Source organism: Salmo salar, chromosome ssa12 (assembly GCF_905237065.1).
Source record: "Salmo salar chromosome ssa12, Ssal_v3.1, whole genome shotgun sequence".
Classification (NCBI taxonomy): domain Eukaryota; kingdom Metazoa; phylum Chordata; class Actinopteri; order Salmoniformes; family Salmonidae; genus Salmo; species Salmo salar.
This window is the reverse complement of record NC_059453.1, coordinates 48,939,766-49,079,889: the sequence shown is the minus strand read 5'-3', so window position 1 is coordinate 49,079,889 and position 140,124 is coordinate 48,939,766. Positions and strand designations below refer to the sequence as shown.

Sequence of the window (140,124 nt, the reverse complement as noted above, 5' to 3'; positions counted from 1 at the left end):
AGTGGCTCAGGTAGTGCAGCTCATCCAGGATGGCACATCAATGCGAGCTGTGGCAAGAAGGTTTGCTGTGCCTGTCAGCGTAGTGTCCAGAGCATGGAGGCGCTACCAGGAGACAGGCCAGTACATCAGGAGATGTGGAGGAGGCCGTAAGAGGGCAACAACCCAGCATCAGGACCGCTACCTCCGCCTTTGTGCAAGGAGGAGCAGGAGGAGCACTGCCAGAGACCTGCAAAATGACCTCCATCAGGCCACAAATGTGCATGTGTCTGCTCAAACGGTCAGAAACAGACTCCATGAGGGTGGTATGAGGGCCCGACGTCCACAGGTGGGGGTTGTGCTTACAGCCCAACACCGTGCAGGACGTTTGGCATTTGCCAGAGAACACCAAGATTGGCAAATTCGCCACTGGCGCCCTGTGCTCTTCACAGATGAAGCAGGTTCACACTGAGCACATGTGACAGACGTGACAGAGTCTGGAGACGCCGTGGAGAAAGTTCTGCTGCCTGCAACATCCTCCAGCATGACCGGTTTGGCGGTGGGTCAGTCATGGTGTGGGGTGGCATTTCTTTGGGGGGCCACACAGCCCTCCATGTGCTCGCCAGAGGTAGCCTGACTGCCATTAGGTACCGAGATGAGATCCTCAGACCCCTTGTGAGACCATATGCTGGTACGGTTGGACCTGGGTTCCTCCTAATGCAAGACAATGCTAGACCTCATGTGGCTGGAGTGTGTCAGCAGTTCCTGCAAGAGGAAGGCATTGATGCTATGGACTGGCCCGCCCGTTCCCCAGACCTGAATCCAATTGAGCACATCTGGGACATCATGTCTCGCTCCATCCACCAACGCCACGTTGCACCACAGACTGTCCAGGAGTTGGCGGATGCTTTAGTCCAGGTCTGGGAGGAGATCCTTCAGGAGACCATCCGCCACCTCATCAGGAGCATGCCCAGGCGTTGTAGGGAGGTCATATAGGCACGTGGAGGCCACACACACTACTGAGCCTCATTTTGACTTGTTTTAAGGACATTACATCAAAGTTGGATCAGCCTGTAGTGTGGTTTTCCACTTTAATTTTGAGTGTGACTCCAAATCCAGACCTCCATGGGTTGATAAATTGGATTTCCATTGATTATTTTTGTGTGATTTTGTTGTCAGCACATTCAACTATGTAAAGAAAAAAGTATTTAATAAGATTATTTCATTCATTCAGATCTAGGATGTGTTATTTTAGTGTTCCCTTTATTTTTTTGAGCAGTGTATTATAATGTAATAAGGCACTTACTTTGATAGAAATGCACACATTTCCAAAGTTATTATTGGTAACGAAAACAACTATGACTGCGATGCAGGCAACAAACGGAAAATGTGAACACGTGTGTGCAGGACGGGAGATGAGCAAATGTCCGCAGACTTGATGTGACGTTCATCGTAGAGAGGAGACCAAGGTGCAGCGTGGTAAGTGCTCATGATTTATCTTTATTTAACTCAGAACACTAAAACAAAACAATAAACAACGGAAAACGAACGTCACTTTCTGCAGGCTAACTGAGCTGTACAAAAACAAGATCCCACAACTGAAAGTGGGAAAAACGGCTGCCTAAGTATGATTCCCAATCAGAGAAAACGATAGACTGCTGCCTCTGATTGGAAACCATACTAGGCCAACAAAGAAAAAGAGAACATAGAAATAGAACACAGACTGCCCACCCCACGCCCTGACCTACTAAAATAGAGAAATAAAATGTCTCTCTCAGGTCAGGGCGTGACACTTGAACTGCACAAACAATTAGGAAGTGTTTGGGGAATTTTGTCTGGGTCAGAAAAAATATATATATGAATTGGTCCGCAAAAGTAAAAATGACTACTTTCATGTGAATGAATGAGGCGGGATACACCTCAATTCAAACTGTTCTTAGAAAATATAAAACTTGTTAGAAAATAATTTTACAAGTTGAAAACAGCCTATAAATAAAAACAGGCTGTGTGCCTTGGTTTGAGGGTTAAATGTACTGTTGCTGAACAATCACATTCTGGAATGGAGAGAACGTTCTAACATCACGTGCATAAAAAAAAAAAAACTCACGCTGGGGTGACCGTTAGAGATATTTGGTATTCACCCATGAAAGGGTTAAGCAGTAGCTTTTTTTCTGGCCACTCTTCCATAAAGCCTGGCTCTGTGGAGTGTACAGCTTAAAGTGGTCCTATGGACAGATACTCCAATCTCCGCTGTGGAGCTTTTGCCGCTCCTTCAGGATTATCTTTGGTCTCTTTGTTGCCTCTGATTAATGCCCTCCTTGCCTGGTCTGTGAGTTTTGGTGGGCGGCCCTCTCTTGGCAGGTTTGTTGTGGTGCCGTAGTCTTTCCACTTTTTAATAATCGATTTAATGGTGCTCTGTGGGAATGTTCAAAGTTTTGGATATTTTTTTATAACCCAACCCTGATCTGTACTTCTCCACAACTTTGTCCCTGTCCTGTTTGGAGAGCTCCTTGGTCTTCATGGTGTGGCTTGCTTGGTGGTGCGGCTTGCTTGGTGGTGCGGCTTGCTTGGTGGTGCAACTAACTTGGTGGTACGGCTAACTTGGTGGTGCGGCTAACTTGGTGGTGCCGCTTGCTTGGTGGTGCAGCTTGCTTAGTGTTGTTGCAGACTCTGGGGCCTTTCAGAACAGGTGTATATATACTGAGGTCATGTGACAGATCATGTAACACTTAGATTACACACAGGTGGACTTCATTTAATTAATTATGTGACTTCTGAAGGTAATTGGTTGCACCAGATCTTATTTAGGGGCTTCATAGCAAAGGGGTGAATACATATGCACATACCACTTTTCTGTTTTTTATTTTCCGAATTTCTTGAAACAACATCAATTTGGACTATTTTGTGTATGTCCATTACATGAAATCCAAATAAAAATCTATTTAAATTACAGGTTGTAATGCAATAAAATAGGAAAAATGCCAAGGGGGATGAATACTTTTGCAAGGTACTTTATTAATGCCTTAAACAAAATACACAAATAAGTCAAACCACCCCCTAAAGAACAAAAGGATGCTGGTGGAAGTAAATACTCAGAGACTAATTAATAAAATAATTGCCTCTGCTAATTTAACACCAGTTATAAGAAAGTATGCCTCTTACTGTACCACAAGTGAACATTTGAGCCAACTAGATATACTCCTGCACACTGTACTTGTGAATTCAATATTGATTTTAACATACAATGAATTGGTCACAAAGATTCATTATTAATAATAATTAACTGTGAAGTCATAGATATGGACAAAAATATATCAACAATCAGAAACAGTTCAATTGACACAAAGGGAAAATAGTGAATACATGAGTTAAAACAACTGATTATAAAGGCCATAGAAACAGAAAATAAATTATATTACAAATACAATATCTAAAAAATATTAAATACATTCCAGTTTAAAGTAAAATCTTGCACAAGAGAAGAGATCAAATAAAAAGTGCAGTGACTTTAAATGTACAATAAGGACGATATGATTACAATATGACATTCACAATCAGTTCATTATTCAAGCCTTTGTAAGAAGAGACTTTGCAATATAGGAATCATGTCTGTCACCACCTAAACAGAAGGATTTCAACATCATTAGCGTATAAGTTATTAAAGCATTGCTATATACAGTGGATTTGGCTATTTCAGCCCCACCCATTGCTGACAGGTGTATAGAATCGAGCTCACAGCTATGCAATCTCCATAGACAAACATTGGCAGTAGAATGGCCTAACTGAAGAGCGAAGTGACTTTCAACGTGGTACCGTCATAGCATGCCACCTTTCCAACAAGTTATTTTATCAAATTTCTGCCCTGCTATAGCTGCCATTGTCAACTATAAGTGCTGTTATTGTGAAGTGGAAACGTCTAGGAGCAACAAAGGCTCAGCCGCTAAGGCCACACAAGCTCACAGAACGGGATCGCCGAGTGCTGAAGCACGTAGCACATACAAATCGTCTGTCCTCGGTTGCAACACTCACTACCGAGTTCCAAACTGCTTCTGGAAGCAACGTCAGGACAAGAACTGTTCATCGGGAGCTTCATGAAATGGGTTTCCATGGCCGAGCAGCCGCACACAAGCCTAAGATCACCATGCCAATGCCAAGCGTTGGCTGGAGTGGTGTAAAGCTCACCGCCATTGGACTTTGGAGCAGTGGAAACATGTTCTCTGGAGTGACGAATCACGCTTCACCATCTGGCAGTCTGAAGAACGAATCTGAGTTTGGCAGATGCCAGGAGAATGCTACCTGCCCCAATGCTACCTGCCCCAAAGCTAAGTCTCTTAGTTCCAATGAATGGAAATCTTAACGCTAGAGCATGCTATGACATTCTAGACGATTCTGTGCTTCCAACTTTGTGGCAACAGTTTGGGGAAGGCCCTTTCCTGTTTTAGCATTACAATGCCCACATGCACAAAGCGAGGTCCATACAGAAATGGTTTGTCGAGGTCAGTGTGGAAGAACTTGACTGGCCTGCACAAAGCCCTGACCTCAACCCCATCGAACACCTTTGGGAGGAATTGGAACGCCGACTGCAAGCCAGGCCTTATTGCTTAACATCAGTGCCCGACCTCACGAATGCTCTTGTGGATGAATGGAATCAGGTCACTGCAGCAATGTTCCAACATCTAGTGGAAAGCCTTCCCAGCAGATTGTAGGCTGTTAGAGCAGCAAAGGGGGACCAACTTCATATTAATGCGCATGATTTTGGAATGAGATGTTCAACAAGCAGGTGTCCATATACTTTTGGTCATGTAGTGTAAGTGTACAACAAGCTATTGTAGGCCTACTGTAGCCTTTCCTGGGACTCCAAGAGCTAAAGAGGAATTATTAGGAATAATACTGCGATGAATAGCTTGTAGGCCTACCCAATGAATTTGCACAGTAAAATATATATTTTTTATCAGATATATATGAAATGACAAGCAGCCTAGGATAAACATATCGCTTGAAAACAGAGGAGAACAACTCGTAGGAATAGCCTACAACAGGGATCATCAACCAGATTTTCTTGATGGTCAGGGGGCCGGAACATAATTACAAATAATTTGTGGACTGCAAATTGCCCACAAGAAGCCCAAATAATTTCAAACCATGCTTACATTTATATATAATCACATATATCTCTGTAAATAAAAAACATATTAAACCCTCCCTGTGACTGAAAAAAAAACATCGGGACACTCCCCCATTTTTCTCCTGGTAACAATTGTTAATTAATTCTGCTAAAATGTAAATCAATGTATTTAAAAACAAATCCATATGAGATCTGTATCTAGAGGGAAATACACTAAGTGCATTCATCTTAAGATAGCTACAGTAGGTGAGACAACCAAATATCACAATCAAATATACAGGATACGAATATTCCATTCCATTCTAAACAATGGATATACACTGAGTATGCCAAACATTAGGAACAACGTCCTAATATTGGGAAAGCATTCCATAGGGATCCTGGCCAATGTTGACTCCAATGATCATAGCTTTCACCTGGATTCACATGGTCAGTCTATGTCATGGATAGACCAGGTGTTCTTCATGTTTTGTATACTCAGTGGATAGCATTTAGAAAAAGAAAAAATCTATAAATAAAGTCTGAGAACAGTAATATTTTACATACATGAAGGTACCCATAAGCAATCATTTCTGATGAAAAAACACAAATGTGAAAAATTGGTGGATGTAGCATTTTGGAAAGAAACACTTCAAATGTAAAATATAATTTCTCATTTGATATTTCTTTTAAATCAGCTGAGGATTGTGCTGCTGGGAAAAAAACAGAGTTGGAAAGAGCAGTGTAGGAAACACCATTCTGGGAAAGACATTTCATTTAATTGTTTATTTAACCTTTATTTAAACAGGTAAGACCCATTGAGGTTAAAAACGTATTTTGCATGTGTGTACATAAAATATTAGAAAGAAAATACAAAATACACACAAAGTGTCACAAGTTACAGATACATTTGAAGATTAGAAACAACTGCAGCTATCAAAAACTGTTGTGATCAGAGTCTTAAAAACAAGCAAGGCCACTAACTCCCTAACTTTAATATATTTTGAAGCATGTTCCAGGATGAAGGGGCATTATGGGAAAAATATTGTTTCCCCATCTCAGTTCTAGCCTTAGGAACAGACAGCAGCAACTGTGAAAAAAAGACTGCATTGAGTGACTTATCTGGTCAGTAAGGAACAGAGATCCAAAAGGAGTTGCCCTATTAATGCCTTGTATACAATTTGTGCCAGTACTTTAGCTTCCTGATGGAGAGAAAGGTCCATTGCACCATGGCATACAAATCACAGTGATGGGTGAGTGATCTAGCATTTGTGATAAATCGTAAAGCACCATGTGTCCAGAGTTCTTAAGGTACTTGTTGAGGCCTGCATAGACTATCACCATAATCCAGCACTGATAAAACAAATTAAATAAGTGATTTGAACAAGATCCTTTCTGACTGACAGTGAAAAGCAATATATTTTCCTAAAATGGAAACCCAATTTCAACTTCAGTTTCTTGGTCAAGTTACTAATGTGCTGTTTAAAATTCAGCTTTTCATCTAACCAAATGCCAAGATTCTTATAGGAGGTGACCCTATTAATTTGCTGGCCTTTTAGAGTTCAAATCTGCAAGTGACTCCATCTGTCTACTTTCAGAGAAGAGAAAATCATACATTTAGTTTTCCTTGCATTAAGCACAAGTTTCAATTCGAAAAGTTGCCTTTGAACAGCATCAAAAGCCAACTGTAAGTCCTGAAAAGACTTCTCAATATTACATGCGCTAGAATAAATACTTGTGTCATCAGCATACAGATGAAGATTTGCAGAGTCAACAGTCTTCCCTATGTCATTTACTGTACAGTATACTGTATACAGTGTAAAAAGGATCGGACCTCAAATTGAGCCCTGGGGAACTCCTTTCGTAAGCCTTCGAAACTCAGATTTCATACCCCAGTGCTACACAGTGTTCTGTCAGAAAGGTAATTTCGGAACCAATCCAATACATCAACACTTAACCAACCAGTTTCAGTCTATACAACAGCAGGGCATAGTCAACCGTGTCGAAGGCCTTCGATAAGTCAATTAAAAGTGAAAGCTGGTTGTAATTGTATTATGCTTGGCTCTAAAACCCAACTGGAATTGAGATAAAACGGAGTAACATGTATTATGAAGAAAGTCTTTCAACTGTGAGTTCACCAGTTTTCCTAAACTTTTGCCAGTGCAGACAGTTTAGATATGGGACGGATCTCCACCCTTATGTAAAGGCAGCTTTTGATAACTCTGGACACTGCTTTCCAGACATTTGGAATCATATTACTCGCCAATGAAAGATTTAATATGAGTGAGATGGGCAGCAATGATCTCTGCACCAATTTTTTTTAAATAAGGGTTCAATTCATGCGGGCAAGCCGCTTTCTTAATGTCAACTTCTGAAAGCTCAATCTCCTTCACTCTGCTGTCCAACTCATCCCAAACCATTTCAATTGGATTGAGGCTGGGTGATTGTGGAGGCCAGGTCATCTGATGAAGCACTGCATCATTCTCCTTCTTGGTCAAATAGCCCTTACACAGCCTGGAGGTGTGTTTTGGGTCATTTTCCTGTTTAAAAACAAATGATAGTCCCACTAAGCGCTAACCAGATGGGATGCCGTATCGCTGTAGAATAATATGGTAGCCATGCTGGTTAAGTGTGCCTGAATTGTAAATAAATCACAGACATTGTCACCAGCAAAGCACTCCCACACCATCAAACATCCTCCTCAATGCTTCAAAGTGGGAACCATCATCCGTTCACCTACTCTGCATCTCACAAAGACACATCGGTTGGAACCAAAAATCTCAAAAAGGACAGATTTCCACCACAATGTCCATTGCTTGTGTTTTTTGCCCCAAGCAAGTCTCTTCTTCTTATTGGTGTCCTTTAGTAGAGGTTTTCTTTGCAGCAATTCGAAATTGAAGGCCTGATTCACAGTCTCCTCTGAACAGTTGATGTTGAGATATGTCTATTACTTGATCTCTGAGGTGCAATCTGAGGTTCAGTTATTTGCCATTTTCTGAGGTTGGTAACTCTAATGAACGCATCCTCTGCAGCAGGGGTAACTTTGGGTCTTCCTTTCCTGTGGTGGTCATCATGAGAGCCAGTTTCATCATAGCGCTTGATGGTTTTTGACACTGCACTTGAAGAAACTTTCAAAGTTCTTGACATTTATTTTCAGGATTGACTGACCTGTTGACGACAGACGTTCCGCTAGTGGAACGCCTTGCCAATATCCAATGGTAGAGCGTGGCGCGAAATACAAAAACCTCAAAAATGCTATAATTTCAATTTCTCAAACATACGACTATTTATTTTACACCATTATAAAGATAAGACTCTCGTTAATCTAACCACATTGTCCGATTTCAAAAAGGCTTTACAGCGAAAGCAAAACATTAGATTGTTAGGAGAGTACACAGCCAAAAATAAGCACACAGACATTTTCCAAGCAAGCATATATGTCACAGAAACCCAAAACACAGCTAAATGAAGCACTAACCTTTGATGATCTTCATCAGATGACACTCCTAGGACATTATGTTATACAATACATGCATGTTTTGTTCAATCAAGTTCATATTTATATAAAAAAACAGCTTTTTACATTGGCGTGTGATGTTCAGAAATTGTATTCCCACCGAAAACTTCCGGTGAATTTACTAAATTACTCATCGTAACGTTGACAAAATACATAACAATTATTTTAAGAATTATAGATACAGAACTCCTTTATGCAATCGCTATGTCAGATTTTAAAATTGCTTTTCGGCGAAAGCACATTTTGCAATATTCTGAGTACATAGCTCAGGGCTAGCTATTTTGACACCCGCCAAATTCGGCGCACACTAAACTCAGAATTAGTATTAGAAAAATTGTATTACCTTTGCTGATCTTCATCAGAATGCACTCCCAGGACTACTACTTCCACAACAAATGTTGTTTTTGTTCCAAATAATCCATAGTTATGTCCAAATACCTCCGTTTTGTTCGTGCGTTTAGGTCACTATCCAAAGGGTAACGTGCGAGCGCATTTCGAGACAAAAAAATTCAAAATGTTCCATTACCGTACTTAGAAGCATGTCAAACGCTGTTTAAAATCAATTTTTATGGTATTTTTCTCGTAAAATAGCGATAATATTCCAACCGGACAATAGTGTATTCATTCAAAGAGGAAAAGAACAAACAGCATGGTCTCGTGAATGCGCATATCCAATCTCTTTGTCACCAGGCAGACCACTGACAAACTGAGCTACCATACTCTGCCCAGAGACAGGAGACGCCTCAATCTGCTTTCTGAAGGCTTTAGAGAGCCAATGGAAGCCTTAGAAAGTGCTACGTAACCCCACAGATACTGTAGTTTTGATAGAGAACCAAAAGAAGAACTACAAAATCTCAGACAGGCCGCTTCCTGCTTGGAATTTTCTCAGGTTTTTGCCTGCCATATGAGTTCTGTTATACTCACAGACACCATTCAAACAGTTTTAGAAACTTCAGAGTGTTTTCTATCCAAATCTACTAATAATATGCATATTCTAGTTTCTGGGCAATAGTAACCAGATTAAATTGGGTCCGTTTTTTTCATCCGGCCGTGAAAATACTGCCCCCTATCCACAACATTAAAGTAATGATGGACTGTCATTTCTCTTTGCTTATTTGAGCTGTTCTTGCCATAATATGGACTTGGTCTTTTACCAAATAGGGCTATCTTCTGTATACCACCCCTACGTTGTCACAACACATTAAGAAGGAAAGACATTCCATAAATTTACTTTTAACAAGGCACACCTGTTAATTGAAATGCATTCCAGGTGACTACCTCATTACGCTGGTTGAGAGAATGCCAAGAGTGTGCAAAGCTGTCATCAATGCAAATGTTGGCTACTTTTATATAAAATATATTTTGATTTGTTTAACACTTTTTTGGTTCCAACATGATTCCATATGTGTTATTTCATAGTTTTGATGTCTTCACTGTTATTCTACAATGTAGAACATAGTACAAATAAAGAAAAACCCTTGAATGAGTAGGTATGTCCAAACCTTTGACTGGTACTGTATGTAAATGAGATCATCATTATTTCATTTTCAACTTGCAAAAATGTCTGCTAAAAACATGTGTTCACTTTGTCATTATGGAGTATCATGTCTAGATGGGTTAGATATGTTAATTCCTTTTGAATCCAGGCTGTAGCATAATAAAATGTGGAATAAGTTAAGGGGTATGAATACTTTCTGAAGGCACTGTATCAATGCTTCAAGAAACACACCTGCTCCAAAAGGATGCACATAGAATGCAGAACTATTTGTACAGACTGGCTGCATTTTCATCAGCCCCAAACAAAACTAAAGGGGTAATCATAATAATACATAAGAAACAGAAAATCACCATCTTGGATAAAGGCAAAGGCCAAGAAAGCAGAATCACTATCTTAAACGTATCCATAATGGAAAGAAAATTGCCTTATTGAATATGTATACTCCATATTCATATGATCCTATGTTTTTTGATTCTCTGAACAGCCTATTGTTAGAATTAACTAAATTCCATCTGGTTATTGGGACAGACATGAATGTCATTTTGGACATGTGGGACAAATCTAATAAGACCAATGACAAGTCACAAGCAAACAAGGCTCTCCAAGGTATACTCTCCGATTACAAGCTCATTTATGCCTGGATGAGTACGTAATCCAAATCAAAAAAGTAACCTTTTACTCAACAGGCATAAAACATTCTCCCAAATCGATGTTATATTATTATCTACACCTGTATTCGACATATTACCTTGTCTGATCACCACACTGCCATAACAAGCTACGCAGTAATGATCAATCAGCTAATATAGAAATGATTGAATCTGAAACAGGAGAATTACTATCAGAACCCAAATTAATCAGTAAAATATTCTCCCGCTTCTATAAACAACTGTTCGCCACTGATTGTAAATCCACACCAAGCCAGACTAAGTCCTTTCTAAAATAATTAGGAACTCCTCTCCTCTCCAAAGAGGAAGTCGCCTTGTTGGGAGCCCAAATCTCTCTCAATGAACTCAAAAGGGCATTGGATAGCATGCATAAAAGGCAAATCACCTGGATAGGACAGTATTCCTCCTGAGGTCTATTTGAAATGTTGGAATCAATTACGTCTTCTATTGCTCAAAATGATTTGAACACCATGCCACAAAGGTTCATTTGGGAGAGATGTGAATACAGCACTAATTTCGCTTTTATTAAAGGGGAATTTCACCCTGGCTCTGACATGGCATATAGTCATTACTATATTAACAACATTATATTGTTAACATAAACATCACCATTATCCAAACCACAAGCTAGAACTGGGACATTTTCATTTCACTGGTAGAATCAGGAAGTTTTGACTCCCTGTGTATTCATCTGCTCATAGTGAACCACAAAGTCCGACAAACATAACAAATACTGATACCGCCCGCTAGGTAGAGGAGGCGTGCCCACAAACGTGAATAATTGCGTTATTTACTTCGAACGACCAACACTCAGCAATCTCAGATTTTTTTCACTAATGTTTGTCATCATGCCTGTGTGATGTTCTGGGCCTGGCTGTGCTATTACAAACAAATTAGTTACCGTTCAATGTTCTACCTACCAGAGATTCACCACAATTCTGCTAGTGGCTTGCAGCTATCAATAATGATGGAGTGACCAAAGATTATCAGAGGGATTTTCAGGCTGAACTGATGGGGACAGCTGAGAAGTGATTATTATCCATTATCTTCACAACAAAACAGTAGATTCTCAATTAGAGGTAACCTAGCTTGCTAGCTTGCTTGCTAGCCTAGTTGGACTACCGTTGCTGGGTAAGTTAGCTAGCTAGCTAATACAGTCCTGTATTGAAATCTGAAAGCTATCAGCTAAATCATATAGCTTTTTTTGACACACTGTCAATCAATTTTGTTTATGCCATGGTTGTCACTTCAAGACTGATAGCTACCTTTGTTCTATGTTTGACTGACGTTAACTAACGTAAGTTAGCCAATGTTAGTCTTATTTGGTATCAATTTGGTAGCCATGTATTCCACCCTTGTCTGGAAAACACTCCGTTGCTAAAAATAGAATTGTTGATATAGCTAACTCACTCTCTGTTTGTGCGTTGGTAGCAATGATGCTTGTGTATAAATCGTCTGTGGTTGGTTAGTTGGCTCTCAACCAGTCTCAGCTGGCTAGCACCTCTAAACTACTTTGATACGTGTCAGTAGGGATTAAGAAGTGAGTATAAGCAATCCCCACTAATAGAAAGAGTGTGTATACAGCTTATACCTTATACCTCCACTACACCACTGGCCCTTTGTGTTTTACAAAAAGTGCACTCTCCTACATGAGTGCGCTGGTATTACAGTTGTTGTCCTTTCAGAATCATGAACCTGTTACACACACTGAAGGCCTATAGGTTCGCCACTGTGCAAACATATCTATAATAGATATTAATGGGAGGCACTTTAGTTTTAGAAGTAGGGGGGGACATAAGCGCCCTCAGAATTTGTTTGATCATCTAAAGCTCATTTCCTGCATTTTTACATAATCCAATATGCAGTCTCTATTTACAGTAGAATAAAAAGTCAGCAAAAATGCCCACAGTCATCAAGCTATTAAATATGTTTAAGTGATTAATAAGACTGAACTAGATCAAAGGTAATTCAATAATAAATATTGTGTTGCACCTTTAACCAATACCCAAACAAATGAACAACTCTTGAAAAAATACAAAGACTTTTGGTTGTCTTTATTAACCTCTAGGGGCTAGGGGGCAGTATTTTCACGGCCGGATGAAAAACGTACCCAATTTAAACAGGTTACTACTCTGGCCCAGAAAATTGAATACGCATATTATTAGTAGATTTGAATAGAAAACACTCTGAAGTTTCTAAAACTGTTTTAATGGTGTCTGTGAGTATAACAGAACTCATAAGGCAGGCAAAAAACCTGAGAAAAATTGAATCAGGAAGTGGGAGAATTTAGAAATGTCGTTTTTGTTTAGAATCCCTTGGAAAACTACAGTGACATAGGATTTACGTTACACCTCCTAACTCTTCCATTGGCTGTCAACAATCTTTATGAACAGGTTTCAACCATCATCTGTTACCGGGCAGATCATTTTGGCTCAGTCAATCATTGGCCAGTCTGAGGAGAGGTGTCTTATGATGCGCGTACACGTGACGTCATCGTCTTTTTATTTTTCTTCTGGGATGAATAGCTATTGCCCGGTTGTAAAATTATCGCAATTTTACGTTAAAAAATACCCTAAAGGATTGATTGTAAACATCGTTTGACATGTTTCTACAAACGGTAATGGAACTTTGAACATTTTGTCTATGGATTTGCGTCCACGCCACATGGCATTGTAAAGTGTTGTGGATGGGTCAACAAAACGGACGTATTTGGACATAAATGATGGACTTTGCAGAACAAATGAACATTTCTTGTGGAAATGGGTGCCCATCAGAGTGCATTCCGCCGAAGATCAGCAAAGGTAAGTAAATATTTCGAACATATTGTTAGAGATTTGTCGACGCCGTGGTTGTAGGCTAACTGTATAGCTTAGCATTGAAGGCTAAGTTCTGTACTCAGAATATTGAACAATGTGCTTTTTCCGTAACGTTATTTTGAAATCTGACAAAGTGGTTGCATAAAGGAGTAGATTATCTCTAATTCTTTAAATAATTGTTATAACATTTTTCAACGTTTATGAGTTCTTCCGTAAATTAAATGTGCCTATTCACCGGAAGTTACGGGGAGAAAACATTTTCTGAATGCCACGCGCCAATGTAAAAATTGGGTTTTTGGATATAAATATAAACTTGATTGAACAAAAAATGCATGTATTGTCTAACATGATGTCCTAGGAGTGTCACCTGATGAAGATTGTCAAAGGTTAGTGCTTAATTTTTAGCTGTATATCTGGTTTTGTGATGGCTATCGTGCTTGGAAAATTGCTTTTTTTTTCTTTGCTGAGGTGCTATGCTAAAATAATCTAATGTTTTTCTTTCACCGTAAAGCCTTTTTGAAATAAGACAATGTGATTGGATTAACGAGTTGAGTATCTTGAAAATGCCGTATAATACTTGAATTAAAATTTTGAGATTATTTTGTTTTGAATATCGCACCGTGCTATCTCACTGGTTGTTGTCCAACCAATCCCATTAGCGGGATTGTAGCCTCAACATCCTCTATATCAAATTTCAGCCAGACCGATCAGCCAGCCCAAGCCCCACCAGTCTAGCCTGGCCTGCTGAGGAGTGACGGACTCCATCCAGCTGGAGGGGTGCTCTCATCTTGTCTATCAACATACACAGGGCTCTAACTCCTCTAGCTCCACAATGAGATAGGGTGCAGGCCAGGCAGCAGGCTGTTAGCCAGCCTGCCAGTTTAGTGGAGTCTATCACTAGCACAGTCAGTGTAGTCATTGAGACCGTGTCTGTGCCTCGATCTAGGTTGAGCAAAACTAAATATGGGGGTTATGGCTTTAGCAATCTCACTGGAATAAAGGCCTCCTCCAATCCTGTCATTATTGAAAGAGATTCTGATATCTCACATCTCAAAATAGGGCTACTTAATGTTAGATCCCTCACTTCCAAGGCAGTCATAGTCAATTAACTAATTACTGATCATAATCTTGATGTGATTGGCCTGACTGAAACATTGCTTAAGCCTGATTAATTTACTGTGTTAAATGAGGACATTCCTCCTGGTTACACTAGTGACCATATCCCCTGCACATCCCGCAAAGGCGGAGGTGTTGCTAAAATTTACAACAGCAATTTTCAATATACTCCCCTAAAAATGACTGTGTTTTCATCTTTTGAGCTTCTAGCCTACTCAATCACTTTTTATAGCTACTGTTTACAGGCCTCCTGGGCTGTATACAGTGTTCTTCACTGAGTTCCCTGAATTCCTATCGGACCTTGTAGTCATGGCAGATAATATTCCAATTTTTTATGACTTTAATATTCACATGGAAAAGTCCACAGACCCACTCCAAAAGGCTTTCGGAGTCATCATCGACTCATAGGGTTTTGTCCAACATGTCTCCGGACCTACTCATTGTCACAGTCATTCCCTGGATCTAGTTTTGTCACATGGATTAAATATTGTGTATCTAAATGTTTTTCCTCATAATCCTGGACTATTGGACCACCATTTTAATGCATTTGCAATTGCAACAAATAATCTGCTCACACCCCAACCCAGGATCATCAAAAGCCATGTTATAAATTCTCGGACAACCCAAAGATTCCTAGATGCCCTTCCAGACTCCCTCCACCTACCAAAGGACGCCAGAGTACAAAAATCGAGGTTCTAAATTTAACCTTGCGTAATACCCTAGATGCAGTCACACCCCTAAAAACAAAAAACATTTGTCACATGAAATTTGCTCCCTGGTATACAAAAAATACACAATTCCTGAAGCAAGCTTCCATAAAATTGGAATGGAAATGGCGCTCCACCAAATTGGAAGTCTTCCGACTAGCTTGGATATCGAAGAGCCCACTTTGCTGCTCGATCATCCTATTTTTTCAACCTAATTGAGGAGAATAAGAACAATCCAAAATGTATCTTTGATACTGTCCAAAGCTAACTAAAAAGCAGCATTCAACAAGAGAAGGATGGCTTTCACTTCAGCAGTGATGAATTAATTAACTTCTTCGATGAAATGATCATGATCATTAGAAAGCAAATTACGGACTCCTCTTTGAATCTGCGTATTTCTCCAAAGCTCAATTGTCTGCACTGAGTCTGCACAGAACTGCCAGGACCTAGGATCAATGGAGACACTAAAGTTTTTAATCATGTATCTCTTGACACATTCATGAAAATGTCAAGGCCTCTAAACCCTCAAGCTGCATACTGGACCCTATTCCAACTACTTCCTGTGCTTGTCTCTCCTATGTTGAACATAATAAATTGCTCCCTATCCACCAGCTGTGTACCAAACTCACTAAAAGTGGCAGTAACAAAGCCTCTCTTGAAAAAGCCAAACCTTGACCCGGAAAATGTAAAAAACAATCGGCCGATATCGAATCTCCCATTCCTCCCAAAAATTTTTTTTTAAAGCTGTTTAAAGCTCACTGCCTTCCTGAAGACAAATAATGTATGCCGAAATGCTTCAGTCTGTTTTTAGACCCCATCATAGCACTGAGACTGCCCTCGTGAAGGTGGTAAATTACCTTTTAATTGAGTCAGACCAAGGCTCTGCATCTGTTCTCGTGCTCCTAGACCTCAATGTTGCTTTTGAGACCATCATCACCACGTTCTTTTGGAAAGATTAGAAACCCTACTTGGTCTACAAAGTTTTTGCCTGGTTTAGATCTTATCTGTCAGATAGATATCAGTTTGTTTCTGGGGATGGTTTGTCCTCTAACAAATCAATTGTAAGTTGCGGCATTCCTCAAGGTTCTGTTCTAGGATCACTACTGTTTTCACAATATATTTCACATTCAGAAACACAATGTCAACTTTCACTGCTATGCGGATGACACACAGCTGTACATTTTGATGAAACTTGGCGAAGCCTCAAATTTGCCTGTCCTGGAAGCCTGTGTTTCATGCATAAGGAGGTGGATGGCAGCAAATGTTTTACTTTTGAACTCGGACAAAACAGAGATGATAGTTCTAGGTCCCAAGAAACAAAGAGATCTGCTGTTGGATCTGACAATTAATATTGATGGTTGTACAGTCATCTCAAATTAAACTGTGAAGGACCTCGGCTTTAATCTGGACTCTGATCTGTCTTCTGACAAACATATTAATAATATTTCAAGGAGAGCTTTTTTTCCATCTTTGTAACATTTCAAATATCATAAACGTTTTGTCCAAAAATGATGCAGGAAAACTAATCCATGCTTTTGTCACTTCTAGATTAAACTACTGCAATGCTCTACTCTCCGACTACCTGGATAAAACACTAAATAAACTTCAGTTAGTGCTAAACACGGCTGCTAGAATCTTGACTAGAACCAAAACATTTGATCATATTACTCCAGTGCCAGCCTCTACACTGGCTTCCTGTTAAGGATAGGGCTGCTAACTGCTAACCTACAAAGCATTACATGGGCTTGCTCCTACCTATCTCTGCGATCTGGTCCTGCCATTCATACCTACACATATGCTATCGTCACAAGACACAGGCCTCCTTATTGTGCCTAGAATTTCTAAGCAAACAGCTGGAGGCAGGGCTTTTTGAATGGTCTGCCTATCCATGTGAGAGACACAGACTCTGTCTCGACCTTTAAAGACTCATCTCTTCAGTAGGTCCTATGATTGAGTGTAGTCTGGCCCAGGGGTGCGAAGGTGAACGGCAAGGCATTGGAACAACGAACCACTCTTGCTATCGCTGCCTGGCCAGCTCCCCTCTCTCCACTGGGATTCTCTGCCTCCGACCCAATTATGGGGGCTGAGTTACTGGCTTGCTAGTGCTCTTCCATGCCGTCCTTAGGAGGGGTGCATCATTGAGTGGGTTGAGTCACATACATGATTTTCCTGTTTGGTTTTGCGCCCCCTCGGGCTTGTGCTGTGGAGATCTTTGTGCACTATACTCAGCCTTCTCTCAGGGTAATAAGTTGTTGGTCTGTTGATATCAAATCAAAAGTTTTTTTGTCACATGTGCCGAATACAACAGGTGTAGTAGACCTTACAGTGAAATGCTTACAAGCCCTTAACCAACGATGCAGTTTTAAGAAAATACCTAAAAAATAAAATTAAGAAAAAAGTAAGAGATAAGAAAACAAATAACTAAAGAGCAGCAGTGAATAACAATAGCGGGGCTATATACAGGGGTACCGGTACAGAGTCAATGTGTCAATGTGCGGGGTCACCGATGTTGAGGTAATTGAGATAATTACGTACATGCAGGTAGGGTTGTTAAAGTGGCTGAGCATAGATAATAACAGAGTAGTAGCAGCTTGGGAAGGGGGTGCAAATAGTCTGGGTAGCCATTTTGTTAGCTGTTCAGGAGTCTTATGGCTTGGGGGTAGAAGCTGTTTAGAAGCCTCTTGGACCTAGACTTGGCGCTCCGGTACCGCTTGCCGTGCGGTAGCAGGAAGAACAGTCTATGACTAGGGCCTACCACTGTTGTGTCATCAGCAAACTTAATGATGGTGTTGTAGTTGTCCCTAGCCGTGCAGTCATGCGTGAACAGGGAGTACAGGAGAGGACTGACCACGCACCCCTGAGGGGCCCCCATGTTGAGGATCAGCATGGCGGATGTGTTGTTACCTACCCTTACCACCTTGGGGCGGCCCGTCAGGAAGTCTAGGATCCAGTTGCAGAGGGAGCTGTTTACTCCGAGGGTCCTTAGCTTAGTGATGAGTTTAGAGGGCACTATGGTGTTCAACGCTGAGCTGTAGTCAATGAATAGCATTCTCACATAGGTGTTCCTTTTGTCCAGGTGGGAAAGGGCAGTGTGGAGTGCAATAGAAATTGCATCATCTGTGGATTTGTTGGTGCGGTATGCAAATTAGTGGATCTAGGGTTTCTGAGATAATGGTGTTGATGTGAGCCATGACCAGCCTTTCAAAGCATTTCATGGCTACAGACGTGAGTGGTCGGTAGTCATTTAGACAGGTTATCTTGGTGTTCTTGGGCACAGGGACTATGGTGGTCTGCTTGAAACATGTTGGTATTACAGACTCAGACAGGGAGAGGTTGAAAATGTCAGTGAAGACACTTGCCAGTTGGTCAGCGCATGCTCGGAAAACACGTCCTGGTAACCCGTCTGGCCCAGCGGCCTTGTGAATGTTGACCTGTTTAAAGGTCTTACTCTCATCGTCTGCGGAGAGCATGATGACACAGTCATCCGGAATAGTTGATGCTCTCATGCATGTTTCTGTGTTACTTGCCTCGAAGTGAGCATAGAAGTTATTTAGCTCATCTAGTAGGCTCGTGTCACTGGGCAGCTCTCGGTGGTGCTTCCCTTTGTAGTCTGTAATAGTTTGCAAGCCCTGCCACATCCAACGATTATTTGACCCTGCTGGTCGTCTATGAACGTTTGAACATCTTGAAGAACAATCTGGCTATAATGGCTATGTACTCTTATAATCTCCACCCGGCACAGCCAGAAGAGGACTGGCCACCACTCAGAGCCTGGTTCCTCTCTAGGGTTCTTCCTAGGTTCTCGCTTTTCTAGGGAGTTTTTCCTTGCCACTGTGTTTCTACAGCTGCATTGCTTGATGTTTGGGTTTTAGGCTGGGTTTCTGTATAGCACTTTGTGACATCTGCTGATGTAAAAAGGGCTTTAGAAATAAATGTGATTGATAGTCAATAACTAAATTCTCTCCCAACACAATTCCCTTCCCAGTTCACACCTTTTTTTCATTCCCAAGGGAAAGGTTTGGGAAAAAAAACAAAAAAAACAAAAAAATAAATAAAAAAACACATACACCTGAAATATACACTACCGTTCAAAAGTTTGGGGTGACTTAGAAATGTCCTTGTTTTGAAAGAAAAGCACATTTTTTGTCCATTAAAATAACATCAAATTGATCAGAAATACAGTGTATGTCACGGCTGTCATCGTCATCAGACGATATAGCGAAATCATCGTCGGAAAAGGAGGACCAATATGCAGCAGGATTGACAATGCTCATCTTGAAGTTTATTAACTCAGAAGTGAACACAAAATAATAAACAACGTACTCACGATCTACTAGACAGTCCTGTTAGGCTCACACACGCTAAACAAGAAACAATCTCCCACAAATGACAAACACAAATACACCCTAATATATGGGACTCTCAATCAAAGGCAAATAGACCACACCTGCCTTCAATTGAGAGTCCCCACCCCAATTAACTAAACATAGAACCAGACTACCTAGACTAAACATAGAATTACATGAATCTCAAACAGTGCCCAAAAACCCCGGAATACTTAAATCAAATGCCCTTACTACAAAACCACCACCCCTAACCACATAAACCAAATACCCTCTGCCACGTCCTGACCAAACTACAATGACAATGAACCCTTATACTGGCCAGGACGTGACAGTGTAGACATTGTTAATGTTGTAAATTACTATTGTAGCTGGAAATGGCACATTTTTTATGGAATTTCTACACAGGCGTACAAAGGCCCATTATCAGCAAACATCACTCCTGTGTTCCAATGGCACGTTGTGTTAGCTAATCCAAGATCATCATTTTAAAAGGCTAATTGATCTTTAGAAAACCCATTTGTAATTATGTTAGCACATTTGAAAACTGTTGTTCTGATTAAAGAAGCAAAAAAACTGGCCTTTAGACTAGTTGAGCATCTTGAGCATCAACAGTTGTAGGTTCAATTACAGGCAAAAAATGTCCAGAAACAAAGAACTTTCTCCTCAAACTCGTCAGTCTATTCTTGTTCTGAGAAATGAAGGCTATTCCATGCGTGAAATTGCCAAGAAACTGAATATCTCGTACAACGCTGTGTAATTCTCCCTTCACAGGATTGCGCAAATTGGCTATAACCAGAATAGAAAGAGGAGTGGGAGGCCCCGGCGCACAACTGAGCATGAAGACAAGTACATTAGTGTCTAGTTTGAGAAATAGACATCTCACAAGTCCTCAACTGGCAGCTTCATTAAATAGTACCCGCAAAACACCAGTATCAATGTCAACAGTGAAGAGGCAACTCCGGGTTGCTGGCCTTCTAGGCAGAGTTCCTCTGTCCAGTTTCTGTGTTCTTTTGCCCATCTTAATATTTTATTTTTATTGGCCAGTCCGAGATATGGCTTTTTCTTTGCAACTCTGCCACGAAGGCCAGCATCCCGGAGTCGCCTCTTCACTGTTGACCTTGAGACTGGAGTTTTGCGGGTACTATTTAATGAACTACCAGTTGAGGACTTGGTTACACAGTTCCTTCAGATAACAGTCTCTTGTATCAACATTTCCAAGCAAAAAAAAACAGAAGGGAGAATCTGTAGACATGCTGAGATAAAAAAGAACATACTCTTTGCCAGAATTCAGCCAACAAGACCATAACATTTGCAAATACAGTATGCCCCCTGTTGTCCCCTGTTGTGTTTCAAACACCTCCAGCACAGGAATGACATTTCTGAGTGCATGTAATTCAGTTTCACTGGCATATAGTACGTTCTATGGATGGTCTTAACTTATGCAGTAATTTATGTCTGAGATTATATGGACATGACTAGGCATTCAAACATACAGTATCTGTATCCATTCATCAATAGCTTCTACCAGATCTTCCTCACATTTTTGTTTGACATGTTCTGTGTCATCAGGAAAAGCATCTATCAACCCTTGTTACAGTTTTGAAATCAACTTTGGAGGTTTGTCAGGCTGCCTTCAAATCTGATCCTCCTAAAATGAGACATGACAAAAAATTACCTTGGTGTACTTTTATACATTATATTATACAATAAAATAATCAATGGTTCAGTAATTGAAATGACCATTATTCCCAGATCACAGACTGTAGCTTTAACCTTAAACTGCTGTCATGTAGCTACTTTAGGTCTACCCATCAATTCAAGATGGAACTTTGTATTGTTCACTGATATTGTTAACATACTGCAAAATTCACCTGAGCTCCGTCCCTGGCTGTCTGATCCTGCTGGGACCCCTGTCACCATTTGATCCTGCTAAGACATGATGAGCATAGTGTTGTGTACTGACTGCACTAGAGGGCTGCATTCCTGCAGGATACCTGTGGTCCAGACAGAGATCATTGCGGCACGGTAGGCATTTTTCATGCTGCAGGCGGTCAGACAGACGATTTTGGGATGACAATATTTTTGTTGTCCCACAGATTATTTGGAGATGGTCCTCTTTCTGCTTTGTATGCGTTAGTTTACCTGTTGTATCAAAAACACATATTTTTCACATTATTCACACACTCAGATTTTGCTGCTTCAACTTCAGTAGCCTACCTCTCCTAGTTGAGCATGAGAGTACGCCTAGTATGTGTGGTCTCATTGAAATAAAGTAGGCTCCCTACATGGGCAAATAATCACGTGGCAGTTAACTTGAATATGAAACTAACTTAAAAATGATTAGACTGTAGTTTACTATAGTGTCTGTAAATATATATTGATGATCAAAAGAAGTGGAAGGCGCTCAACCAACTTGAGTCGAAGTACAATCACATTTTTTAGGCTACTATGGTGAGTGAGCGTTGCGTCTTTTTATTTTCAATAAGTATTGATTACCTATTTGTGACTGACCGGCTCAAATCGGTCTTACAGTATCTAGCAACATTTGAAGTTGTGTTTTTTACATTGGATAAAATTAGAGACTCAGAGCTACAAAATGGTATATCATACAATGCATTTGAGAAACAATGGGAAAGCAGTTTTATTTGAAAGTTGATAAACTTGCAAACTCACTTTTGAGAAAATGGCCTTTGAATGTTTTGGTACTACCACTGGAGAGCCCTTCTTTGTCTACAACCATTCAACATCATTCACCTCCTCTTAAGCTTTAGCCCCACCCATCTTTTTAAGGGTTGATCCAAGTGTTTTGTACTAACAACAGCAGTCAAGCACCCCTGTAAAGAACGTTATTATACACAGATTCAAAACAGATATTGATAACGAATGTGTATTTTGTGGTTGTGACCCAGAGACTCTTGTCCATTTATTTTGGGACTGTTCTAATGTCAGAAGATTTTGGAGTGAGTTAAAAGATGTTATTTTAAAAGAAACTACTATTAATGTTCATTTGAAAGACTCTGAAATATTGTTTTATTTTGATCCAAATTATATGGACCCTGATTTAACTTTCATTGTCATTTGTTTATTTTTCATGGAAGATTCTTTATCCATAAAATTAAGTGGTTGGAGAACAAACCTCTCTTCACATTGTTTAAGATAGAAGTTAAATATCATTTAGAAATTATTAGTAAGTGTAAAAACAAAAAAGCAATAGGTAACTGTATCAAATAAAAAATTTATTTCGATATGTAATATCCTTGTCTGTTAGGTTTATGTTTGTATATTTCTGTTTTTGTATTTGTTTTGTTCATAATAGTAATAATAAAAAAAATAGCAGTCAAGCACCCAAGCTAACTTGCTAGCAACTTCCAGACACAAATGAGAGAACAGCTCTGTTATGTTCCCCAGTTTCTGTTTTGTGGGTTTGTGTATATGTATGTGTGTATTTCAGGAAATGGCTTCCTGGATTCCCCCAGGCAGCTGATTGGTCGGCCCCATTGCAAATTGGAGCTCTGATCCCGCCCTCTCATTAGGGGATACAGTTTTCGGCAATTACAAACTCCTTCTGCAGCTGGATACAAGCCAGTGTTCCTTTGAGGAAGAGAGATCTTCTTGGATGTCCTGCGTTGGTAACTTCTTTGGGATCTGGGGGCAGTATTGAGTAGCTTGGATGAATAAGGTGCCCAGAGTAAACTGCCTGCTACCCAGGCCCAGAAGCTAGGATATGCATATTATTAGTAGATTTGGATAGAAAACACTGAAGTTTCTAAAACTGTTTGAATGATGTCTGTGAGTATAACATAACTCATACGGCAGGCAAAAAACTGAGAAAAATCCAACCAGGAAGTGGGAAATCTGAGGTTTGTAGTTTTTCAAGTGATTGCCTATCTAATATACAGTGTCTGTGGGGTCATATTGCACTTCCTAAGGCTTCCACTAGATGTCAACAGTCTTTAGAACGTTGTTTCATGCTTCTACTGTGAATGGGGAGAGAATAAGAGCTGTTTCAACCAGGTGTCTGGAAAAATGCCATGAGCTCAGTCACGCGAGCAGCCGTGAGAGCGAGCTGAGTTTCTTTTCATTTCTAAAGACAAAGGAATTGTCCGGTTGGAATATTATTGAAGATTTATGATAAAAACATCCTAAAGATTGATTCTATACATCGTTTGACATGTTTCTACAAAATGTAATGCAACTTTTTGGACTTTTCGTCTGGACTTAGTGCATGCGCCTTCTGCATTTGGAATAGTGAACTGAACGCGTGAACAAAAAGGAGGTATTTGGACATAAATATGGACTTTATCGAAACAAAACAAACATTTATTGTGGAACTGGGATTCCTGGGAGTGCATTCCGATGAAGATCATCAAAGGTAAGTGAATATTTATAATGCTATTTCTGACTTTTGTTGACTCCACAACATGGCGGGTATCTGTATGGCTTGTTTTGGTGGCTGAGCGCTGTACTCAGATTATCGCATGGTGCGCTTTTGCCGTAAAGCTTTTTTGAATCTGACACAGCGGTTGCATTAAGGAGAAGTGCATCTTTAATTCTATGTAAAACACTTGTATCTTATATCAACGTTTATGATGAGTATTTCTGTAAATTGATGGGGGAAGGGGAAGGAATCTTGGGAGTGCTTAGGCAAGAGGCCTGCGGGCATACGTATACCTGTAGTATGTACTCTGTATGGGGGAAAAAAAGAAACGATGGGGAGAAAGAAAAGTTAGCAGTTTTGGGACAGACAGCAGAATTAGAAGCAGGGACAGTAGCGGCAGGTGGAGCAGCAGGCACAACAGCAGCTCTAGTGGCTGGGCTAGGACTAGGAGCTGAGACTGCAACAGGAATAAGATTAGGAGCAGCAGGACGTTGTAGTCACAGCATGAGGAGTGAGAGGATGGATAAAATGAGCAAAGGTTGAAACAAACATCTGACCATACAAATGATGGTTCAAAGACAAAAAAGCTAACATTACTGATAGATATAAACCAAGAAGATGTAAACAATGAAGACATGTTTACAGGTATGGAGTGAACAGGGGAAGGGAAAAGGAGATGGATAAAATAATGAAGTTCAAGTAGGGTCAGTAGATGAATTAGGGGCAGGAGCAGCAGGTGCATCAGGAGCAGCATGCGGGACAGTAGGTGGTTTACAGGCTGGAGTGGCTGGGGTAGGACGAGGAGCTGGGGCTGCAACAGGAAGAGGACTAGTGCCCAATGTCCACCAGATGCATATGTGTTTTGAAACAATAAAAAGCAAACATTACCGATGGATATAATCAAAGAAACAATGAAGACGTTATTGCATGGATGGAGGGAACAGGGACAGTAGGAGTAGTTGAAGCAGGAGCAGCAGGTGCGGCAAAAGGCACCAAATGCATTTTCCATACTTGACCCATATGTGCTTCGCTTTTCAAGTAGCTAAAAGCTAGCTAGTTGGAGTCTGTGTGTGTACTTCCATTTGTACCACCGCACGGTAAAGCATTGCAAGAGTTGAAAATATTTAACACATGCGGTACACAGAGGGCACTGCAGCTTAGTGCGGCACTCCCAATGTAGTGTTGCGGACTTCTCCATTGACAGTGAATGACTTCCGCCATGAGGAGTAGGAGTATCAGAAGGAGTGATGGTGGGATGAATGGTGCAGAACCTGGTGCAAAAAAATATGCTATAAACAAAGGCCCTGCAAAGCAGACATTACAGGTGGTTGGATTAGTGATGGGAAATGCAAAAGTAAAGGGATTGGGGACAGATAAAAGGCAGCAGTTTACAGAGGGACATCAGTTAAAGCAGGAGGAGTAGTAGAAATTGGGACAGCAGCTGGAGTGGCTGGGCTAGGACTAGGAGCAGGGGCTGCAACAGGAATAGGATTAGGAGTAACAGCTGATTTCTTTTTTGCCAGAGCAGGAGGAGTGGGGAGATGATTGTGGACTACAGGAAAAAGAGGACCGAGCACGCCCCCATTCTCATCGACGGGGCTGCAGTGGAGCAGGTTGAGAGCTTCAAGTTCCTTGGTGTCCACATCACCAACAAACTAACATGGTCCAAGCACACCATGACAGTTGTGAAGCGGGCAAGACAAAACCTTTTCCCCCTCAGGAGACTGAAAAGATTTGGCATGGGTCCTCAGATCCTCAAAAGTTTCTACAGCTGCACCATCGAGAGCATCCTGACGGGTTGCATCACTGCCTAGTATGGCAACTGATCGGCCTCCGACTGCAAGGCACTACAGAGGGTGGAGCGAACGGCCCAGTACATCACTGAAGCCAAGCTTCCTGCCATCCAGGACCTCTATACCAGGCAGTGTCAGAGGAAGGCCCTGAAAATTGTCAACGACTCCAGCCACCTTAGTCATAGACTGTTCTCTCTGCTACCACACGGCATGCGGTACCGGAGCGCCAAGTCTATGTCCAAGAGGCTTCTAAACAGCTTCTACCCCCAAGCCATAAGACTCCTGAACATCTAGTCAAATGGCTACCCAGACTATTCACATTGCCCCCCATCCCCCCCCCCCATCCCCTCTCAACACCACTGCCACTCTCTGTTGTCATCTATGCATAGTCACTTTAATTAACTCTACCTACATGTACATACTACCTCAACTAACTGGTGCCCCCACCCATTGACTCTGTACCGGCACCCCCCTGTATATATTGTTATTTTTACTGCTCCTCTTTAATTACTTGTTACTTTTATCTCTTATTCTTATCCGTATTTTTTTAAACTGCACTTTCAGTTAGGGGCTCTTAAGTAAGCATTTCACTGTAAGGTGAATACGATTTGATTTGATTTGAGAGGAGGGATAAAAGGAGAAAAATCTGCAAGAACATCTGACAATGCAAATTATAGTGCAAAAAGCAAACATTACTAATAGATATAAACAAAGAAAGTGTAAACAATTGTCACGTCCACTCCTGCTCCGGCACGCGACATCACCAGTATGCTAACCACCGGTCCTGGAAACCTATCTTTATGCACACCTGCATCTCAGCATCAACAGTCACACCTGGACTTCATTACTCCCTTGATTACGAACCGCTGTTATCAGTCATCAGGTAGTATTGTTTAAGTTTCCATGTCAGACGCTTTTCTTGTTTTGTATCGTTCCATGTTATTAAACTCACTAACTGACTAACCTGGATCAAGACGCACTGCTGCGGCAGGGTTTCTCTTTAGTTTTTGCAGAGGTATATTCTACCTCTTCCAGGCTGAGAGTGATTCAGCAAAGGAACAACTGAGTTCTGAGTTCTGCAGAGAAACAACAGCGCTCTGTGGGGAAGGAGTTTGTGGCTTGAGTGTCAAAGCCTGTTACTGATGTTTTGCTGGATGGACTTCTGTAACAGAAAGGGATTAATGCCAATGAGGTGAAAGCAGTGAAGGGGATTTGTGTGAGGGACGTCATTGACATGGTGCTAAAGAAAGGAGCTGCTTCTTGTTTGAGCATGAAGTCCTTTCTAAACAAACTGGGTCCCTGTAACGCCCTGGCCATAGAGAGGGGTTTTTTGTTCTTTATTTTGGTTAGGCCAGGGTGTTACATTGGGTGGGCGTTCTATGTTCCTTTTTCTATGTTTTTGTATTTCTTTGTTTTGGGCCAAGTAGGGTTCCTAATCAGAGGCAGCTGTCTATCGTTGTCTCTGATTAGGAATCATACTTACGCAGCCTGTTTTCCTTTGGGGTTTTGTGGGTAGTTGTTTCTGTTGTGTGGTTTGCACCGACAGAACTGTTGGCGTTCGTTTGTGTCTTATGTTCAAGTTTTTTGTATTATTAAAATTCAATATGAACACTCACCACGCTGCATCTTGGTCCCCTCTTCCAGACGATCGTTACAGTCCCGCTGATATACAACGCTTGGCTTACGCTAAAACATTTGTTGGAGTATTGTAGTTGAGTATGGCCACTGACGATCGGTATAATACTTATTCCAATGTCCAATTGAATAACAGCCACCATCGAGAAAAAGATTAGAAGTTCCCCACTGGTTGAATGAAGGTTGATATAGGTCATATGTGTGTGTGTGCTTGCTAAACATTAACCCTCTTCGAACTGTAATGCCTTAAAATCACACATTGCATTTAATGTATCACTGTGAAATGGAGAACAGGTAGGAGTCAGGTGATTGGATAGTGTTACATTGACTTCTATCATCTGTACAAGAGAAGTGCAGCTAGGCAGACTGAAGAGCATCAGTAATTGTAATTCATTGTTATCACTATAGGTAGCAGCAGTGCACTGTATCCCAATCTGCTATGAACAAACAGAGAATGTGAAATAGTTCAATTAACCCTAGTTTTATTGTGGCTTGTAACCCTTCTATTAAACCTAGCTTATAACCCTTGTAGTATTATTCCATTGTTGTATGTACTGTATGTTAAAACCAACTTGACTAAATTAAAATATGAATTGTTGTCCTTACTATCTATTACCATTGGAGAATCTTTAAAAAAGATTCATAAAATGCGTAACAGTAACTGCCTGTCTTCTATTCTATGGTATTCACCATTTTTTTATTTGAATACATTACTTTCATACACCTTGTTACCTTTTCATTATTGAGAGGAAAAAAACAGGACAAACCGTCGACTGAGGAACACAAGGTTCTCTGCACTGAACACTACTGGTGAGTTCATTTTATCTGTAGTTGGTACCTTCCCCTTATCTACACTGATTGAAGTGGATTTAACAAGTGACATCAATAAGGTTGGAGTCAAGAACTGCCTACGGTGCAACGAATTAAGGCTGTTCTGGGGGGGTGTTCTTAATGTTTTGTACACCCAGTGTATATTGACACTGTAGATGCTAAATGTTTTGTACACTCAGTGTATATTGATACTGTAGATGCTTCAAAGTATTTTCTGGTAGATTCCTGATCACAGCAAAGCAGATGTAAAAGAACAGAAGCATCCATTGCCCTGTTGTGCATTCAATACCTCCATTGATATACAACTGTTTAATCAACTATCGTGATGAAACGTTTCGATTTTTTGTGATACAATTTTTCTCTGACAGGAGATCACGCAGACATCGTAGTCCTGTAACTGAACAATAAAAAAGAATTCCAAAGACCAAGGTTTTTTTTTTCTCCATCAAATCAATGTATTTAACAGAATAGCTATCAAACAGCATCACTTAGATTGAAGAACAAATACAGTCAAGAAGAGGAGGATGAGAAGAGTTTAAAAAAAACATAGCTTGTCATTTTAACTCCATTGACGAAATAATTGCACAAAAAAAGACCCGGCGTTAGTTGAGACAAAAAAGCTAGAATTAACATATTCTCAGGGCAGGTTTCCCAGACACAGATTTAGCGTAGTTCTGGACTAACAATCATTCTCAATGGAGAATTTCCATTAAAAATGCATTTTAGTCCAGGACTAGGTTTAATCTGGGGCTGGGAAACTGGCCCATAGTGTGCAATGATTCATTTGGTTAATTAGCACTTAGTACATTGTGTTGTGCTGATAGGAAAAGTGTGTGTGTGTGTGTGTACGGTGTGGAGATAATATACAATTTATTCAATGTGATGAAGGCATACATGTATGTTTGGGTTTACGTTGGATATTCTAGATGTGGTTTAGAAAGTTACACATTTCGATCAAGATTTTTTTTTTACAAAACATCAAAGCAAAATGTAGGTACAAACCAAAGAACAACCTTCAAAGTCCTTTCACAGAGCTTGATCAATTAAATTGTTATTTACATGTAAATACTGCAGCTTTTTTTGGAATACGTTTCCATTAAAGACCATTAAGAAACAAGGTATTTCAAAGTGTATGTCACGGAGAGCAAAATGTATCTTTCGATGAACTATGGGGTCTAAATACTCCTGAATCACTTCCTCTAATTCATAACTTCATGTACAGAAATACCTGGGTTGGTAGCTACTATACTGAACAAAATTGTAAACATAACATGTAAAGTTTTGGCCCCATTTCTCTTGAGCTGAAATGAAAGAACCCAGAAATGATTCATGCTGTATGCAAAAAAAGCGTCTTTCTTTCAAATGATGTGCACAAATTTGTTTACATGTTAGTGAGCATTTATTATTTTCCAAGAGCAGGAATCCATCTACCTGACAGGTGTGGCATATCAAAAAGCTGATTAAACAGCATGATCATTACACAGACAATAAAAGGCCACTCTAAAATGTACAGTTTTGTCACACAACACAATGCCAAAGATATCTCAAGTTTTTAGGGGGGCATGCAATTGGCATGGTGACTGCAGGAATATCCAACAGAGCTGTTTCCAGAGAATGTAATGTTAATTTCTCTACCATAAGCCATAACATCATTTTAGAGAATTTAGCAGTACGTCCAACTGGCCACAAAACCACAGCCCACGTGTAACCACACCAGCCCAGGACCTCCACATCTGGCTTCTTCACCTGCGGGATCGTAATAAAGCCCTTTTGTGGGGAAAAACTCATTCTGATTGTCTGGGCCAGGCTTCCCAGTGGGTGGACCTGGCTCCCAAGTGAGTGGGCCTATGCCCTCCCAGGCCCACCCATGGCTGCGCCCCTGGCCAGTCATGTGAACTCCATAGATTAGGGCTAATAAATGTATTTAAATTGACTGATTTCCTTCTATGAACTGTAACTCAATAAAATCTTTGAAATTGTTGCATGTTGCGTTTATATTTTTGTTCAGTATTTTAGTTAACCTTTTAACTAGGCAAGTCGGTTAAGAACAAATTCTTATTTACAATGACAGTCTACCCTGGCCAAACCCTAACCTGGATGATGCAGGAATCCAATTGTGCACCACCCTATGGGACTCCCAATCATGGCCGGTTGTGTTACAGCCTAGAATCAAACCAGGGTCTGTAGTGATGTCGCTATCACTGAGATGCAGTGCCTTAGACCGCTGCGCCACTCAGGAGCCCGAAAGTATATATTGCTCTGTCCTTTCCATTCATTTCAGATCAGTGCTTATTAAGGAAAGGAGACAAAGGAAGGAAGATACTTGAGACTATTGAGATACAGGCCTTCCTTGCATCCTTTCCACCCAACGACACCCTCATCTTCACACATCACAACCCCAGAGTCAGAAATCATGGACAAAGCATTTAACAAAGACAGTGAGAAATAACATTACATTAAGAACCAAGACAACACGATCATGCCCTCTGGTGGTCTGTGACAATCCGAATTCAAACAAGCAGAAACAAATCTCAGATTAACAAACAACCAAACAAATCGATTCATAAACGAACTTATAAATTAAGCAGTTTTTGTCCAGGCCTCCGCTGGTGTAAATATAATCATCCTTCTTAAGATTATCGGGAACATGCACTCCTGTTCTTCCTATCTGGACACAGAACCAAACTCTAGAGCACACAGCTCTCAGTGCAGTCCGCTGTGCTGTCATCGGCCGATCGCCTCTTCAGTTCCCAGTCCTGTGTTTGGTGGGGGTGCACCTGGCTCCCCTGTCCCTTGTGTCGGGGCTCCTGGGGCTGGGTGTCTGCTGACCCGTGGCCCAGCCATTTCTCGGCTTCCACCTGGAGGTAGGCCCGGACGCGGTGGTGCTGCGCCACGCTGCCGCTGAAGTCGATGACACGGCACTCGTATGTGCCCTCGTCTGACTGCTTGACGCTGGAGAGACGGAGCTTGTGGGAGATGTTGCTCCCAGCCACTTTCACCACCTGTGGCAGGAGATCATGTATTTGTGAGTCATATGAATATGATTCATATTCCTGGGTTTCAACAGAAGTAATTAGGTTAATAATGAGTTAATCATGTTTAGTTAAGAGTCCATTTAGTTTACAGTGCAGTACTGTATACTGTACATGTGTCTCCTCACACTTATTTTGGTGGCATCCTTAGACATCTCCTCCATTGGCACCACCTATAAGGAATTTATTAAAATAAGTCAGGCATATGGCTGAAATAACATTAGCAAGTGACATACAGTATCAATTGAGATATAATCAAATATGACTTCACATGTTTTTCTATGATTGTGTTTTGCTTTTAGTGTATTGATGTGAATATTGATGTGTATATTGATGTTTATTGATGTGCAGATTGTATATTGATGTATATTGATGTGTATACAGGGCTCATCTGTGAAAGACACCTTGATCTCAGCATGACTCCCTGTTAAAATAAAGGTAAATATATATATATATATATATAGCATATACCGTATATGTCAACATACTTTCAAATATGTCAAACGTCAGACAATCAACAAATGAAAATGTGTTAGACTCCACCATCTGTCACAGGCGTCGATGAAAGGTGACCAAAACGCAGCGGGTATAGTGCTCATCTTCGTAATTTATTAAAGAGAGTGAACACTTAAACGAAAACAACAAACCGACAATCAACAGTTCTGCAAGGTACACAGACTATACAGAAAGCAACCACCCACAAAAACACAGGAAAAACAGGCTGCCTAAGTATGGCTTCCAATCAGAGACAACGAAAGACACCGGAAGCCATACTTGGCCACACATTGAAAAAGAAAACTAGAACATATCCCCTGGAAACAAACAAACCCCAAAACACACAGAAACAACACCCCTTGCCACGCCCTGACCATACTACCATGACAAATTATCATTTTACTGGTCAGGACGTGACACCACCTGAACCAGTGGAATGCGATACTGCGTACATATATTTGCTTACGCACATCTGCAATTCAAAACCTTTAGCACTGTGCTCAAATAAACTAGTTCCTATCCACACTGGGTAGTCTAATATATGTTTTGTTGTTATGTCTGCTAGCTATTTCGTGGCGTCAATTGAAGAGGCTATCTGGGAAAGTTGGGGAGGGGAAGGTATTAATTATTTTTAAATAATATTTTATTTGTCTTTTCTTTCACTCCAGATACAAACTTATATATACAAACAACAACTTACAGACGGATGGATACATCTCATTTGCCCAGACCTGCAGGCCATTTCAATATTACAATAATAAATCATTAGATCTTTCCATTGTGTTAATGATGGCGGATTGATTGATTTCCAAGTTTTTAGTATACGTTTTTTCAAGATCAGTGTTTATGTCTTGAAATATGCAGACAGACAGATTCAAATAAGTTTACATTGTAATAGTTCTGACAGCCAACTTTCTAGCTCCACCCATAACTTTTGGGCTTCATAGCATTCCCAGAAAGCATGGATTATTGAGTCATTATTAGTTTTACACTTAAGACATGACTCTGCTGTTGTGCTAATTTGTGAATTTTGTCTCTTGTACAATAAATTCTATACATTCGTTTATACTAGATTAATCGTACATTTTCGTTAACTGTAATTTCATTAGTTATGCTCCAACTTCCCCCCCCCCCCCCATCTTGTGCCAACATCAGTTCTTTTTAAGTCTTGGTTCCAATAGTTTTTTGGGTTTTTTTCTAAGAGATTGTCAGTTGGATATGCTCTCTACAAGGTTTTGTACAGTATATCTTCCCTATCATATGAACATTCTTTTTTTGACTCAAATAAGATTCCCTCAAGATTGCTCTGGTGTCCAAAATATTTCAAATCGTCATTTTGTGATATTTAACCTTTAAATTGCATGTATTTGAAACTATATACATTGGTCAGTCCAAAATGTATTTTTTTATTCTGTCATGGAGATACATGTATTTCCTGTTACCAATTCATTTATGGTTTCTATGTCTTTAGTTTTACATTTGGACCAATTTATTCTGAAAACCTATCCAAGGATTGTTCCATAAGGTTGTATTTTTAGGGAGTGATATTGGTTCTTGTAGAATATGTTTCATTTTCTTCCATATTATTATAGTGTTCTTAACTATGAAGTTGTTAATGCTCTTAGGGGCATAGGTATGCATTATGCATTGAACAGAGATTTGGAAAATCTATTCCTTCCTTAGTGCCAATTATAGTGTCTAGCGTCACAGCAGGGGGTTTAAGTTTCCCTAAGTTATAATAGTCAACCTCATCCCACAGCGCTAGTAAAATGCTAATCAGCAATTATATATTATTTCCAATGCCAAGGGCTGCGGGTAATGTATTTCCTCTGTGTGCTGTATTATAGACAAATGTGGATTCAGTCGATTCAGTTCTGTCAACAGTAGGGTTCCGGCCAAACCCTCCCCTAACCCGGATGTAGAGCATGGTGTTTGCAACGCCAGGGTTGTGGGTTCGATTCCCACGGGGGGCCAGCACAGAAAAAAATGTATGAAATTGTTTGAAATGTATGCATTCACTACTGTAAGTCGCTCTGGATAAGAGCGTCTGCTAAATGACTAAAATGTAATGTAATGTAATGTAATGTAATGAACATTATCTATATTTATGGTAATAGTGTGTTAACAAAGTCCATGTGGGCTTAATGAATGTTTTTTCCATTTTTTAATTTATTTTATTTAACCTATATTTTATCAGGGAGTCATACTGAGACCAAGGTTTCCTTTACAGATGAGCCATGAATTACATAAATTACATAAAATACACATAACAAAATATAAATACAAAATGCATGCAAAAATGCAAGAAAAACACGGTCATAAAAAACAAACACATTCATCAGTAATAAGGTCCTCAATCAGCTTTCTGAATTGCCCTAGAGGCACCAGAACCTTTAAAAAAGTGTTCCACAAATAAGATGCAAGAAAACTAAGAGCTGATTTACCTAACTCAATAGAGATCAAAGGAATTTCCAGAATTAGCCATCCCTGAGACCGGATGTGGTAACTCGTATGTCTAAAGTTTAGTAATGATGTTAGGTACAGTGGGACTTTTTGTAAAAGGGCTTTAGGAATGAAAACTTAGCAATGTATCAATCTATGTGACATCAAAGAGGGCCAACCAACTTTCTGGTAGAGAATACAGTGATAAGTACTAAAACTGTCATCCGTAATAAAGTGGAGTGTGCAATGGTAAACTGCATCTAATGGCGTTAATGAAGTGGCTGCTGTGTTCATATACATGATGTCGCCATAGTGTAGGACCGATAGGAACATCGACTGAATAATCTGCTTTCTACTATTTAGCGAGAGGCAAGACCTATTTCTATAGAAGAAGCCCATCTTTATTCTCAACTTCTTAATTAACTAACTCATCAACATGCTTTTTAAAAGACAGCTTTTAATCTATCCAGATGCCCATATATTTGTAAGCACAGTGTCACATATACACCCTCTCTGGCCTCTAGGTCATCAGGCTGCTGATTATCCCGCACCATCGTCTTGCGCACCTGCGCCTCATGATACTCACCTGGACTCCATCACCTACTTGATTATCTTCCCTATATTTGTCACTCCCCTTGGTTCTTTCCTCAGGTGTTATTGACTCTGTTTTCATGTCGGTGCGTTTGTGGTTCGTCTTTATTTTATTTAATAAAACACTCACTCCCTGAACTTGCTTCCCGACTCTCAGCAAACTTGTTACAGAATAACACCTCACCTAAGGGAAGCAACAGGGAGTGTTTTTTTAAATTAAATTAATGACGAAGGGTCCAGGAACTGCTACAGGCTCTCATCCCTCAACCTGATCGCCAGGCTTCCCTGCCTCAACCGGCTCGTCAGGCTCTCATGCCTCAGCCGGATCGCCAGGCTCCCAGTGGGAAAATGAACAAAATCAGCAGGGGATCAAATACTTTTTTCCCCCACTGTACGTATGCTTAAATCAGACTTATTTTTATGCACTCTAGAGAACAGCATACAGTGAGGGAAAAAAGTATTTGATCCCCTGCTGATTTTGTACGTTTGCCAAGTGACAAAGAAATGATCAGTCTTTAATTTTAATGGTAGATTTATTTGAACAGTGAGAGACAGAATAACAACAAAAAAATCCAGAAAAACGCATGTCAAAACGGTTATAAATTGATTTACATTTTAATGAGGGAAATAAGTCTTTGACCCCCTCTCAATCAGAAAGATTTCTGGCTCCCATGTGTCTTTTATACAGGTAACGAGCTGAGATTAGGAGCACACTCTTAAAGAGAGTGCTCCTAATCTCAGTTTGTTACCTGTATAAAAGACACCTGTCCACAGAAGCAATCAATCAATCAGATTCCAAACTCTCCACCATGGCCAAGACCAAAGAGCTCTTCAAGGATGTCAGGAACAAGATTGTAGACCTACACAAGGCTGGAATGGGCTACGAGACCATCGCCAAGCAGCTTGGTGAGAAGGTAACAACAGTTGGTGCGATTATTCGCAAATGGAAGAAACACAAAAGAACTGTCAATCTCCCTCGGCCTGGGGCTCCATGCAAGATCTCACCTCGTGGAGTTGCAATGATCATGAGAACGGTGAGGAATCAGCCCAGGACTACATGGGAGGATCTTGTCAATGATCTCAAGGCAGCTGGGACCATAGTCACCAAGAAAACAATTGGTAACACTCTATGCCGTGAAGGACTGAAATCCTGCAGCGCCCGCAAGGTCCTCCTGCTCAAGAAAGCACATATACATGCCCGTCTGAAGTTTGCCAATGAACATCTGAATGATTCAGAGGACAACTGGGTGAAAGTGTTGTGGTCAGATGAGGACAAAATGGAACCTTTGGCATCAACTCAAAGGGTCTCTGAATGTCCTTGAGTGGCCCAGCCAGAACCCGGACTTGAACCTGATCGAACATTTCTGAATAGACCTGAAAATAGCTGTGCAGCAACACTCCCCATCCAACCTGACAGAGCTTGACAGGATCTGCAGAGAAGAATGGGAGAAACTTCCCAAATACAGACAGATGTGCCAAGTTTGTCGCGTTATACCCAAGAATACTCAAGGCTGTAATTGCTGGGCCAGAACCCCGACTTGAACCTGATCTAACATTTCTGAAGAGACCTGAAAATAGTTGTGCATCGACGCTCCCCATCCAACCTGACAGAGCTTGAGAGGATCTGCAGCGAAGAATGGGAGAAACTTCCCAAATACAGGTGTGCCAAGTTTGTAGTGTTATGCCAAGAATGCTCAAGGCTGTAATTGCTGCCAAAGGTGCTTCAACAAAGTACTGTGTAAAGGGTCTGAAAATGTATGTAAATAATACTTTTTCAGTTCATTTAAAACTAAAGCAAAAATGCAAAAATGTCTAATTAACAGTTTTTGCTTTATTGCTATGGGGTATTGTGTGTAGATTGATGAGGGGGGGGAAAAAAACTATTTTAGCAATTTTTGAATAAGGCTGTAACGCACCAAAAATGTTTTTATTCAAGGGGTCTAAATATTTTCAGAATGTACTGTACATTGAGATTTATCTGTATAGTATTTCTTAACTAGTTACATGCAGCCTGGTCTAGGTCAATTTGAGGAAAGCCTCTGAATTAGCAGTGAGTGATCAACAATATCGAAAGCCTTTGACAGGTCAATGAAGAGGGCAGCACAATGTTGCTTTTTATCCATACACTTAACATAATTTATAACTGTGGATGCAGCAGAGATAGTTCTTTGACCTGGTCTGAAACCCGACTGCTGTACATTTAGAATACATTTAAAAGATAATAAATATCTTCGCTGAGAATTAATCAAATATTGATGATAATGATAATCAGATACAGGGCTACTCTTTTATGAAACAAGAAAATATCACAGACTAGTAACTCGGATCATTGACTCACGTGTCACTCAAACACCCAACGGCCAAAAACATTCTCCCCTTAAAAGGCAAGTCCCGCCCTCCAACCGTAACTTTCCTCTCAGCGGCTCACCTGATTGGAGGTCCAGGCGGGTTTCTCTGGCCAGTCTCTGTGGTTCTTCATGTACCACCACTGGATCTCCAGGGAGTAGGAGGGTCCCGCTCCCCGGAATGAACAGGCCATCTCCACATCCTGACCGCTATGCGTTGTGGTGTCATGAGGGACCTCCGTGAAGAGAGCTGAGTGGAGAAAGAGTGAAGAGACTGAGCATTTATGCACCCGAAAAGTGACCAACCAGGGGTAGCACTGGAAATAAAACTTAGATATTTGTGCCTTTAAATCACGAAAGGGTCAAAAAGTCCCTGTCTGTGAAACCTTAGCAAAATAATTGCTAAAGAACAGTAACACTAAAAATAGTGTTTCTTATTGGACATCTTCAGGTAGTCCCTCCCTGTTTCAGTCGTTTGTTTTCCATTTGGCACCTAATGAGGGCTAAAGTAGCCTGGGACATCTCTCAAACAAAGACATCACTCCCCCATATCCCCTATCTATCCCCACACATCCAGCTATTAGACCATCGCTACATCCTGTTAACAGCTCCCTTAAAACACATTGCTAATTCATGGACTAATCATCCTTTATAACCACCACCACAAAGGCTTCCTCCACCAAGAGCTTCAGTCTTATAGACAAGTCTTTGAAAGATAAGGTAGCCACTGGTATTCTGTTTAAGCGATGTGTTGTTGTTTAAGATGCACCATCTGCTATGAGGATAAAACTTCAGCAAGAAACAACAGGCAGATGAAGATAATTAAGTTGAAGGGCACTTTGGGGATTTTGGAGGGGATTTTCTTGTATGCTGTTGGGAGCTGTTTTGTGTGTCTTAGTAAATTCTTAAAGACATTACAGATGTATCAGACAAATGCAATTCGACTGGCTCATCTAATTGCATTTTGAGTCATGCTTTTTAAGGATGTTGTCCTTTAGGTAATGAGAAGCATGTGTACAAAATGAATCATAATAAATAACTACATCAATAGATATGGATAGTAAGATTGTGAAAATGTGTGTCTTATCTAAGTGATTTAACCCTGAAAAGATATACCCCTACGGAAAATAATTAAAAGTGTTGTAGGCATTTCTGTGTCCATTACATTTCGCAATCCTTCCTGACTGCCTATTGTTTTCCCATCTCTCCTGCAGCGACCCCTTGTGCATAGAACATGCAAAGAAACATTAAGGAAACTCTACACCTGTCATACAGCAGCCTTTGTCTTGTGTTGTGATAAAATATTGTCCCAACATCCCTGCATGACAAAAGCTTAGAGAACACAATACACATTATCGCCGTATCATGCCTCTATTAAATCAAGGTCTATTCCAGGGGTCTCCAAATCCCATTCATGGTGTGCCGGCATTTGCTTCAGCCTAGCATTAACACCCCTGTTTCAAATAATTAACTAATCATGATCTTCAATCTGGACCATGCAAAGTTAAATCAGGTGTGGTATTGCTGGGCTGGAACGAAGGCCTGCATCCCCAGTAGCTCTTCAGGACAATGACAGCTGGTTCATTTCGTTCACATCAATCATTTTGATCCATCTTCATTTGATCTATCATCACACTAATGATTGTGGTTAATAATGTGTGGTGAAACTAGATGTATGTTCAGTACATTAGGTTCCTGCTCTACACAGCGTAGAAGCCTGAGGTCATGTGTGATTGTACACTCATCACACCCCATTGAGTCTCACATTTTTTACTATAAAGATCTCTCTTGCTCACTCTCTCTCCATATTGATTTTATATGACTATGTACTTACAGTGGTGAGTTATTTTGGGAGTAAGTGCTTTGTCCTGTACAAGTGAGTTTCTCCTATTTGTTTATTTTATATTCTTGCACAAATATTGTTTCTCAATAAACAGATCATGCAGAGTAGTTTCAAGACAATTACATTTTGCACAGTATACGAGAGATAGCTAAAAGTATGCATAAAAGATGGAATGAAAACCTCATGGTTGAAATGTATTTTAAATGATTATACATCTGCCCATTTACCAAGGGATACTCAACTATTACCTCTTCTTGGTGAGGGCAAATGGTAAATACGTTAAAGGTACATAAACACTGCTGTACTTCAGCAGCCAAATGCTTTAACCTTGAGAGGAAAGGCTGTGTTCTGAATTCCCTGTGTCTAGAACCATAAAATAGGCAAGTTTGAGGACACCTCATCACTATATGGGGTCCTTCTCATAAAAACCTGAGTGGTATACCACGAAGCAAGCTAGATCTACTCAGGGCGGACTACAGAAAAATGCTGCTAAATGAGCAGAAAAGTGAGAACTTGAGCAGGATGGAGGACAAGAAGAAAAATAATGATCACGATGACTAATGCGAAGATAAGACGAGCAAAAAAAGATGGCGGAAAATCGGAAGCAGATCTCCAAAAAGGAAACCGGCATCTCAAGTTTATACACCTCCTGCTTTTCATGAATAATAAAATAAAACTATGCTTGAGTTCCTTGATCCTTCTACTTCTGATAGTAGCAGTGGAGGAGGAGCTATAGGAGGATGGGCTCATTGTAATGGCTGGATTGGAATAATGTAACGGTATCAAACTAATCAATCACATGAAAACCACTTATGACTCCGTTCCATTTATTCCATTCTAGCCATTACAATGAGCCTGTCCTCCTATAGCGCCTCCCACCAGCCTCCTCTGGATAGTTGTGATCATAGAGGGAGTGAAATGGAGATTGGGAAAGCTGTAGAGAGTAAGTGTGAGTCGAAGCGTGGAGAAATAGCGGAGGGTCTGGAAGGAGCAGCTGCTGCCGTGCCTGAGAATAGTGGGAAGGAAGAAAGTTGGGAACTGAAAACTTGCGACCTGGAATACGGTTCAAAGGAAAAGTTGACCATGAAAAGCGTACCCATACGAGGTATCGTGGTGGGTAGAGAGTAGGCTAGGGGAGGTGCTGTCTGTCAAAGTAGTGTATTTATTATGATAGGATACATCTATCTTCCAGAGAGACCGAGTATTGCGCAAGACTGGGGGTGCGAGAGGTAACATGCTTTAGTCTATGAAATAAAGCTCCTCTGAAGAGGGTGATAACAGTGCCTTTAAAACAGCTAAATGTAACAAAATGCAATCTACGTAATTCCCAAAAGTAATTATTTATCATGAGAGGGCCATAAACAATAACTAGTAATGCTGCATATTCCAAGAAAGGTTAAAATCTCACCTTTCAGATACAAATTGTTATAAATTGCTGAGGTGTAGTCACTTTTGAGGACACAAGCTCAAGTACACAGTACAAATATGATACAAATATGAAAATACAAAATATTTTATATTATGAATTTCCTATTCAACAAAATGGTATGAATAAGGCATGAAATTACTTATATTCTTTATAAATATAGTATAATCTAATGATAAAATTACTAACTATAAGATTTCACCTTATGTTTAGTGTAAGAGAAAATGTGCATATTTTCTAAATGGTCTCTCTTGATCAAAATGCCTGCCCTCATCGCTGTGAATGTCTCACAGAGCTTTGAACTTGTTAGGAACTCACCTTTCATCTCATATTAATCTTGCCCGTCTGTGAAAAACAAAGTGTTTTTTTGTTTAAAATGTAGGAATTATTTTAGATGAATAGCTATAAATGTGCTACAGTGATGAAACCACTCTCTCCTGCTGCACTATGATATATGGATTGCAAGCATGTGCTTTGTCAGTGTCTGTGATGTAGGGTTTAGACAGGAGTTGATGGACAGTCAGAAGAGCCAATGAAATGCTAAGAGGGACATTCCAGCTTCAAGTGGTTTCAGATTTCACATCCTATGTCACACAGAAATTATACTACTCTGTAAGCAATTTTGAACTATGGTGTCCACAGATCGATTTATAAGCGAGAAGGGTCAACATTTGGGCACTCAAATCATCATTAAATCATCATAAAAACATAACCTATCGTATACCCGACTGTAATTGATAGCACACAACAAACCATCTAACATTACAGACCAAATAGTCTTATAGGCCTATGTAAATCCATGACTCTTGCATTTAACATGCAACTCACATAGACCTACACATAGTAAACCATAGGCCGGTAATTAATAGACTATGAGGCTGGAACATAATGCCCTATAACAGTAATAATCCCAATAGGCTTGGCAACACCTCACTGGCTCAGCAACCAGGAGATAGTAGGCTAGGCTCAGCGACCAGGAGATAGTAGGCTAGGCTCAGCGACCAGTAGATAGTAGGCTAGGCTCAGGGACCGAAGACAATAGGCTAGGCTAGGCTCAGGGACCAGGAGATAGTAGGCTAGGCTCAGGGACCAGGAGATGGTAGGCTATGCTAGGCTCAGGAGATAGTAGGCTAGGCTAGGCTCAGGGACCAGGAGATAGTAGGCTAGGCTCAGAGACCAGGAGGTAGTAGGTTAGGCTCAGGGACCAGGAGATAGTGACTAGGCTCAGTGACCAGGAGGTAGTATGTTAGGCTCAGGGACCAGGAGATAGTGACTAGGCTCAGTGACCAGGAGGTAGTATGTTAGGCTCAGGGACCAGGAGATAGTGACTAGGCTCAGGGACCAGGAGGTAGTATGTTAGGCTCAGGGACCAGGAGATAGTAGGCTAGGCTCAGGGACCAGGAGGTAGTATGTTAGGCTCAGGGACCAGGAGATAGTGACTAGGCTCAGGGACCAGGAAGTAGTATGTTAGGCTCAGGGACCAGGAGATAGTGACTAGGCTCAGGGACCAGGAGGTAGTATGTTAGGCTCAGGGACCAGGAGATAGTGACTAGGCGGCCACAAATGTAACCATTTAACACTAGGAGAGCAGAGAGCATCATATTGACTCAAAACACATGCACTTTTTTATTACTCTGTCATTTTTAAAGTTATGTCCCACCCGTCCTTGACTTTTGCTAAAGAAGTCTAACACACTATCGTTGTTAGAATCTTAATAACACAAACAGAATTTGTGTTATAAGCAGTTTTAAGAGGACATATCAATGTTTCCCCCCTGCCTGTCAGGCATCTGCAGCTAATGATGGCCCACTGAAACAAAATCTAAACTATTTCGAAACTAATTTCACACATATAATAATAGATTTAGCCTAAAGACAACATTAAATTGACTCTAGTCCAGTGGGTCCGAATATTATCAATTGTTAGATTGTATATGAATAATCTGATAAACAGCACAGTTTGGAATTGACAACAGAGGCAGGGAAATGAAATGGAGTGCCAAAAAGTGACATTTGCTAATTCTCTTACAGTGTCACTGTCACGACACCTACGGAAGCTGGTGCTCGGCGGCGCTCGGCGGTCGTCGTAGCCGGCCTACTAACTGCCACTGATTTATGTTTCACGTTCTGTTAGTTAGGCCTAGGTTAGTTACGCACCTGTTTTGTATTAGTTGTTAGTGGGGAGGGGTATTTAGGCTAGCTAGTTAGGTTTGTGGTTTGTGCGGGATTGTTTGTTGTCAGCGTTGTATGTTGTTTATGAGGATCTGTGTTTTTCCCTCTTGGGATTACGAAGTATTGTATTTGGGCTGCGTCCCTGGTTATCGTTCGTAAGAGGGTGGTGCCTTTTATTTAGCACACCCTGCACTCCGTTCTTTCCAAATCACCTATGCTTGCCAAACAACTCTGGCAAATGAGCTATATTTAAAAAAATAACTTTTGGGGACAGAATTACTGCTATTACATCCGCTCCCCACACGCACTCCTACACTCACAGCACAGTAATATATTTAAACTCAAAATATGACATTCTGTTGTTTTAAAATGCATTTTTAATTCATAAATTAATTCCTTAAGACCTGCCCTTAACAAATTAATAATGAATGGTCCTTGCGATGTTGTTTATTTAATGGATTTTAACATTTGAATTCTGGTGTTTTAGTGTTTATTCTTTTGCACATATAGCCTACAGTTGCATAAACTAATGAAAATGCTATTGTGTTCATTAAAATACATTTTCTTTCGGGAGGGAGGTTCAGCACAGACTGACTGACTGAGCTCCCACAAGTCTCTCCTCGACGCTCCACTGCTCGTGGCTAGGGAGCAGCCTCCTTTGTGAGAAGGAGAGAGAGAGGGACAGAGGGCGACAAGAGAGGGAATGTCAAGCAGGTCTGTCTTGTCAACTAGGGTAGACCATTGTAAAATGAGAGGGCTATCTGTCTTTCTCGTAGTAAAATGTGTCCCAGTGAACAAGCAACATGCCTCTGCCCACTGGGGTGTGGTTTATGGAGCACAAGTTCTCATCACACCGGTACTGTCGTTGAAATTTATTTCACCGGCACATGCGCAAAACCAAGTAAACACCTGTAGATTTTGGTTACATGCATAGGTCGAGGACCATGCGGAATCATGGTGGATGTCAAATTTGAAACGAGAAGTGCAGAGTTGGAGAAGATGAATAGACAACAGTAATAGTCGAAGAATGGAATGAAAAAGAAGAAGGTGTCGAAAATTGAAGGGTATGATAAGTGTATGTCGGACAAGGGTTCATTTCTTATTGGGCTGCGATTTTTTTAACAAGGAAAAATATGGGAGATCCATCTGGGGTCATGAAGAGGGTGAATCGTTTTCCGGGAAATGTGAAATCAATCAATCAGTGACCTGGGCTTGTCCTAATAATTCATTATGTGCCTGAGGAATAGAGGACGAGGACAGCGGTCTCACAAGAATCGTGTCATCTGAAGTATCGTGCTTCGAACTCCGGAGTTGGGAATCTGTTAAGAGAGTCATCTCAGTGGTGTCGACGGAAGTTATCTCAAGGGTGTTGAGGGAAGTTAAGGCGGAAAACCTTGCATCGAGAATCCCAGGTGTGGTTAGTGCTCATCGCTTAACCCGCATGGTAGATGGAGAAAAGGAAGAAAGCATGTCAGTTATATGATTTTTTTGATAGTGAGCACTTAGGGTATATGAGGTAAGAGCATTTGTCCCAAAACCACTACAATGTAAAAACTGTAAAGGATTTGGCCATGTTTCAAGTGTGTGTAGACGAGTGGAGTGAACAAAAATCGGAGTGAAGAACGGCCGTGTTGCAATTGTGGTGGGGATCATGACCCAGAGTTTGTGGAGTGCCCTATAAGGGAAAAAGAGGTTGAGGGGGCCAAAGTTTGGGCGGGCAATCAAAATAATTGATAGAACAAGTGACACTTGGGTTGAGGAGATGGTAGTGGATGCATTACAGCCCATAGTGAGTATTTGTCAACCAAGAGAACATGACAAGGTGTACAGTGTGTAAAGAAAGTGGATTTTTTTGGTTTCATTTTTGGTTTCGTTTATGTTTTTTGTAATATATTATGTTTTCACCCTTCCCCTTTTATACCTTTTTTTGGCATTAAAGCTTCCTTGTTTTCACCCCACCAAATAGGTGGCTGCAATAGACCATCATATGATGTAGTCCCCCGTAAAACCCCACAGAAGAAGGTTAGATGCATGTGTCATGTGCATGTACTTCCGTCTTGTGCACAAGACCAACTGAAGGACCAATACAACTGATAATCACAGACCATGGATGTATCTCAATAGTCTTGAGATGACATCCTTTACTCATCTCCTTCATCTTCACACTGATCTGAAAGGAGTCAACATCAAATCAAATCAAATTTTATTGGTCACGTACACATATTTAGCAGATGTTATTCCGGGTGTAGCGAAATGCTTGTGTTCCTAGCTCCAACAGTGCAGTAGTATCAAACAGTGCAGTAGTATCTAAACATGATTCACAACAATACAAACAAATCCAAAAGTAAAAGAATGTAATTAAGAAATATATAAATATAAGATCGAGCAATGTTGGAGTTGCATTGACTAAAATACAGTAGAATACATTATTTAAACCTAATTAAAGTGACTAGTGTTCCACTATTAAAGTGGCCAGTGATTCCAATTCTATGAATATAGAGCAGAAGCCTCTAAGGTGCAGGGTTGTGCAACCGGGTGGAAGCCGGCTAGTGATGGCTATTCCACAGTCTGATGGCCTTAAGATAGAAGCTGTTTTTCAGTCTCTCGATCCCAGCTTTTATGCACCTGTACTGATCTCGCCTTCTGGATGATAGTGGGGTGAACAGGCCGTGGCTTGGGTGGTTGATGTCCTTGATGATCTTTTGGCCTTCCTGTGACATCAGGTGCTGTTGGTGTCCTGGAGGGCAGGTAGTTTGCCCCCGGTGATATGTTGGGCACCATCCTCTAGAGAGCCCTGCGGTTGCGGGTGGTGCAGTTGACATACCAAGCGGTTATACAGCCCGACAGGATGCTCTCAATTGTGCATCTGTAAACGTTTGATGGTTTTCAAATCAAATCAAACTTTAGTTGTCACATGCACCGAATACAACAAGTGTAGACCTTACCGTGAAATGCTTACTTACAAGCCCTTAACCAATAGTGCAGTTCCAGAAGAGTTAAGAAAATATTTACCAAATAAACAGAAATAAAACATGATAAAAAGTAACATAACAATAACGAGGCTATGTACAGGGGGTACCGGTACCGAGTCAGTGTGCGGGGGTACAGGTTAGAGGTAATTTGTACATGTAGGTAGGAGTGAAGTGACTATGCATAGATAATAAACAGCGAGTAGCAGCAGTGTACAAAACAAATGGAAGGGAGGGGAGTCAATGTAATAGTCCGGTGGCCATTTGATTAACTGTTCAGCAGTCTTTTGGCTTGGGGGTAGAAGCTGTTAACCTGTTAGGGCTAGGGGGCAGCATTTGCACGTCTGGATAAAAAAAATGTACCCGATTTAATCTGGTTACTAATCCTACCCAGTAACTAGAATATGCATATACTTATTATATATGGATAGAAAACACTCTAAAGTTTCTAAAACTGTTTGAATGGTGTCTGTGAGTATAACAGAACTCATTTGGCAGGCAAAACCCTGAGACATTTTCTGACAGGAAGTGGATACCTGATGTGTTGTATTGACTTTAAACCTATCCCATTGAAAAACACAGGGGCTGAGGAATATTTTGGCACTTCCTATTGCTTCCACTAGATGTCACCAGCCTTTACAAAGTGTTTTGAGTCTTCTGGAGGGAGATCTGACCGAACAAGAGCCATGGAACGATGATGTCCCATTAGACACCTGGCGCGCGAGTTCATGTTGGGTACCCTCGTTCCAATACGTTATAAAAGAGTATGCATTCGTCCACCTTGAATATTATTCATGTTCTGGTTAAAAAGGCCCTAATGATTTATGCTATACAACGTTTGACATGTTTGAACGAACGGAAATATATTTTTTCCCCTCGTTCATGACGAGAAGTCCGGCTGGCTTAGATCATGTGCTAACAAGACGGAGATTTTTGGACATAAATGATGAGCTTTTTTGAACAAAACTACATTCGTTATGGACCTGTGATACCTGGAAGTGACATCTGATGAAGAGAATCAAAGGTAATGGATTATTTACATAGTATTTTCGATTTGAGATCTCCCCAACATGACGTCTAGTCTGTATCGCAACGCGTATTTTTCTGGGCGCAGTGCTCAGATTATTGCAAAGTGTGATTTCCCAGTAAGGTTATTTTTAAATCTGGCAAGTTGATTGCGTTCAAGAGATGTAAATCTATAATTCTTTAAATGACAATATAATATTTTACCAATGTTTTCTAATTTTAATTATTTAATTTGTGACGCTGACTTGACTGCCGGTTATTGGAGGGAAACGATTTCCTCAACATCAATGCCATAGTAAAACGCTGTTTTTGGATATAAATATGAACTTGATAGAACTAAAAATGCATGCATTGTCTAACATAATGTCCTAGGAGTGTCATCTGATGGAGATTGTAAAAGGTTAGTGCATCATTTTAGCTGGTTTTATGGTTTTGGTGACCCTGTCTTTGACTTGACAAAACATTACACACAACTCTTGTAAATGTACTGTCCTAACATACTCTAAATGTATGCTTTCGCCGTAAAACCTTTTTGAAATCGTAAAACGTGGTTAGATTAAGGAGATGTTTATCTTTCAAATGGTGTAAAATAGTTGTATTTTTGAAAAATTTGAATTTTGACATTTATTTGGATTCAAATTTGCCGCTCTTGAAATGCACCTGCTGTTGATGGAGTGCACCACGGGTGGCACGCTAGCGTCCCACCTAGCCCATAGAGGTTAAGGAGCCTTTTGGTCCTAGACTTGGCGCTCCGGTACCGCTTGCTGTGCGGTAACAGAGAAAACAAACAGTCTATGACTTGGGTGACTGGAGTTTCTGACAATTTCATGGGCTTTCCTCTGACACCGCCTATTATATAGGTCCTGGATTGCAGGAAGCTTGGCCCCAGTGATGTACTGGGCCATACGCATTACCCTCTGCAGCGCCTTATGGTCAGATGCCGAGCAGTTGCCATACCAGGCAGTGATGCAACCGGTCAGGATGCTCTCAATGGTGCAGCTGTAGAACTTTTGAGGATCTGGGGACCCATGCCAAATCTTTTCAGTCTCTTGAGGGGGAAAAGGTTTTGTCGTGGCCTGTTCACGACTGTCTTGGAGTATTTGGACCGTGACAGATCGTTGGTGATGTGGACACCAAGGAACTTGAAACTCTCGACCCGCTCCACTACAGCCCCGTTGATGTTAATGGAACAATGGTGGACATCTTGAAGCAAGTGGGGACAGCAGACTGGGATAGGGAGAGATTGAATTTGTCTGTAAATACTCCAGCCAGCTGGTCTGCGCATGCTCTGAGGACGCGGCTAGGGATGCCGTCTGGGCCGGCAGCCTTGCGAGGGTTAACACACTTAAATGTCTTACTCATGCTGGCCACGGAGAAGGAGAGCCCACAGTCCTTGGTAGCGGGCTGCGTCGGTGGCACCTTGTTATCATCAAAGCAGACGAAGAAGGTGTTTAGCTTGTCCGGAAACAAGACGTCGGTGTCCGCGACGTGGCTGGTTTTCCCTTTGTAGTCCGTGATTGTCTGTCGACCCAGCCACATATGTCTCATGTCTGAGCCGTTGAATTGCGACTCCACTTTGTCTCTGTACTGACGTGTTGCCTGTTTGATTGCCTTATGGAAGGAATAACTACACTGTTTGTTTTCGGCCATACTTCCAGTCACCTTGCCATGGTTAAATGCGGTGGTTCGCACTTTCAGTTTTGCGTGAATGCTGCCATCTATCCACATTTTCTGGTTTGGGTAGGTTTTAATAGTCACAGAACATCTCCTATACACTTCCTGATGAACTCCGTCACCGTATCCGTGTTTTCGTTGATGTTATTCTCAGAGGCTAACCGGAACATATCCCAGATCGCGTGATCAAAACAATCTTGAAGCATGGATTCCGATTGGTCAGACCAGCGTTGAATAGACCTTAGCACGGGTACTTCCTGTTTGAGATTCTGACTATAGGAAGGGAGGAGCAAAATGGAGTCGTGATCAGCTTTGTCGAAGGGCGGGCCAGGGAGGTCCTTGTAGGAATTTTGAAAAGTTGAGTAGCAGGGGTCCAACGTTTTACCAGCGCAAGTACTACAGTCAAGTTTTGGTAGAACTTCGGTAGCCTTTTCCTCAAATTTGCTTTGTTAAAAATCCCCAGCTACAATAAATGTGGCCTCAGGATTTGTGGTTTCCAGATTGCATAAAGTCCAGTGTAGTTCTTTGATGGCAGTCATGGTATCGGCTTGAGGGCTGTGACTATAACCGAAGAGAATTACCTTGGGAGGTAATATGGTCGGCATTTGATTGTGAGGTATTCTAGGTTGAGTGAACAAAAGGACTTCAGTTTCTGTTTGTTATCACAATCACATCAAGAGTGGTTAATCATGAAACATATACCCCCGCCTTTCTTCTTAATTCCTGTCTGCACAATGTACTGAGAACACAGATAGCTGAATAGACGGGGACAGTATATCCCGAGAGAGCCATGTTTCTGTGAAACAGAGTATGTTACAATCCCTGATGTCTCTCTGGAAGGAGATCCTCGCCCTGAGCTTGTCTACTTTATTATCCAAAGACTGAACATTAGCAAGTATTGTACTCAGAAGTGGTGGATAGTGTGCACGCCTCCTGAGTCGGACTAGAAGTCCACTCCAAATACCTCTTCTCCGCCAGTGGTGTTTTGGAGCAGCCTCTGGAATAAGTTAAATTGCCCTGGGGGGTACGAACACAGGATCCAATTCAGGAAAGTCATATTCCTGGTCGTAATGCTGGTGAGTTACCGCCGCTCTGATATCCAAAAGTTCTTTCCGGCCGTATGTAATAACACCAAAAAAATCTGGGCTAATAATGTAAGAAATAACACAAAAAAAATGAAATACTGTAAAGTTTCTTCGGAGCTAGAAGCAGAGCTGCCATATCTGTCGGCCACTTTATACCGCTGAGATAAACTCAACAATACTTATGGAGGGCAATGGTCATAGTACATGCTACATTATAAAACTGGCTGAAAACTGCACACATATAATTAAAGGGTGCCTACACACACTTGAAATGCTAAAAACGGTGCATTACACAGAACAGAAAGTGACCCGAACATTGACTAACCATTGTCGTTTTTTGAATCATGAACAGTGTGAAGGCATGCACCCTCCTTTTATAAAAGTGGTTTATCGGGACATCCAAATTCAAGTGTGGCATACCCAAGATAGCAACAGTGCTTGAGGCAGTCTACTGACAACAGCATACACCAGACAGTTGTTTGCTCATGTTATCTAACTTAAAAGAAGCTAAACACGAGCACAAATAAATAGGTGAAGGATGGTGGTTGACAGAGAGAAAATGAACAAAAAGGATCATAGCGAAGTTATGAAAATTATGTCTTTTTAACAAACAATGAACTATTGCTTTGGTTTGTGATCACTTTCATATGGACATACAGCTTGGGAAGAGCCTTGAAAGAGAGTGAGCAGACAGTGAAGTCTAATTTTGACAAACTGCCTTTGCTGCCCACAGTCTTCTGTATCTATAGCCTAACAGATGGAACCCTAAAGCAAAGCAAAGTCATCTCAAGGACATCGATATGCAGGGAGTCCTGTATGAGGCTTAGATTTGGGATTCCACACCACAGTAGGATGGTCTTCGACATTTCCACGTAAAAAATCCCCATGAGCACTAACGTGAACTTCATAGGAGCACATAAAATGAAAGGTAAGAATCTATATTTTTGAGAAATTAAGGCATATACATTTTTCAACCATTTTCCATCCTAAAAATGTGGAATAAGCAAAGACTGATTTCTGGTAATCAGAAGGAAAAGCAGTCTTAGAAAACATTGAGCATAAAAAGTCTTAAAAGCTATTAAAAATACATTCACATTCATGTTGAATTAAAGACCCTGCCAAATAATATCAATATTTATATTTAGTTTCATTCTGTTACAAAAAACCCACCTATCTTTAAGATATTTTCTTATTTCTCTCCTTCATGAGGAGGGAAGATAATGACATTTCACAGAAGTAACTGTGGTTGCAGGATTACAAGATTATGTTATATTTATGCACCAAATGGTTGTTTCGACAAATCTCACCAGATTGGGTCTGCTGGATGATGGATAATTTCCTGATCCTATGACTCTGCAATGAGGTTGACAGTGTGATAAGGGGAGTATAGGCTAATTGGAAAAATTGTTACAACAGAATGTGATGTTATTTTTTTTTCAAAGACATGTGTTTTAGAGATTTACATTAAGAATATTGGATTGTAGTAATAATTTGTCATACAGTAGATGATTTGTTTGTATTTCCGGAATCAAAGATGCACTGAACTGAATTATTGTTCTGATCTGTCCTTTCTCAAGGTTATGGTGGAGATGGTATCTAAATGCATGGGTGGGGTAATTTTACCAAATGGTGTGTTCCTCAAAACCTCCTCTAACCAGCTGAAGAAATGGCGTTCACTACGGCGCTGTCCTGCACCACCTCTATCGAGTGACCTGAGTCCGAACCAGCAATCGGTGTACAGCATCCAGTTGAACAACAGAAGTCCACATGGAGTGAGCATGGGGAGAGATCCGTTCCAAAACTTCTCTCATATTGCTGGTATACTGGTTGGCAAATGGACAAGACATTGTAGGAGTTGTGGTGGGGTTCAGGTGAGACATTGAAATTGGGACATTGTCATGGGCCATCCACATTGAACTGTAAAGCTATCTGCAGAAGAAAAATGAAGACATGCCACAAGATTGTTTGCCGGGAAAAGCAGCGGGTTGGTCTCGTGTGCCCGTAATTGATTTGTCTAAAATTGTTATTTTGGGGTATCAGGTTGATTGAGGAGGTTTATACACTGCAAAATGTATAGTGATTTAGGCTAAGAATGCATTGAGATACTGATCTGCAATTATAACCCTGATGAGAAACTTAATACTAGAATTATGAGATGAATATATTGTATAGTAATATACATTCTGTCAGTGTGTTAAGTTGAGGGTTTTCATTTTGGGTGATAGAACCAATGTGAATCACTGAGCAATGTCATTCTAAATTTTGTTATTTTAATTATTAATTCTTTGGGTTTTAATTATGATTTGGAAGCTGAATGATTTTTAAAACTGCCTGATTGATTTGAGAAAGTTTTGGTATGTTAATCGGAGCAATTAATGTATTATGGATTGATTGTTTTGATTGTTGTTATGATGATTGTGACATAGGTAAAGAAGTTGTTTGTGTACTGAAAATGTTGACCAATGACTAGTCTCAGCATGCCTTGGTGAATGGAGAGGTGAACTCTGGTCCTGAGAGTAAAATTGATACTAATCTATTGGATTTATATCCATTGCCAATTGTAATTTTTGATAATGATAATACTCAGGAACTATAGCAGGTTTATGCTAATGGCACATAGAGTCCATAGGCGATGCCTTACACATGGTGGAATCATGATACTTAACCCAGGGCATGTTCATTGGGCACTTTAGGCATTAAACCTTGTAATTCTGCTTTTAAATTGAGAGAATTCTCAAAATGGGGGAATGTGGTAGCAGGATTACAATATAATGTTATATTTATGCACCAAATGCACAAATTCCGCTACAAGACCATGGTGATTGCCTACGGAGCTGTGAAGGGAACGGCACCTCCATACCTTCAGGCTCTGATCAGGCCCTACACCCAAACAAGGGCACTGCGTTCTTCCACCACTGGCCTGCTGGCCCCCCTACCTCTGAGGAAGCACAGTTCCCGCTCAGCCCAGTCAAAACTGTTCGCTGCTCTGGCACCCCAATGGTGGAACAAGCTCCCTCACGACGCCAGGACAGCGGAGTCAATCACCACCTTCCGGAGACACCTGAAACCCCACCTCTTTAAGGAATACCTAGGATAGGATAAAGTAATCCTTCTAACCCCCCCCCCCCCCCCTTAAAAGATTTAGATGCACTATTGTAAAGTGCTTGTTCCACTGGATATCATAAGGTGAATGCACCAATTTGTAAGTCGCTCTGGATAAGAGCGTCTGCTAAATGACTTAAATGTAATGTAATGTAATGTAAATGGTTGTTTAATTTATTAGAGTAAGGTTCTTAGGACTCTCTCTCTCTCATTTTCTGAGTTAACTGAGCGGAGTATTTATGGAGCTTGGGCTGGCAACTGATTAAGTGATGGCTTGGTGATAAAAAACCTACAGCTGGCATCCCATAGATCAGATGTGGTGGGAGTCACCGAGATAGAGATAGCCTGGAAGAACAGAAGAAAGGCCTCAGTATTCCTAATTATCCTGGCAGATGACCACAGGATGAACCCAAAGTGGCTTATGTTGCCCCCAATCTATATGGGAGGGGTTGAAGCAGCTATCACTGAGAAATCTTGGTAACAGGTATATAAGGAACAGCATGGTCTGTTCCTTATATACCAAGACTGTTGGATCGACGGTTTCATTATTGCAATAATTAATTGATATTGAATAAAGATGATTGTTTGAAGAAATGACAAAGTCTCTCTCAAAATGAATATAATATTCCACCACATAACACATAACCCTTACCACCCCCCAGGTGGTAAGGGTAGGCAACAACACATCCACCACGCTGATCCTCAACACGGGGGCCCCTCAGGGATGCATGCTCAGGCTCGTCCTCTACTCCCTGTTCACTCATGACTGCATGGCCAGGCACAACTCCAACACCATCATTAAGTTTGCCGATAACACAACAGTGGTAGGCCTGATCACTGACAACGATGAGACAGCCTATAGGTAGGAGGTCAGAGACCTGGACGTGTGGTGCCAGGACAACAACCTCTCCCTCAATGTGATCAAGACAAAGGAGATGATTGTGGACTACAGGAAAAGGAGGACCGAGCACGCCCCCATTCTTATCGATGGGGCTGTAGTGGAGCAGGTTGAAAGCTTCAAGTTCCTTGGTGTCCACATCACCAACAAACTATCATGGTCCAAACACACCAAGACAGTCGTGAAGAGGGCACGACAAAGCCTATTCCCCCTCAGGAGACTGAAAAGATTTGACATGGCTCCTCAGAACCTCATAAAGTTCTACAGCTGTACCATCGAGAGCATCTTGACTGGTTGCATCACCGCCTGTTATGGCAACTGCTCGGGCTCCAACCACAAGGCACTACAGAGGGTAGTGCGTACGGCTCAGTAGAGTACATCACTGGGGCCAAGCTTCCTGCCATCCAGGACCACTATACCAGGTGGTGTCAGAGGAAGGCCCTAAAAATTGTCAAAGACTCCAGCCACCCTAGTCATAGACTGTTCTCTCTGCTACCGTACGGCAAGCGGTACCAGAGCGCCAAGTCTAGGTCCAAAAGGCTTCTTAACATTTTCTACCCCCAAGCCATAAGACTTCTGAACAGCTAATCAAATGGATACCCAGACTATTTGCATTGCCCCCCCCCCCTTTTACACTGCTGCTACTCTGTTTATTATCTTTTTATAGTCACTTTAACTCTACCTACATGTACATATTACCTCATTACCTTGACTAACCGGTGCCCCCGCACATTTACCCTGTACTGGTACCCCCTGTATATAGTCCCTCTATTGTTATTTTACTGTTGCTCTATTTTTACTTTCTAATTTTGACCTAATAAATTGTTGGTTAATAAGGGCTTGTGAGTAAGCATTCCACTGTAAGGTCTACACCTGTTGTATTCAGCGCATGTGACAAATACATTTAGATTTTATATGATTCAACTGAATTGGCTACAATGGGAATTCATTGTAGTCACAAACCACAGTTGGGTCACCTGCTACTGGCATAGTGTTATGTTCAGCTCATAACTGTTTTCTTTCTCTTTCTGTTGCGTGGTGGTCAAAGCAAAAGTGTGAAAACAGTCTGGACTGCCCTCCCTCTCTCTCCCTGTCTCTCTCTTTTCAGTTAATGTCACCTCTTCCAGCTCTTACTGACACCTACCCATGAGCCCCCTCTATTTCCATTTACTGTAACCAGCCCTCTCACCCACTAAACATAGACCGACACCGGACGTCTATGGGCATTGAAAAGTAGTTGAAATGTGTTCAGTCCAAATCTGAACCAATCACATATGTCTTTTTCACAAGTTTGGACAGCACAGTAAAGTACAGTAAAGAAAAGTAGAGTAGGATATAGGTCAGTACAATACATTACAGTACTGTACAGTAGTGCACACTAGAGTAGAGTGAACCATACTCTACTGTGCTGTACTGCGATGTCCAAACTTGAAAATAGATGTCTATGATTGGAGCAGATTTGGTCCAGTCCATACAAACCAAATTTGTTACCATGGAATTGCCTTCTTACAGCTTTGAGGTAGACCCTGTTCTTTCAAATCCATCCAACCCAAAAGAGACTTACTAAAAACACTAATTCTGCAGACTCAAGCCTTTTCTCTCGATTTCCCCTCCCTCTCTCTCGATTGTTATCTTTCACTCTCTCATATGTGTGTATCAGAGGAGGCTGCTGAGGGGAGGTCGGCTCTTAATAATGGCTGAAATTGAGGGAATGCAATGGAATCAAACCATGTGTTTGACGTATTTGATACCGTTCCACTTGTTCTGCTCCAGTCATTACCACGAGCCAGTCCTCCCCAACTAAGGTGCCACCAACCTCCTGTGGTGTGTATCCCTTTATTTTCTGTTCCTTCTCTCTCTCCCTTACCTACAGTTTCACACTAACACTGAGTTGCTTTGTTCCTCTAAAACAAACCCTCTTGGTTCCCCTCTACTGAGAGCTGTTGCCTCTCCTCTTATTCTCTCACTCCTTCCTCCCACTCTATACCCCCTGCATCTCTGTTCTCTCTCTTTCTCACTCACTCCCTCTCTAATCTCTCTCTCTTCTCTCGCTGAGTGTGCAGTCCGTTCCTACTCTCCTGTCTGGCATACAGTGATGCTCTCACACTATTAGTGGCACACTAGTGCTTATGTGTCGCCTTATGTGTGTCTGTGTGTGGGTGTGTGTGTGTGAGTGAGTGCAGAGTGGAAAGGACGTCTCTAGGTAGGAATTCCATCCATGATGTCCTTCTATACTCCAAGAGAGGAAGGATGCATGCAGCCTTGGCCCTACCAAATTACAGAGAATTAGAACCATTTCAAAGATCAAAGATGAAAACAAGAATTGTATCCTCTATGTATAGGAAGAGAGAAATGGACAGATTGCATCTGAGAAAAAATAACACGGAAGAGTGATTCTATATGCATTGACTGCATGCAAGGAAACAGTGAATTATTTTGCAAAATCAGCAACATGGTAACGTTCTTAATTAGAGTTGCTAATTTTCTTAACCATGCAGTGGTAGAGCGGGTTGTTGATGTGATGTTATTGTAATTCATCAAATTAGCATTTACAGTAACAAGGCACACCTGTGAATTGAAATGCTGTAACGGTCGTCGTATGTAATGGACCAAGGCGCAGCGGGTTGAGTGCTCATCTTAACTTTATTAGAACACGTAACAAACAAAACAAGAAAACGATCGAACGAACAGTGTTGCAGGCTAACACACAGCAGTACAACAACAACTTCCCACAAAGGGACAGGTGAAAACAGTATGACTCTCAATCAGCAACAACGATGTACATCTGTTCCTGATTGAGAGCCATACCAGGCCAACAAAGAAATACACAACATAGAAAAAATAGAAATACAAAACAAGAACATTACCCAAAAACCCCGGAACACATAAATCAAACACCCCTCTTACATAAATACATATCCCATTAAACCCCGAACCACATAAAACAAATACCCCCCGCCACGTCCTGACCAAACTACAATAACCAATAACCCCTTATACTGGTCAGGACGTGACAAATGCATTCCAGGTGACTACCTCATGAAGCTGGTTGAGAGAATGCCAAGAGTGTGCAAAGCTGTCATCAAGGCAAAGGGTGGCTACTTTGAAGAATCTCAAGTATAACATTTGTTTAACACTTTTTTTGGTTACTGCATGATTCCATATGTGTTATTTCATAGTTTTGATGTCTACAATGTAGAAAATAGTAAAAATAAAGAAAAACCCTTGAATGAGTAGGTGTGTCCAAACTTTTGACTGGTACTGTATGTGTTTCTTAATCTTGTGTGTGCTTCCTCATGCCTGTTTTAGAAATGTGAAAATAACTGGTTTCATATCAGTAATGCTTCAGGCTTAAAAATACAGAGCACGATTCACTACATTGCCAAAGGAATGTGGACACCAGCTAGTCGAGCATCTCATTCTAAAATCATGGGCATTAATATGGAGTTGGTCCTCCCTTTACTGCTATAACAGCCTCCACTCTTCTGGGAAAGGCTTTCCACTAGATGTTGGAACATGGCTGCAGGGCCTTGCTTCCATTCAGCCACAAGAGCATTCGTGAGGTCGGGCACTGATGTTGGGCGATTAGGCCTGGCTCGCAGTCAGTGTTCCAATTCATCCCAAAGGTGTTAGATAGGGTTGAGGACAGGGCACTGTGCAAGCCAGTCAAGTTCTTCCACACCGATCTAGACAAAACATTTCTGTATGAAACTCGCGTTGTGCACGGGGGCATTGTCATGCTGAAATAGAAAGAACCTTTCCCAAACTGTTGCCACAAAGTTGGAAGCACAGAATCGTCTAGAATGTCATTGTATGCAGGAGCTAAGGGGCCTAGCCAGAATCATGAAAACAGCCCCAAACCATTTTCCCTCCTCCACCAAACTTTACAGTTGGCACTATGCATTGGGGCAGATAGCATTCTCCTGGCAAACCCAGATTTGTGCATTTCCACTGCTCCAGAGTCCAATGGCGACGAGCTTCATACCACTCCAGCCGACGCTTGGCATTGCACATGGTGATCTTAGGCTTGTGTGCGGCTGCTTGGCCATGGAAACCAATTTCATGAAGCTCCCGACAAACAGTTCTTGTGCTGACGTTGCTCCCAGTGCAGTTTGGAACTCGGTAGTGAGTGTTGCAACCGAGGACAGATGATTTTTACACACTATGCGCGTCAGCACTTGACGGTCCTGTTCTGTGAGCTTGTGTGTCCTACCACTTCATTGCTGAGCTGTTGTTGCTCCTTGTTTCCACTTCACAAAAATAGCACTTACAGTTGACCGGGGAAGCTCTAGCAGGGCAAAAATTTGACCAACTGACTTTTTGGAAAGGTGGCATCCTATGACGGTGCCATGTTGAAAGTCACTTAGCTCTTCTGTAAGGCCATTCTACTGCCAATGTTTGTCTATGGAGATTGCATGTCTCTGTGTTCAATTTTAAAATAGCCGAGTCCACTAATTTGAAGGGGTGTCCACATACTTTTGTATATTTTGTGTCGATAAAGAGTATCCAGCTAAAAAGACAGAAAGTCCGAAATACAGACACATGACAATGATAGACAAACAGACTGATGGAAAGATAGATAGATATGGTGCAATGGTTGTGAACAAACATGGGTCAAAGTATTTGTTTTCTTTCAGTGGCAAGAAAAAGTATGTGAACCCTTTGGAATTACCTGGATTTCCGCATAAATTGGTCATCAAATTTGATCTGATCTTCATCTAAGTCACAACAATAGACAAACATAGTGTGCTTAAGCATTGCCTGATGTGAATCATGTCTCGAACAAAAGAGATCTCAGAAGACCTAAGATAAAGAATTGTTGACCTGTATAGAGCTGGAAAGGGTTACAAAAGTACCTCTAAAAGCCTTGATGTTCATCAGTCCACGGAAAGACAAACTGTCTATAAATGGAGAAAGTTCAGCACTTTTGCTACTCTCCCTAGGAGTGGCCGTCCTGTAAAGATGACCGCAAGAGCACAGCGCAGAATGCTCAATGAGGTTAAGAAGAATCCTAGAGTGTCAGCTAAAGACTTACAGAAATCTCTGGATGTTCCACAGCGCTACTGGCAAAATATTCTGTGGACAGATGAAACTACAGTTGAGTTGTTTGGAAGGAACACACAACACTATGTGTGGAGAAAAAAAGGCACAGCACACCAACATCAAAACCTCATCCCAACTGTAAAGTATGGGGGAGGGAGCATCATGGTTTGGAGCTGCTTGCTGCATCAGGGCCTGGACAGCTTGCTATCATTGACGGAAAAATGAATTCCCAAGTTTATCAAGACATTTTGCAGGAGAATGTTAGGCTGTCCACCAATTGAAGCTCAACAGAAGTTGGGTGATGCAACAGTGATGCAACAGGACAACAACCCAAAACACAGAAGTAAACCAACAATAGAAAAGCTTCCTATTTCCTCCTGACCGTTGTGCATGTCTGATCTGCAACTACAGAAAAAGATTTTTTTATGTAATTGCTGTCAAAGGAGGGTCAACCAGGTTATTAAAACCTGTTATGGACAGGAGTTCCGCTAGCGGAATGTTAGCTAGCCAATGTAATAGCAGGGCGCGAAATACAAAACAGCAAAAATCTCATAATTCAATTTTCTCAAACATACAACTATTATACACCATTTTAAAGATAATCTTCTCATTAATCCAACCCCATTGTCCGATTTCAAAAAGGCTTTACGGCGAAAGCACAACATTAGATTATGTTAGGACATCAACTTGACAAGAAAGAAACACATCCATTTTCCAAGCAAGGAGAGGCATCACAAAAAACAGAAATACAGCTAAAATTAATCACTAACCTTTGACGATCTTCATCAGATGACACTCCCAGGACTCAATGTTACACAATACATGTATGTTTTGTTTGATAAAGTTCATATTTATATCCAAAAACCCCATTTTACATTGGCGCGTGATGTTCAGAAAATGTATTGCCTCCCAAAACTTCAATGAGCACATCAATTTACAAAAAAACTCATCATAAACGTTGATAAACTTTACAACACTTATTGAAAGAATTATAGATACACTTCTCCTTAATGCAACCGCTGTGTCAAATTTCAAAATAGCTTTACGGCAAAAGCACATTGTTCAATATTCTGAGTACAGAGCTCAGCCTTCAAAGCAAGCTATACAGTTACCTGCCAAGTTCTGGAGTCAACTAAACTCAGAAATAGTATTATAAATTTTCACTTACCTTTGCTGATCTTCGTCGGAATGCACTCCCAGGACTCCCACAAGAAATGTTATTTTTGTTCGATAAACTCCATATTTATGTCCAAATACCTCCTTTTGTTTGTGCGTTCAGATCACTATCCAAAGGCAAAATGCGCGAGCGCAAAACCAGAGACGAAAAGTCAAAATGTTCCATTACCGTTCATAGAAACATGTCAAACGATGTTTACAATCAATCCTTAGAGTCTTTTTAACATAAATATCCGATAATATTACAACCGGACAATAGGTTATTCATTACAGAGGAAAAAGAAGGAGCGGCGCACCTGCGTGCTCGCGCAGTAAACAACTCCTTGGTCTCAGGCAGTCCACTGGTTGACTGGGCGCTTATTCTCTGCCCAGTAACAGTAGAAGCATGAAACAAGGTTCTAAAGACTGTTGACATCTAGTGGAAGCCTTAGGAAGTGCAATATGACCCCACAGACACTGTAGTTTGGATAGGGATTAGATAGAAAAACTACAATCCTCAGATTTCCCACTTCCTGGATGGATTTTTCTCAGGTTTTTGCCTGCCATATCAGTTCTGTTATACTCACAGACATCATTCAAACAGTTTTAGAAACTTCAGAGTGTTTTCTATCCAAATCTACTAATAATACGCAAATATTGGACTCTGGGCCCGAGTAGCAGGGCAAGCTTTTCATCCGAATGTGAAAATACTGCCCCCTATCTCTAACAGGTTTTAAATCCAAGGGTTCACATACTTTTCCCACCCTGCACTGTGAAGGTTTACATGGTGTGTTCAATAAAGACACGAAAACAAGATCAGAAGATGAAGATCAGATCAAACTTTATGACCAATTTATGCAGAAATCCAGATATTTCCAAAGGGTTCACATACTTTTTCTTGCCACTGTAGGTGTGCTTGATTTGGCTTGGGTGGGCATGGTTTACACACGGGACTATTGGTTTAAGTGCACCAGAAAAGTTAAATCAAGCTCGCCTAAAGTATTTGGAAGACAACGTATATATACTGTATGTACACATGTCAAATACTAATTCCCAGCCTCCCGAGTGGCGCAGCGCTTGAGGCGTCATTACAGACCCGGGTTCGATCGCAGGCTGGGAGACCCATGAGGCAGCGCACATTTGGCCTAGCGTCGTCCGGGTTAGGGGAGGGTTTGGCCGGCTGGGATGTCCTTGTCCCATCATGCTCTAGCGACTCCTTGTGGCGGGCATGCACGCTGATTTCAGTCACCAGTTGTACGGTGTTTCCTCTGACACATTGGTGCGGCTGGCTTCTAGGTTAAGTGAGCAGTGTGTCAAGAAGCAGTGCGGCTTGGCAGGGTCGTGTTTCGGGGGACGCATGGCTCTCGACCTTCGCCTCTCCTGAGTCCATATAGGAGTTGCAGCGATAGGACAAGACTGTAACTACCAATTGGATATCACGAAATTGGGGTGAAAAAGGGGTGAAAAGATAGCAATAAATATAATTATGCCCACTACACCTTTGGGTGGTGGACCATTCTTGATACACATGGAAAACTGTTGAGCGTGAAAAACCCAGCAGGACCATGGCTTATAAAATGCAACACTTTTTTGTTACTGTTTCTCCTATTGTCCTGTTTGTCTTATTTATTCTACTATTGTGCAGGAAACCAGGGTCCAGTTTTTTAAAGTTAATTCATCAGATTTCGGCAATTGGATAGGATTAAATGTTGGAATTGGGTTTTTCAAAACTGACATTTTTTATTCTGATCCTCTGAAAAGGAATAAGGATTTGGTAGTCCAATCTGACCTTTAAACTGGATTAATTGTTATTTTTAATTTTTTCAAAACTGAAAAGTAGTTATGGTAATTCAGATTTCCGGCATCAAAACTATCTTGATCCCACTGGAAGGGAGGATTCAGGGGGGATTTGAAAGGTGAAAGGCACTACAACCAAGAAATGTCAATGTAACTAAAGTGAGATTTAAAAAACGTTCTTACATCTGAAAAACAAAGGTGTATTATGTTAAATTGACCCTAGTATAGGTATGTGGTCAGTTGTTATATTGAGACATGTCAAATACACGCATCTACTTACTTATAAGTGATATGAAATCTGTAAAGAAAAAATGTATCTTACTTGAATTTATGTAGTTAACTTTTTGTTTCCCCACGACAGTGTGGAAGTAGTACCACAACCTATCCAGTAGATGGCATGGTGTAGGCCTGTTCAAAGCACTGAAAATCTGGATTCGGTGATCTTGATATTGTTGTATGTGGGTCAGAATGATCCTATCCGATTATTTTCTGAACTTCTTGATGGAATAAAAGGCTTTAAACTCCAGGGCTGGATGGCATACTAGTTGAGGTATATCAAACCTTATTTGATGTACTCAGAGGTTCTGTTATTAGCATGTTTTAACCATTCCTATAAAAATGGTAGACTGTCAGACACTCAGAAAGAAGGTCTGATTTCACTATTACTGAAACAGGACCCAGGTGGTAAATAAAGATCCAGTCCATTTAAAAGACAGGATGCTTCTTACACTTCCATGGTGTGATGCAAAAATGATAGCAAAATGCATAGAGCACAGAATTAAGAAGGTATTGTCAGATATTATTAATCCTAATCAGGCAGGTGTTTTACATTGATGATACATTAGACATAATATAAGACAAGTACTGGAAACAATAGAATACTATAAAAAATCTGCGAAACCAGGCCTGGTATCCATAGCTGACTTTGAAAAGGCCTTTGATAAAGTACGTTTGGAATTTATATAGAAATGCCTGGACTATTCTTATTTTGGAGAATCTCTTATACATTGGGTTAAAATTATGTATAGTAACCCCAGATGTACAAAAAAATTCTGGCTACTTTTCAGAAAGTGTTAAACTGTCAAGAGGAGTAAAACAAGGTTGTCCACCATAGGCATATCTATTTATTATGACTATCGAAATGTTAGCTATTAATATCAGATCCAACAATAATATCAAGGTGCTATAAATCCAGGGCTTAAAAACAAAAGTCATTGTATGCTGACAGAATTTTTCTAACCGCTCTGGATTACAATCAGTATTTATATTCCGAAAGGAAGAAATTATTTCACTACAATACATTTTCATAGAAAGTTAGCAAAAAGAGATAAGATCTTGCTACTATGGAAAGGGCAATACCTGTCTATTTGAGGAAAAATCACCCTGATTAATAACTCTTTAGTCATATCCCAGTATACTTATTTACTCATGGCGCTGCATACACCTAACAACTTGTTTTTTTAATTATATGAGCAAAAAATATTCCACTTTATTTGGAACAGCAAGCCAGATAAAATGTATCTGGTATATTTATATATCGAATATGAATTTGGAGGGCAGAAAGGGGTAAATATTTAAACATTGGACATCTCACTAAAGGCTTCAGTCATACAAAGGTATACTTAAATCCAAAACCAGTTGTAGCAGATTATTAAGAATGGCTCACCCCATGTTCAAGAATGGTATTTCTCTCTTTATTCAGATAACAACCTCTCCCTTTCGGTTATCTGAAAATAACATAATCTCCAAATTATTGCTATTTTTAAAACAAGCCATAGAAAGCTGGTTTCAATTTCAGTTTAATCCACCAGAAAATACAGAACAAATATTACAACAAATATTATAGTTAAAATTGTGAAAGTATTCACCCCCTTGGCATTTTTCCTATTTTGTTGCCTTACAACCTGGAATTAAAATAGATTTTTGGGGGTTTTGTATAATTTGATTTACACAACATGCCTACCATTTTAAAGATGCAAAATATGTTTTATTGTGAAACAAACAAGAAATAAGACCAAAAAAAAATGGAAAACCTGAGAGTGTATAACTATTCACCCACCCAAAGTCAATACTTTGTAAAGCCACCTTTTGCAGCAATTACAGCTGCAAGTCTCTTGTGGTATGTCTCTATAAACTTGGCACATCTTGGATTTTTGCCCATTCTTCAAGGCAAAACAGCTCCAGCTCCTTCAAGTTGGATGGGTCCGCTGGTGTACAGCAATCTTTAAGTCATACCACAGATTCTCAATTGGATTGAGGTCTGGGCTTTGAATAGGTCATTCTAAGACATTTAAATGTTTCCCCTTAAATCATTTGAGTGTTGCTTTAGCAGTAAGCTTAGGGTCATTGTCCTGCTGGAAGGTGAACCTCCATCCCAGTCTCAAATCTCTGGAAGACAAACAGGTTTCCCTCAAGAATTTCCCTGTATTTAGCGCCATCCATCATTCCTTCAATTCTGACTAGTTTCCCAGTCCCTGCCGATGAAAAACATCCCCACAGCATGATGCTGCCATCACCATGCTTCACTGTGGGGATGGTGTTCTCGGGGTGATGAAAGGTGTTGGGTTTGCGCCAGACATAGCGTTTTCCTTGATGGCCAAAAAGCTCAATTTTAGTCTCATCTGACCAGAGTACCTCCTTCCATATGTTTGGGGAGTCTCCCACATGTCTTTTGGCGAACACCAAACATGTTTTCTTATTTTTTTTCTGGCCACTCTTCCGTAAAGCCCAACTCTGTGGAGTGTATGGCTTAAAGTGGTCCTATGGACAGATACTCCAATCTCTACTGTGGAGCGTTGCAGCTCCTTCAGGGTTATCTTTGGTCTCTTTGTTGCCTCTCTGATTAATGCAATCCTTGCCTGGTCCGTGAGTTTTGGTGGGCGGCCCTCTCTTGGCAGGTTTGTTGTGGTGCCATATTCTTTCCATGTTTTAATAATGGATTTAATTGTGCTCCATGGGATGTTCAAAGTTTCAGATATTTTTTATAACCCAACCCTGATCTGTAATTCTCCACAACTTAGTTCCTGACTTGTTTGGAGAGCTCCTTGGTCTTCATGGAGCCACTTACTTGGTGGTGCCCCTTGCTTTGTGGTGTTGCAGACTCTGGGGCCTTTCAGAACAGGTGTATATATACTGAGATCGTGTGACAGATAGATTTTGACATGTGACACTTAGATTGCATACAGGTGGACGTTATTTCATGCATTTTGTGACTTCTGAAGGTAATTGGTTGCACTAGATCTTATTTAGGGTCTTCATAGCAAATGGGTTGAATACATATGCACGCACCACTTTTCCGTTTTTTTATTTTTTTGATTTCACTATTTGGACTATTTTGTGTATGTCCATTACATGAAATCCAAATAAAAATGTATTTAAATTACAGGTTGTAATGCAACAAAATAGGAAAAATGCCAAGGGGGATGAATACTTTTGCAAGGCACTGTATACTAATTGATAAAAAAATATATATATATTTGGGAAGAACAAAAAACGGTATAATCTTAGTAAATTATATCATAGGACTGGTGGAGTTATGTCATAGCATGCAGTTAACAAAAATATATGGAAATGTCTGCTCTATCCAAAATTTCAACCAACTGATTGCAGCATTACCGCAAAACTGGAAGAGGCAAGTGGAAGGGGGAGAAGGTAAGGAACTTGTCTGTCAGCCCTACATTAAAGACCAAAATTGTTTAAAGAAAATAGTGATAAATGAAATAAATGTTGCTTGTTTTTGCTCGCAGGTTCAGGAATGGTTGAAGAATTTAAACATTTACCTGGAGCTAACTCTGCAAGTAGCACTGCTGGGTGACTTGAAATGCCATAGTCAATCCATCAATAATATAATAATACTCTTAGCAAAAATGTTTATCTTTAATTTACAATCTGTAGAATCTATGAGAATATAAAGGTTCAGAAACTTTGTGAAACATCACAGCACAGTTGACAAATATATGGCAATTAGAAATCAAAACTGGATGGTTTTGAGAGATAGATGGATGGGGTTGAAGGTAGCTGAATAATAAAAAAAAGATGACTAATGTAAAATATACTGTATCCATAAAATTGATATAGGTTTTTACTTCCAGCTTATACATACTAATTATTGTTGTCAATTAGTTTATTCCAATTAGGGGAGGGGTGGTAGGGTTAGGGGAAAATACTAAAGAAGGAACATATATTTAATAAAAAAAAAATATATATATTTAATTTAAAAAAAAAAAACAGTTGAAGTCGGAAGTTTACATACACCTTAGCCAAATACGTCTAAACTAATTTTTCACAATTCCTGACATTTAATCCTAGTAAAAATTCCCTGTCTTCGGTCAGTTATTAAGAATGTGAAATGTCAGAATAATAGTAGAGAGAATGATTTATTTCAGCTTTTATTTCTTTCATCACATTCCCAGTGGGTCAGACGTTTACATACACTCAATTAGTATTTGGTAGCATTGCCTTTAAATTGTTTAACTTGGGTCAAATATTTTGGGTAGCTTTCCACAAGCTTCCCACAATAAGTTGGGTGAATTTTGTCCCATTCTTGCTGACAGAGCTGGTGTAACTGAGTCAGGTTTGTAGGCCTCCTTGCTCGCACACTCTTTTTCAGTTCTGCACACACATTTTCTATAGGATTGAGGTGAGGGCTTTGTGATGGCCCCTCCAATACCTTGACTTTGTTGTCCTTGAGCCGTTTTGTCACAACTTTGGAAGTATGCTTGGGGTCATTGTACATTTGGAAGACCCATTTGCGACCAAGCTTTAACTTCCTGACTGATGTCTAGCGATGTTGCTTCAATAAATCCTCATGATGTTCCTTCCTCATGATGCCATCTACTTTGTGAAGTGCACCAGTTCCTCCTGCAGCAAAGCACCCCCACAACATGATGCTGCCACCCCCGTGCTTCACGGTTGGGATGGTGTTCTTCAGCTTGCAAGACTCCCTCTTTTTCCTCTAAACATAACGATGGCCATTATGGCCAAACAGTTCTATTTTTGTTTCATCAGACCAGAGGACATTTCTCCAAAAAGTACGATCTTTGTCCCCATGTGCAGTTGCAAACCGTAGTCTGTCTTTTTTATGGCGGTTTTGGAGCAGTGGCTTCTTCCTTGCTGATCGGCCTTTCAGGTTATGTCGATATAGGACTCGTTTTACTGTGGATATAGATACTTTTCTACCTGTTTCCTACAGAATCTTCACAAGGTCCTTTGCTGTTGTTCTGGGATTGATTTGCACTTTTTGCACCAAAGTACGTTCATCTCTAGGAGACAGAACGTGTCTCCTTCCTGAGCGGTAAGTGGATGTAAACTTCCAACTTCACCTGTATATATGGGGGATTGGAAATGATGCAGAGAATTACATTCATAGAAGCCACAATCTATCCGCAATATTAAAGCTGCTCTACCCCCTAATAAAAAAATAGAAAGAAATCCTAGAGGAAAACGTTATTCAGGCCTGGTTACAGTTTTGACTTAAATCGCCATGAAAATCTATGGAAGACTTGAAAATGTCTGTCTAGCAATGATCAACAATCAACTTGACAGAGCTTGATAAAACTTGAATGTGCAAATATTGTACAATCCTGGTGTACAAAGCTCTAAGAGACTTACCCAGAAAGACTCAAAGCTGTAATCACAGCCATGTATTGACACAGGGGTGAGAATACTTATGTAAATTAGATATTTCTGTATTTCATTGTCAATAAATCAGCAAAAATGTATGAAAACATGTTTTCACTTTGTCATTATGGGGTATTATAAAACTAGTTGTTTTGACCCTGGATTCTGATTGGACAAGCAGCATTCCAAGCCGCGCTGTATTTGCTGGCACAGGCACACTATGCCTGCTAACAGTTCCATCTGAAAATGATCCCTATGCCTTCGTAAGAATATAATGTTCATGCTGCTGTCCGAATCATCTCAACTCGCACATTATTTCCCCTTGCTTCCAGCCTAGCATTTAGTTTGGTACAGTGGGGGTTAATATAAGCCTAAAAACATTGTTTCACTTTTGAATTTTGAGCTCTGTACTAAACATAGAGAGTGTCAAGACGAGACAACTTTTTCCAAGCTAGATGAAATCAACCAACAATGTCATTATAAATCACTCAACAACGTCGTTATCATGGACAAATCCAAGTAAATGCCAATAGAAAAAAATATAAAACAAATGAAAATGCAGCTTGTGTACTGTCATTCCAGGTTCAATGTTTGACGTGAATGAGTTAGCTGAAAAGTTGGCTGGCGAGCTAGCAAGTAACAAGAACATTATCCAGCCTACATAGCAACCATTTTCTTTTGCATAGCAACTATACAAAAATAATTAATGACTGGGTCGTGTCTGTAGCAACATGACCAAAATAACTAACAACCTGATTTTTGTGAGATTTTTGTTTTGGGCTAAATCTTCTGGAAGAATGTATTTATTAAAATACAGTTGTATTGAAAATATGTAATTCATTGGAATTAATGTTATTAATATGTTGGTGACACATTATTAAAGCAATAAGGCACATGAGGCAGTGCTGTATCATGAATACAGTCACAGGTAAATGGGTTGACCGACCCCCCGCTATCGGGTCTGGCCAAACAATGCCATTTACCTGTGACTATATTCATCATACTGTACAGCACGGCCTCTTGTTTCTTTATCAGTTAATTGTGTGTAGATGTGTGAGAAAAAAAACTGTTTAATCCATTTTGAATTCAGGCTGCAACACAACAAAATGTAGAATAAGTCAAGGAGTATGAATCCTTTCTGATGGCACTGTATATATTTTTTTCAATCATCATAGCGTTGCCTATACACTCACACATAAATACATACAACACACCCACAAACTCACTCACTCACACACATCTCCATCCACCCACTCACATCAACACTTCATGCTGAGCACACACTTCTATCTACAACACATCATCACCACCAGCAAATAATGCTTGGAAAAGGGCTCTGCATCTCTCTCTCTCTCTCTCTCTGTCTCCCTGTCTTATTGATCTGACAGATGTCAAATTGCCTTCCACCTCAGTATGCAGGCGCCTTCTTCCAGCGAAGTATAAAACATGAATTGTTGACAAACAGGCCATATCCCAGGGTGCTTTGTGCCAACGTCAGGTCCTGACAGGCCTGCTCAGCAAACATCCAGCACGTTCGTGACTTAAATCACATTAGTGTGGTGGGAAATCAATCCTCTAACCTTGGCTGGATGATAAGTCAACATGTTGCATACCTCCAGTCCGCTTCAATGGCCTCTCGCCACTGAGAACGAGAGCGGGAATCAAACGGCAACATTTGAATTTCAATGCTGACACCTTTGTGGTATTTCGTACTACCACAAAAATCATTCCAGGAGAGGGAAGCAGTTTCTAAATTGAAACATTCTTGTTCAGTCAACTTGAATAATGTTATGTAGTCAGCCTTGCTAGCCAGCAATTTAAAATTTGCTACTGTGCAGTTTCAAGCAGAAAACTCATAAAAGGCAGTGGTGTCATAATCCTCCCCCGGCAGTTGCAGACGATGCTCGTTTGAAGATGCAACACGTGCATTTTTAAACGCCCTACGCACACATGGCATTTTCACTGTATGACTTGGAGTGCTATGATAGAAATGTGGCCCTGACACGCAGACACTGCCGGAAGCTGTTGACTGAAGCCTCATTAAAAATTAAAAGGGGATAAATAATTAAATAAAGCGGAAAGTGCTTTAAGTAAATAAATATCTAAACAAATTCACGTATATAGTTCAATCCCGAGAGACCCCACTCTATAAAATTCGCTCCCTTCTCACGGGAGTCCAACATGAAATTAGAAAGATACATTCGGCTAGGAAGTACCAGCGTGAGGTCGATCTGGCAATCTCTTTTTATTTCTCTCTCCCTTCCCTCTCTCTCTTTCAGTCTTTCAGTCTTTCTAAAGGGAGTTGGATGAGTTTGGCCAAATCCCAGTATTCTACTTACCATGGGTTAGAGCCATATGCGTTAGGTCTGGAACCGAGAACCAGATGCCTGATCAGGCGAAAGACGGACAACAGTGACAGAAAACAAAAAATCACTGTGTTGTCAAAGTCATGTGTTGTCATTGCTCATTCTCTCATTCCATTCAACACTCTCCATCCATCCTGCTTCCTTTCCTGCACTTGTTTTCTGTCAGGCCTAAATAGTAATCCTAAATGGTCATCCGTAGTCAACAAAGAGTAGGGATTGTAGTCACTGGACGTTCCGATCGCTTCGACCTTTGTGTGTAGTAACTGAACTGTCATATCATGGAAATGTACTATCAAATAGATACTAGCTTGTAGAGTAATTTGTTGAAAATAACATATTACACACTCGTCAGTCTTATACACGCAGAGAGTAATTTAAGAGCACCATCATCCCACATATAAACATACTGAGAGGTTTTGAGTGATACATGGCGTGAGGTATGTGATGTAACAGCAGTGTCATGACATTACTTTCATTCATCTGATGACTGTTATTATTTAATCCACTAACTATGTTTAATTTTTACCCAATTAAATTAATCATGTAGCAATTAACTCATTAGGAATTTGGGGCACCACGGAAGAGCTTGTTTAAAGAGTTACCATCTCCCGAATTAAACTCTATAAGGTCTTTACCTATAACATCCATAAAACAGTCAACATATTAATCATAACCTCATCATCATTCTGAACAGTCGTCACCTCATGCATCTACAAAAACCCCAGCCTTACTCATGATTCAGCACTACACAAATTGGTTTAATTATTTATTTACTAGCTAACTAAATATTACCACAAAATAAACATAACGTTACACACTTACTACATGAGACAAAGGTCCCTAGCAGACTGTTTAAAGTATGGTGGCTTGTTACACCGAAAATGAAGAGGGGTGGGGGAGAAAGAGAGAGAGAGAGAGAGAGAGAGAGAAAGGGACACTTATTGTTAACAAATTTCAGAACTATTCTCAGATTAATCATATACATTGCATACGAACCGCCGCCCATTTGGAATAAGAAATCATGAATGTATTTACTTGTGAGCGCCTTTGTTAACCGTTTATCTCTGTCGGAACCAGGACTTCTTAGGAAGGATGTGGGTTAGCCTTTCAGCAGCACGCTTGTAAGGCTCTGCTTGTCCGAAATGGTCGGGACGCGTCTCTTCTAATGTTGTTTGTTCACTCTGGAAGATAGCCAGCCGTGTCAACGGTTCCCATTGGTGATGATGGTAGGAGGATACAGTGATTTGAGACTCTTAGTAGGATGGGATGGTTTGAAGAGTAGTGTGATGGTCCCTCTTAGATTCACTTTTCTTGATATCTAATTTAGGACAGCTAATCAGCCGTACCAGTGATTGTCTGGGAGGTGAGCTTTTCGCCTGCACCTCATGTTGATTATTCAGGATTCAGACCACTTTACACGCAGCTGCAACCTGGCAATGTTCTGGTCTCAAATGTTAATTCTTAGCCAGTCCTTTTAAACACTCTGGTCGAAAAGGACGGTTCTGTCAGGCTGACACGCTCTTCTGACCTCACTCGGGGCGTGGCTACTTAACCTGTCTGGGAGAGGGGGCAGTATTTTCACGGCCGGATAAAAAACTTACCCGATTTAAACTAGTTACTACTCTTGCCCAGAAACGAGAATATGCAAGTATTATTATTAGTAGATTTGTATAGAAAACACTCTAACGTTTCTAAAACTGTTTGAATGGTGTCTGTGAGTATAACAGAACTCATATGGCAGGCAAAAACCTGAGAGATTCCTTTACAGGAAGTGGCCTGCGAAAAATCCTATCGCCATTAGCATAACCTCTTATGGCTAGGGGGCAGTATTTTCACGGCTGGATAAAAAACGTACCCGATTTAATCTGGTTACTAATCCTACCCAGTAACTAGAATATGCATATACTTATTATATATGGATAGAAAACACCCTAAAGTTTCTAAAACTGTTTGAATGGTGTCTGTGAGTATAACAGAACTCAAATGGCAGGTCAAAACCTGAGAGATTCCTTTACAGGAAGTGGCCTGTCTGACCATTTCTGGAACTTCTTTGCCATCTCTATCTTTTACAAAGGATCTCTGCTCTAACGTGACACTTCCTACGTCGTCCATGGGCGCTCAGAGCCCGGGAAAAACCTGAATGTCGTCATCACAGCCCCAGGCTGAAACACATTATCGCCTTTTTCAAGTGGCCGATCAAGGGACTGTGGGCTTAGGCGCGTGACCTGGCCGCCCCCGTCTTTGTGATTTTTTCCTCTGTTTGTCGAAAATGAGATTCCCGGTCGGAATATTATCGCTTTTCTACGAGAAAAATGGCATAAAAATTGATTTTAAACAGCGGTTGACATGCTTCGAAGTACGGTAATGGAATATTTAGAATTTTTTTGTCACGAATTGCGCCATGCGCGCGACCCTTATTTACCATTTCGGATAGTGTCTGGGACGCACGAACAAAATGCCGCTATTCGGATATAACGATGGATTATTTTGGACAAAACCAACATTTGTTATTGAAGTGGCAGTCCTGGGAGTGCATTCTGACGAAGACAACAAAAGGTAATCAAACTTTTATAATAGTAAATCTGATATTGGTGAGTGCTAAACTTGCCGGGTGTCTAAATAGCTAGCCCGTGATGGCTGGGCTATGTACTTAGAATATTGCAAAATGTGCTTTCACCAAAAAGCTATTTTAAAATCGGACATATCGAGTGCATAGAGAAGTTCTGTATCTATAATTCTTAAATTAATTGTTATGCTTTTTGTGAACGTTTATCGTGAGTAATTTAGTAAATTATTATCAAATTCCTCCGGAAGTTTGCGGGGGTATGCTAGTTCTGAACGTCACATGCTAATGTAAAAAGCTGTTTTTTGATATAAATATGAACTTGATTGAACAAAACATGCATGTATTGTATAACATAATGTCCTAGGTGTGTCATCTGATGAAGATCATCAAAGGTTAGTGCTGCATTTAGCTGTCTTCTGGGTTTTTGTGACATTATATGCTAGCTTGAAAAATGGGTGTCTGATTATTTCTGGCTTGGTACTCTGCTGACATAATCTAATGTTTTGCTTTCGCTGTAAAGCCTTTTTGAAATCGGACAGTGTGGTTAGATAAAGGAGAGTCTTGTCTTTAAAATGCTGTGAAATAGTCATATGTTTGAAAAATGGAAGTTTTTGTATTTTTGAGGAATTTGTAATTCGCGCCACGCCTATCATTGGATATTGGAGCAGGTGTTCCGCTAGCGGAACGTCTAGATGTAAGAGGATAACAAAATGTAATTATTTTTTTTCTTCAATTTTTTGCGAAATTATATCGTTTTATAGATACACCTCTCCTGAATCGAACCACGTTGTCCGATTTCAAAAAGGCTTTACAGCAAAAGCAAAACATTACATTATGTTAGAGGAGTATATCGTAAAAGTAGCCACATAGCCATTTTCCGACCAACCACATGCATCACAAATAACCAAAAAACAGCTAAATGCAGCACTAACCTTTGACAATCTTCATCAGATGACACACCTAGGACATCATGTTACACAATACATGCATTCTTTTGTTCGATAAAGTTCATATTTATATATAAAAACAGCATTTTACATCGGTGGGTAACGTTGACTATCTATTTTCCCTCAAATGCATCCGATGAAACAGCGCTACAATTTACTAAATTACTATTCGAAAACATTTTTAAAATGTAATATTGTCATTCTACGATTTATAGATGAATATCTCTTGAAAGCACCTGTAATGCCAGATTTAAAAATAACTTTACTGGGTAATCACACTTTGCGATAAAAGGGGATGCGATACTCAGAACAATAGGCTAGCAATAGCAATAGGCTAGCCATCTTGGAACAATCGCATATCAAATCTAGTCTTGTATACTATTGTCAATAATCCCTTACCTTTGATTATCTTCATCCTTATGCACTTCCAGGAATCCCAGGTCCACAACAAATGTATTTTCGTTCGAAAAAGTTCATCCTTTATGTTCCATTAGCTTGTTGTTGTTATCGCGTTCTGAAGGCTGCACCAAAAGTTCCGACGTGCGCGGGGCTACTCTTTCAACAAAATGCATTTTTTTCTTATTTAGGTTCATTCAAACATGTCAAACGTTGTATAACATAAATCTTTAGGGCCTTTTTCAACCAGAGCTCCAATAAGATTAGAGGGGGACGATTGCATTGTGTTTCAAAACGTTTCGAAAGGGGAGGGTAACCAGGGGCGCCGGCGTCATAATGGTGATGGCCCTCTCCGTGTGACCACGTTCCACAGCGTGTCATTCTGTCAGTTTTCACAGTAGGAGACTCAAATCACTTTGTAAAGACTGGGGACATCTAGTGGAAGCAATAGGAAGTGCTCAATGAACCATAGCTCACGGTGTGATTAATAGGCAACGTGATGAAGTTGAGTTCGCAATTCAGAATTCCACTTCCTGTTTCGATCTGTCTCGGGGTTTTGACTGCCATATGAGTTCTGTTATACTCACAGACACCATTCAAACAGTTTTAGAAACTTTAGGGTGTTTTCTATCCACAAGTATTAATTATATGCATATCCTAGCTTCTGAGTTTGAGTAGTAGGCCGTTTAAAATGGGCACGAATTTTTTTCAAAATGCGCTGTGGCGCCCCCTATCCTAGGCGACCGTCAAGAGGTTAAGCACATTTTTACTGCTGAATTTATTTTGGCTTACCAGAACAAAAGGCTTGAATTCTTATTGACTCAAGACAGATTTACATGTTTTATTCATTTGTAAACATTTCGAAGAACTTATTTCCACTTTGACATTATGGGGTATTGTGTGTAGATCAGTGATACAAAATCTACATTTAATCAACTTGCGGATGCTTTTTGAAGGCACTGTATACAGCTTGGCACACCTGATTTGGGGAGTTTCTCCCATTCTTCTCTGCAGGTCCTCCCCCAATTGCTCAGATGGATAGGGAGCGTCGCAGCACAGCTATTTTCAGGTCCCTCCAGAGATGTTCGATTGGGTTCAAGTCCGGGCCCTGGCTGGGCCACTCAAGGACATTCAGCAACTTGTCCCGAAGCCACTCTTGCATTGCTTTGGCTGTGTGCTTAGGGTCATTGTCCTGTTGGAAGATGAACCTTAGCCCCAGTCTGAGGTCCTGAGCGCTCTGGAGCAGATTTTCATCAAGGATCTCTCTGTACTTTGCTCCGTTCATCTTTCCCTCGATCCTGACTATTCTCCCAGTCCCTGCCGCTGAAGAACATCCCTACAGCATGATGCTGCTGTTGTCCGGTTTCTTCTAGACGTGATGCTTGGCATTCAGGCCAAATAATCTTGTTTCTCATGGTCTGATAGTCCTTTAGGTACCTTTTGGCAAACTCCAAGTGGGGTGTCATGTGCCTATTACTGAGGAGTGGCTTCGCTCTGGCCACTCTTCCATAAAGGCCTGATTGGTGGAGCGCTGTCCTTCTGGAAGGTTCTCTCATCTCGACAGAGGATCTCTGGAGCTCTGTCAGAGTGACCATTGGGTTCTTAGTCACTTCCCTGACCAAGGCCCTTCTCCCCCAATTGCTCAGTTTGGCCGGGCGGACAGCTTTAGGAAGAGTCTTGGTGGTTCCAAACTTCTTCCATTTAAGAATGATGGAGACAACTGTGTTCTTGGGGACAATGCTGCAGAAATGTTTTGGTACCCTTCCCCAGATCTGTGCCTCAACACAATCCTGTCTCGGAGTTCTATGGGCAATTCGTTTGACCTCATGGCTTGATTTTTGCTCTGCCATGCACTGTCAACTGTTTGACCTTATATGGACAGGTGTGTGCCTTTCCAAATCATGTCCAATCGATTGAATTTACAACATATGGACTCCAGTCAAGTTGTAGAAACATCTCAAGGATGATCAATGGAAACAGGATGCACCTGAGCTCAGGGTCTGAATACTTATGTAAATAAGGTATTGGTTTTATTATTATTTTTTATACATTTGCAAAAATGTCTAAAAAACTGTTTTTGCTTTGTCATTATGGGACATTGTGTGCAGATTGATGAGGAAAAAATATATTTAATACATTTTTGCATAAGGCTGTAACGTAACAAAATGTGGAAAATGTGAAGATGTCTGATACTTTCCAAATGCACTGTATATATACAGTACCAGTCAAAAGTTTGGACACACCTACTCATTCCAGGGTTTTTCTTTATTTTTACTATATTCTACATTGTAGAATAATAGTGAAGACATCAAAACTATGAAATAACACATATGGAATCATGTAATGTAGTAACTGTAACAAAGACGCTGTGAGTAGAGAAGCAGGTGCAGGTGAAACGTTTAATAAAACAACAAACGAGACAATATAACAGTAGCGTCTTTGCATAAACACAGGATCAATAGTGACTGGGGAAGGAACCTAAGGGAGTGCCAGATATAGGGGAGGTAATAATTGAGGTAATGGAGTCCATGTGCGCCTCATGATGATGTGCATGTTCGCATAATGATTGATGCCAGGTGCGTGTACTGATGGATCCCAGGACTGGTGGTTAATATACCGGCAACGTCGAATGCCAGAGGGGAGGAGCGGGAGTAGACATGACAGTAGCCAAAAAAGTGTTAAACATGAAATTATTTTTATATTTGAGATTCTTCAAAGTAGCCACCTTTTAGCCTTGATGACAGCTTTGCACACTTTTGGCATTCTCTCAACCAGTTCAATTAACAGGTGTGCCTTGTTAAAAGTTATTTTGTGGAATTTCTTTCTTATTAATACGTTTTAGCCAACCAGTTGTGTTGTGACAAGGTAGGGGTGGTATACAGAAGATAACCCTATTTGGTTAAAGACCAAGTTCATCATTACTTTAAGACATGAGGGTCAGTCAATCTGGATAATGTCAAGAACTTTGAAAGTTTCTTCAAGTGGAGTCAAAAAAACATCAAGGGCTATGATGAAACTGTCTCTCATGAGAACCGCCACAGGAAAGGAAGACACAGAGTTACCTCTGCTGCATAGGATAAGTTCATAAGAGTTACCAGCCTCAGAAAATGCATCCTAAATAAATGCTTCACAGAGTTAAAGTAACTGCACATCTCAACATCAACTGTTCAGAGGAGACTTCATGGTTGAATTGCTGCAAAGAAACCACTAATAAAGGACACCAATAAGAAGAAGAGACTTGCTTGGGCCAAGAAACACGAGCAATGGACATTAGACAGGTGGAAATCTGTCCTTTGGACTGATGAGTCCAAATGTGATATTTTTGGTTCCAGCCACTGTGTCTTTGTGAGACGCAGAGTAGGTGAACGGATGATCGCCGCATGTGTGGTTCCCTCCGTGAAGCATGGAGGAGGAGATCTGATGGTGTGTGCTTTGCTGGTGACACTGTCAGTGATTTATTTGGAATTCAAGGCACACTTAACCAGCATGGCTACCACAGCATTCTGCAGCGATACACCATCGCATCTGGTTTGCACTTAGTGGGACGATCATTTGATTTTCAACAGGACAATGACCCAACACACCTCCAGCGTGTGTAAGGGCTATTTGACCAAGAAGGAGAGTGATGGAGTGCTGCATGACCTGGCTTTCACAATCACCCGACCTCAACCCAGTTGAGATGATTTTGGATGAGTTGGATCGCAGAGTGAAGGAAAAGCAGCCAAAAAGTGCTCAGCATATGTGGGAACTCCTTCAAGACTGTTGGAAAATTATTCCAGGTGAAGCTGGTTGAGAGAATGCCAATAGTGTGCAAAGCCGTCATCAAGGCAAAGGGTGACTACTTTGAAGAATCTCAAATATAAAATATATTATGTTTAACACTTTTTTTGGTTCCTATATGATTCCATATGTGTTATTTCATAGTTTTGATGTGTTCACTATTATTCTACAATGTAGAAAATAGTCAAATAAAGAAAAACCCTTGAATGAGTAGGTGTATCCAATCTTTTGACTGGTACTGTATATATATAGTGCATTTGTATGCACTGTATATATACAGTGCATACAGCTGTGGGGCTTACAAGTCAGAATTTCTTATAGCCTGATTTTCAAGCTATTAATGTACATCATTAATAGCTTGAAAAGCCCACCCACTTAGGAACCAGGCCCAGCCAATCAGAATTCGTTTTTTCCCACAAAAGGGCTTCATCGCAGACAGAAATACTCCTCAGTTTCATCAGCTGTCCAGGTTTGCTAGTCTCAGACAAAGCCATAGGTGAAGGAGCTGGATGTAGAGGTCCTGGGCTGGCGTGGTTACACATAGTTTGTGGTTGTGAGGCCGGTTCTACTCCCAAATTCTCTAAAACAACATTGGAGGCGGCTTATGGTAGAGAAAGTGCACGCTCCCTCAAAACTTGAGACATCTGTGGCATTGTGTTGTGTGACAAAAATGCATATTTTAAAGTGGCCTTATATTGTCTCCAGCACAAGGTGCACTTGTGTAATAAGGTTTAATACTTTTCCAGTATTTTACAAATGTTCCATGTCCCAAAAACAAAAGCGTCATTCAAAAGCATTATAAAGCATATAAATAGGCCGAGGTCTGGATTTGAATAAAGCTTTGATCGAAAATGCAAGCCTGATGCTACCTGAGCCTGATGAGACATACATTAAATACATTGGACCTTTAACGAGCCCAAGCCCAAAAAAGCCCAAATGATTGTGTCGTTATCCAATAGGATAGGCTATATGATATAGGCTAGTGCACAATACACACGACAAGTTTACATTTATTTTAGCATATCAGCTTGGTAGGGCAAAAAATAAAAAAAAGTGGAAAGCATCCCAGCAAAACCACTACACAACACTAAACAATACATGAATTGCACTATAACGTTGACAAACGGTGCCCACAAACTGTTAGGGCCTATATAAAGCTGTCCCAACATCTTACCACTGCTACACCTGGTTATCAGCAGAGCCTTGTCTGGCAGTGAAACAGTTCATTCAACCTAATTTACTGAATTAAAAAAACATAGCTGATATGGCTGACTTGCTTTAGCAAATGTGGTTTCTAATGACAATTGAGAAGTACAAGCTACGGCATAAGGGGACGACATACGCATAAGTGGCAATTCGTAATTCCGATTAAGACAATGAGCGAGCTAAGACAGACGTAACGTTAGTCAATATAACTATTTGTTTAGCACTTTTGAAATGTACAGCGACAGAATTCAGAACATGGGCCATTCTTACAGTCCTCTCCCTGTACGCCAAGTTAGAACCGTAGGATAAATAAAGGGGGCATATAAGCAGACAATGAAAGCTCTTACAATATTCGATGATTGCATTTATCTATAACAGTTTATAGTCTACGGTAGAACAGTAGGCAAAATTAAAGAGGGGTAAATAGACCCAATTATTAGGCTAAGAATGTGTAAGTGTGATGTTGACATGATCAGTCCAATCAAAGCTACTGTACATATAAAGTGATTTGACGTCATTTTATCTGTGGCCAATGACCTTGAGCCTTCTTGAATGGGCACTTCTATGGCAGTAGCCGAAGGGCTAGAATTTTCAATGTCTCCTCTTACACTTGGCAGTGACGTAAAGTCCCCATGAGTGACAGAACACTGAGACAATCACGGTGCAACACTCCGTATTTTCTGCTGGTTTGCCCCACCACCACAAAAAGCACTGAGCTAGGCTGAAACACTTGCCTTTAGGAGCTGTCTCACTCAAGAAAATATATATATATTATTTTTGACATTGTTTGGAAACTGATATGTAACATGTATTAATGCCAAAATAACATGCAAAACAGGCAAGCCCCAAAAAATAAATGCTAAAAATGTGGGGCTCAAAACAGGTGGGGCTCTGGTTATGGGTTTGAATAAATAACTGTTATAGTCTACCACCATCGCGCTTTCCCTCTTCTTTCAAACTACCCATGAGTTCTATTGGCTGCTGTATTTATCATTGAGGAAAAAAGAGCTTGCGTCCCTCTTGGAATAGTCTATTGGTATAAGAAATACAAAAAAATGATGTCCAGCAAGCTATTCTAGTTCAATAGCTTAGGAGTGTTTTTGAAGGAGAAGCCAGTGGAGCAGAGGTGTGTGTGTGTATCGCGCAAGAGACAACGGCTATACATTAGAAGCTTATTATGCATAACCCATCAATAATTAGCTAACTATAAGGCTAATACTACATTGAACTTATTACCTGAAAGAGGTAGACGAGGACATCTATATTTAAGGCCATATATCAATCTAGAACAGGGTGATCTATTCTTGATGCAATTTGAATGGAGTTGATGGAGAGAGAGAGAGAGACTGCTAAAGTGATTGGCTGTTTTAGAACTCTGCATTTGCAATTCAAAAAACAAATCATTACAATTAAAAACCAAGGTGACGCCCAAAAGTCAGATGGAGACGGGTAAATTAGACGCGCATTCGGTCTTTATATCACTGTAGCATAGGCTATGTTGTAACAAATGTAGGCCTACCTGTCACAAGAAAAAACGTTACCATGATGAGATGATAGGTCTACATGCATTGTGAACTGCGCTCCATACTGAGATGGGTTGTCTGTCCCCACCTTGAGAGTTGATCATCATGCAGAGGCCATAGAGAAGCCAGATTTGAACATTACATATAATTTAACAGTTCTATTTCACGCCATGCTGTTAATATAAATAATTTATTATAATTTACCGGTTTCTCACAGTTATTTATCCCGGGAAAAGGGAGTGATTGTGGGCGGTGAATCCCGGTAATCGGGTTCCTACCATTTAACGCTCCTGTGTAATGATCATGCTGTTTAATCAGCTTCTTGATATGCTGCACCTGTCAGGTGGATGGATTATCTTGACAAAGCAGAAATGCTCACTAACAGGGACATAAACAAATTTGTGCACAAAGTTTGAGAGGAATAAGCTTTGTGTGTGTATGGAAAATTTCAGGGATCTTTAATTTCAGCTCATGAAACATGGGACCAACACTTTACACATTGTGTTTCGATTTCTGTTCAGTATCCAATGTAGGCTACAGCAGAACATACATATGAGAATATATAGGCCTCCTACTTATGTGATAACATGAAGTGCATATTCAGATTAACTTCACAGTACAGAACAAGTTTGTAAAGGAAAAATGCGTTCCTACCTTAGTTTTCAAAAAATCTCCCTCAACACAGACATTTCCTTGTGCATCTTCTCCCTATTTCTGGTTTTGCTCCTGGTGTCTGTGACATCTGTGTCCTTTAGAAATCCATGATCTCACATAGGGAACTGGCTTGAATTTGATCAGAGGTGGGATAACAAGGTTCAGAAAGAGAAGCCCTGATGTGGTGGAGGTATGCAGAGGGGCGCAGGTTGAAGTGCAAATCAGATTCATATGACAAAATCCCCACTCGCATTCTACATAGGTGCTGACTGCCACCAACAGCTCTTTAAGTCCATCTAAAATGGCTCCTTTATCATTTATCATTAGTGTACCTGTAATACCTGTACTGCCTGTATGACCCTAAGTGGACTGTCAATGCCAAACCGCTGGCAGAGAGATTCTATCTCTGTTTCTCTGTACAGTGCTCCTGCGTCCTCCGGCCAGTATTGCGCGTAAAGCATCTTCAGCTCCTTGATGAACTGGCTGTATCCTGTATTGTCCACCGTCCGTCCTCCTTGAGATAACATTCTAGCCTCCATGTTCCAAGCCAAGCCCTTTAAAAACTCCCTCTGATTAAGGACTCTGTTGCGGGGTCTTCCACCATTCAGTTTGATGCCTTGGAAAGAGTTCTCCTCAATCCCTCTGGCTGAGTCGTGTGTGTCGGCCTGGCTGCTCTGCCATTGCAATGCTTCCCTGATGACTGCCCTGTGTGCAGTAATAATTGTGCAATCTCTCTTTTGGAGCTCGAGTGAGAATTCAGATAGTTCTTGAAGTGCATCAAACATAAAGCCTAGATTCTTAACAAACGCATGCGAGGATATTTGCATGGCAAGGCCACTTAAGCTCGGGGGGCATCCTCAGCTGCTGTGGTGAAATGCTTGTGAAGAGCTGGGTCATTTTTCCTCTACAGTTCTAAAACTGGATGCCACCCATCAAAGATCCTGCCAATTTGCACAGCTGAATGTCTAAACTCTCTGTGCACTCCCTTAGCTCCATTCGTTTTTTGTTGGATACGCTATGAAGCGTATATAGCTTGTCCATAAGTATTTTAAAATAATTGATTGCTCTCATCTCTTTTACCACATTGCCTCCGGCGAGCTCAAGCCTGTGTGCCGAGCAGTGCCAAACAGTTATACTAGGGAAGAGGGCCTGGAGCCTTGTTACTACTTCGCTCTTGCATCGCAGCATGACAGACGAACAATCACACGTCATTTCAATGAGGGTTTTGGAGAGAAGGTCCTCAGTAAATTTCACACCCTCTAACGTAGATAACAGATTACGGACAATTCCACCAGCAGAAACAGTTGAAGTCGGAAGTTTACATATACCTTAGCCAAATACATTTAAAATCAGTTTTTCACAATTCCTGACATTTAATCAGAGTAACATTTCCCTGTCTTAGTTCGGTTAGGATCACCACTTCATTTTAAGAATGTGAAATGTCAGACCAATAGTAGAGAGAATTATTTATTTCAGCTTTTATTTATTTCATCACATTCCCATTGGGTCAGAAGTTTACATACACTCAATTAGTATTTGGTAGCATTGCCTTTAAATTGTTTAACTTGGGTCAAATGTCTCGAGTAGCCTTCCACAAGCTTCCCACAATAAGTTGGGTGAATTTTGGCCCATTCCTCCTGACAGAGCTGGTGTAACTGAGTCAGGTTTGTAGGCTTCCTTGCTCGCACACACTCTTTCAGTTCTGCCCACAAATTTCCTATGGGATTGAGGGCAGGGCTTTGTGATGGCCACTCCAATACCTTGACTTTGTTGTCCTTAAGCCATTTTGCCACAACTTTGGAAGTATGCTTGGGGTCATTGTACATTTGGAAGACCCATTTGCGACCAAGCTTTAACTTCCTGACTGATGTCTTGAGATGTTGCTTCAATATATCCACATAATTTTCCTTCCTCATGGTGCCATCTATTTTGTGAATTGCACCAGTCCCTCCCGCAGCAAATCACCCCCACAACATGATGCTGCCACCCCCGTGCTTCATGGTTGGAATGATGTTCTTCGGCTTGCAAGCCTCCCCCTTTTTCCTCCAAACATAACGATGGTCATTATGACCAAACAGTTCTATTTTTGTTTCATCAGACCAGAGGACATTTCTCCAAAAAGTACGAACTTTGTCCCCATGTGCAGTTGCATGACGGTTTTGGAGCAGTGGCTTCTTCCTTGCTGAGCGGCCTTTCAGGTTATGTCGATATAGGACTCGTTTTACTGTGGATATAGATACTTTTGTTCCTGTTTCCTCCAGCATCTTCAAAAGGTCCTTTGCTGTTGTTCTGGGATTGATTTGCACTTTTCACACCAAAGTACATTCATCTCTAGGAGACAGAACTCCTCCTTCCTGAGGGGTGTGACGGCTGTGTGGTCCCATGTGTTTATACTTGCGTACTATTGTTTATACAGATGAACGTGGTACATTCAGGCATTTGGAAATTGCTCCCAAAGATGAACCAGACTTGTGGAGGTCTACCATTTTTATTCTGAGGTCTTGGCTGATTTCTTTTGATTTTCCCATGATGTCAAGCAAAGAGGCACTGAGTTTGAAGGTAGGCCTTGAAATACATCCACAAGTACACCTCCAATTGACGTCAATTAGCCTGTCAGAAGCTTCTAAAGCCATGACATTTTCTGGAATTTTCCAAGCTGTTTAAAGGCACAGTCAACTTAGTGTATGTAAACTTCTGACCCACTGGAATTGTGATACAGTGAATAATAAGTGAAATAATCTGTCTGTAAACAATTGTTAGAAAAATTACTTGTGTCATGCATGTCCTAACCGACTTGCCAAAACTCTAGTTTGTTAACAAGAAATTTGTGGAGTGGTTGAAAAACGAGTTTTAATGACCCCAACCTAAGTGTATGTAAACTTCCGACTTAAACTGTACATCCTCCAGTTCCACAAGATCAATAAAAATGTTTGCTGGTACGTCCATATCTGTCAGCTAAAGTCGGATGTATACAATCAAAGCACTCTTTTATTCAAATGAGTAGCCTCATCGAGCATTAGGCTGATTTTGGGAGAGCACTCTACTATTCTTTCCAATAGTTTTCACTTCATTTCAGATTGAATATGATGCTGTATGTTGTAGCAAGCAACACTGCAATTGACAATTATCCCCATGTCAAGTCCATTTAACTCCTGTCAGTCAATTTCTTGCTAAAAATCGTGAGCGGGCCTGTGACGTTCAGCCTCGCCATACGCTTTTCGTAAGACTTTGGCTGTGGTGTCAATGTTTTTATTTTGAGTGTTAACTATAACCTGTGTTAAGGTGTCCTCTTTAGCCTTGTCTACAATGCTTGCTGCCGCTAATTGGGCCTTGGTTTGGGCATGTTCAAAAACCTTTTTTCTGAGGGTTCTTTGTTGCTTTTTTACGTCGGAGGCAGAAGTAAGTTGCTAGTTACATCCCTCCAGTCTTTTCCGGGCCCAAGCTCCCTACCTTTGCCTGACAAGCCAGGTTTATACATTTCCTTGTTCTTGGACTGAGCCTCTGTCCAAATTAAGCCCCCCCTAATGAAGGTGTCGGTGGTTTTGCTGAACAGGCGGGATTAGCAGCGCTGCTAGTTATGGCTTCGTCATCAGGAACAGTTTTCCCCTCATTCCTCTCATCCGCCACTGACAGTCCTCTAGCTCGTTTCGGGTTCGATTCACCATCTTTTTCAGGATTTTTGGACTTGAAAATCTTCATTAAAGTTGATTGCCTTTGCTTATCCATTTTAATTTGTCTTTTCCATGTTTCAAATTCAGTAGGGAGACTACTAGCCTATGCTGTCTGACATGATTACGTAGGGACCTCCTTCACTAGCTGACCACCACTGCCAAGACCTGCTTCAAAATCAGTTACTTACCTTGCCAGCCCACCCCATAACCTATATGTACAAATAAGAGAGCAGGTCTGAAATCAGTTTGGAAGGATAGGATGATTGCACAGAAGGATCACCGTGCTTTTACTCTACCAACCGTGTGGCTCAGTTGGTAGAGCATGATGTTTGCAATGCCAGGGTTGTGGGTTTGATTCCCACGGGGGACCAGTATGGGAAAAAAAGTATGAAATGTATGCATTCACTACTGTAAGTCGCTCTGGATAAAAGCGTCTGCTAAATGAGTGAAATGTGAACATCATGGTTTTTCTGGGAGGCGGGAGAAATAACCAGGAGGCAACTTGATTTAACTCTGATTGCTTAAAAAAAAATGTTACAATGCAAACAGTGAACAAATTGTATAAATAATGCCGTGAGAGGTGCTGGATCTCTGTTCTGGCAGGGTCTGGCTCAAATGAAGCATTGCTGGCACCTACTACCATACTCAGTTCAAAGGCACTTTTGTCTTGCCCATTCACCCTCTGAATGGCACAAATACACAATCCTTGTCTCAATTGTCTCAAGGCTTAAACATCCTTCTTTAACCTGTCTCATGCCCTTAATCTACACTGATTGAAGCAGATTTAACAAGTGACATCAATAAGGGATCATAGATTTAACCTGGTCAGTCTGTCATAGAAAGAGCAGTGTATATTATTATAATTATATATTAGTATTGTTAGATTTGGTCTAGGCTCATTTGTATCCAGCCCCAGATAACTGCATTCGTCTGGGGTTTCGTGGCCACTGCTCATCCGATGTGTACAGGTCTGTAGGTCTAACACCTGTGCAGCTAGGCGGAACATTGTATGGCATCGGAAGGGAAGGTGAAGAAGTCAGGTCTAACAACACCTGGCTCCTTTGACACGTGTGTCTGGGTCTGCCCCGGTCCTGTCAATCTCACAGCATCAGGTCTCGGAAGGTTGCACAGAGAAAAGACGAGGGAAACGGGGGGGAGGGAGGAGAAATGTCGAATCAAATCAAAATGTATTAGTCACATGCGGCGAATACAACAGGTGTAGACCTTACAGTGAAAATGCTTACTTACGAGCCCCTAACCGACAGTGCAGTTAAAAAAAATACAGATAAGAATAAGAGATAAAAGTAATTAAAGAGTAGCAGTAAAAAATAACAATATATACAGGGGGGTGCCGGTACAGAGTCAATATGCAGGGGCACCGGTTAGTTGAGGTAGTATGTACATGTAGGTAGACTTAATTAAAGTGACTATGCATAGATGACAACAGAGAGTGGCAGTGGTGTGGAGAGGGGGGGGGGGGGGCAGGCAATGTCGATTGTGTGTCCATGTGTACCTGGAAGTGCAAAAAGTAACACAGTACAAGACATAAGATCTACTCTAGTAGATAAAATGCGACATTGGACGTCATAATTGTTCACGACGACACCAAAACGTCTAGCAAAGATGGCACATCGTTGTCTGGTAAGATATCCAGGTAACAACCATCAGAACAAAAACACCAGACAACACCGGGTGATCCGGATCAACACAACACCAGATGTATTTCTCCTGGTATGCTTAAAAAGCATGAAAAAAAAAAAACATCTGTAGGCCTATACAATCTGACCATGACCTCACAAAATATGTTATTGTAGTTGAAATCCGTTTGCCCTAGGACACTCTTGTTGAATATTCTGCACTGTGAAGGCACAGTCCAATTTGGCACCATTTGAAATCCCACCTCAATGTACTCTGATTGTTTCACCATGTAATCATTGTTCACACTAAATTTACCGTCTGGGCGTACTGTATAAGTTAATTACGCACAAAAAGTATTTGAAATCCTCCTCCACACTCTGCTTGGTGTCCATTTAATGAGTCATCTGCCCAGGCAGTTTGCATTGGCTTTCAATTTAATGTTGCTCTGGCTGTGAGAGAGGGGCCAACAGATTGGACACTTACAATGTCACAGCAGAGGGTCATGACAGAGACCTGGTGAGTGAGTGGAGCGGAATGACAGGTCTGAAATGGATGAAGTGATGCACAGTGGTGTGTTTTGGAGGAGGAGGACACCGGGGAAAGGAGAGCTCCACTTTGTAGCAAAGATTGAACCGTGGACGGTCAATCCACAAGATTTCTACACAAAAGTAGTTTTCTAAGATTCTATGACTGTATGATAGATTGGTCTGGGAATTTGTTTCTGTGGTAGAATTATACTGTTTTCAGGAAATTGCATGTTTCCTGTCAAATGTTTACTGTTAGTATGACACCAAAAAGAAGTCTGTCACCAATGTCACATTTTGTCACATTCAGTTTCAGGAAGTTGGAAATACTTAAAATATAAATGTGTTGCATTTCAATAAGACGGTCATCCGAGAGTCTTGCAGGACCAATACACAGATTCTGAAATAGGCACATGCTTCTCTGCCATGTTATCAATTGAATGTGGTGTAATAACAATTAGGCTCCTGGGGAGTTTGGAGCTAGACATGGCACTGAAATTATGGCAAGGAATATCAAAAGAAATGCTCTGAGCCTTTGATCTGTTGAGAGGAGTCTTCGAGAAATAGGTCCACAGAGCGTGACACTTAGCAGGGAGCCTGGGGAATTGGGCTTTGTGCAAGCCTGCAAGGCCTTATCTATTCTTGGCTGTCGAAAGCCTGGATATCCCCCATGTGAGGTTCAAGACTCAAAGGGTTTACCGTGCAAAACTGGTGAATTACTCACTCAAACAGGTGTATTGAAGACTCCATATTCGCAATTCTGAACTTTCACCTGTGGTAAAAACTGGTTCCATGAGATGGAATTCTTCACTTTTGACTCTCTGATACCTGTGGTATTTGCTGTAGGTACATGAACCATAGCATCCAAGTTGTGAATAACTCCTGAACAGCAAACTCGAATTAAGTTCAACCATCAGGCAATGGAAAGGATATAGAGACAGACATAACCTTAATGCTGATCACATTAGTAGAAGTGTGGCCACTCTGCACTGCACTAACCATTACAGCTCCTTAAAAGGTGAACCAGAAAAACTCTCCGTGAGGCAGGGTGTTGAGATGAAGATATGAAGTCCAATGTTAACTTTGTTCCACTTGGTCTTCTGATGGAGGGAAGTGTTGTGGGGAATTAACATTGGGTCAAACTAATGTTAGCCTAAATGAATTGAGTAAATCCAATAGTAAGTGGTTTAAGAAAGTACATTTTAAACCACTACTTTCCATGGGGCGGGACATTTTGATCTGATTCGTTTCGTCTACGCTACCTTTCTCTCTCCCACCCCTTTTCCAAATCTGTAAAACAGCCTGACACTGGTGCAAAAAGGGGTGTCATGGAATAATATTTCATATAGGTATATCTACAGTTAAAATATACATATATAATAATTGCTCTAATTACCAGATCTGCATATTGAGATTATTTTTCCCTACTTGTCCTTCAGTGTCAAGGGCGATTATAAATTAGGATTATGTGTTCTTTCAAGGGTGTTGTGATGTGTAAAGCAGATACCCGTCATCAGTTATTGCCAGTTCTTCAAATTAGTATTTTTAATGCTAGAATATAACAAGGATGACATGTGGAAATATGTTCTCTGCCTAATAGGCAACGTGCGAGTAATGAACGTTAAAACTGTTCTTGTTGTTTTCAATATCTTTCTCTCATTTTACTGACATTCGGATCTAATGAATTGAAACGAACTGGGCCGCTGTGCCTTTCCTCTATTGTGATTGTCTGAATGTGAATAAGGGCTCTATTCAATCAGATCCGCTTCAGCCGACATCCACGTAGAGGTTGTTTGACGGTGACGCAGTTGGAACTGCGTTAGAGCTGTCAAATCCACAAGCCGCTCCTGGCATTATACCTAAAGCGGACGATGCCAGTGGCTGAATGGAGTCACATTAAGAGAAATCCCATGCAGCCCGCTTTCTTGTTCTGAAGTTGTGGCTTTGTGAGAATGATGCCAAAAGCAGTTCCAACACCAGCAGTTCCAACACCAGCAAAACATCTGCTATGCTGCTGTCTGCTATGACTGGTTAAGGCTTGATCTGATGGAATCTAGGCCTAAGTGAGCCTAAAATGTTGTTTCTGAACTTTTCTTCCATTTTCATTGGCAAGGGGTTCTAATGAACTGAACAAAATGGTCTGATATACCTTATGTTGTGATTGAAGACTGCCAACTTACAAAATGAGAAGATAATGAGCGACTGTATATGAATATCTGCACATTCTTGTTTTTGCTGTTTGTGCATGTGGCTAGTAGTTTTTCGATTGACGTATTGATGGTGACAGTGATGAGGATGATGATTGTATTGTCGTTGATATTATTATTATAACTATTATTACTCTTATTATAGCTATTAATATGGCCGTGTTTATGATTAATGCCAATATTATGAGTAATATTATTCCTTATTGGTGAAGATAACAAGGGAATAAAAGGTAGGAACTTGGTGGTGATTAGGTATTTATCACGTTTCGGGTAAGATCCAAATGCAGACTGTGTTGAAGTAACAATGTTTATTACAGCAACAGGGGCAGGCAAACGACAGGTCAAGGCAGGCAGGGGTCGGTAATCCAGAGTAGTAGGGCAAAAATACAGGGCTACAGGCAGGATCAGGGTCAGGTTAGGCAGAGGTCGGTAATCCAGAGGTGGGGCAAAGGTACAGGATGGCAGGCAGGCTCAGGGTCAGGCAGAGTGGTCAGGCATGCGGGCTCAGAGTCAGGACAGGCAAGGGACAAAACCAGGAGGGTGAGAAAAAGAAAGACTAGGGAAAAGCAGGAGCTGAGACAAAACGATGGTTGCCTTGACAAACAAGACGAACTGGCAACAGACGAACAGAGAACACAGGTATAAATACACAGGGGATAATGGGGAAGATGGGTGACACCTGGAGGGGGGTGGAGACAATCACCAAGACAGGTGAAACAGATCAGGGTGTGACAGTATTGATGATGGTTGTTGTTGTTGTCAGTATTGGTATTGACAATACGGTGGAGGAGGATTTCAAATACTTTTTGTGCGTAACGAATTTATACAGTACGCCCAGGTGGTAAATTTAGTGTGACATTGATTACATGGTGAAACAACCAGAGTACAATGATGTCCTGTTGGGTGGGATTTCAAATGGTGCCAAATTGGACTGTGCCTTCACAGTGCAGAATATTCAACAAAAGTGTCCTGGGGAATTCTGACTACAATAACATATTTTGTGAGGTCATGGTCAGGTTGTATAGGCCTACAGATCATGTTTTTTTTTCATGTTCTTTTAGCAACCAGGAGAAATATATCTGGTGTTGTGTTGATCGGGATCATCCGGTGTTGTCTGGTGTTTTTGTTCTGATGGTTGTTACCTGGATATCTTACCAGACAATGATGTGCCATCTTTGCTAGACGTCTTGGTGTCATCGTGAACAAAATATACATATTTTCCTTGTGATAAGCTGATGACTCTACAATTAGGGAACCAATTTACAATCAGACAATTATATTATGACCTCCCATGTCGCATTTTACCTACTAGAGTAGATCTTATGTATTGTACTGTGTTCATTATTGCTCTTCCAGGTACACATGGACACACACTCAACATTGCCCCCCCCCCCGGTCGTCTTTTCTCTGTGCAACCTTCCGAGACCTGATGCTGTGAGATTGACAGGACCGGGGCAGACCCAGACACACGTGTCAAAGGAGCCAGGTGTTGTTAGACCTGACTTCTTCACCTTCCCTTCCGATGCCATACAATGTTCCGCCTAGCTGCACAGGTGTTAGACCTACAGACCTGTACACGTCGGATGAGCAGTGGCCATGCAGGGCCACGAAACCCAGGACAAATGCACTTATCTGGGGCTGGATACAAATGAGCCTGGGCTAAATATAACAAACGCTCTATGGAACACTGCATCGGCTGCTGTGTTCTATAATATAATATAAAATGCTATCTCGCAGGTGCTTTTATCCAACACAACTTACAGTCATGTACACATACATTTTACATATGGGTGGCCCCATGGGGAATCAAACCCTCAACCCTTGGCATTTGCAAGCAGGGTACACTACCCACTGAGCCACACACAAGTGCCGGTGCTGAGTGCCGGTCAATATATCAACCCATAAGTGTCTGGCCTGATAAATGAAATCAAAGTTTATTGGTCGTGTACACAGATTTGCAAATGTTATCGCAGGTGCAGCGAAATGCTTGTGTTTCTAGCGCCAACAGTACAGTAATAATACCAACCAAAACAAAACAATATGCACATAATCCAAAAAGTAAAAAGAAAGAAATGAAATATCAGAACAAACAATGTCAGAGATTTGGTGGAGGATCCACCAAATTTCACACTGGGTGCAAGACACTGTGGCTTGTGGGCCTCTCCCGGTCTCACACCCACTGTGAAAGTTGGTGGAGGATCGGTGATGATCTGGGGGTGCTTCAGCAAGGCTGGAATCGGGCAGATTTGTCTTTGTGAAGGACGCATGAATCAAGCCACGTACAAGGTTGTCCTGGAAGAAAACTTGCTTACTTCTGCTCTGACAATGTTCCCCAACTCTGAGGATTGGTTTTTCCAGCAGGACAATGCTCCATGCCACACAGCCAGGTTAATCAAGGTGTTGATGGAGGAGCACCTGATCAAGACCTTGTCATGGCCAGCCAAATCTCCAGACCTGAACCCCACTGAAAACCTCTGGAATGTGATCAAGAGAAAAATTGATGGTCACAAGCCATCAAACAAAGCTGAGCTGCTTGAATTTTTGCGCCAGGAGTGGCATAAAGTCACCCAACATCAATGTGAAAGACTGGTGGACAGCATGCCAAGACACATGAAAGCTGTGATTGAAAATCAGGGTTATTCCACCAAATATTGATTTCTGAACTCTTCCCAAGTTAAAACATTAGTATTGTGTTGTTTAAAAATGAATTTTTCTTTGCATTATTTGAGGTCTGACAACTCTGCATCTTTTTTGTTATTTTGACCAGTTGTCATTTTCTGCAAATAAATGCTCTAAATGACAATATTTTTATTTGGAATTTGGGAGAAATGTTGTCAGTAGTTTATAGAATAAAACAAAAATGCTAATTTTACCCAAACACATACCTATAAATAGTAAAACCAGAGAAACTGATAATTTTGCAGTGGTCTCTTAATTTTTTCCAGAGCTGTATATATACAGTATATATATGCAGTACAAGTCAAAAGTTTGGACACACCTACTCATTCAAGGGTATTTCTTTATTTTTACTATGTTATACATTGCAAAATAATTGTGAAGACATCAACACTGAAATAACACTTACAGAATCATGTAGTAACCCAAAAAGTGTTAAACAAATCAAAATATATTTTATATTTGAGATTCTTCAAAGTAGCCACCATTTGCCTTGATGACAGCTTTGCACACTCTCAAGCAGCTTTGAAGTAGAATGTAAAAAATAGTAAAAATAAAGGAAAACCCTTGTGTCCAAACTTTTGACTGGTACTGTAAATATATATATATATATAGATAGACATTGGACGTCATAATTGTTCACGACGACACCAAAACATCTAGCAAAGATGGCACATATAGATAGATAGATAGATAGACATTTTGTTGTGTTAAAGCCTGAATTTAACATTTAGGAAATTGAGATTTTGTGTCACAGCCCTATACACCATAACAGCGTTTAATATAATTTTTTTATGACTACCTTATCTCTGTACCACACACAATTATCTGTAAGGTCCCTCAGTCAAGCAGTGCATTTCAAACACAGATCCAACCACAAAGACCAGGGAGGTTTTCCAATGCCTCGCAGAGAAGGGCACATATTGGTAGATGGGTAAAAATATCAAAAAACAGACATTGAATATCCCTTTGAGCATGGTGAAGTTATTAAAAGTCGATTGACGCACCGGTTTTGAAAAATATTTTTCTGGTATTTCTAAATGGGTCCTAAAATTCAAAATCAAATAGCGAAATGATCCATAGTATGACCATCTTAAAACAATTCCATAATATGAATATATAGATTATTTTTTAAAGTAGACATTGAATATCCCTTTGAGCAGTGGTGAAGTTAATGACTTCTAGAGTCAATTGACACACCGTTGCGTCAATCTATCAGTTTAAGAAAGAGATATCTGTTTAATAATCCACCGGATCTGCCTGTCGCGGCCTTCCGCATCTGCGGTGGAAGGTGGCCGAGCTACAGCGGAGTTTGTCAGACCATGAGATATCCCGAAAACTGGTCTTATCATGAAAACGTCTATAGCCTCCGAACGGTTTGGCCTACAATCGATTTTGACCACTCTATGGAAAGGGGAAACTCTCATGAGTGTCACGAGACTTGTCTGTAGGTAACTGGTACCGGCTATAAAAATGTAATGTAAGTATAGAGGTAGTTTTGTGTCTACGCAAAAAAAGTGGTTAAATATGTGTAAAAAAAGCTTTCTTATAAACTCAGCAAAAAAAATAAACGGCCCTTTTTCAGGACCCTTTCTTTCAAAGATAATTTGTAAAAATCCAAATAACTTCACAGATCTTCATCGTTCTGTGCGTGATTTCCTGCAAGACAGGAATGTCAGTGTTCTGCCATGGCCAGCGAAGAGCCCGGATCTCAAACCATTGAGCACGTCTGTGACCTGTTGGATCGGAGGGTGAGGGCTAGGGCCATTCCCACCCAGAAATGTCTGGGAACTTGCAGGTTCCTTGGTGGAAGAGTGGGGTAACATCTCACAGCAAGAACTGGCAAATCTGGTGCAGTCCATGAGGAAGAGATGCACTGCAGTACTTAATGCAGCTGGTGGCCACACCAGATACTGACTGTTACTTATGATTTCTGTTAGTCACATGTTTTATTTATTTTTTATTTTATTTCACCTTTATTTAACCAGGTAGGCAAGTTGAGAACAAGTTCTCATTTACAATTGCGACCTGGCCAAGATAAAGCAAAGCAGTTCGACAACATAAAAAAACACAGAGTTACACATGGAGTAAAACAACATACAATCAATGATGCAGTAGAAAAAAATAAGACTATATACAATGTGAGCAAATTATGTGAGGTAAGGGAGTTAAAGGCAAAAAAGGCCATGGTGGCAAAGTAAATAAAGTATAGCAAGTAAAACACTGGAATGGTAGATTTGTAGATTGAAGAAAGTTCAAAGTTCAAATATAAATAATATGGTGCAAAGGAGCAAAATAAATTAAATAAATAAATACAGTAGGGGAAGAGGTAGTAGTTTGGGCTAAATTATAGATGGGCTATGTACAGGTGCAGTGATCTGGGAGCTGCTCTGATAGCTGGTGCTTAAAGCTAGTGAGGGAGATAAGTGTTTCCAGTTTCAGAGATTTTTGTAGTTCGTTCCAGTCATTGGCAGCAGAGAACTGGAAGGAGAGACGACCAAAGGAGGAGTTGGCTTTAGGGATGACCAGAGAGATATACCTGCTGGAGCGGGTGCTACAGGTGGGTGCTGCTATGGTGACCAGTGAGCGGAGATAAGGGGGGACTTTACCTAGCAGGGTCTTGTAGATGACCTGGAGCCAATGTGTTTGGCGACGATTATGAAGCGAAGGCCAGCCAACGAGAGCGTACAGGTCGCAGTGGTGGGTAGTATATGGGGCTTTGGTGACAAAACGGATGGCACTGTGATAGACTGCATCCAGCTTGTTGAGTAGGGTATTGGAGGCTATTTTGTAAATGACATCGCCGAAGTCGAGGATTGGTAGGATGGTCAGTTTTACGAGGGTATGTTTGGCAGCATGAGTGAAGGATGCTTTGTTGCGAAATAGGAAGCCAATTCTAGATTTAACTTTGGATTGGAGATGATTGATGTGAGTCTGGAAGGAGAGTTTACAGTCTAACCAGAAACCTAGGTATTTGTAGTTGTCCACAAATTCTAAGTTAGAACCGTCCAGAGAAGTGATGCGGGCAGGTGCAGGCAGCAATCGGTTGAAGAGCATGCATTTAGTTTTACTTGTGTTTAGGAGCAGTTGGAGACCACGGAAGGAGAGTTGAATGGCATTGAAGCTCGTCTGGAGGGTTGTTAACACAGTGTCCAAAGAAGGGCCAGAAGTATACAGAATGGTGTCGTCTGCGTGGAGGTGGATCAGAGATTCACCAGCAGCAAGAGCGACATCATTGATGTATACAGAGAAAAGAGTTGGCCCAAGAATTGAACCCTGTGGTACCCCCATAGAGACTGCCAGAGGTCCGGACAGCAGGCCCTTCGATTTGACACACTGAACTCTGTCAGAGAAGTAGTTGGTGAACCAGGCGACGCAATCGTTTGAGAAACCAAGGCTACTGAGTCTGCCGATGAGGATGTGGTGATTAACAGAGTCAAAAGCTTTGGCCAGGTCAATGAATACGGCAGCACAGTATTGTTTCTTATCGATGGCGGTTACGACGTCGTTTAGGACCTTGAGCGTGGCTGAGGTGCACCCATGACCAGCTCTGAAACCAGATTGCATAGCGGAGAGGGTGCGGTGGGATTCGAAATGGTCGGTAATCTGTTTGTTGACTTGGCTTTCGAAGACCTTAGAAAGGCAGGGTAGGATGGATATAGGTCTGTAGCAATTTGGGTCAAGAGTATCACCTCCTTTGAAGAGGGGGATGACAGCAACTGCTTTCCAATCTATGGGAATCTCAGATGACACGAAAGAGAGATTGAACAGGCTAGTAATAGGGGTTGCAATAATTTCGGCAGATAATTTTAGAAAGAAAGGGTCCAGATTGTCAAGCCCAGCTGATTTGTAGGGGTCCAGATTTTGCAGCTCTTTCAGAACATCAGCTGAATGGATTTGGGAGAAGGAGAAATGGGGGAGGCTTGGGCGAGTAGCTGTGGGGGGTGCAGTGCTGTTGAATGCAGTAGGGGTAGTTAGGTGGAAAGCATGTCCGTGGAACATGTTCAGTTTAAGTCTCAGTTGTTGAATCTTGTTATGTTCATACAAATATTTACACATGTTAAGTTTGCTGAAAATAAACGCAATTGACAGTGAGAGGACGTTTCTTTTTTTTGCTGAGTTTATGTCCTAGATAAAGGACCGACACTTATGATTTATTTTTGGACTGTCTTTTTTGCCATTTATGAATGTGATATTCAATGCGTGTCTATGGGCTATAGTAGTAAAGGCTAAATTCAACATTTTATCAAATAATTGTTTAATATTTGGGGGGGGGACCTAAAGGGGTCCTAAAATTCAAAATCAAATAGCTAAATGATCCATTGTATGGCCATCTTAAAACAATTCCATGTCAGCTTAGAATCCCCCAAAGATACAGGAGTCCTTCCTAATCGGAGAGAAAGGAATGCGCTTAGGGATTTCACCATGAGGTCAATGATGACATAATACTAATCTAAATGACAGAGTGAAAAGAAGGAAGCCTACACAGCATAATACTATTCCAAAACATGCATTCTGTTTGCATTAAGGCAAAAAATGTGACAAAGAATTGTACTTTATGTCCTGAATACAAAGCACTATGTTTGGGGCAAATCCAACACAACACATCACTGAGTGCCACTTTTCATATTTTCAAGCATGGTGGTAGTTGCATCATGTTATGGGTATGCTTGTCATTCGCAAGGACTAGGGAGTTCTTTAGCGTGAAATGGAATAGAGCTAAGCACAGGCAACATCTTAGAGGAAAATCTGGTTTAGTCTGCTTTCCAACAGATACTGGGAGAAAAATCCACCTTTCAGTAAGACAATAACCTAAAACACAAGGATAAATATACACTGGAGTTGCTGAACAGACAACACTGAATGTTTGTGAGTGGCTTAGTTACAGTTCTGGAAATCTATGGCAAGACTTGAAAATGGCTGTCTAGCAATGATCAGCAACCAACTTGACAGAGCTTAAAGAATTTTTTCAAGAAAAAACCATCTGCACACAATAACGCATAATGACAAAGTGAAAACATGATTACATTTTTTGTGCAAATTTACAGAAAATAAAATACAGAAATATCTAATTTACATACTGTAAGTATTCACACCCCTGAGTAAACACATGCTAGAATCATCTTTGATAGCGATGACAGTTGTGAGTCTTTCTGGGTGCGTTTCTAAGAGCTTTGCACACCTGGATTGTACAATATTTGCACATTACTCTTAAAAATGTATTCAAGCTGTATACACACCATTATACATACAGTGCATTCAGAAAATATTCAGACCCTTTGACTTTTTCCACATTTTGTTACATTATAGCCTTATTCTAAAATACATTAAATCGTTTTTTCCCCCTCATCAATCTACACACAACACACAGTAATGTTAAAGCAAAAGATGTTTAAAATTTTTTGCTAATTTTTAAAATAAGAAAAACAGAAATACACATTTACATACTGTAAGTATTCAGAGCCTTTAATCAGTACTTTGTTGAAGCACCTTTGGCAGCAATTACAGCATCGAGTCTTCTGGGGTATGACACTACAAACTTGGCACACATGTATTTGGGGAGTTTCTCCCATTTTTCTCTGCAGATCCTGTCAAGCTCTGTCAGGTTGGATGGGGAGTGTTGCTGCACAGCTATTTTCAGGTATCTACAGAGATATTCGATCAGGTTCAAGTCCGGGCTCTGGCTGGGCCACTCAAGGACATTCAGAGACTTGTCCGGAAGCCACTCCTTCGTTGTCTTGGCTGTGTGCGTAGGGTAGTTGTCTTGTTGTAAGGGGAATCTTCGATTGGTGGAGTGCTGCAGAGATGGTTGTCCTTCTGGAAGTTTGTCCCATCTCCACAGAGACACTCTAGAGCTCTGTCAGAGTGACCGTCAATTTCTTGGTTACTTTGTTTTCTCTCAGTGTCTGTTGGGGGAGGGGATCCCGAGTGGCGCAGGGGCTCCCGAGTCAATCCTGTCTTGGAGCTCTACGGACAATTCCTTTGACCTCATGGCTTGGTTTTTGCTCTGACATACACTGTCAACTGTGGGACCTTACTGTGGGACCAATCAATTGAATTTATCACAGGTGGACTCCAATCATGTTGTAGAAACATACCAAGGATGATCAATGGAAGCAGGATGCACCTGAGCTCAATTTCAAGTTTCATAAAAAAGGGTTGAAATACTTATGTACTGTAAATAAGGTATTTCTGTTTAAAAAATGTTATACGTTAGCAAAAAATTCTAAAAACCTGTTTTTGCTTTGTCATTATGGGGTATTGTGTGTATTTAAAAAAAAATAAGTCTGTATCATAACAAAATATGGAAAAAGTTAAGGGGTCTTAATACTTTCCGAAGGCATTGTATACAGTATAGTTGGAGAACCTTGTTATAGACAGTATGGACAGTATATGAATATAAAAGGTGTGTACAGCAGTAGTTATATAGGATGAGCCATGACTAGAATACAGTATACTGAATACATATAAAGTCAAATCAAATTGTATTGGTTGGATACACATATTTTGCAGATATTATCTGAGGTTTGTAGCTCCAACAGTGCAGTAACACCTAACAATACAAAACATTACACACAACCCCCCCCAAAAAAAAAGATGTGGGTAAAAAGTATGTAAACATTATTAAAGTGACAAGTGTTCAATGTCTCTATGCACATAGGGTGAAGCAGTCTCTAAGTTGCTGGGTAGAGTACCAGGTGGTAGCCGGCTAGTAACATTGTCTAGGGTTCAGGAAAGGGTACTGGGGGGAGGTCGGCTAGTGATGACTGTTTAACAGGCTGATGGCCTAGAGATAGAAGCTGTTTATCAGTCTCTTGGTCCCAGATTTGATGCACCTGTACTGTGTCCTTCTTCTAAATGGAAGCGGGGTGAAGAGGCCATGGCTCGTGTTGCTGATGTCCTTGATGAACTTCTTGGCCTTCCTGTGACACCAGGTGTCCTGGAGGGCAGGCAGTGTGCCCCCAATAATGCTTTGGTCTGACCTCACCACCCTCTGGAGAGCACTGCGTTTGTGGACGGTGCATTTGCCATACCAGGTGGTATTGGTATTTGGTATTTATTAGGATCCCCATTAGCCACTGCAAAAGCATCAGCTACTCTTCCTGTGATCCACATGAAACATGACATAATACATAGTACAGAACATTATTAGTCAAGGACTGAAATACATACATCTAAAATGTCACACATAGCCTACATATCAGAACATACACCCAATATCTAGGTCTAATAAATACAGTGGCGACCCGTCATTCAGGGCAGGTGGGCCCCACCTGTTTTGAACACCACACTTTTAGGTTAAAAAATAAATTAATATATATATATATATATATATATATATATATACATATATATACATATATATATATATATATAATATATATATATAAATAAATAAATATATATATATATTAATTTTTTTATTAATTAGGGCTTGTCTGTTTTGCTTGTTATTTTGGCATTAATACATATCACGTATCAGTTTGAAAACAATGTAAACCTTTTTTTTTTAATACATTTAATAAAGCTGTATACAAACATGGTCTCTTTTTTGATTTCTTGAGTAAGGCAGCCTAGCTCAGTGCTTGCTGTGGTGGTGGGGCTAGCCAGCAGAAAATACAAAGCGTTGAGCCTGATTGGCTCAGTTTTCTGTCATGATTGACTCAGTTTTCTGTCACTCATGGACAGTACGTCATTCCCAATTCTAAGGTTAGAGCTCGAAAATGTTTGCCCCTTGGGTTCTGCCATAGAGTTATATTAGAAGTGCCCATCCAAGAAGGCTCAAGGTCAGTAGAAACCACAATCCTTCCGTGGCCTACAACTGCTCTTAAATACAAGTAAAACTAAATGCATGCTCTTCAACCGATCGCTGCCTGCACCTGCCCGCCCATCCAGCATCACTACTCTGGACGGTTCTGACTTAGAATATGTGGACAACTACAAATACCTAGGTGTCTGGTTAGACTGCAAACTCTCCTTCCAGACTCACATAAAACATCTCCAATCCAAAGTTAAATCTAGAATTGGCTTCCTATTTCGCAACAAAGCATCCTTCACTCATGCTGCCAAACATACCCTCGTAAAACTGACCATCTTACCGATCCTCGACTTTGGCGATGTCATTCACAAAATAGCCTCCAAACACCCTACTCAACAAATTGGATGCAGTCTATCACAGTGCCATCCGTTTTGTCACCAAAGGCCCATATACTACCCACCACTGCGACCTGTATGCTCTCGTTGGCTGGCCCTCGCTTCACACTTGTTGCCTAACCCACTGGCTCCAGGTCATCTACAAGACCCTACTAGGTAAAGTCCCGCCTTATCTCTGCTCACTGGTCACCATAGCTGCACCCACCTGTAGCACTTGTTCCAGCAGGTATATCTCACTATATCTCAAAGCCAATTCCTCCTTTGGTTGCCTCTCCTTCCAGTTCTCTGCTGCCAATGACTGGAACGAACTACAAAAATCTCTGAAACTGGAAACACTTATCTCCCTCACTAGCTTTCAGCACCAGCCGTCAGAGCAGCTCACAGATCACTGCACCTGTACATAGCCCATCTATAAATAGCCCAAACAACTACCTCTTCCCCTAGTGTATTTATTTATTTATTTTGCTCCTTCGCACCCCAGTATTTCTACTTTGCACACTCATCTACTGTCAAATCTACCATTCCAGTGTTTTAATTGCTATATAGTATTTACTTCGCCACCATGGCCGATTTATTACCTTTACCTCCCTTATCTCACCTCATTTGCTCACATTGTATATAGACTTATTTTTCTACTGTATTATTGACTGTATGTTTGTTTTACTTCATGTGTAACTCTGTGTTGTTATATGTGTCGAACTGCTTTGCTTTATCTTGGCCAGGTCGCAGTTGTAAATGAGAACTTGTTCTCAACTTGCCTACCTGGTTAAATAAAGGTGAAATAAATAAATAAAAAAATGTTTAAGTAAGTCTGCCATATCAGCAATGTTTTTCTGTGTAGTGGCTTTGCTGGCATGCATCCCACTTTTTTTTGCCCCACCAAGATTTACATGCTAAAATCGCCACTGAATACAAGATATATAAAATGGCTGTGTCTCTTCCCAGTCCCGTTTGTGCAGTCAGGTGTTCTTTTACCTGTTTGTGCCGAATACAACAAGTGTAGACTTTACCGTGAAATGCTTACTTACAAGCCCTTAACCAACGGTGCAGTTCAAGAAAAAAAAAATATTTACCAACTAGGCTAAAATAAAAGGTAATACTAAAAAGTAGCACAATAAGAATAACAATAAAGAGGCTAGATACCGGGGGCACCGGTACCGAGTCAGTGTGCACGGGTACAGGCTAGTTGAGGTAATCTGTACATGTAGGTGGGGGCGAAGTGACTACCCTCTGTAGCGCCTTATGGTCAGATGCTGAGCAGTTGCCATACCAGGCGGTGATGCAACCGGTCAGGATGCTCTCCATGGTGCAGCTGTAGAACCTTTTGAGGATCTAGGGACCCATGCGTAATCTTTTCAATCTCCTGAGGGGAAAAGGTTTTGTCGTGCCCTCTTCACAACTGTCTTGGTATGTTTGGACCATGATAGTTCATTGGTGATGTGGACACCAAGGACCTTGAAACTCTCGACCCGCTCCACTACAGCCCTGTCAATGTTAATAGGGGCCTGTTCGGCCCACCTTTTCCTGTAGTCCACGATCAGGTCCTTTGTCTTGCTCACATTGAGGGAGAGGTTGTTGTCCTGGCACGACACTGCCAGTTCTCTGACCTCCTCCCTATAGGCCGTCTCATCGTTGTCGGTGATCAGGCCTACCACTGTTGTGTCGTCAGCAAACTTAATCATGGTGTTGGAGTCGTGTTTGGCCACGCAGTCGTGGGTGAACAGGGAATACAGGAGGGGACTAAGTACACACCCCTGTGGGGCTCCAGTGTTAAGGATCAGCATTAGAGGTCGACCGATTATGATTTTTCAACGCCTATACAGATTATTGGAGGACCAAAAAAAAAACGATGCCGATTAATCAGCCATTTTTAATTTTTTTTATTTGTAATAATGACAATTACAACAATACTGAATGAACACTTATTTTAACTTAATATAATACATCAATAAAATCAATTTAGCCTCAAATAAATAATGAAACATGTTCAATTAGGTTTAAATAATGCAAAAACAAAGTGTTGGAGAAGAAAGTAAAAGTGAAATATGTGCCATGTAAAAAAGCTACCATTTAAGTTCCTTGCTCAGAACATGAGAACATATGAAAGCTGGTGGTTCCTTTTAACATGAGTCTTCAATATTCCCAGGGAAGATGTTTTAGGTTGTAGTTATTATAGGAATTATAGGACTGTTTCTCTCTATACGATTTGTATTTCATATACCTTTGAATATTGGATGTTCTTATAGGCACTTTAGTATTGCCAGTGTAACAGTATAGCTTCCGTCCCTCTCCTCGCTCCTACCTGGGCTCGAACCAGGAACACATCGACAACAGCCACCCTCGAAGCAGCATTACCCATGTAGAGGAAGGCAAACAACTACTCCAAGTCTCAGAGCGAGTGACATTTCAAACGCTATTAGCGCGCACCCGCTAACTAGCTAGCCATTTCACATCGGTTATACCAGCCTCATCTTGGGAGTTGACAGGCTTGAAGTCATAAACAGCGCAATGCATTGCGAAGGGCTGCTGGCAAAATGCACAAAAGTGCTATTTTGATTGAATGCTTACGAGCCTGCTGCTGCCTACCATCGCTCAGTCAGACTGCTCTATCAAATCATAGACTTAATTTTAACATAAAACTCCTCTATGCACTCGATATGTCCGATTTTAAAATAGCTTTTCGGTGAAAGTACATTTTGCAATATTCTAAGTAGATAGCCCGGCATCACAGGGCTAGCTATTTAGACACCCAGCAAGTTTAGCCTTCACCAAAATCAGATTTACTATTACAAAAGTTTGATTACCTTTCCTGTTCTTCGTCAGAATGCACTCCCAGGACTTCTACTTCAATAACAAATGTTGGTTTGGTCCAAAATAATCCATAGTTATGTTCCAACAGCGGCGTTTTGTTCGTGCGTTCAGGACACTATCCGAATGGTAAATAAGGGTCATGCGCACGGCGCATTTCGTGACAAAGGATTTCTAAATATTTCATTACCGTACTTCGAAGCATGTCAACCGCTGTTTAAAATCAATTTTTATTGATAATATTCCGACCGGGAATCTGCAATTAGGTAAACAGCCGAAAGAAAATACAGCATGGGGTCGACTCGGGCACGCGCCTAATTCCTTTGTCCTCTGATCGGCCACTTGGCAAAGGCGATTATGTGCTTCAGCCTCGGGCTGCCTCGATATCGTTCAGCTTTTTCCCGGGCTCTGAGAGCCTATTGGAGCCGTAGGAAGTGTCACGTTACAGCTAAGATCCTGACTCTTCAATAAACAGATGCAAGAACAACAACACCTTGTCAGACAGGCCACTTCCTGCATGAAATCTTCTCAGGTTTTTGCCTGCCATATGAGTTCTGTTATACTCACAGACACCATTCAAACAGTTTTAGAAACTTTAGGGTGTTTTCTATCCAAAGCCAATAATTATATGCATATTCTAGTTACTGGGCAGGAGTAGTAACCAGATTAAATCGGGTACGTTTTTTATCCGGACGTGTAAATACTGCCCCCTAGCCCTAACAGGTTAAATAAAGGTAAAAAAAAAAAAAAAAAACAATCGGCCAAATCGGCGTCCAAAACACAGATTTTCCATTCTTATGAAAACCTGCAATCGGCCCTAATTAATCGGCCATTCCGATTAATCGGTCGACCTCTAATCAGCATGGCAGACGTGTTGTTGCCTACTCTTACCACCTGGGGGCGGCCCATCAGGAAGTCCAGGATCCAGTTGCAGAGGGAGGTGTTTAGTCCCAGAGTCCTTAGCTTAGTGATGAGCTTTGTGGGCACTATGGTGTTGAACCCTGAGCTGTAGTCAGTGAACAGCATTCTCACATAGGTGTTCCTTTTGTCCAGGCGAGAAAGGGCAGTGTGGAGTGCGATTGAGATTGTGTCATCTGTGGATCTGTTGGGGCGGTATGCGAATTGGAGTGGGTCTAGGGTGTCCGGGAGGATGCTGTTGATGTGAGACATGACCAGCCTTTCAAAGCATTTTATGGCTACTGACATGAGTGCCACAGGGCGGTAATAATTTAGGCAGGTTACCTTCGCTTTCTTGGGCACAGGGACTATGGTGGTCTGCTTGAAACATGTAGGTATTACAGACTCGGTCAGGGAGAGGTTGAAAATGTCAGTGAAGATACTTGACAGTTGTTCCGCGCATGCTTTGTGTACACATCCTGGTAATCCTTCTGGCCCAGCGGCTTTTGTGAATGTTGACCTGTTTAAAGGTTTTGTTCACATCAGCTACCGATCGCCGATGTCATGGCTCTATGTAATACTTTGCGTTTCCCAGCTTCTGTTCTGGACCTGACGACTGTGAAGGGACCTCTGGTTGCATGTCTTGTGTTGTAACGAAGAGTGTCTAACCTGTGTGCCAACTGCTTGAACAGACAGTTCGGTACCGTCAACACAACAATACATTGAACTAATACCAACAGTAATGCAGAAAATCTCTCCTAAACTTTCAACCAGGAGAGACTGACATGCATGTTACGGACCCTTTCCCTCTGTATACACCTAAGTGCAACACGTGCTGCTTTGTTCTGGACCAACTGCAATTGACCTATGTCCTTCTTAGCTGCACATGACCACAAAGCTGGGCAGTGGCCCAGGTGCGACAAAACTAGGGTTCAGGGCAGGGTACTGGTCAGCCTGTCTGATCAACTGAGATGTCACGAAGGCAGAGCAACACCCTATCATGGACAGACCTCGTCCCATTTTAGCAACCACTGAGTCTATATGTTTTGACCATGACAGCTTGCTATCTAGGGTTACACCAACCAGTTTAGTCTCAACTTTCTCAATAGCCACATGGTACAGTGATAGAGCCGGGAAGGATGCTCTCAATGGTGCATCTGTAGCCTCCTGAGGTTGAAGAGGCGCTGTTGCAGCTTTTTCACCACACTGTCTGTGTGAACGGACCATTTCAGGTTGTCTGTGATGTGCACGCCGAGGAACTTTAAGCTTTTGACCCTCTCCACTGCGGCCGATGTGGATGGGGGAATGCACTCTCTGCTGTCTCATGTAATGCACGATCGGCTAATTTGTTTAGTTGACGTTGAGGTACGACTTAACCTCAATGGGATGCAGCTCTCATTTCAGTTGAGAAGCCAGTGACCTCCAAGAGTGAAACAAAAGGCTATTTTTTCCAGGTCACCAAACAGAGAACAGCTAATGAAAATAGTAGAATCTGAGTTATAGCTACGCTACAGTAGCCTATTTTGAAATTATGAGCTTTCCCCTTTTACGAAATTCCCACCCTGAGCCATTCTCTTTTGTGGCTGGTTAGACGTAAAACTGGGGAGAGAACATTGCAGTTAAACCCCATTTCAATTAACTCCCTCTGGGAGTGATGCGCGTAATCGATATTTCTACCCATCCAAGATTGTCAATTCATCCATCGCCAGTATGCGCTACACTCATTCATATTGATTTGGCTAAAGCTGGAGAGAGAGAGAGAGAGAGAGAGAGAGAGAGAGAGAGAGAGAGAGAGAGAGAGAGAGAGAGAGAGAGAGAGAGAGAGAGAGAGAGAGAGAGAGAGAGAGAGAGAGAGAGAGAGAGAGCTCCTGGGATAGAAAAGGGAGACACAATGATAAAGTGTTTATCGCAGACAATCAAATGAAATTGTATAGCAGCCTGCAGTTAGAGCCAAAATTCTGTAGAAACATCTTTGTGACAGGGAATATGGCAAAAATGCAGTGCCACACCAATTAGTAAGCTTCTACTGGAGCTACATTTTATCTGAGTATGTACAAGCACCATCATTGCTGGTAAGATACTGCTGTTAAAATAATGCATCAACAGATCATTGCTGTTCTTGTCCATTAGTGTTCTGTATTTTGTCATGTTCTATGTTTTGTGTCAACCCCATGACAAATAGCTGCCGCTTCTTCAACAGCTAATGGGGATCTGAAAAAAATCTGAAGAAAATCATGAAATCATTAAAAGAAAAAGTCCAGCAATCTTATTAATAAGATAGATAGATTGGTTTGTTCATGTTTCCTCCCAACCTAACTCCAGGGTCTCAGGGTTACCATTACCAATGTCTCCCATAGTACCTTAGAATAGGGAACGATTACACACATCCATTGTCTCTGAGCAGGTGCTGGCTACAAAAACAAATCTATTCGAAAGTGAAATAAGACTCTTGCACACTGCGCTCCTATGTGAGGTCTTTGTTCACCCGTTATTCCCATAGTAACTTCCTAAGTAAGGCATACATTTACCCTCAACATACCGTGACTAGTGCCCTCACACCTGCCATATATGGGTTTGAATCACCTGCCACCTATCTACACCTTCCCTCCAAAAATCCTCCCCTTAAAATCCCACCTCTGCCAACAATGCACACCCCTGCCACCCTTGATTTCACAGCACGCAAACGAAGCAAAAGTTGAAAAAGAAAATATCTCCTCCAACAAACTTAAAATGACATGGATGATTTATAGCTTTGGGACATGAACATTGATTTTCCTCTTGTCTGTATTGTTCTGTCAGTAAATTAGCCCAAGATGCACTGCTACCTAACTGGAAATACCATATACGAAATCCAACAGCAATTGCTCAAAATAGTTGCTCCAAATATAGCATTGTCAGATATCAAGTTTGAACTGCCTCTCACAAAATGGTCTTTGAGGTCATAAAATGGTATTGTACTGTTGGATTAATGTAACTAACAGTTGTTCCATGTTGACATGAACTCATTCATCTTTCCAATACTCAAACTTGCCATATAAAGGACTGTTGCGTTCATTAATATCACACATCGTTAATGTATTATAATAACAAAGCAATCTTCACAGATACACGCTAAAGAGTCCAGGGAAGTCTTAAGAGCCAAATGGATTAAAAATGATATTCTGTCATAAAAATGTTAATGATTGAATGATTTATTTTATTTAAGTGTCATACACCTAGCTACCGGTGCCCGGCCCACATGGGCTTACAATACACTATTAATGTGTGTCCCAGATAACTTTATACTCTAAACAATAGTGCAACTATCATCACCATCTTTACATCAGTCAACCCCACCCAATCAGAATAGTCGCGAGTGCATGGCACAATGTATCAGTTGTTTTAAATATGCAACATAATAAATTGGCTACATAATTACCGACGGAATTAAACCTACCATTTCCAGATATATGATTGTCCACCTCGGTTCGCACAGTCGGTTTGTAAGCGGCGTTAAGTTGAATATAGAGTCCCATATAATGTAAAATCCATATTATCACTCCAAATGCTCCCATTGCTTTTGTTCTTGTTTCAAGTCGTGGACGAAAAGCTCATATTAGGCGAAGCACGCTCACTAAATAGTATCCAAATCCTTCCTGGATGACAGCACCCTCGGAAATACAAAATAGCACCGGACAAAAATTGCGCTATGATGCTATACGCCTGCGGGATATTATCAGCACTGGTTCCCTGTATTTCGGCAAGCAAGCACCTCCAGTAGAGGCGGACGGAGAAATACATGGGGACAAGTGCAGTGGCTTGCAGAGAAAGTAAATTAGGCGGAGGGATCTAGAAAAATTATAGGCCTACTGTTATTAACTTTTATAACAAGTTACATTTGGGGATCTGAGGTTTTATTAACATCCTTTATTCTGAATACTCATTATAAAAATATATGTTCAATAGTCATTTACAATACATTTACATTTTAGTCATTTAGCAGACGCCCTTATCCAGAGCGACTTACAGTAGTGAATGCATACATTTCATACAACTCATACATTTTTTTTCTTTTTTCTGTGCTGGCCCCCGTGGGAATCGAACCCACAACCCTGGTGTTGCAAACACCATGCTCTACCAACTGAGCTACAGGGAAGGCAGGGAAGTACAGTCAAAGCTCCTGTACTGTTATTCTTACTTCTTTACACATATTTTTTAACTTGCTATATAGGCAACTCAAAAAGGTAGCTTAATGTGTATTTTTTGGGGGATAGGCAACGTTTACAATTGCAGTTGGCCTGTATTGCATTCCATATACCTAGCATGGTATAGAAATCTATCTATTCATCAGTTTATTCAAGGACCACGACATTCAAATCTCCCCAAATAATAGGGAAAAAAGCATCTCAAAATCATTCCACTATAGTATAATGGATATATTTGGTATATGATTCTCAGCCTTCTGCAAACAGATTGATTCCATAGAAATGTTACTTTATGCGAGACTGTCCTTTTCCAAACCACTAGAGGAATACATCAACTAACCTGCTGTCATCACATCTAACACAGGGCATTACAGCATTATTAACCTAGGACTCAGCGCTACTACAGCTGTTAGCCTAACCGTACATTTCCTCCTATGGGGCTCGTATTGGCATGCAGTGAGCTCGCACACTCTTAATTAAGGGACACATGTGGTTGAACACATAGTGTAGTTGAACACCTACACAGGGCATTAATAAAAAAAACATGTGAGCCTCGTTCGTCATACTGAATGAGCTACGTTTGGCAACACTAGCTTCTATACAAGTTAGTAAGGGTTCTGCCCACATATAGAGATAAATCAATCCTTTCTCTTGTAGAAAAGGCAAGTTTTTGCTGCTTACTGTACTGTACAGCTGCTCAATCAAACATAATTCCTACAGTCATGAGGTCTCACCAAGCCACAAGCTAACAAAAGACCTTCTGATTCTCTGGTTACAGTCACGCACAACACAGGATTGAGCTTCAAGTGTACTTACAATTGGAATTCATTGAATGTCCCAACTCTCACAGAAACAACAGTGGCTTGGTTAACATTCCGTCTCTCACAACCTGTGCTATCCGTGAAAGCTTTACAGCACATTGCAAAGATACATTTTACTTGATTTTTGTCCAGTTTCAGTATACTAATTCATTGAGGAGATCTACTTAAAAACATTTCAATTGTCAACAGGGTTGTGTTCAATAGGCAGGCACAAAAACAGAAAATGTGCTGTCTTACTAGACTAGTTGACTTACTTACCAAGGCTTGGATACAATAATACATGTATTGATAATGTATCTTGAGGAATCAACGTTCTCTTGTTAACAATTCAACAAACTTAACATACCGACCTGCTAGTAGGCCTAACAAGACATTAAACCTATTTAGCTCTATACGTTTCTAAGAAGTACAGTACCAGTCAAAAGTTTGGACACACCTACTGTACTCATTCAAGGGTTTTTCTTATTTTTTTTTAATTTTCTACATTGTAGAATAATAGTGAAGACATCAAATCCATGAAATAAGACATATGGAATCATGTAGTAACCAAAAAAAGTGTTATACAAATCTAAATATATTTTATATTTGAGATTCTTCAAAGTAGCCACCCTTTGCCTTGATAACAGCTTTGCACACACTTGGCATTCTCTCAACCAGCTTCCTGAGAAATGCTTTTCCAACAGTCTTGAAGGAGTTCCCACATATGAGCACTTGTTGGCTGCTATTCCTTCACTCTGCGGTCCAACTCATCCCAAACAATCTCAATTGGGTTGAGGTTGGGTGATTGTGGAAGCCAGGTCATCTGATACAACACTCCATCACTCTCCTTTTTCTTCAAGTAGCCCTTACACAGCCTGGAGGTGTGTTGGGTCATTGTCATGTTGAAAAACAAATGATAGTTCCACTAAGAGCAAACCAGATGGGATTGCATATCACTGTAGAACGCTGTGGTAGCCAAGCTGGTTAAGTGTGCCTTGAATTCTAAATAAATCACTGACAGTGTCACCAGGAAAGCACCCCCACACCATCTCACCTCCTCCTCCATGCTTCACGGTGGGAACGACACATGTGGAGATCCCCCGTTCACCTACTACGTGTCTCACAAAGACACAGCGGTTGGAACCAAAAATATCAAATTTGGACTCATCAGACCAAAGGACAGATTTCCATTGATCTAATGTCCATTGCTTGTGTTTCTTGGCCCAAGCAAGTCTCTTCTTATTATTGGTGTCCTTTAGTAGAATTTCTTTGCAGCAATTCAACCATGAAGGCCTGAATCACGCAGTCTGTTACTTGAACTCTGTGAAGCATTTATTTGGGCTGCAATTTCTGAGGCTGGTAACTCTAATGAACACATACTCTGCAGCAGAGGTCACTCTGGTTATTCCTTTCCTGTAGCGGTCCGCATGAGAGCCAGTTTCATCATAGCGCTTGATGGTTTTTGCGACTGCACTTGAAGAAACTTTCAAAGTTTTTGACATTTTCCGCATTGACTGACCTTCATGTCTTAAAGTAATGATGGACTGTTGTTTCTCTTTGCTTATTTGAGCTGTTCTTGCCATAATATGGACTTGGTCTTTTACCAAATAGGGCTATCTTCTGTATACCACCCCTACCTTGTCGCAACACAATTGACTAGCTCAAACGCATTAAGAAGGAATTTGTGGAATTTATTTAACTTTTAACAAGGCACACCTGTTAATTGAAATGCTTTCCAGGTGACTACCTCATGGAGCTTGTTCAGATAATGCCAAGAGTTTGCAAAGCTGTCATCAAGGCAAAGGGTGGCTATTAATTACCATTAGCACTAAGGAGGACTATTTATCCTGTTGACAAAACTCCATCTGTGGTACAATGTTCAATGTGGGGGACAAACTGCTAGGAACATTGAAAATTATGCAGTTATGAGTCTGTAGTATTATTTGCAGATTAAGATTATTCATAATTTCTCCCATCTAATTTCATTTTTTGAACTTCCGATTTCATATGAGGTTGAACTTCAGAGAGCAATATTCCTGTCAATGAGAATGAAGTGGTTTTATTTACACTGAGTGTACAAAACATTAGGAACCTTCCTAATATTGAGTTAAAGACCCTTTTGCCTTCAGAACAGCCTCAATTCGTCGGGGCATGGACTCTACAAGGTGTCTACAGTGTTCCACAGGAATGCTGGCCCATGTTGACTCCAATGCTTACCACAGTTGTGTCAAGTTGGCTGGATGTCGTTTGGGTGGTGGACCATTCTTGATACACACAGTAAACTGTTGAGCGTGAAAAACCCAACAGCGTTACAGTTCTTGGCACACTCAAACCGGTGCGGCTGGCACCTTCTACCATACCAATTTCAAAGGCACCTAAAAATGTTGTCTTGCCCATTAACCCTCTGAATTGCACAAATACATCATCCATGTCTTAATTGTCTCAAGACTTACAAATCCTTCTTTAAACTGTCTCCTCCCCTTCATCTACACTGATTGATGTGGATTTAACAAGAGACATCAACAAGGGATCATAGCTTTCACCTGGATTCACCTGGTCATTCTATGTCATGGAAAGAGAAGGTGTTCCTAACGTTTTGTTTACTCAGTGTATATTCTGTATTTAACTTTATCTAAGTACATGATATACATTTTTCAGTTTGAATATCATCTATCTGAGCATTTAATTAACATACAGCACTTTGTTATATCAAACCTGGAAATGTTTGTTTCTCTCAAGAAGAGATACAGTAGAGGATTTGAACATCCCCTTTGAAGAGAAGTCAGAAATCCTGCCAAGGCCCTGAAAAGCAGTTAACCTTTAGGGTCTTGCAGAAACTCTCTCATTTTGACTTTTTGTCAGGTCCATGTCTTTTTTCTTCTCTCCAGGAGGTCCACTCCTCTCTGCTCTCTCCCTGGAAGTGTCATGTCCAGGCTGCAGCCGGGGGAGCTGTGAGGGAAGTGAAACTGATGTATGCAGACGTGAGGCACTGAGAAGGACACAACACCTGCCTGGCAGCCCTGAGCTCCACACCTCCCAGCACTAAATGCTTTAGACAGCCCATCCAGAGATGTGGAAGGTATGTGTGAGCGTGTGTGTGTAAAACTGGAAGAATGTCAAAGATGTGGCTTTTCCATGGTCTTTAAACTCAGAATGTATTGAGTTTCTGACACATTAATATAGGTTGACTTTTTAACTGCTGCATTTGAATACAATATTCCTTTTACAGGACAGGTTTTACATTTATGAGGTTAATTTACTTTCAAGGCCAGTGCACCATCAACAGGTAGAACACAATGGTTATTCTCTTGAATTCTCTCAACCATGCATACTTCTTCTACTTGTACTCTGTCATGAAAGAAATATGATTCTAGGCATTGTTCATGATGGAATAAATAATTTGCTTTCTCAAAGACAGGTTGTCAGTATGTGTAGGCATAAATGTGTCTGGCTATATGTTAGACTTTCTGCTAAGTAATGGAACTTGTAAGCATTTTCTGACGGATTTCTGATGGCTTTGAAGTTCTATTACATCTGCTGATATTCCAAAAAGGCTAAGGAAAGGAAGTTGTAGTTTGTCTTGAAAATGGCTTCTCTCCTGTGTAGTAACTTTTTTCATCACTGTTGTTTACCTCATCCACCATTTTAATGCCGGTAGAACAAAATATATATTAGCTCCCATGTGACCAGAGATCTCGACACCTTTATGAATATTAAACCATGCTCCGAGCTTTGAAGAAACCAAATAACCGGAGCTTTACTGCAAGAGGTAATGGCTTAATGTGGGTGAAGCTGTTTGTGTGCTCAATTGTTGCCAGTGTTATGAGGCTGTTTCGGGAAGCCGCTGCAATCCTTTATAAGATCAGCAGGGATTTAGATCCGGAGGTGTTTAACTCCCTAGGCTTCACTTTCTCCAATGGCTAAGGCTCTATAGCATGTTCAGCGGCTTCAGAAAGTACATTATTCACACCCCTTGACTTTTTCCACATTTTGTTGTGTTATAGTCTGAATTTAAAATGTATTACATTTATATATTTTTGTCACTGGCCTACACACAATACCCCATAATGTCAAAGTGGAATTATGTTTTTTGAAATTTTGACAAATTCATTTAAAATGAAAAGCTGAAATGTCTTGAGTAATTTAATGTTCAATCCCTTTGAATGACTACATATCTGTAACCCGCACAAACAATTATCTTTAAGGTCCCTCAGTCAAGCAGTGAATTTCAAACACAGATTCAACCTCAAAGACCAGGGAGGTTTTCCAATGCCTTCCAAAGAAGGGCACTTGTTTTCAGGATAAAAAAGAAACGGAATGGAGCTAAGCAGGAAAGCCTGGTTCAGTCTGCTTTTCACCAGACACTGTGAGATTAAGTCACCTTTCAGCAGGACACCAACCTAAAACACAAGGGTAAATCTACACTGGAGTTTCTTACCAAAAAGACAGTGAATGTTGTGGTCGAGTTACAGTTTTGATTTAAATCTGCTTGAAATCTATGGCAAGACTTAAAAATGGTTGTCTACCAATGATCAACAACAAATTTGCAGAGATTAAAGAATTTTTTTAATAATAATGGGCAAATATTGTACAATCCAGGTGTGCAATGCTCTTAGAAACCAGAAAGACTCACAGCTGTAATCACTGCCAAAGGTGATTCTAACATGTATTGACTCAGGGGTGTGAATACTTATGTAAATTAGATATTGCTGTACTTATTTTCAATACATTTGTAAAGAATTCTGAAAACATGTTTTCACTTTGTCATTATGGGTTATTGTGTGTAGATGGGTGAAATATATATATTTATACATTTTGAATTCAGACTGTAACACAACAAAATGTGGAATAAGTCAAAGGGTATAAATACTTTCTGAAGTTACTGTAAATGATATGGGTATCCCCTCCAAAACGGAGACTATTTTGTGAGTCAAATGTAGGGAGTGGGAAATGTAACTTTGCACTGTAAGGATGTGCAGGGATTATGCTTTGAGGAGAGTTTCTCTCGGGTCAGTGAGAGTCTGAAAAGCATAATGGAACAGAAACAGGGGTAAATGTGTGGGGGCCTGGTTTTCTATTTTAGAACCTGGGAGGGAAGTATGAATTGCAATACAAGGAAAGTGGCAGTACATTGTTTTGATAGCACTAAAATAGCACTTGTAAGACTAAATCGGTATTCATTACTCTGTATTCACCATAATATGTCAGTTGTAGCGATATAATTCTATAATCAACTACAACTACATGTTAAACAAACAATGTATTTTGTATTGTAGGGCAGTCCAGCTGACAGACCATAGAGGCTGTGTCTACTGCTGCATTGCAGTCCTGGCTACGGTGCTGCATTTGCCAAAATGACCTCTAAATAACATTTATGTTTTCAACAGAAGGAATACATGTTTTTTCACACCCCAGCAGTCCCATCAATTTCCAGTCAGGAGCTGCTCTGGTCAGGCCCTTCCTCTGTCTCCACCTGTCATCGGGCTGACCGTTTAGGAAAAATGATATGATGCTGAAACTTCGCCGCCATTTCCTGGTTCACTGACTATGACTTCCTGCTCCAGTAGATCTTTCGCTGTTCATTTCCAGAGCAATTTCAACTCGCTGCCTCGGAGAGCAGAGATGTCAACCAGCCACCCAGCAGCTGGAGTTTCTGAACATTAACTTACTTTAGCATTCGCTGCCTTCCTCCCAAGGGTTAATGTGGCTTGACAGAGACATGAAATTAATATGGATATGGCTATGAAAAGAGGCCACTGGTTGTGATGAATGGGCCACACATGACATGCATCTGGCATGATGTCTCTGGCGGTTTGGGGAACATTATGTATCACAATTGGCATTCCATCACATCAACTGCATTGGGGAGACCTGTATGGCCTTGTTTGTCCATATATGAATGATTGTAAACACTTTAGGCCCCATTGAAGCCTTGCCACAGATCATCCCTTGAGCAGTGTATCCCTATGCATTTGGCAGTTGGATGGATGGATGGATGTATAGCTCTCAACAGACACAGCATCTTATGAGACTTGCATTTGACAAGCAACAGACAAATGCACTGATACAGTATGTGCATTGCGGTGGAAACTGGAGTTGTTCCTACACTGCTGTGCTTGATTACTGCACTTAATTTACAACCCCCTAAGGTCTAACGGCCTGGGCTGGGTTTCTACTAAGCTAACATATGGAATTGTTTTAAGAAGGTCATATCAAGGATAATTTAGATATTTCATTTTGAATTTGAGTACACCTGTAAGTACATAAAAATGTTTTACAAGTTATTTGATGAAACATTGAATTTGGCCTTATTGCCATTAGCCCATAGAAACGCATTGAATAACATTTTCATACATGGCAAAACATACAGTATAAAAAAATATCAAAACGGTAATATGTTTGGAAGTGTCGGTCGTATATCTGAGAGACTTTTTTCCCATATTAACCAATTTCTTCTGGCACTAAATTACTTCCATATTCACTGAGTGTACAAAACATGACCAGGTGAATCCAGGTGAAGCTATGATCCCTTATTGATGTCACTTGTTAAATCCAATCAGTGAAAATCAGCGTTTCCCAAACTCAGTCCTCGAGACCCCAAGTGTTGCCCTAACACTACACAGCTGATTCAAATGATCAAAGCTTTTTGATTAGTTGATTATTTGAATCAACTGTGTAGGGCTAGGGAAAAACCAAAACGTGCACCCTTTGGGGTCCCGGGGACCGAGTTTGGGAAACGCTGATGTAGATGAAGGGGAGGAGACATTAGGTGCAGTAAAAAAAAATGTAAGCCTTGATATTATTGAGAAATGTGTCAGAGGGTGAATGGGCAAGACAAAATATTTAAGTGCCTTTGAAAGGGGTATGGTAGAAGGTGCCAGGCGCACCAGGTTGAGTGTGTCAAGAACTGCAACGCTGTTGGGTTTTTCACACTCACCAGTTTCCTGTGTGTATCAAGAATGGTCCACCACCCAAAGAACATCCAGCAAACTTGAAACAAATGTGGAAAGCATTGGAGTCAACATGGGCCAGTATCCCTGTGGAACACTTTTGACACATTGTAGAGTCCATGCCCAGATGAATTGAGGCTGTTCTGAAGGCAAAAGGGTCTGTAACGCAATATTAGGAAGGATCCTAATGTTTTCTACACTCAATGTATACTTCCATTTCTTCTTTTAAACTGGTACTGGGCTACCTTCAGATGAGTCTTGTCAGGCTTTTGGGCATCCTAGTGCAAAACAACCGACATGTACACTACCGTTCAAAGGTTTGGGGTCACTTAGATATTTCCTTGTTTTTGAAAGAAAAGCACATTTTTTGTCCATTAAAATAACATGCAATTGATCAGAAATTAAGTGTAGACATTGTTAATGTTGTAAATGACTATTGTAGCTGGAAACGGCAGATTTTTTATGGAATATCTACTTAGGCGTACAGAGGCCCATGATCAGCAACCATCACTCCTGTGTTCCAATGGCACGTTGTTAGCTAATCCAAGTTTATCATTTTAAAAGGCTAATTGGTCATTAGAAAACCCTTTTGCAATTATGTTAGCAAAGCTGAAAACTGTTGTTCTGATTAAAGAAGCAATAAAACTGGCCTTTAGACTAGTTGAGTATCTGGAGCATCAGCATTTCTGGGTTCGATTACAGGCTCAAAATGGCTAGAAACAAAGAACTTTCTTCTGAAGCTCGTCAGTCTATTCTTGTTCTGTAAAATAAAGGCTATTCCACGCGAGAAATTGCAAAGAAACTGAAGATCTCGTACAACGCTGTGTACTACTCCCTTCAAAGAACAGCAAAAACGGTCTCTAACCAGAATAGAAAGAGGAATGGGAGGCCCCGGTGCACAACTGAGCATGAAGACAAGTACATTGTCTAGTTTGAGAAACAGACACTTCACAAGTCCTCAACTGGCAGCTTCATTAAATAGTACCTGCAAAACACCAGTCTCAAGGTCAACAAAGAAGAGGTGACTCTATGGGATGCTGGCCTTCTAGGCAGATTTCCTCTGTCCAGTGTCTGTGTTCTTTTGCCCATCTTAATCTTTTATTTTTATTGGCCAGTCTGAGATATGGCTTTTTCTTTGCAACTCTGCCATGAAGGCCAGCATCCCGGAGTCGCCTCTTCACTGTTGACCTTGAGACTGGTGTTTGCATGTTGCTGATAATGGGCCTCTGTACGCCTATGTAGATATTCCATAACAAATCAGCCATTTCCGGCTACAATAGTCATTTACAACATCAACAATGTCTACACTATAATTCTGATCAATTTGATGTTTTTTTTAATGGACAAAAAATATGCTTTTCTTTCATAAACAATACATTTCTAAGTGTCCCCAAACTTTTGAACGGTAGTGTACGTGTTTGTGAGTCTCACCATTCGATGGTGGGGTCATTTAGTGTGTAGCCCAAACGGTTCGGACGCTACAGACAGAAGTTGTCAGAACTTCAAATGAGTCCCCTGACGTTTGTGGGGGTCGTAACAAAACGGAGAACACCATCGTGTTTGTTAGTCTCATCTTTCCATAGAGGGTTCATTAGTTTTATTTATTTATTTAAAAAATTTAAGGGGTGGATCAGCTTAATATTGCGGAAAGATTGTTGCTTCCATCAATGTAATTGTCTGCATCATTTCCAATCCCCCATATATTTTTGGGGGTAAATATATATTCATATACATACACATATGCATACATATACACATATATATACATACACATACCTATATAGACATACATACTTTTTTTAGAATATACCTTTATTATTCCCCGCAAATCCTACCACCCTTCCCCCAATTGGAGTAAACTAATAAACAATAACACTTAGGCTTCTACCTTCAGTTTATACATCTTATACACGTTTTACAGACACAGTTTATTTTACAATAGTTATATTTTGTTTGTTTTTAGTCCTTTCTCTATTTCTGATGTCATTTAGTGTGTAGCCCAAACTGTTCGGACGCTACAGACAGAAGTTGTCAGATCGGCGGTACCAACTTCAGATGAGTCCCCTGACGCTTGTGGGGGTCGTAACAAAACTGAGAACACCATCGTGTTTGTGAGAGTCTCATCTTTCCATAGAGGGTTCATTAGTTTGTAGGCCAAACCATACTGACGCTACAGACATTTTCGTGAGACAACCAATTTTCGAGAAGTCTTCTGGTCTGATAAACACAACTGTAGCTCTGCCACCTTTTACCGCAGGTGAGGAAGGCCGACATTGGTGGATCCGGTGCAAAAAAAAACAGGTATCTCTAGCTTAAACAGATAGATTTTGATAGGGATTTTGTTATTACGCTAATTAGATTTCGGAGGCACTGACATTGACTCTATATGACTCGGTGATCAATGAAGCACCCTTTTGAAGTCTCATAAATGTGTCACAAATCATCTATAACCGTATGTCATGCTTCATATAGTGTTCATAAATGTGGCATAAGTGTGTCACATAATCACCAATGTCAAATGTGACATAACCTACTATGTGGAATATGACATAAACATGTGCTTGATGAAGGGTGACATGTTGTGCTGCAGGATCACACACGCTCTAAAGTCATGTTACCTTGATGAAAGCCTCCAACATAAGGACATTGAAAGTGGCTTTCTTCTGTAACCAAGTTACATGTTCCACAGTACACAAACACCCACACAAAAATATAACAATCCATACCATGCGGTGCTGGGCCCAGTCAGGTCTTTGACACATTCACCTACTCTCCTGCTGAAAGATCAGCCACAAAATGTTGGCACCATTGTACCAGGTTGTAATCAAGCCCTGGTCTCCAGCATGGGAACAGAAGAGGATTACCTGGTGGCTAGGTAGTCTCCGGTAGGACTATTCCAAATCATCTTGGCTCTGACACACACACACACACACATTCGCGCGCGCTTTGCAGGTTCATCAACACATCTAAATATCTCTCACACCCTACAGTAACCAGTGGATCATGGAATCGTTCATAAATTATCAGAACATTTAGAACCCATTTATTGATGCTATATGTAGTGTCCTGTAAGACTTTGTTTGAAGTGAGACACCGTCAGTCATTAATAACACATCCATAAAGACTCTATCCCATGATGTTGTACTTATTTTAAAGTCCGACACCTTTGGTCATTCATCACACACACATAAATGCCTTATATCGTATGATGCTGTACTTACTATAAAGTCAGACACCTTTGGTCATTCATTACACATACATAAGGGCTTAATGATGAAAACACAAAGTATTAACACTTAAGGAATTATCACTAACAGCTAAAACAAATAAACAGTTTAAACCATATATTTCCTTTTTTTTTACATGTTAAACCGCTTCCCATTAATACCCCACCCCCACTTAACAACCTCCCTATCCCTAACACATGGGATGTCAAATTAAAAAGTTAAAATAATACAAATACGTTACGTTTCAAAAAGTAAAGTAATGCCATTATATCGAACATTACACAGGGCTGTGAACAGTGTAGCATGTCCCTGAGCTGGCAAATTAACCTGACTCAGTTATTTGAAAACCTAGCCCTGGGATAGTTTTATTTTTCAGCGAGACAATTGCACAAATTTTTATGCCAACGACACACCAGAATTTCCAAGACGTGTTGAGTGTTCCTGAGTGGTTGTCTCAGTTCTGACTTAAATTTGCTCGAAAGTCAGAGACAAGTTTTGAATATTGCTGTCCATCAATGATTTCCAAACAAATTTACTGAGCTTTCGCAATTTTCACAAAAACAATGGACATATGTAATTCGTTTCAGGACACGATATTCAAATACCTCAAAAATGCAAAAACTTAAATTTTTCAAACATATGACTATTTTACACCATTTTAAAGACAAGACTCTCGTTAATCTAACCACACTGTCTGATTTCAAAAAGGCTTTACAACGAAAGCAAAACATTAGATTATGTCAGCAGAGTACCCAGCCAGAAATAATCAGACACCCATTTTTCAAGCTAGCATATAATGTCACAAAAACCCAGAAGACAGCTAAATGCAGCACTAACCTTTGATGATCTTCATCAGATGACAACCCTAGGACATTATGTTATACAATACATGCATGTTTTGTTCAATCAAGTTCATATTTATATCAAAAACCAGCTTTTTACATTAGCATGTGACGTTCAGAACTAGCATACCCCCCGCAAACCTCCGGTGAATTTACTAAATTACTGACGATAAACGTTCACAAAAAACATAACAATTATTTAAAGAATTATAGATACAGTACTCCTCCATGCACTCGATATGTCCGATTTTAAAATAGCTTTTCGGTGATAGCACATTTTGCAATATTCTCAGTAGATAGCCCAGCCATCACGGCTAGCCATTTAGACACCGACCAAGTTTAGCCCTGATCAAACTCCGATTTACTATTACAAAAGTTTCATTACCTTTGTTGTCTTCGTCAGAATGCACTCCCAGGACTGCTACTTCAATAACAAATGTTGGTTTGGTCCAAAATAATCCATCGTTATATCCGAATAGCGGCGTTTTGTTCGTGCGTTCCAGACACTATCCGAAATTGTAAAGAAGGGTCGTGCGCATGGCGCAATTCGTGACCAAAAAAATTCTAAATATTCCATTACCGTACTTCGAAGCATGTCAACCGCTGTTTAAAATCAATTTTTATGCCATTTTTCTCATAGAAAAGCGATAATATTCCGACCGGGAATCTCCTTTTCGGCAAACAGAGGAAAAAATCACAAAGACGGGGGCGGCCAGGTCACGCGCCTAAGCCCACAGTCCCTTGATCGGCCACTTGAGAAAGGCGATAATGTGTTCCAGCCTGGGGCTGGGATGACGACATTCAGGTTTTTCCCGGGCTCTGAGCGCCTATGGACGACGTAGGAAGTGTCACGTTAGAGCAGAGATCCTTAGTAAAAGATAGAGATGGCAAAGAAGTTCCAGAAATGGTCAGACAGGCCACTTCCTGTAAAGGAATCTCTCAGGTTTTGACCTGCCATTTGAGTTCTGTTATACTCACAGACACCATTCAAACAGTTTTAGAAACTTTAGGGTGTTTTCTATCCATATATAATAAGTATATGCATATTCTAGTTACTGGGTAGGATTAGTAACCAGATTAAATCGGGTACGTTTTTTATCCAGCCGTGAAAATACTGCCCCCTAGCCATAAGAGGTTAAGAATTATAGCTACAGAACTCCTTTGTGCAATCGAGGTGTCCGATTTCAAAATAGCTTTTCGGTGAAAGCACATTTTGCAATATTCTGAGTACATAGCCCAGCCATCACGGCTAGCTATTTAGACACCCACCAAGTTTAGCCCTGACCAAACTCCGATTTACTATTACAAAAGTTTGATTACCTTTGATGTTCTTCGTCAGAATGCACTCCCAGGACTGCTACTTCAATAACAAATGTTGGTTTGGTCCAAAATAATCCATCGTTATATCCAAATAGCGGCGTTTTGTTCGTGCGTTCAAGACACTATCCGAAGTGTAAATAAGGGTCACGAGCATGGCGCAATTCGTGACAAAAAATGTCTAAATATTCCATTACCGTACTTCGAAGCATGTCAACCGCTGTTTAAAATCAATTTTTATGCCATTTTTCTCGTAAAAAAGCGATAATATTCCGACCGGGAATCTGCGTTTAGGTAAACAGACAAAAGAAAACAAAGCATTCGGTCGACTCGGGCACGCGCCTGAGTCTCACAGTACTGTAACCAGCCACTACCCAAACGCGCTACTTTTTTTCAACCAGAGCCTGCAAAGCCACGATTCAGCTTTTTGCCGCCTTCTGAGAGCCCATGGGAGCCGTAGGAAGTGTCACGTAACAGCAGAGGTCCTCTGTAATGGATAGAGATAATCAAGAAGGGCAAGAAATTGTCAGACAGGCCACTTCCTGCATGGAATCTTCTCAGGTTTTGGCCTGCCATATGAGTTCTGTTATACTCACCGACACCATTCAAACAGTTTTAGAAACTTTAGGGTGTTTTCTATCCAAAGCCAATAATTATATGCATATTCTAGTTACTGGGCAGGAGTAGTAACCAGATTAAATCGGGTACGTTTTTTATCCAGCCGTGTCAATACTGCCCCCTAGCCCTAACTGTTTAAGCAGACCGCCATAGTCCCTGTGCCATGAACACTAAGGTAACCTGCCTAAATGACTACCGACTCGAATCACTCACGTCTGAAGCCATGAAATGCTTTGAAAGGCTGGTCATGGCTCACATCAACACCATTATCCCAGAAACCCTAACTAGACGAACTCCAATTTTCTTACCGCCCCAACAGATCCACAGATGATGCAGTCACTATTGCACTACAAACTGCCCTTTCCCACCTGGACAAAGGAACACCTAAGTGAGAATGCTATTCATTGACTACAGCTCAGCGTTCAACACCATAGTGCCCTCAAAGCTCATCACTAAGTTAAGGACCCAGGGTCTAAATGCCTCCCTCTGCAACTGGATCCTGGACTTCCAGATGGGCCGCCCCCCAAGTGGTAAGGGTAGGTAACAGCACATCTTCCATGCTGATCCACCATACAGGCCCCTCAGGGGTGCGTGCTCAGCTCCCTCCTCTACTCCCTGTTCACTCATGACTGCACAATCAGGCACGACTCCAACACCATCATTACATTTGTCAATGACACAATAGTGGTAGTCCTGATCACCAACAACAACGAGACAGCCTATAGGGAGGAGGTCAGAGACCTGGCCATGTTGTGCCAGGACAACAACCTCTTCCTCAAGGTGATCAGGACAAAGGAGATGATTGTGGACTACAGAAAAAAGAAGCCCGAGCACACCCCCATTCTCATCAACGGGGCTGTAGTGGAGCAGGTTGATGGCATCCAGTTCCATGGCATCCACATCACCAACAAACTAACATGGTCCAAGCACACCATGACAGTTGTGAAGCGAGCACGACAAAACCTATTCCCCCTCAGGAGACTGAAAAGATTTGGCATGGGTCCTCAGATCCTCAAAAGGCTCTACAGCAGCACTCGAGAGCATTCTGACTGGTTGCATCACTGCCTAGTATGGCAACTGCTCTGCCTCTGACCGCAAGGCACTACAGAGGGTAGTGCGAATCCAGGACCTCTACACCAGGCGGTGTAAGAGGAAGGCCCTAAAAATTGTCAAAGACTCCAGCCATCCTAGGCATAGACACGTTCTCTCTGCTACCACACGGCATGCGGTACCGAATCGCCAAGTCTAGGTCCAAGAGCTTCTACCCCCAAGCCATAAGACTCCTGAACATCTAGTCAAATGGCTACCTAGACTTTTTTTATTGCCCCCCCCGCCTCTCCACACCACTGCCACTCTGTTGTCATCTATGCATAGTCACTTTAATTAACTCTACCTACATGTACATACAAACTCAACTAACCGGTGCCCCCGCACATTGACTCTGTACTGGCAGCCCCCTGTATATATTGTTGTTTTTTACTGCGGCTCTTTAATTACTTATTACTTTCATCTCTTATTCTTATCCATATTTTTTGAAACTGCACTGTTGGTTAGGGGCTTGTAAGTAAGCATTTCACTGTAAAGTCTACACCTGTTGTATTCAGTGCATGTGACTAATAACATTTGATTTGATTCAATTTGATCAGTCTAAAACTTTGCACATGCACTGCTGCTATCTAGTAACCAAAATCTAAATTGCGCCTAGGCTGGAATAATACATTATGGCCTTTCTCTTGCATTTCAAAGATGATACAAAAAAATACAAAACAACGCATGTTTTTTTCTTTTATATTATCTTTTACCAGATCTAATGTGTTATATTCTCCTACATTCAATACACATGTCCACAAACTTCAAAGTGTTTCCTTTCAATTGGAATCAAGAATATGCATATCCTTGTTTCAGATCCTGAGCTTCAGGCAGTTAGATTTGGGTGTGTCATTTTAGGCAAAAATTTAAAAAAAAGGGTCCGATCCTTCTTAATAAACAGGTGGGTTTATTGGTGTTAAAATACACTAGTTATGCTATTTTGGACCACCAGCCTGTAATTTCTGTGTTTATACTTTTTCATAACGACAATGACAAGTTTGACGTCGGATGACAATAGAATGTTCATTATGTCACTGCGACAACTGTCGATAGACGTAGTATAAACCAGCATTTAGTCTTGAAATCTTTGGTGGTTGAGTACATGGCCTCACATGAGAATCCTTAAAGAGACGGATGGGGCTAAGGCTTAATAGGTTGTGAACGATGCTAAATGGGTGTACACAAAGAAGAGCTCTCCAGTAGGTTTACCAAAAAATTCAAGGGCCTTTTTCTCAAAAGTGAGGTTACAAGTTTATCAACTTTCAAAGCAGAATTACTTTCCCATTGTTCCTCAACTGTAGTGTATGATATCAAATGTTCTAGCTCTGAGTCTTTTATCCAATGTAAAAAACACAATTTCAAATTTTGCTAAATAAGACTGAATTGAGCCAGTCCGTCACATATGTTGCACTAAGAGTTGATCAAAGTTGGTAGAATATTATAACAATGATTCACAGCTGTAAAACCCAGTATATCCTCTATGGGCTAGGTGGGACGCTAGCGTGCCACCCGTGGTGCACTCCATCAACAGCAGGTGCATTTCAAGAGCGGCAAATTTGAATCCAAATAAATGTCAAAATTCAAATTTTTCAAACATACAGCTATTTTACACCCTTTGAAAGATAAACATCTCCTTAATCTAACCACGTTTTACGATTTCAAAAAGGTTTTACGGCGAAAGCATAAATTTAGAGTATGTTAGGACAGTACATTTACAAGAGTTGTGTGTAATGTTTTGTCAATTCAATGACAGGGTCACCAAAACCATAAAACCAGCTAAAATGATGCACTAACCTTTTACAATCTCCATCAGATGACACTCCTAGGACATTATGTTAGACAATGCATGCATTTTTAGTTCTATCAAGTTCATATTTATATCCAAAAACAGCGTTTTACTATGGCATTGATGTTGAGGAAATCGTTTCCCTCCAATAACCGGCAGTCAAGTCAGCGTCACAAATTAAATAATTAAAATTAGAAAACATTGGTAAAATATTATATTGTCATTTAAAGAATTATAGATTTACATCTCTTGAACGCAATCAACTTGCCAGATTTAAAAATAACCTTACTGGGAAATCACACTTTGCAATAATCTGAGCACTGCGCCCAGAAAAATACGCGTTGCGATACAGACTAGACGTCATGTTGGGGAGATCTAAAATCGAAAATACTATGTAAATAATCCATTACCTTTGATTCTCTTCATCAGATGTCACTTCCAGGTATCACAGGTCCATAACGAATGTAGTTTTGTTCAAAAAAGCTCATCATTTATGTCCAAAAATCTCCGTCTTGTTAGCACATGATCTAAGCCAGCCGGACTTCTCGTCATGAACGAGGGGAAAAAATATATTTACGTTCGTTCAAACATGTCAAACGTTGTATAGCATAAATCATTAGGGCCTTTTTTAACCAGAACATGAATAATATTCAAGGTGGACGAATGCATACTCTTTTATAACGTATTGGAACGAGGGTACCCAACATGAACTCGCGCGCCAGGTGTCTAATGGGCCATCATCGTTCCATGGCTCTTGTTCGGTCAGATCTCCCTCCAGAAGACTCAAAACACTTTGTAAAGGCTGGTGACATCTAGTGGAAGCAATAGGAAGTGCCAAAATATTCCTCAGCCCCTGTGTTTTTCAATGGGATAGGTTTAAAGGTAATACAACACATCAGGTATCCACTTCCTGTCAGAAAATGTCTCAGGGTTTTGCCTGCCAAATGAGTTCTGTTATACTCACAGACACCATTCAAACAGTTTTAGAAAATGTGGGGTGTTTTCTATCCATATGTAATAAGTATATGCATATTCTAGTTACTGGGTAGGAGTGGTAACCAGATTAAATCGGGTATGTTTTTTTATCCAGCCGTGTCAATACTGCCCCCTAGCCCTAACAGGATATGCTTGATCCGAAAACGTGGTCGGAAGCTTCTTATGGAGGGTGTGGCGCAATTGCGGAGCCTCCAGAGGCACACAGAGGACTAATTAAGTGCCGTACCGCATCGCCATGCTCCTCTTAAAGTTTGGAACAATGCAGAGTGCTCCTTAAAGCTCTGCATCGAAATGATTGGTTGACGGTAGGTGGGGACGGTACGTTCCGTATAAACACAAACTCACTTCCTTGACAACTTCCTTCTCAGTAGCTCTGCTCTGCTCCGCTAAGCGCAAAAAGTATAAATGCCCTGATGTCTTTGGAGGCTGCATTGCATAAATCTGTTGGAGGAAAATCTAATGTAATCCCTTTTTAGATTTCATTTTAAGGTAGCAAAATGTGAAGACTGTGCAAGGGGTGTGCAGACTTTCACTAGGCACTCTACCTTGTTTTGCTAAACTCCCCTGACGTGAATAAAGTTACTTTGTTGCCGTGAATAAAGCTACCTTTTCATCTACAGTTACCGCCAGCAATGGGTATCCTGGGGTAAAATAGACTTTATTACAATTACCACCAGTAAAGGGTTTCCTGGGGTAACATGTAATCTCTTGAATCATATGGAGCCCCAAAGTTTCACTCCTGCTATGTCCCCCTAACGTGAATGCAGGAACCTTGAATCGTATGGAGTTGCAACGAAGTATCACTCCTGCTACTTTCCCAAACATGACCGCAGCAACCTTGAACCGTCTGGAGTTGTACTGAGGTATCACTCACACTACATTCCCTTAACATAAACACAGCAACCTTGAGTTGTGTGGAGTTTCCTCCCGCTGAAGTTTCAACTTAATGGTTTCCACCTCAGCAACTTGTCTTACATTTCTATTTTCATTCCCCTACATCACATTCACACCCAGCAGCTTCCACCAGCTGCACACATATCAGTACAGAGATAATAGAGCTTATTAAACAGAGAGCTGGAGAGCTTATTAAACAGAGATAAGAGTCAAGGCAACTTAACATAAGAACAAATGCAATAACAACTAATGCAAAGCAATTAATATTCTACATCTCAAGGCAATAACAGCAAGTTGAATGCAACTGATATATATAATTGAATAGATTACAAAACAATTACACCTAGATCTATATACCGAGTTATGTGGTTTCTGAGCTAGATTCACCTTCAATATCAGATTTTCACCTTCAGGACCTGTTTTTCCACTTTGTTGTCCTGCACAAAAAGTGTCTAATAAAAATCAAAGATCAGCGGCATATTGAGTTTGTCTTGTGGGAATGTAACAATAGAGACAACCTAGTTTTCTTTCATTTACAAATGTCATGACGTGGCTCTGAGACGTTGTTATGAGATATACTGTGGTAAAGTACTTTGCGGGAATTGTATTTACCTGAGCCTGCTAGCTAACTAGCAAAATTTTGTATTGGTATAGCTAGCTGGCTAACTAGCTAGCTTATGCTGTTAACGATACCTAGCTAGCTTTCTAACATTCACTAGCTAGCAGTTGCTGTGAAGCCACGTATTTGAAATAACAGTTGAGGGAGCCATGTAAACTAGTTAAACACTTAACCTTTATTTATGTTCATTTAAAATAGTTAACTTACCCGTTTTTCACTGTCCACTAGCACCCCAAGTGGGCCATTCTTTTCTTGAGCGGATTGTCAGGGGGCCAGAAAATAATCAGAAATCATTTGTACTATGCAAATTGACGCAAGAAGGCCAAACAGATTTAACAAAAACGTTATAATTTCAAATCTTGATTACATTGGTACACCATCGCAGACTGTATTTCTCTGTATTTATGAGTGGAAATACTTGGGAATAGATTTCCTAAAATAATTTTGAGCTGAATACTACAGATTTTACAATCTTTTCTGTCCAAATATAATAATGCTCACAAAACATTGGGGGGCCTCGGCATCCCGAGTGGCGCAGTGGTCTAAGGCACTGCATTGCAGTGCTAGCTGTGCCACTAGAAATCCTGGTTCTGTCGCAGGCAGCCGGGACCGAGAGACCCATGGGGCGGCACACAATTGGCCCAGCGTCGTTCAGGTTAGGGGAGGGTTTGACCGGCAGGGATTGTCTTGTCCCATCATGCTCTAGCGACTCCTGAGGCGGGCCGGGCGCAATGCACACTGACACGGTGATGTGGCTGGCTTCCGGGTTAAGTGGACATTGTGTTAACAAGCAATGCGGCTTGGCTGGGACGCACGGCTCTTGACCTTCGCCTCTCCCGAGTACGTACGGGAGTTGCAGAGATGAGACAAGACTGTATCTACCAATTGGATACCACGAAATTGGGGATAAAAGGGGACAAAAAAAACCATAAAAACATATATAAATAACATTGGGGGGGTCAAATAAAATAAACATTTTCCTGTGCAAAGTAACTTTTCCCACTCCCTGTACTTGACTCACAAATAGTCTTGCTTTTGGAGGTGATACCCATGTCATTTACAGTGCCTTCAGAAAGTATTCATACCCCTTGACTTATTACATATTTTGTTGTGTTACAGCCTGAATTCATAATGGATTAAATCAACATTTTACTCACCCATCCCATAATGACAAAATTAAAACATGTTTTAAGACATTTTTGAAAAATTAAATAAATGAAATACAGAAATATCTAATTTACATAAGTATTTACACCCCTGAGTCATTACTTTGTAGAAGCACCTTTGGCAGCGATTACAGCTGTGAGTCTTTCTGGACAAGTCTCTAAAGCTTTGTTCACACGGCAGGCCTTAATGCTCAAATCCGTTTTGTTTTTCAAATCTGGTTTGGACTACTGACTGTCTAAACAGCAATTTACAAGTTTGTGTGTTCAGACATCACTCATTTGCTGACAAAGCTACGCTAGTTGTCATACTGTAGAAACGACAGGTATGTGTGCAGTGGTGTAGTCTGTTTGGTTGTGGCGCTTGTGCTTTCTTTCACTCAGAAGTTATGTAGCAAGCTAAGGTGACAACAATGCCTGCCATGGATATTTCCCAGTTGCTTTGAATGTTCAAAATCATAGGACAAGAACACTTTTAAAGCCTCCAAGGATAAGAGGATCCAATTTTCAAAACAAATCATTTTTGGCTAGCCACAGCAGTCAAATAGCTAGCTAGGTAGCAGTTTATCTTTCTTGCACATTCACACATATCTTTGTAAACAATTAACTGTCACGTGTGCTCCCTCTTCGGCCTCTAGATCACCAGGCTGCTCGCTTTGGCGCACACCTGTCACCAGCGTTACGCGCATAATGACACTCCCCTGGACTCCATCACTTCCTTGATTACCTGCCCTTTATATGTCACTCCCTTTGGTTTCTTCCCCAGTCGTCATTGTTTCTGTTTCAGTTTCATGTCTGTGCGTTGTTCGTGTTTCTTGTTTTGTATTATGTTTCATTTATTGATTAAAGTGGCCAGTGATTTCAACTCAATGAATATAGGCAGAAGCCTATATGTGCTAGTGATGGCAGTTTAACAGTCTGATGGCCTTGAGATAGACTGAAAAACAGCTCCTATCAGTCCCAGCATTGATGCACCTTTACTGACCTCGCCTTCTGGACGATAGTGGGGTGAACAGGCAGTGGCTTGGGTGGTTGTTGTCCTTGATGATCTTTTTGGCCTTCCTGTGACATCGGGTGCTGTAGGTGTCCTGGAGGGCAGGTAGTTTGCCCCCGGTGATGTGTTGAACAGACCGCACCACCTCCTGAAGAGCCCTGCGGTTGCATGTGGTACAGTTGCCGTAACAAGCAGTGATACAGACTGATAGGATGCTCTTAATTGTGCATCTGTAAAGGTTTGTGAGGGTTTTAGGTGCCAAGCCACATTTCTTCATCCTCCTGAGGTTGAAGAGGCTCTGTTGCACCCTCTTCACCACACTGTCTGTGTGGGTGGACCATTTCAGTTTGTCAGTGATGTGTATGCCGAGTAACTTGAAGCATTCCACCTTCTACACTGTGGTCCCGTTGATGTGGATATGGGGGTGCGCCCATTGCTTTTTCCTGAAGTCCACGATTTTTCCAGAAGTCCTACTGTTGGATCATCTGCAAACTTGATGATTGACTTGGAGGTGTGCTTGGCCACACAGTCTTTGGTGAGCAGGGAGTAGGAGCTGAGCACGTACCCTTGTGGGGCCCCAGTGTTGAGGATCAGCGAAGTGGAGGTGTTGTTTCCTACATTCACCACCTGGGGGCGGCCCATAAGGAAGTTCAGGACCCAGTTTCACAGGGCGGGGTTCAGACACAGGGCCTTGAGCTTGATGATGAGCTTGGAGGGTACTATGGTGTTGAATGCTGAGCTATAGTCAATGAACAGCATTCTTACATAGGTATTCCTCTTGTCCAGATGGGATAGGGCAGTGCACAGTCTGATGGTGATTGCATCATCTGTGGATCTATTGGGGCGGTAAGCAAATTGAAGTGGGTCTAGGGTGACAGGTATGTTAGAGGTGATATGATCCTTGACTAGTCTCTCAAAGCACTTCATGATGACAGAAGTGAGTGCTACAGGGCGACAGTCATTTAGTTCAGTTACCTTTGCTTTCTTGGGAACAGGCCAAATGGTGGTCATCTTGAAGCATGTGGGGACAGCAGACTGGGATAGGGAGAAATTGAATATGTCCGTAAACACACCAGCTAGCTGGTCTGCACATCCTCTGAGGACGCGGCTAGGGATGCCGACTGGGCCGGCAGCCTTGCGAGGGTTAACATGCTTAAATGTCTTACTCACGTCGGCCACGGAGGAGAGCCCACAGTCCTTGGTAGCGGGCCGCTTCGGTGGCGCTGGGTTATCCTCAAAGCGTGCGAAAAAGGTGTTTAGCTTATCCGGAAGCAAGACGTGGCTGGTTTTCCTTTTGTAGTCCGTGATTGTCTGTAGACCCTGCCACATACATTTACATTTACATTTAAGTCATTTAGCAGACGCTCTTATCCAGAGCGACTTACAAATTGGTGCATTCACCTTATGATATCCAGTGGAACAACCACTTTACAATAGTATATCTAAATCTTTTTTTGGGGGGGGGGTTAGAAGAATTACTTTATCCTATCCCAGGTATTCCTTAAAGAGGTGGGGTTTCAGGTGTCTCTGGAAGGTGGTGATTGACTCCGCTGTCCTGGCGTCGTGAGGGAGCTTGTTCCACCATAGGGGTGCCAGAGCAGCGAACAGTTTTGACTGGGCTGAGCGGGAACTGTGCTTCCTCAGAGGTAGGGGGGCCAGCAGGCCAGAGGTGGATGAGCACAGTGCCCTCGTTTGGGTGTAGGGACTGATCAGAGCCTGAAGGTACGGAGGTGCCGTTCCCCTCACGGCTCCGTAGGCAAGCACCATGGTCTTGTAGCGGATGCGAGCTTCAACTGGGAGCCAGTGGAGAGAGCGGAGGAGCGGGGTGACGTGAGAGAACTTTGGAAGGTTGAACACCAGACGGGCTGCGGCGTTCTGGATGAGTTGTAGGGGTTTAATGGCACAGGCAGGGAGCCCAGCCAACAGCGAGTTGCAGTAATCCAGACGGGAGATGACAAGTGCCTGGATTAGGACCTGTGCCGCTTCCTGTGTGAGGCAGGGTTGTACTCTGCGAATGTTGTAGAGCATGAACCTACAGGATCGGGTCACCGCCTTGATGTTAGTGGAGAACGACAGGGTGTTGTCCAGGGTCACGCCAAGGTTCTTAGCACTCTGGGAGGAGGACACAATGGAGTTGTCAACCGTGATGGCGAGATCATGGAACGGGCAGTCCTTCCCCGGGAGGAAAAGCAGCTCCGTCTTGCCGAGGTTCAGCTTGAGGTGGTGATCCGTCATCCACACTGATATGTCTGCCAGACATGCAGAGATGCGATTCGCCACCTGGTTATCAGAAGGGGGAAAGGAGAAGATTAATTGAGTGTCGTCTGCATTGCAATGATAGGAGAGACCATGTGAGGATATGACAGAGCCAAGTGACTTGGTGTATAGCGAGAATAGGAGAGGGCCTAGAACAGAGCCCTGGGGGACACCAGTGGTGAGAGCACGTGGTGCGGAGACAGATTCTCGCTACGCCACCTGGTAGGAGCGACCTGTCAGGTAGGACGCAATCCAAGCGTGGGCCGCGCCGGAGATGCCCAACTCGGAGAGGGTGGAGAGGAGGATCTGGTGGTTCACAGTATCAAAGGCAGCAGATAGGTCTAGAAGGATGAGAGCAGAGGAGAGAGAGTTAGCTTTAGCAGTGCGGAGAGCCTCCGTGACACAGAGAAGAGCAGTCTCAGTTGAATGACCAGTCTTGAAACCTGACTGATTTGGATCAAGAAGGTCATTCTGAGAGAGATAGCAAGAGAGCTGGCCAAGGACGGCACGTTGAAGAGTTTTGGAGAGAAAAGAAAGAAGGAATATTGGTCTGTAGTTGTTGACATCGGAGGGATCGAGTGTAGGTTTTTTCAGAAGGGGTGCAACTCTTGCTCTCATGAAGACGGAAGGGACGTAGCCAGCGGTCAAGGATGAGTTGATGAGCGAGGTGAGGTAAGGGAGAAGGTCTCCGGAAAGGGTCTGGAGAAGAGAGGAGGGGATAGGGTCAAGCGGGCAGGTTGTTGGGTGGCCGGCCGTCACAAGACGCGAGATTTCATCTGGAGAGAGGGGGGAGAAAGAGGTCAAAGCACAGGGTAGGGCAGTGTGAGCAGGACCAGCGGTGTCGTTTGACTTAACCTCTCTAGGCTAGGCGGGACGAATTCGTCCCACCTACGTAACAGCCACTGCTATCCTGTGGCGCGATTTTCAAAACCTTAAAAATCCTATTACTTCAATTTCTCAAACATATGACTATTTTACAGCCATTTAAAGATAAGACTCTCGTTAATCTAACCACACTGTCCGATTTCAAAAAGGCTTTACAACGAAAGCAAAACATTAGATTATGTCAGCAGAGTACCAAGCCAGAAATAATCAGACACCCATTTTTCAAGCCAGCATATAATGTCACCAAAACCCAGAAGACAGCTAAATGCAGCACTCACCTTTGATGATCTTCATCAGATGACAACCCTAGGACATTATGTTATACAATACATGCATGTTTTGTTCAATCAAGTTCATATTTATATCAAAAACCAGCTTTTTACATTAGCATGTGACGTTCAGAACTAGCATACCCCCGCAAACTTCCGGGGAATTCGCTAACATTTTACTAAATTACTCACGATAAACGTTCACAAAAAGCATAACAATTATTTTAAGAATTATAGATACAGACCTCCTCTATGCACTCGATATGTCCGATTTTAAAATAGCTTTTGGTGAAAGCACATTTTGCAATATTCTAAGTACATAGCCCAGGCATCACGGGCTCGCTATTTAGACACCCGGCAAGTTTAGCACTCACCATAATCATATTTACTATTATAAAAATTTCATTACCTTTTGTTGTCTTCGTCAGAATACACACCCAGGACAGCTACTTCAATAACAAATGTTGGTTTGGTCCAAAATAATCCATCGTTATATCCGAATAGCGGCGTTTTGTTCGTATGCGTTCCAGACACTATCCGAAATAGTAAAGAAGTGTCACGCGCTTGGCGCAATTCGTGACAATAAAATTCTAAGTATTCCATTACCGTACTTCGAAGCATGTCAACCGCTGTTTAAAATCAATTTTTACGACATTTTTCTCGTAGAAAAGCGATAATATTCCGACAGGGAATCTCCTTTTCGGCAAACAGAGGAAAAAATCCCAAAGGCGGGGGCAGTCGGGGTCACGCGCATAAGCTAGTGTCTCTTGATCGGCCACTTGAGAAAGGCGATAATGTGTTTCAGCCTGGGGCTGGAATGACGACATTCTGTTTTTTCCCGGGCTCTGAGCGCCTATGGACGACGTGGGAAGTGTCAAGTTAGAGCAGAGATCCTTAGTAAATGATAGAGATGGAAAAGAAGTTCAAGAAATGGTCAGACAGGCCACTTCCTGTAAAGGAATCTCTCAGGTTTTGACCTGCCATTTGAGTTCTGTTATACTCACAGACACCATTCAAACAGTTTTAGAAAATGTAGGGTGTTTTCTATCCATATGTAATAAGTATATGCATATTCTAGGTACTGAGTAGGAGTGGTAACCAGATTAAATCGGGTATGTTTTTTATCCAGCCGTGTCAATGCTGCCCCCTAGCCCTAACAGGATATGCTTGATCCGAAAACGTGGTCGGAAGCTTCTTATGGAGGGTGTGGCGCAATTGCGGAGCCTCCAGAGGCACACAGAGGAGGCAGATGCTTGGAATTTAGAGTGGTAGAAAGTGGCTTTAGCAGCAGAGACAGAAGAGGAAAATGTAGAGAGGAGGGAGTGAAATGATTCCAGGTCCGCAGGGAGGCGAGTTTTCCTCCATTTCCGCTCGGCTGCCCGGAGCCCTGTTCTGTGAGCTCGCAATGAGTCGTCGAGCCACGGAGCAGGAGGGGAGGACCGAGCCGACCTGGAGGATAGGGGGCATAGAGAGTCAAAGGATGCAGAAAGGGAGGAGAGGAGGGTTGAGGAGGCAGAATCAGGAGATAGGTTGGAGAAGGATTGAGCAGTGGGAAGAGACGATAGGATGGAAGAGGAGAGAGTAGCGGGAGAGAGAGAGCGAAGGTTGCGACGGCGCAATACCATCCGAGTAGGGGCAGAGTGAGAAGTGTTGGAGGAGAGCGAAAGGGAAAAGGATACAAGGTAGTGGTCGGAGACTTGGAGGGGAGTTGCAATGAGATTAGTTGAAGAACAGCATCTAGTAAAGATGAGGTTAAGCGTATTGCCTGCCTTGTGAGTAGGGGGGGAAGGTGAGAGGGTGAGGTCAAAAGAGGAGAGGAGTGGAAAGAAGGAGGCAGAGAGGAATGAGTCAAAGGTAGACGTGGGGAGGTTAAAGTCACCCAGAACTGTGAGAGGTGAGCCATCCTCAGGAAAGGAACTTATCAAGGCGTCAAGCTCATTGATGAACTCTCCAAGGGAACCTGGAGGGCGATAAATGATAAGGATGTTAAGCTTGAAAGGGCTGGTAACTGTGACAGCATGGAATTCAAAGGAGGCGATAGACAGATGGGTCAGGGGAGAAAGAGAGAATGTCCACTTGGGAGAGATGAGAATTCCAGTGCCACCACCCCACTGGCCAGATGCTCTCGGGGTATGCGAGAACATGTGGGCAGACGAGGAGAGAGCAGTAGGAGTAGCAGTGTTATCTGTGGTAATCCATGTTTCCGTCAGCGCCAAGAAGTTGAGGGACTGGAGGGTAGCATAGGCTGAGATGAACTCTGCCTTGTTGGCCGCAGACCGGCAGTTCCAGAGGCTGCCGGAGACCTGGAACTCCACGTGGGTTGTGCGCGCTGGGACCACCAGGTTAGAGTGGCAGCGGCCACGCGGTGTGAAGCGTTTGTATGGCCTGTGCAGAGGGGAGAGAACAGGGATAGACAGATACATAGTTGACAGGCTACAGAAGAGGCTACGCTAATGCAAAGGAGATTGGAATGACAAGTGGACTACACGTCTCGAATGTTCAGAAAGTTAAGCTTACGTTGCAAAAATCTTATTGACTAAAATGATACAGTACTGCTGGCTGGTGAAGTAGGCTAGCTAGCAGTGGCTGCATTGTTGACTTTGTTTGAAAGTGTAGCTGGCTAGGTAACCTCGATAGTTTCAGTACTACACCTTATGATACAAAGGCAACTATGTAGCTAGCTAACATAGCACTAATCAAGACGTTCCTTTGTAATGTATTTAGTTTCTACAATGTTGCTCGTCGGTAATAGTTGGCTAGGTTTGGAAATGGCGTCGCGGGGGACGAAAATAGCTGGCTAGCTAACCTCGATAATTACTCTAAACTACACAATTATCAAACTATGACAAAGACAACTATGTAGCTAGCTAACACTGCCCTAGTCAAATCGTTCCGTTGTAATGTATTAGTTTCTACAGTGCTGCTAGTCGGTAAAGGTTGGCTAGCTAGCAGTGGGTTTGATGATGACTAGGTGTGTTGACTAAGTCTGGAGTCTGGAGAACGGCGTCGCGTCGCGGCTGGCTAGCTAACCTCAATAATGACTCTAAACTACACAATTATCTTAGATACAAAGACAGCAAAGACAACTATGTAGCTAGCTAACACTACACTAATCAAGTCGTTCCGTTGTAATGTAATAGTTTCTACAGTGCTGCTAGTCGGTAGAAGTTGGCTAGCAAGCAGTGTTGACTAAGTTAGGAGAACGCGTCGCGGAGGACGAAAATAGCTGGCTAGCTAACCTCGATAATTACTCTAAACTACACAATTATCTTTGATACAAAGACGGCTATGTAGCTAGCTAAAAAAAATTGCTCAGATCAAACAAATCAAACCGTTGTAATGTAATGAAATGTAATATTACCTGCGGAGTGAAGCGAAGTGCGACTACTCGCTCCAAACCCGGAAGTTCATACATCTCGTGTCTGAGCCGTTGAATTGTGACTCCACTTTGTCTCTATACTGACATTTTGCCTGTTTGATTGCATTGCGGGGGGAATAACTACACTGTTTGTATTCCTCCATATTCCCAGTCACCTTGCCATGGTTAAATGTGGTGGTTCGTGCTTTCAGTTTTGTGCAAATTCTGCCATCTATCCACGGTTTCTGGTTAGGGTAGGTTTTAATAGTCACAGTGGGAACAACGTCTCCTATACACTTCCTGAAAATCTCAGTCACCGTGTCAGTATATATGTTGATGTTATTCTCTGAAGCTATCAAAGAACATATCCTGAATTCCTGAACTTGCCATAACTGTCACACCAGCCTTTGCTTTGGCTCTCCCTCCTGTCCAGCTCAGACGTTCGGCATCGTCGGCTTTCTAGCTGCTGCTGAACCTACTGCTGGCAAACGCCCTTCACTCATCAACCCCGGACTTGTCTTGTCATCATTACACACACCTGGTTCCAATCCCCACTCTATTACTGTATATATACTCCCTCTGCCATTTGTCTTTGTCGGTCATTGTAAATGTTACTTGTTTTCCTGAGAGGAATCTCTCCTACTATTTCCTGAATAAATTCAGTAGTTCTAAACCTGTGACTGCCTCCTGCCTAGTCCTCTCTACACCAGAGACAATAACAAAGGGGTACAATACTTATTGACTCAAGACATTTCAGATTTTCATTTGTGACTCACGACCTGGATTTGGTCTTATGTAGCAAAATTGGAAATTGTGGTTTTTACATTGGATAAAAGTAGACACTCAGAGCTACAAAATTGGATATCATACACTGCATTTTTGAGGAGCAATGGGAAAGTCATTCTGCTTTGAAAGTTGATAAACCTGTAAATTCACTTTTGAGAAAATGGTTACTACATGATTCAATATGTGGTATTTCATAGTTTTGATGTCTTCACATGCCACAGCTGGCAGCACACAAGTAATCATCAATTTGGAGTGCATCTGCACGTGGTAGACCCAATCGTAATACCCGTGGTAAATTTGGATTAACTTTGGATATACCTATGGGGCTAGCTAGAGTCCATCGGTAAATTACGCAATCTACATGGGACAATATGTAAAAATTCTCCAAGTGTGATCGACCACTTTCAGTCTTATGTTGCAAAATTTGAACTGGTGTTTTTTACATTGGATAAAAGTATGGACTCAGAGCTACAAAATGGTACATCATACATTGCAGTTGAGGAAAAATGGGAAAAAGACTGCTTTGAAAGTTGATAAACTTGTAACCCCACTTATGAGAAAATGGCCTTTGTGTGTTTTTATAAACTCAGCAAAAAAAGAAACATCCCTTTTTCAGGACCCTATCTTTCAAAGATAATTTGTAAAAATCAAAATAACTTCACAGATCTTCATTGTAAAGGGTTTAAACACTGTTTCCCATGCTTGTTCAATGAACCATAAACAATTAATGAACATGCACCTATGGAACGGTCATTAAGACAATAACAGCTTACAGCCAGTAGGCAATTACGGTCACAGTTAAGAAAACTTAGGACACTAAAGAGGCCCTTCTACTGACTCTGAAAAACACCAAAAGAAAGATGCCCAGGGTCCCTGCTTATCTGCGTGAACGTGCCTTAGGCATGCTGCAAGGAGGCATGAGGACTACAGATGTGGCCAGGGCAATAAATTGCAATGTCCGTATTGTGAGACGCCTAAGACAGCGCTAAAGGGAGACAATACGGACAGCTGATCGATCGTCCTCGCAGTGGCAGACCACGTGTAATAACACCGGCACAGGATCGGTACATCCGAACATCACACCTGTGGGACAGGTACAGGATGGCAACAACTGCCCGAGTTACACCAGGAACGCACAATCCCTCCATCAGTGCTCAGACTGTCCGCAATAGGCTGAGAGAGGCTGGACTGAGGGCTTGTAGTCCTGTTGTAAGGCAGGTCCTCACCAGACATCACCGGCAACAACGTCGCCTATGGGCACAAACCCACCGTCGCTGGACCGGACAGGACTGGCAAAAAGTGCTCTTCACTGACGAGTCGTGGTTTTGTCTCACCAGTGGTGATGGTCAGATTTGCGTTTATTGTCAAAGGAATGAGTTTTACACCGAGGCCTGTACTCTAGAGCGGGATCGAATTAGAGGTGGAGGATCCGTCATGGTCCGGGGCGGTGTGTCACAGCATCATCGGACTGAGCTTGTTGTCATTGCAGGCAATCTCAATGCTGTGCGTTACAGGGAAGACATCCTTCTCCCTCATGTGGTACCCTTCCTGCAGGCTCATCCTGACATGATCCTCCAGCATGACAATGCCACCAGCCATACTGCTCGTTCTGTGCTTTTCCTGCAAGACAGGAATGTCAGTGTTCTGCCATTACCAGCGAAGAGCCCGGATCTCAATCCCATTAAGCACGTCTGGGACCTGTTGGATCGGAGCGTGAGGGCTAGGGCCATTCCCCCCAGAAATGTCTGGGAACTTGCAGGTGCCTTGGTGGAAGAGTGGGGTAACATCTCACAGCAAGAACTGGCAAATCTGGTGCAGTCCATGAGGAGGAGATACACTGCAGTACTTAATGCAGCTGGTGGCCCCTCTTTGTTCAGGGACACATTACGTTCCTTTTTTTGCTGAGTTTACATCTGTTGAAGAGGTCTTCTTTGTCTACACCCATTCAGCATCGTTCACACCCTCTTAAGCCTTTGCCCCACCGACCTCTTTAAGGATTCACATGTAAGGCCATGTGCTAAACAAAGTGAGTAAGGTAGTGTAGTTACATCCATAATCACCCCCAGACAGACCTGGCTAACTTGATGGGACATGTAATCATCTGGCGAAGTGGAGTCTTTTGTTTAGAGATGCAGCTAGCTAGCTAGCTAGATAAACAATTAACCATGATCACAACCCATACAGTACTAGTACTAGAAATACATACGGATTGTCATAGCTAGCCACCATCAATGTAGTACGAATCTGCAGGTAGCTAAAGCTAACCAACTAGGTTAATTGTTAGATAGCTAGCTAACATTATGCTTTAACTAGCAATTCAAAAGGATTTTTGAGATACAAATAATATTACTACACAGATCATTCACATAATGTTAGCTAGCGAGCCAGTAAACTAGCGTTAGTTAGCTAGCTAACAGTGCGATTTAACTTGCAATGAAACTGACTTTCTGACAAAATTTGAAACATATAATATCTGAAAATGTAGCTAGACACTTACCCGTATTCATGGATGAATGCTTCACGGCAGACTGGAACACCTTTAATTAACTAAGTAAAACATCCCTTCTCTATCATGGATGCAATCAAATGCCAGAATTTTCTCCTCTCATACTCTGTTTCCAATGGACATTACACTGATTTTTAAACTAAGTCAACTTCTTCCGTCACAATAACACTGTTGATCGCTGTTTCTTCCCCGTCACTGTCATCAGAATACTCTACAATGTCTGGTTCATTGAAAATGTTTTTACTTAAGTCAGGGATTTCCTCATCGTCGTGTTCATTTTCAAAGTCAGCATGGCACGATCGTCATCCAGAAAGTAGTCCATCACAACTTTTTCTCACTGGTCTTTGTTGATAGCGCCTGCTAAATTCAGGGCAGCAATGTTGTTAATAGCAATAGCAACACCTTTGCAGTTCTCTATAGCTACTACATCTTTCAAAAAATCCACAGCAGCAAGGAATATCTACACTGAGCAGCTCACGTTATAGACAGAAGCATGCTACATGGCAGACAAATCTGAACTCATCTCTCGGCATGTCCAGCCCATCCATTATCTCAGCCAATCATGGCTTGCAGAAAGGTTCCTGTCTTTTTCTGTGGCTACACCAACTAGGCTCGTAATTTAACAATTTTATATGTATTTACAGATGGCTTACACATTTGTTATTAATGCACATGAACTTTCACATGTTCCAGAAGCCATTTCTGCCCAAAATCCCTCAAACCAACTATATATTGTAGATATTAATACAAATACTGAAAGCATTTAATGCGAAAACTAAAAGTTGTGCAACATGAAAATATTGTCTCATTTATCTTGTGTAATTTATTGACGGTCCCTTACTAGCCCCGGAGATAGGCTATCCATGTCAAACCAACTTTGCAACAGTCACATACCAGCAGCCGCAAGCTAATTGGCAAAATAATTTGGCTAAGTCTTCCCACCTGTAAACACACACGAGACACCCAAATCAAACCACCTCCCAAAACTGACTTGCGTTTGAATTAAGTCATGGCCTTTAGCATTTCTGATCTGATTGCCCCCCATCTATCTTCAGAGCTCGTGCTACTAGGTGACCTAAACTGGGACATGCTTAACACCCCAGCCATCCTACAATCCAAGCTTGATGCCCTCAATCTCACACAAATTATTAATGAACGCACCAGGTACAACCCCAAAGCCGCAAACACTGGCACCCTCATAGATATCATCCTAACCAACGTGCCCTCTAAATACACCTCTGCTGTTTTCAACCAAGATCTCAGCGATCACTGCCTCATTGCCTGCACCCGTAATGGGTCAGCGGTCAAACGACCTCCACTCATCACTGTCAAACGCTCCCTGAAACATTTCAACGAGCAAGCCTTTCTAATCGACCTGGCCCTGGTATCCTGGAAGGATATTGACCTCAGTAGAGGATGCCTGGTTATTTTTTAAAAATGCCTTCCTCACCATCTTAAATAAGCATGCCCCTTT

The 140,124-nt window shown here is 41.3% G+C and overlaps 1 protein-coding gene across 2 annotated transcripts; it reads right to left on the bottom strand.

Annotated features, from left to right (window-relative positions):
- Positions 1 to 30,468: 30,468 nt before the first annotated feature.
- Positions 30,469 to 106,863, bottom strand: vstm2lb (V-set and transmembrane domain containing 2 like b). 2 transcript variants are annotated; one of them, XM_045691436.1, is made up of 4 exons: positions 40,878 to 40,994; positions 37,374 to 37,540; positions 31,546 to 31,590; positions 30,469 to 31,387 (listed from the first exon to the last, which is right to left on the bottom strand). In XM_045691436.1, exons 1-4 carry the CDS (start codon positions 40,882 to 40,884, stop codon positions 31,073 to 31,075), a joined length of 534 nt encoding a protein of 177 aa, XP_045547392.1. In that variant the 5' UTR covers positions 40,885 to 40,994; the 3' UTR covers positions 30,469 to 31,072. The 2 variants fall into 2 exon arrangements, with proteins under 2 accessions (XP_045547392.1, XP_013987579.1); XM_014132104.2 differs by lacking the exon at positions 40,878 to 40,994 and adding an exon at positions 106,548 to 106,863 and having other exon boundaries at positions 30,471 to 31,387.
- Positions 106,864 to 140,124: the final 33,261 nt, after the last annotated feature.

What these genes read in the sequence shown, in the direction of transcription:
- vstm2lb (XM_014132104.2), bottom strand. Translation starts at nt 106,665, where the DNA reads ATGGGAGCATTTGGAGTGATAATATGGATTTTACATTATATGGGACTC. An exon ending in CAATCATATATCTGGAAATG is followed by an intron (nt 37,541 to 106,547) that starts GTAGGTTTAATT and finishes TTCTCCACTCAG; the next exon opens with CTCTCTTCACGGAGGTCCCT. An exon ending in CCGCCTGGACCTCCAATCAG is followed by an intron (nt 31,591 to 37,373) that starts GTGAGCCGCTGA and finishes AATTCCTTATAG; the next exon opens with GTGGTGCCAATGGAGGAGAT.